Below are 122,809 nucleotides of genomic sequence, written 5' to 3' on the forward strand. Positions count from 1 at the left end.
TCAATGGTTAGTAATTTAAGGTGGCCCGCGGCTAATTCCGGGAGCGAGGGTGCTTTTTTTTAAATCGAATTTTGGGGATGAAAACCGTAACCGATTTCTTTGATTTTTGGTAGTTGTAATAACAAATGTTTAAATTTTATAAATCTTTACCTTTTAAAGCCCAAAATATAAACAATCGCGAGAAATTAGCACTTTATGGAAAACCTTTTTTTCGAAAATATGCGAATATTTTCAAAACGCGAAGATAGATTTTTTTCTAATTAAGGTCAATTACTTCAAGTAAGCCTAGGTTTCATGTGAGCAAGTTTCAACTAAATCGGCTGGGTAGAAATTGCTGCACAGTTGACTGTTTATTTTTCGCATAAACATATTTTAATTGGATATTTTCGCAAGCTATTGCAACAATGCTTAATAAATGCTAAGATCACTTCTGTCATTTGAAAGCTCAATACCTCCTAAAAAGTTGCTGAAAAATCTGAAACGATCGGATATTCTCCGCAAAAGTTATAATCAAATGAAGCATAAGTGGTTTACGGTGCGAAAATTGCAAATTAAAAAAATTCAATCTTTTTCGAATTAAAAAAAATCGACCGATTTTTTTTCTTTTAATTTTTAGTATACAAAAATCCAACATATAAGCAAACGCCCTCATCTAGTTTCGAGCGTGAAGTCTCGATGAAACTCGTCAAATTTGGCTCTTCAAGATAGTTACCTCGCGTCCTTCAGTTTAAAGCGCTTTGGAAACCCCTCAACTAACAGTAAATTATTCAAACTTGCCGCATTCTCAAGATTATTTAGCACCTGGAAATGAACGCCCGTTTATTTCAAGGTGCTAAAAAATCTTGGGAATGCGGCAAGTTTGAATAATTTACTGGAACACAAGGGTTTCCAAAGCGCTTTAAAATGGAAGACGAGAGGTAGCCATCTTCACGTACTAAATTCGGCGAGTTGAATCCAATCTACACACACGAAACTAGATAAGGCCGTTTGTGTACATGCTGGATTTTCTCATACTTAAAAATAAAAGAAAAAAAATCGGTAGTTTTTTTTGTAGTTCGAAAACAATGAATATTTTAAAAAATACACTTTACGCACCGTAAACATCTTCAGTTTTATTTGCTTATAACTTTTGCTAGGAGTTTCCGATCTTTTCAGAATTTTCAGCATTGTTTTAGCTGGTATTAAGCTTTCAAATAATCAATGCAATCAAAACATTACACAAGCGTTGTTGTAACAACTGGCAAAAATACACAAGCATAATATTTTTAAGCTAAAATCTAACAGTCAACTGTGCAGCAATTTCTACCCAGCTGATTTTGTTGAAACTTGCTCACATGAATTCTTGGATAATTTGAACGTATTGACAGCAATAAGAAAAAAATCTATCTTCGCGTTTAGAAAATATTCGCGTTTTATTAAAAAATAGGTTAATTTAAAAGGTTTTGGACCTAGTTTTAAAGGATGGGTAGAAACATTTTATAAAAATATATCTAGCTGTGTGATAAATAATGGGATGTGCACATCTTACTTCGATGTACAGAGAGGAGTCAGGCAGGGCGACCCATTATCACCATATCTCTTTATTATTGCAGCTGAAATTTTAGCTACTGCGATTCGAAGTAAAACAGAAATTCAAGGACTTAAAATAGGGCGAGAGGAATTTAAATTCGTACAATATGCTGACGACCTCACTGTGTTTGTGCCAAATCTCGATTGTGTACAACGTACCTTTCATTTGCTAGATCAATTTGAAACTTGTTCGGGTTTAAAGGTCAATTATACCAAAACTGAAGCTATGTGGATTGGCTCCTGTCGAAATAATACAGCGGCACCTTTGGGACTTAAATGGGTAAATACAGTGAAGGCAATTGGAATAGTTTTTACATATAACGAAACTGAACAATTGCAGAAAAACTTTTATGAAAAACTAAAAGATGTTAAGTTGCACACGCGGTTATGGCGTTGCAGAGGTCTCTCACTGCTTGGAAAAGTTACAATAATTAAATCCTTTTTGCTTTCGAAGATGATATATGTATTCTCAGTTCTCCCAACTCCACAAGATTTCATCAAGCAGATTAACACTATTATATATAACTTCCTATGGAATGGGCCTGACAAAATAGCACGAGCAGCAACAATTAATGACATTAAATTTGGAGGGCTAAGGCTGATAGATGTAGAAACTTCAATTAAATCTTTAAGATTAGCCTGGCTTGGTAGAATATTTTCTGAGGGCTCTGCACCATGGAAAGCTTATATTAATCAAATGCTTGACAGTTACGGTGGCACTTTTCTATTGAGATGTAATTATGATGTTAACGATTACAACTTTCAATGCCCTTTCTATAACGAATTTCTCCAATGGTGGGCTGACTTTAGAAATGATTCCTCTACCAGGCCTCTTATATCTGAACGTATAATCTGGAACAATAAGCTAATTAAAATAGATGGTAAGAGTATATATTTTGACAATTACGTTAAAGCTGGAATCATTCTAACCAATCAGATGCAATTTAATAAGGATAACGTGGAATCATATAATAGGGCAAAAAATGAAGGGTTGAGACACACAAATTTTTTAACGTGGTCAGGGATTCGATGTGCAATTCCCACCCACTTAAAAGCCTTAGATGGAAATGAAAGTGAAATAGATTCACTAACATTTCATTTTAATGAAAAGCTACTTGACCCAGTAACTTGTAAAAGTAAGCAATTCTATGAACTGCTACTCTCAAAAAGGGCAACGGTATCGAGGGGTTTTAATAAACTTAAAGAAGATTTTGGATTAGATGATACAACTGTGTCAAAGGCTTTTCTTAATTTAAAGTCTATTTTATCAGAAACCTTTGTTAGAAGTTTTCAATTTAAACTGTTAAATGATATTACATTCACTAATACGCGGTTAGCAAAAATCGGTTATGTTCCAAATGATACTTGTACATTTTGTAAAAATGAGTCAGAAACAGTATATCATTTATTCTATCACTGCTCTTTGACACATCTCTTTTGGGAACACTTTAAAAATTTCTGGTTTGTATTAACAGGCCAACAGGAGGAACTTACGCATAAAGATGTGTTCATTGGTAAAATAGAAAAAAGTGATTTGTTGAATTATTTTTTAATTCTAGCAAAATTGCATATCTGGTTGAGTCGGAAACATTCAAAAATCCCAAATATTGATGTATTTAAAGAACTAGTTGATCTAAAATATAGAACTGAGAAGTATATAGCAGTAAAAAATAATATGCAGAGCAAATTTCAGACTAGATGGCATTTATATATAAGTAATAATAGCTAAATCATAAGTTCTTACGAGTAAGATAATGGTAAATAGATAAGATAGTACATAGGTATATTGTAACGGTGTCATTGGTATATATGCACCGCAAATTTGTATATAAGTCTGTAAAATTGTAAAATTTCTGTTTGCAAAACAATGGCAATAAATATGTGGAAAAAAAAAAAAAAAAAAAAAAGGTTAAACTCATCAACAATAGATGAGCTTGGGGAATGGTGCCTACAAGGAGGGTGGAGCACGAATGCTGCTGAGCCGAAAGCGTCTAGGGTATCCATGACAACCCTGTGAGCGGCAACCACCCACCCGGCACCGTCACACTGAAAAGACAGTGGAAACACAGATACTTACCGCATACTTACCATGACAAAGGGGAGGGATGGGCCGGGAATAAAGAGACTGTGCGAACTATCTTTAGCGAAAGCAAAAAGCGGAATGACTTGACATCTGAGGCCACGCTGTAAGCCATGTGAAGCCCCTGCACGAAACCCCCGGCCACCCCGCACCAAAACCCTGAGAGAAACTGCTGGCCAGCATTGTTTCGCGTTTAACCTAGCCTAAATTACATTTAGCCAACTAAACTACATTTAGCCACATTTAAACTCGTCAACAATAGATGAGCTTGGGGAATGGTGCCTACAAGGAGGGTGGAGCACGAATGCCGCTGAGCCGAAAGCGTCTAGGGTATCCATGACAACCCTGTGAGCGGCAACCACCCACCACACCCTTCCCTCCAAAGTGCTTGGAGAAAGAAGGGCCCGCGCACAGGGTGGAAGAGGGACCGAAACCCCCCAAGCCTTCCAAGCACCAATTCCCAATCCTGCAAAAATCAAACACAAAAGGAGATACGTACCAAGCCAATGGCCTAACTGACTCTGCAACAGCTTGCTGCTAAGGTTAGCTAACAGCCATGTGATCGGGCCAGACAGCCCAGCATACAAACCCAAGGACCATGAACATAAGGACAGCCACCGGCCTTGCCATCAACGAGAACCTCCATCACGGGACAGACCATGTGTACAGCATTAGAAGCGGCATAAACCAATGATTCCTTCTCAGATGTCGGCTAGACAACGGCCCAGCTGACAGAATTGATCCCGATGGATCCGGCACGTGCTGTCAGCTCGCAGCTGGCCGTGACAGCTGCTTAGACAATTGGGATAACGACTCCGCAGGAGTTTGAATATACGATAGGTAGGCCGAGCTTGTCCATCGCCCCAAGGCTTGAATTTGATGGTCTGGGATCCCATTCTTGGCGGCCACTGTTGCTGCTCCAATGCGAAAGCTGTGACTAGAAAAATTGCCTTGAATACCCGCAGAAGACAAAATGTCACGGCCGTCTGTTTTGAAACAGAAATAAAGGGCCTGGAGCGTCACCCCTCTGATTCAAATAAGCCAGCATCGAGTAAATTGCACAAAGTGGGTACTCGCCCCGGCCAATGTGCAGAAAACAGCCCTTGCGAAATGGATCTGTTTTCGAGGCCTTAATCCTGAGCCGTAAGCATGATGGCAACGAACTGGAGTCAAAAGCCACATCCGCGACTCCTAGATGAACGGAGGGCGAAAAGCTAGCCAGATTGGGGACCGTAAACTCCGCTGAGCGCAAAAAGCCAAAATAAGCTAAGTTACAAGCAGCCCAAAACATAACATGGTCTGGGAGGCTCAAATCCAAAGCACGAAAGATCACCATCATAATGTCATCGGTCACAGGAAGGCGTAAAGAGGATGAATCACCTTGTGTTCTCTTAATTCCTCGCAGAACTTGTCGTAGCCTAAGACACTCAGCCAGAGGATCAGCGAAGCCCTGCTCAATATGCAGCGAGCGAACTGCCGAAAGATAGACCTTGATTGTGGAGTGTTGGACCGTATTGGCCAGGAAGGTTGCGAAGAGACACAATGTCCACTCGTCGGTAGGGCATGGGGAACCGGACTGATGAACTTTTCCAAGCTGAGAGCAGAAATCGTAAAACTTCTTCTGGCCAGACAAATAGGAGCTGCGAGTCGACGAAGCCAAGCCCTGCACCAAGAAGTTTTGACACTGCAACTCTAAGGAGGAGGGATCAAAAGCTCCCAGAGCTGATGAGCGATTGGAACTGGATGGGGCTGTGCCTGGGGAGCCAAACGCCTGAATTCCTGCCAACGGAAACGGGAAAGAGCATCAGCGATATTGTTATGAACACCAGGGATATGCTGTGAAGTGAAAGTAAAATTAAAACGAGCCGCAGCAGACAGTAAGTGACGGAGAAGACCCATGATACATGGGACCTTTGATGACCTGGCAAGCAGGATGTGTACGACAGCCTCATTATCACACCGAAAGAGGACATGACGCCGACACCACTGAGAACCCCACACATGGGACGCCACCACCACGGGAAACAATTCCTTGTAAGCGATGGACTGATCTGCCTGGGAAGGTACCCATGCACCACTAAACCATTCATCCTGGACGTATGCCCCGAAGCCCAACGAGCCAGATGCATCTGATGTCACCTCCACATCCGTGGGAGCCGACATCCCCGGAAACAACCAAAAACTCACTCCATGCCATGATGTCAGAAAGTCATGCCACCACTGCACATCGAGGTGGAATTCAGCATTAAGGCGAATAGGGTGGTCACGAGTGCGGAAACAGCAAAGGAGATCAATCATCCGCCGCAGAAAAGTACGACCAGGCCAGACAACTTTGGCAGCATGATGAAGATGGCCAATCAGCGACTCGAGTTGGCGTCTGTTGCACCACCGTCGGTTCCGCCAAGACTGGATCAACTCCTGTAAAGCAACCAGCTTCTCGGTTGGCAGACGAGCTGTCTGAGCCAGCGAATCTAACTCAATTCCCAACACCACTAGACACGTGGACGGGCCAATGCATCTGTTGGGGTGAAGGGGAAGGCCGAGTGAGCGACAGACAGTCAGTGAAGTTTGTAAATTTTGGGAGCATTGCTGAGAATTAGCGGGGCCAGCGGTGATGAAGTCATCCAAATAATGCAACAGATCGGGTACATTGTGCTTACATAGTATTATCCACTCTACCAGCTCGGCCACTGAATTAAAAATATAAGGTGCAGAGCGGAGGCCAAAAGGGAGGGCCAAGTCCACAAAGAATTGGCCACGCCACTTCATCCCGAGAAGATAACGGTCCTCCGGGTGAATCGCAATATTGCGATACGCCGCCTCAACATCAAATTTGGCCATAAGCGCCCCACACCCATGCTTCGCAATCATGCTAATAATCTGATCCAGCTTAATGTAGTGCATGGAGAATTCGTCGGAACTAATACCATCATTTACGCTACACCCCAAAGGGGATGACAAGTCCACAATAAGACGCCACTTGCCAGGTTGACCCTTCTTAGGAATTACCCCGAAGCTGCTTATTTGTAAGTTGGGCAAAGGAATTGATGGGAAGGGGCCCGCAACCCTACATCGAGCCACCTCGTTGGCCAGGTAGTCATCAATGACCTTGGGATTCTGAAAGGCGGACGATTTGTTTTTCTTGGCGGCCTTGAGTCTACGAGCAGGTCGGAACCCCAAACGAAAACCGTGTTGCAGACCCTCAAGGACATAAGCAACTGTCTGTCGATCAGGGTGCCCAGCCAGTTCCAGAGTAAATTGCGAAATGTTCAACGGAGACACCACCGATACTGGATGGAAGATGGGACACCCTATGGGAGGCAGGATTGCAATAAAAACAATGTTTGACATTGTACAACAACAACAAAAGGTATGTAGATATATATATATTGCTGTAATACGACGAATCAAACCTACGGATCTACAATAAACGTTCTGCCAAACTGTGCCTACTCCTGACCGGGGAAACGAGATACTTGATAACAAATGCAGATCAAAATACTTGCACGAAAAAAGGGGAACGCAAGAAAATGAACTTAAAACGAAAAAACGAAAACGAGTTCACATGCACTTCAAATGCAACTAAGAAAATATTGGTGACAGCCATTAGGGCCATCAACAGTCACCACAGACTAAAGCAAGGGCTAAAAAACGACGCAAAATGTGACCATAACTCAGAGGCCGTGAAAAAACGAGTTCACAAGCACCTCAACTGCAACTAACAACATATTGGTAACAGCCATTAGGGCCGTCCACAGTCACCATGGGCTAATACGAGTCAAATGTGACGATAACTCAATTGGCCGTCAGGCGACCGACCAAGATCCGTTCAAGTACGGCGAGCCTTAGCCCGAGTGGACTCCGAGGCACTTGGCGAGCGACTACGACGTCGAGACTCATCAGAACGTTCCTTGGCGAACTGCTTCGAGCAAGAAGTTGCTCGGTGTGCGCCTGAACACACACCGCACCGGTGAGCATAATGGCAGGAGGCGAACGGGGCCGTGCAACGCCCCTTATTCCACGACTTACAAATGATGACAGACGCAGACAATCCTGGAGGCTCGGGTGCTTCAATCGACGTGGTCGACGAGGAATTGCGGGCAGACGAACCAGCTGCATGGAAGTTGAACAACTGCACATTCATGGCCGACCAATCAGTTTGCCGAGTCGCGGCGGCGTGCTCGCGAAAAGCTTGGTCGTAAGCAAACCAAACTCTGCCGGAGAAATGGCGGTATGTTCGAAGAATCAGCAACTTATACTGAGTCAAATCTTTCCAGCGATTAGGAAAATAAGACACCAGAATAAGGTAAAAAATGGAAAAGGCTTCCATCCACGAAGCGATGTCTTCGATGCGGCGTCGCTGTTTTTTCGGCTGGGAAGTCAGTACAAGTCGACCATCTAACAGCAGCTGAGGCTCCGGCTCTTTCTGTACAAGGTTGACCGCCAGTAAATCGCTCAAATCGATGTACCTTCCTGCCACAATCTTGTTGACGAGCTGAGCTGGGACCGGCGAAAAACCGGGGCCCACCACGAACGACTGATCCATTGCAAACACGGTTGAACGATCGGCGACATCGCGAATCGCACCGTTCAGCAAACCAGCAACGCTTGTACTGCAAACGGAGGATGACATAGCAGGCATCGCAAAAGTAGAGACAAACGAAGGCACTACCATGGAAGCAGATAAAGGAGGCCTACCTTGCTGCGAGGTACCCGCTCCTGCAGCCAAGAAATTGGTCACCGAAGTGGACAACAATGGCGGAACGCCCACAGAACACGAGTTCGTCGTAGCAACTGCAGCAGAAACCAAGGGTACGGCCGAAGTGGAACTTGGCGGATTAGACGTGATTGGAGGAGCAAGTTGAATCGATCGTTCAGCTGCTAACGCCGCTTGCACTGTTCGTGCGATTAAAGATGCAATGGCCGGCGTAACTCCTTCACTTCCAGCAGGAATTCCATTTTCAGCGCGAGACACAGGAGGCAAGCCATCGAGCGAGCCACTAGTTGGAGGATTCCCAGCACCGGAACCACTTTCTTCATTTTCAACTTGAAGGAGAGGAGCCGTTTGCCGACTATTATTAGTCTCACGCGTTCCCATAGCAAAAATTCGAGCGAATAAAGAGACTGTGCGAACTATCTTAAGCGAAAGCAAAAAGCGGAATGACTTGACATCTGAGGCCACGCTGTAAGCCATGTGAAGCCCCTGCACGAAACCCCCGGCCACCCCGCACCAAAACCCTGAGAGAAACTGCTGGCCAGCATTGTTTCGCGTTTAACCTAGCCTAAATTACATTTAGCCAACTAAACTACATTTAGCCACATTTAATTTAAATGTGCTTATATTTCGTGTTCACTGTTTTTGTTTGTTCCAAATTTTAAAGCTTTATTAAATTTAAACATTTGTTTTTTCGACTACCAAAAATCAGAGAAATCGGTTAAGGTTTCCATTCCCAAAATTCGATTTAAAAAATAGCACCTTCGCTCCCGGAATTAGCCGCAGGCCACCTTAATGTGAGTTACAAACAAGAAGTTTAAAAGTGGGTGTAAAGTAATAATGATGATGATATTGATGAAGGTTGCAAAGTTATTTCAGGTTGGACTATACCTGCCAACTTTTTCTGGGTCAAAGATGTGAGATTTTTATCCTGATAGTGCAGAATTTCCAAAGACGATACGACCATGTCCAAAGTTTTCTGAAGACGTCCAAAGTATTCTGAAGATGTTCTAAACATATCCCGATCCCAGTGCCCAGTCCCAGTGCATGGACCTGTTTTGCTAAACACGACACGACCTCGTTCCAAACTCCTTTTTTTGAGATTTCGGGGAAAGTATTGTCATTTACTCATTTTACACAGAGTTTTCCTTTCTCACATTGGTTTGAGTTAACATATTTTTGGAAAGTGTGTGGGTTATGGTTGTAATAACTCACATTTTTCAACTAGGCGTGAGAAATTGGTTCCTAAGCATGAGTTGGCATGAGATTGAAGTTTTTAACTTGCAGGCGTGAGACCCATGCCTAAGGCATGAGAGTTGGCAGGTATAGGTTGGACAACCATCTGAAATAATAGTTCTAAAAATCATGTAACTAGTTATAATGTTGTTGTGAATTTGTTTCCTTAGACTGTCCTAACAGCTGCAAGATTGTTACATAAAAGAAAGGTAAAAAATTTTCAAAAAGATAGTGCTGAGGCTTTTTGTCAGAAGCATTTTAATTCTCCTTATTTGCCTACTGACAGTGTGGTGATATTAAGAGTCTGAAATTTAATGCTGATCACACATATATTCTCAGTAATAAAGAGTGTATTCTTGCCACTGAAGGTGGCCACACTGACTAATGAGTTGGACTCCAGATGGTGAGAGCTGGATTTGGGCCTGACTTGGTACTTAGTGTGTATGTCTGTCTCACCACCCAGCAGTATAAATGGATACTGGATTATTGTAAGGGAAACCCAAAAACTACCAGAATTACAGGGCAGTAACAGTTGATGAGCTTTTGTTGTGTCCCATTAAGGGGGATGGAAGGGGTGTTGGGTAGCAATAATTCTTGCTGCTTCATCGTGAAAACCACAGTATAGTGTTGGTCTGTTAACCCCTATGCTTCAAAAAGGCTTTATTTGTCATTGCCTGTAGAAAAGAAAAACCCTGGATTCTCCTGTCTTAACTTTTAAAATATTTGAAATCTTTTCCTTCATTCAGCTGGCTGATCTGTGTGATGCCTACAGACTGACTGGTGTTTCAGTTGTATCCCAAGAAGCAAAAAGAACTTGCTTTAGATTGGAAACCTTTTTTAATTGTAAGTAACAACACCCCTAAGTTTTTTCAACGTTTTTCTGTTCTTCAGTTACCTGGCTTCCATATCAACCATTTTGAAACTAATCCTTGGGAGATGGGATGGTGGTGGAGATGGTTAGTGCACTGGACTTTGGATCAAGTGGTCTAGCCAGGGTCATTGTGTTGTGTTCTTGGGCAAGGCACTTTATGCCTCTCTCCACCCAGGAGTATAATGCTGGGGGGAACCCTGCGATGGACTAGCATCCCGTCCAAGGGGAGTAGATATACTACTGGTCACTTAATGCTACAGAAACTGGGATAAGCTCTGGCAGTATGGGCCACTTGGCTGAACACAGAGTTGAATCAAACCTATTTTACATTTTAGTCTCAGGCTTGAAACATTCGTTCAACTAATGTTCATTATCTGTCTGCATGAAATGTTTTTTTTTTTTTCAATCAACAGCTAGCTATCATGAACCATACTATGTTGAAGTGGAATTAAAAGACAATAATTTAAAGGTTGGTCAAGGAGAATTTTTAATCACAAGTGCTTTCAATAAGACCCAGCACCCACCAGAGCTAAACTTTAAGTTGCTGGTCAGGTGGCTTTGATTCAGGCAGCTAAGAGATGTATAGACGAGTCTTGTAAAGCCATCTTTGTCTCTTTTCCTTAGATTCACAAGCACACTGTACCTTACTTTATTCCTATCGACACTATTAGCCAGCAGTACCTGAACAGTGACATCAAGGTATCTTATAAATTATAATTGAATGTTTATTGTTGTAACTCCAGGCATTCTCTTGTCTTTAGTTCATTATGTTTCAATGATTTTACCCCCTCGTTTGAGCCATTTGGCTCTCTGCTATTAAACTGAGCTCTGAGAAGGTTCAAGCTTTGATACATTCTTTCTAACTTCTGCCTAGACCCAGATGTAATTCATAATGTTAAAAAGATTTATTTTTTTTATCATTTTAGAAGTTTTTCATGGTCATCTCTGAGCATCTCAATGCATTTGTGGCAAGAAGAGAGCAGGTAAAAAATTGTAAAGAAATGTAATGTTGAATTGTACTTGCTTCTTTTTTGCGTGTGTGTGCGTGTGCACAGGCAGCCCAAGCTTACAATAAGAGCCAAAGAACTGTGACTCTTATCGTTAGCTTGGGCTGCCTGTGATGTTGCGATCTAGCCATGTGATCATTCTTCTTTAGCATCAAGATTTCTTTTTCCTGACTCGCCTTCACGCTGAAAACCATGTATTTCATCCTGCAAGCAGGCTGCTTGGTCAGTTAGACACTGTTGTTCAAATGACTATTAAGTGATTAGCATTGTGATTTCAGGTTCAACTTTGTCAAGAGCAACATGGAGCCAAATTGGATGGGGAAATATCTTGCAGCCCTGCACATGATTTTGTTCAGTTGAAATTCAAGGTAGGATCTTTGCGAAAATTTTAATATGGTAACAAGAGCCTGCCAACCGGGTTAGAGTTAGCCCCAACACTACAATTTTAGGCAATTTTAGAGTGACTTAAAAGAGGGTGACAGCCAAATCACCATCATGTGTGTCCAAAGGGCTGTGTAGTTCTAGCCATTTACACTTTGTAAGGTTATTGTAGTCATTTGCACGCATTGCATGCCTAAGATGACCTTGGAAAACTTACCTTGACATAAAATCAGTTTCTCCTTAGGGGATCAATAAGAATGCGTGGAGAATAGTAAGGAGAATTGCTATGAAAGCTGGTCTTGGGCCGGGAATATTAATGTGCTAACCAAATACTATAAAATTGAGTTGCAGGAAGTGAAGGGACAGAATAAAGGCATTGTTGTAAAACTGACATATGATGCACTTACGCTAACAAGACCATCACATGTTGATTTTTTAACAGAGGGTAAGTAAGTATTATTAACATTTACGTTGTACAATGACTCGCTGGCCAGTGTAGCTATTTTTGCATGCAGTGACAAAATAGTAGCGGCAAAGCCCCGAGAAAAATTGCGGAGTAGTGGAGATGGAAACTGTACCCCCTAGGGAGGGGGTACTTAAACAACTTAAATTTAAACTTGACCCTTTTAAATACCATCTTTGACACATAAGGTAACCTTTTTGTATACCTTCGATAGAAAGTGGTACCACATTCACATACCTATACCTTGGTTTTTCACTTAAAATACTAACAAAGATGAATTGGCTGTTCGGTGGGTCTCTTTGAAATATTTTGAACGGCCCTTTTAAATACCTTAATGACAGTTTTCCCTGCCCATTTCTACACTCCAACGCATAAAATCCCTCTTCTTTTATATACCTACAGGCTGAAAAGGGTACCCCTTTCGGGCAGAGCGTCCCCGTATAGTCCCCTATAGCTCTCCTTCCCCCCCTTGTACCCTCCCACCGCGCCGTCCTGTTGCTCGCGTATTCTGCCACTGGGCACAACCGAAACCGCATTCCGCGTAGACTTGTGACTAGCCTGAGTGAGTGTATTCCTGCTGGGTTCAAGCTCGTTCACTTCCTGTGAACATTCTGATGGCCTTTTCCGGCAACATTACATTTCCCTTCAGGTAAAAACACGTCAACATTCAGAAGAGGACTTCAAGCTAAAAAGAAACTGTTCAAAGATCACTACCTCCATCAAGCCTATGCTGAAGCCTTTACAGAAGACTTGGATGTTTAAAATTAAACGTTGGAGAGTTGGTTTTTGTGGACGCAAAAGCAGCCGGGTTTTTTTCACTTGTGTTTCACCGAAGACTGACTGATTGAAACGCTGACTAGTGAAAGTATCAGCGTGTTTATGTGTGGCACAAACAAGGCACATCTTATTAACCACGCGTGAGGGCCGTACTGGGCGAATATTGGCCCGAGGTCTTGACAGTACAGATCAAGCGCAGTAGGTTCTTACACAAAAGACCGAGGGCCAATATCCGCCCAGTATGGTCCCGAGCAAGCTTGGTTAATAAGAGATTTATTACACGACTGGAAACTTTGTGTAGTGAGAAATGCTACCTGGTAAGATGTCGTGGAAAACAATGTGCGGCAAAACTTTTATGCGCGCTGAAGGAGTTATAATTATTTCTGTGTTTAAGGTCATTTCATTTTCAAAGCAATAAAAACTCCGAAAAAGTCTTGCAAAAATCTTGCGCTAAATCGCGCGAGAATTAGCGGGATCATCCGGGACAAAACTCGGTCCGATACTTGGAAAATATCGGCCCTCGCGGGACCGGAAATAGAGTAATCTGATTGGCTGATTTAGTTATTAGCCCTCGGACCGCCTTAGTCGTGTAATATTTATTGACTGAAAGCGGCGGGATTGCAGAACAAAGAAATTCTGCATAGTTCAACGCGAGAAAGAACTTTCCACACACGGTATAGGGGAATGTTATTGGGGCGATCAGTGTTTGACATAATAAAAAATTTGGTTTGTATCTGATCTTAAAATCGGTCTAAAAAAGTTGGTAAAAACGTATAAAACTGAATTTTCGGTAACTCTCTGTTACCTTCATCAGAGTCAAAATTGGTTCAGTTTTTGCATAAGTTATTATACGCCGCCGGTCTCTAGGGATGTTCCCAATGTTAAATAAACTTGTGGGAAATGCACATGCTCATTCACAGTTAATGTCCTGGATAGAATGTAGCGCTTCTAGGAAAAGGCGTTGTTGCCTATTGTTGACATTTCTTTCTATATTAAAATTTCTACATAATCCGGATGAATGTCATGGTCTGTTGTTTCCGCGTGACATCTTATTGCGCTTTCGTTATTAGATCTTGTGCCAGGCTTGTGCTCTGCGCCGCGCGAATTCCATGATCTTTTGCTCTCTCCCACATAGGCAAAATCACATGTTTTGCATTTGACTTTGTACACAATTCCCTTGATCTGATTTGTGGCGGGGCGATCTTTTGGTTTCTTAAAGATACTGCCCAGTGTTTTAATATGTGGAAATATGGAATAAATACGGATCAGAAATACCCTCTTAATTCCTTTGGCAAGCTATAAGACTGCAAATGTATATTTTAGTTACCTGATCGACAAGGCAGAAATTCCCGGATGTTGATTTTGCGAGCAGAAGAAATTAAAGACCAGGCTCACACGAGGAGAACACAAAGACTTGGAGGACAAAATTCTTAAGAGAAAATTTCCACTCAGACCGAGCGGGATGTGGCACAAAAATTCAAAATCAGAATTCTAGATATGCCGCCCACAGAAAGCCTATGGAAGGCCTAGAAACGTGGTGGGATTTTTTTCTTCAAATATTTCTTCGACCGCTCAAAAACTTACAAAACCGTTATGAACCCCAGTGTCATCTAAAACACACAAAATAAACATGACTCATACCGTGTCGTAAACTTCGCACTGGCTCATTCGCATTAAATGAAACCCCGTTTTTGAGCCTAGAAATGTACTATTGAAGTGTTTATAAGTCATTTGAGTCCAATCTTTCCTCTCTAAGTTAATTTTTAAGGTCACGGCGAGCCGCTAAAAATCACTAAAATTCGGTTGCTCGAAATTCTTAATTTGGCGCTCTTTTTCGAGAGAGAATTTCTCTACCCGGTAAAACTCTAAATTACTTGAATTTCAGATATTTTGAAAGGCGAAATGCCGTTCTAAAACCTAGTGTAAAAATTTATTTCGGGCTCTCTAAACGCGCTGAGTGCGAACGCTCATAAAATACTTATAATTACAAAATTACCTGTCACTGAAACGTAAACAATACCCACATTCTTCCGACCAGACAGTCCAAAACGTCTTCTTCTGAGTCTTTCTTCCGTTTTCTACTGGTATTTAGATGTAATCTTCAGCAGAAGCTCCCTGTTGAGATTATCCTGAACGCCATATCTGCCAGATATCGAGTGTAAAGCGAATTTCGAATTATATCGCCATCTTTATTGATTAGTCTTCAAGGCAGTCTTCAAGCGTGCCGTCGAATCGACAACTTCAGTACATCTCCGTGTTGACATTTAACATTCGACCACTCTCGGGCCTAGGTCTGCCATGCTATTCCCATCTGTTGTTAAACAGCCGTCGAATAAATATACCCTTCTTGTATCAACCCTTTGATTTCTCGACCAAAATGCCGGTCCGTTCAATTCTTCATGGTCAGGAACAAAGCACTGGAACCAGGCAAACTGTTGTTCTCCGATTACATGTTGGCTAAACTTGCGTGTCACGCAATCCCCTTTGTAATAGTCACTGGGTAGGACTTTTGGTTACATGATTTCCCTAAAAATAATAATAATAATAATAATAATAATAATAATAATAATAATAATAATAATAATAATAACTATAATAAAACAGCCGATAATTCGAAAGATCAGGACGTGTAAACTACATATTCTGGTTAACGCTGTGCAAACATCCCTTTGTGACCCTTAGGATCGTAAACTGACTTATGTAAAGGTTTAATGCAGCGCTCATTGTTTCACTATACTCAAACAACCAAAGGTTTAAACAACATATGGCAAACTATTATTTGCAAGAAGCATAATCTTGGTCAAAATGATATCTTCAACAGATGGCTGGACCTACGCCATCACCACTAACCCTTGCCTACACGACGCCGAGCGGTACTCGCCTGAGGTCCAGATCATATGTATTTTTGTCAGAACAGGTAAAACAGCAAACAAACACCTTTCCCTGTTAACATTTGTATTGAGATATCCAGAACGACACCTCTTAACTAGGCCTTATTCTGTTACAAAAATACAGAAAAAATAGAAGTCTTCGCTTAGGGGCGGAGCCTCCCGTGTTTAGGTAAGTGGTGATTGGTCAAAGACATTGCGAAAAAAAAAAAAAAATATAGATCATCTCGGTCAATGCGATTTGAAAGGCACTGCCTATTTTCTTCCGGCTCTGATAAAAAAATACACACACACACACATAAGGAATTTTTAGCAAATTTTTATTTCAAGTCAAACTGCAATCTCTTACACATTACGACCACCCTTAGTACCTCCCCGGGGGTATCACATGCACGAATGTGGCACAACCATAGGCTCCTGGCACAACTGTCTCACGGCATATAGTCCTACATATCTTCCAGTTAAAATAACTGCCGTATTTAGTCGAATAAGCGCCGTCCCCAATAACGCCGTATTTGGGACAAAATGTTAATAAGCGCCTCCTCCGAATAGTACAGTCCCGATGCGGTGCTTATTCGAAGAATTCCATTTGACTACAATGGAACTCTAAAACAGCATTAATTGCAAGTTTCCTTCTATCAAATTAACAGACAATATTTCTCACTTAAAGTGAATATATTACACCATTATTAGATCATCAAGTTCCCTCTCCAGTATTATTGCAGTACGTAGTTTTGTTGTAAAGGCCGTCCATGAACTTTACCGTCACACCAAGCCCAATTTCTCCTCTCTTTCTTTTTCCAGGTACCTGTGCAAGCAGTCTGTTTTTGGCTTTTGCTTTGTTTAATAAGTGATGTCCTTAAATAAGCTGCACCTTCCCCCCCCCCCCCCCTCCGCGAATAAGCGCCGCATTTGAAACCTGAATAGGGTATACATTCGCTGAAACTAGACTTTACGCTCATCACATGGAAACGTTACCCACAGTCCAGTTGACAACCAGCCAACATCTCCAAAGTGCGCTAGACTCTTGGTCGACCGGTCCGTATTCGACCCCTGGCCGGAATCATTGCATTATGTTTTCAAGGGCAAGACATTTTTTCCCCACATTGCTGTCTCCACCAAGGTGTGTGTTTGTATGTTGAGAGAAGGAAGAAGAGGATAATCCTGCGATGGACTAGCATCTTATTTTGTAGGAGTAATATACTCCTACTATATATTGAAACTAGAAGAAGCTCCGGCCTGACGGGCCACTAGGCTCCAACGTTTTTTGTAAGACCATGTAAAAAAAAGGAAGTGCCTTTCAAATCTCTTACGACCAGTGCGTACGGGTACACGAAAAGGTAATTATACCGAAAGCCTCGAGCCGGAGGCGCCGTCCATATCCCTACTCAGTTATATAACATTTTTGACAGAAAAAGTTACAAAGGGCAAAAACGAAATGGTCTGTTTTTTTTTCTGTTTTACTCTTCCAATTGGTCTTTTATTGAGTTGCCTAGAACGCAGGCGCGGGCGGGCGAGGAGGAAATTCCTAAGCAGACTGAAGGAATCACATTTCTACTGTTTCTAGGCCGCGGGTAAAATAATAAGTTGGTATTTCACCAGCTGAAATGTCGAAAGGGGTAAGGAATTATCCATCATATTACTTTTCTTTTAATCCACCGAACACTGGGCAGTCGATCTATCTAAATATTCTAAATTGTTTCAGTTTTATTTGAAGCCGAATAGACCCCTGTCGAAATTAAAAATATAAAGGGTAGAGATGCCTGTCCTAGCCTGTGTTGCAGGCTAACTAAACCCTGGTATACCAGGGTTTAATTAGTTAGTCTGCAACGCAAGCTATGCCTGTCCCTTCTGAAGCTATGTAAAAGGGTCAACAGCCTCGATTTTTTGAAGGTTTATGCACGTTTTTACTTCGTCAGGTAGCGAAAAGGAAGTTTTCTTTTGTCTTCAAAAGGGTATATAAAAGAGCCTGAGCAAGGATAGTAAGGATCTGGACCTTGGGTGGAGTGCCCTCGGTGAGGTGTAGCGGAGAGGGGGAAGGGGTGATGGTGTGGGTTCAGCACTTGCGATAAAAATGTTATTTTGGACAAGACGTTGCCGCTCAGAAATGATTTGCCATTAATTTGGTTGTTTGCATATTGTAAAACAACTGCTGTAGACGGTTCTACGGATAGTAAATAAACCAAGCGCTGTATAGCCTAGAAAAACAGCCGCCTCTCATCGCTCCCGCTGCTACGTGCAAAACGAGTAGTCCGTAATCACGAGAGCGATTAGGATGCGAAGCGGCTGTATTCGCAGGCTAAGCGCTGTAGCCTTGAAATAAGTTTACGATCGTAAGTCTCCTTTGAGACTTAAACGATTTTTGCGTGAATTCATTCTGGCACAGAGTTAAAAGGGAAGTATTTTGATTGTTTTTCGTCGAAACCGTGCATGGCCTATACGGGGAGGCCCTGCCCGAAAGGGGTACCTTTTTCAGGCTACAGGTATATAAAAGGGTAGGGATTTCACAAGTTTAGGTATACGAAAGGGTATGGAAATCAATCGTTTAGGTTTTTTCAAAGGGTCTTTAATTAACATTTTTCGAACAGATGTAATTTATGGCTGTATAATTTCAATTAATAAACGCTAAATAAAAATGACAAGAAACGTCATGTTCTAAGTCTATACGATGTCTTTCAGGTATATGAAAGGGGTACCTTTTTTCAGTAAAAGGTATACGAAAGGGGTACAATTTATGTCAAAATGGTATATAAAAGGGTAAGGGGTAAGAACTCGGGGCGAAGCCTCCCCGTAAAAAAACATTTTTGGTACCCCCCTCCCCCCCCCCCCAGGGCTATAATCCCCCTACTTGTTGAAGTAGATGGAAAGGGTCGAAAATAATTTCAACTTGAAATAGTCCGCCGGAATTTTTCAAGTTCTCACATTTTTGTTTCCGACAAGGATCATGATTGTTCTTTTTTCAACAGCTCGGTTGGGTTATTTGGGTTATTTGAGAACTTGAAAAATTCATTCACTTCGAACCTTTCCATCCACTTCCCCTTAAACACAGTAAAATTAATTTAGACGTCCTGATCTTTCAAATTATCGAGGTTTTTTTTTTTCATTTATGGAAATCGTGAACAAAAACCTACCGAGTGACTAGTACGGAAGCGATTGCGTGACACGCAAGTTTTCAAATATGGTAGTCAACATGTCATCGGAGAACAACATTTTGGCTCGTTTGTTTCCGACCATGGAGAATTGAACGGACCGGCATTTCGGTCGAGAAATCAAAGGGTTGATACAAGAAGGGTATATTTAATCGACGGCTGTTTAACAACAGATGGGAATATCACTGACAGACCTGAGAGTGGTCGAATGTTGAATGTCAATACGGAGATGTACTGAAATTGTCGATTCGACGGCACGCTTGAATGCCTTGAAGACTAATCAAAGATGGCGATATGATTCGAAATTCGATTTACACTCGATATCTGGCAGATATAGCGTTCAAGATGATCTTAACAGGGAACTTCTGCTGTAGATTACATCTAAATACCAGTAGAAAACGGAGGAAAGACTCAGAAGAAGACGTTTTGGACTGTCTGGTCGGAAGAATGTGGGTATTGTTTACGTTTTAGTGACAGTTAATTTTGAAATTATAAGTATTTTGAGAGCGTTCGCACTCAGCGCGTATAGAGAGCCCGAAATAAATTTTTACACTAGGTTTTAGAACGACATTTCCCCTTTCAAAATATCTCAAATTCAAGTAATTTAGAGTTTTACCGGGTAGAGAAATTCTCTCTCGAAAAAGAGCGCCAAATTAAGAATTTCGAGCAACCGAATTTTAGTGATTTTCAGCGGCTCGCCGTGACCTTCAAAATTAACTTAGAGAGGTAAGATTGGACTCAAATGACTTATAAACACTTCAATAGTACATTTCTAGGCTCAAAAACGGGGTTTCATTTAATGCGAATGAGCCAGCGCGAAGTTTACGACACGGTATGAGTCATGTTTATTTTGTGTGTTTTAGATGACACTGGGGTTCATAACGGTTTTGTAAGTTTTTGAGCGGTCGAAGAAATATTTGAAGAAAAAAATCCCACCACGTTTCTAGGCCTACCATAGGCTTTCTGTGGGCGGCATATCTAGAATTCTGATTTTGAATTTTTGTGCCACTTATTTTTGTTTTGGCTCGGTCTCAGTGGATCTTTGCTCTTAACCCTGAAATTAGTCCAAAAAACGCGGTTTTTTTACCATTAATCGATTTTTCTGGCTCTACGGTCCTAAATTTCTCTAAACTTTGCTAGAAATGCACTTTTTGACACTACATTAAGTTTTTGATGAAATTTCCATGTAAAAATGTACAACATTTTACTTTGGCGCATGAGCAGTTTTTTTTTTTTTTTTTTTTTTTTTTTTGCTGAACCGTTCCGATTTTTTCCTTGCTCCTTTCCTTTTCGTTTTTCTCTGCTTTCTTATTCTCTCTATCTTTTACTCTGTGCACGCCTTCTACTGGCCTGGGAAGTTTTGATCTTAATCAATGGAAGCCATGATCAAGTACGGGTATATTGGCCTGTTTTACACAAATTTTACACCAAAAACTGATCACCTTTCTTTCGATTAGCTCTGTCGGAATGCAGTCAATGTTCAAGATGGACACTCCTGTGGAAAGATCTATCCAAACTGTATAAGTTGCACATCACAAAGATCTGCTGACGTGTAAATTGGTGACGTCATAAGTGGTTGAATGGCCCTTTCTCCAAATCCCGGAATAATCCGGACTTAGCATACTAAGGGTTAAGACATGTTTTGACAAGAAACCAATGCGATAATAACCGGTTGGGATATGCCTTTTCTGCGTAAGAGAGCACGTTACCCTTCAGTTGGTGCGTCAACTGTGAAAAATGAGGGACGATGTGCGTGGGGGTGCGCGTGGAAGATTGTTATTAAAGGAATTCTTTTGTCTATCTGGGTTGAGATTTTTGTTGAGTTTTACTCTAAGTTTACAGCCAGTATATACCATTTTTTCTCAACTAATTCTGCATATTATCACCAGTTACTCCGGGGCCAGAAATTGTGGCGTGGGAATAAAGATGTGAAAGTATACCGCATTCATGGTACATAATTCCCCTGCCCTCATTTTATATTTTTTTCTTTTCTGCATGGTACTTAATTACTTAGTAGTTGTCTAATTTTACTTTTGTCTTCTTTTATGTACAACCTTGTCAAAGCAATTAAAAATTTTTTAACTACTCAGCTCGTTCAGTTTATTTCTATTCTGAGTAGCTTTTTTGTCTATTCTAGTTAATTTATATTATGCTGTAATTTATCTTCTATTTAATTTGGCAAAATAAAATGGTTGTTGTTGTGTTTGTTATAATTCAAAAAGGCAATGAATGCAAATGACTACGAAATGAGAGAAGAATCTTTTTCATTTCATTGGATGACTCTGAAATGACCCGGCGGCACAAAACTGGGAATATGCCTTGACAAAATGCTTACTACTTTATTTTTCTAGAAACCAAGGCTACAATTAAGGGTGAAAAGTATGTTTTCCCTGTGTAAGAGAGCAGATTTCAGATCATTTGTTAGATTCCCTGCCAACGCCTAAAGACCAGATTTGGTAAGTGAACCTGCTCTCTTACGCAAAAAAGGCATATCAACTCAAGTTTGGACGTGGGAAAGCATTAAATGCGTTGAAATATAGAATGAATCATGATCAGAAATACTCTCTAAATTCCTCGATGGATCTTTGAAATTTCTTTACCTGATCGACAAGGCAGAAATTCTCCACATTAGCTGAAATTTCTCCTAGGTACCAACTGTCACTATTTTCTCCGACGTGGATTTTGGTTTAGGGTTAGGTTAGGTCTTGAATTAGGGTTAGGATAAGGTTACTTTAGGGTTAGGGTTAAGTTTTAGGGTTGTGGTTAGAGATTTGGGGTAGGTTTAGGGTTCGAATTTGTTTCCCTGATCGATTGACAAGGCAGAAATTCTCTCAGTTAGTTGAAGTTCTCCTAGGAACCATATGTCAGACATGTCACTCATTCTCACATGTTGATTTTGCGAGCGGAAAAATGCCCACAAAAGACCAGGTTGGTTATGCTGGGCACACTAGGAGAACACGTCGCCGAAGCTCAGTTTATATCTCGTGATTTTTTCTTTTCAAAGAATTGGAGGATGAATCTGTCCACGAAAATAGTTATTCTCTTGCTTAATTTTACTTGCATATTCCATGTTGTCGTGGAAAGTAAGAGATGCCGTGCTTGTAAAGAACTCCAAAAGATAAATACGGAAGTTAGCGGGACTCCAGCAGATAGATGCGAAGTTAGACCAGATAAATGCCACGTTAGACAAGCTGTTGGCGAGTGGAGGGACTAGTGGAAGTGCTTCTTCGTCAGGTAAGCTTACGCCTTCTGTTCTTCAAAGTTAGATGAAGTGTGAAAACGTCAATTTGAGCATAGAAAAGCAATGGAAATGTATGTGCGTTTTTGCAGCTTTATAAAACGTCTTTACGACTGTTTTCGTCTCATTAAAGAAAGGCGGTGTTTCTTTCACCCACTTAATAATATAAGCTATGATATGAATGCAAATTCCGAAAAAAAAATGCAGACAAATTTTTATAATACAGTTTGTTCGCGTCTTTTTGTTTCTTGATTTAAAGAGGGTACACCACGGTGCAATTTAAGATCATTCTATTGCATTGCATATAAACTGGACTTATATCAACACAAAACCAAACAAAACCCTGTGGTTTTGACTTGAAACTGTAGAGAAACGCAAAAGAAATCCGAAATGCTTTTAACCAAAATTTAAAAGCGGGAGAGCATTAATAAATGGTTTTTAATCTTGTGTTATGTGACACAAAGCCGACTCACTTACTTCTTTGAGCCTCTTCTTATTCACAGTAAGTAGAATCCCGATTTCTCGTCACTTCCCCAAAATCATAATTAATCACAAGTAATTTAACGGAGATTAGCAAACTTACGTTTTGTTTTTCTGTTTTAATAGGTTCCGGTTCACCAGAACCAGCAGCTACGTGCAAAGAGATTTATGACAAGTCCAAGTAAGTATTGATGACTGGTACTTCTTTTAAGCCAACTTCCCGTTTTTCAGTTCAAAATGGCTCTATTGCCTTACAGAAGAAGGGCGTTGATCTAATCTCTTCCCCGCCTCCACCCTCTCCCCTCCTCCTAAAAGGAGGGTTTTTACCAAAATTTAGACTCGGATGGGATCTTAGGATGTTGTTAAATATCCTGACCTTACTCAGCTGGTTGCTTCTTTTATTTGAAATGAAAAATTCCTTTTCACTGTTTTCTTCGCATGCACACATTGTTTTTGCGTTCAGTTTTTTTCAACTGTCGTTTTCAATCCTACTTGGGTCTCACAATCACCCGTCTCACCTCCAACCTAGTTCCTAGGCGTTCACGGCTCAGGGAACTGAGAGGAGTCTGGACTCTTTCGTGAGCAGTGACCTCACCGAAAATGGTCATAAAACAAGAAAGAGAGAATTCCTAGCGACTAAGTCAAATCGGTTACTTACGATATTTCAGGGCACAAGAAGACCAACCTTACGATTTGACGATGCAGGATGTTGGAAAAATATCTGTTTACTGTCACATGAGTGACGCCGGCCTTGGTGAATGCGGCGGTGGAGGATGGACACTGGTGATGAAAATAGACGGCTCCAAGGTACCATGCAAAATAGACTGCGAACAGTCTCTCTTTTCCCTCGCCTCCTCCCCAGTTTTCACGTGGTTATGTTGTTTCTCTAAATGTTTGTTTCTTTTTTGGCTTCTCCTTAATGAACTACGGGAAGGGAGAACAAGATTAGTAGTTTCTAAAGATGGAATCTATACTGGCCAGGGCTAGCCTGCGTATCTGGCGGTTTTGTTGGGGTTAACGCGAGCGGCGAGAAAGCTGCGAAGCCGCGAAGGTGCCTAGGGAGAGGAAATCCATGTTGGATTTGGTGTGAGAGGGGAAAACTGGGGAGAGATCAGGAGCGAGGCTGCCACGACATCAAAGCGTGAACATTTTCTTAATTGACAATGGTGAGGGTTTGCGCCATGTTCAAAAGAACACCGCGTGAGTGAAAGGCCGGTGGGCAAAAGATGTAAACAAATAAGGAAAATCAGGTATCTTGGCAAAAATCCATGCAACATATCCTTTTCAGTCTGGTTAATTTCTTGTTGTTTCTCTTTTATGCAGAACACGTTTCACTACGATTCGTCCTACTGGAGTGACAAAAATGACTACGGACTCCCAGTAGGGGCAGCAGCACTCGACACAAATGAAGTCAAGGTACCGACGTACTGGAACACGCCCTTCACCAAGATCTGCCTTGGTATGGAGATCAACGGACAAAGGAATTTTATCGTTTTCGAAGAGAGCGCGAACTCCCTGTACTCGCTGATTGCTGACGGAGAGCATCGCGATACGTTCCTGGGTCGAGACAAATGGAAGACTCTGATTGGCGCAGAGGCTTCGCTGCAAACCAACTGCAACCAAGAAGGGTTCAATTCTATCGGTGGGTGTAAACAGTGCGCTAAAGCAAGAATTGGCATAATTGGCAATAATGAAAATGACTGCAATAGCTGCGACTCCAGGATCGGGTTTGGGACCGGAGGGTCGCATGACGACACAAACACGTGTGGCAACGAGGCTGCCTTTAGTCCGGATAATGGAGACAAACACATCAAAGCCATGGGGTACATATTGGTCCAGTGATTAGCAGCTATACTGCACGGAGCCAAAGGGAAATTAGAACTTTAAAATAACTTTATTTAGTACAAGCAGGCATAGTGCTTATAATTTCTGTATTGGTAACACCGATACCTTGAATTTGTGATTAATAATAAAGGTTTGGGAAGCAATTTTCGTGTTTTGGTATTGCTGGTTTTCACTGCCACGCCACCAAAAAGTCAAATCGAGGCCATTGATTAAAATGCAGGGGGGGATAGCGATCATCCAGACACTGAAATAAGGGGGGAACCCTAGAAAATAATTTTTCCCAGCCATTCGGACCTCAGTTTGCCCTAAAAATTACATGGGGACCCGGACCCCCCGGGCTCCTCCCCCTAGATCCACCCACTGATAATGGTTAATTTTGTCCCAGTCTCAAAACTGAAAGAATCCAAAAACTAATAAAAAATATTTTGAACTCAATTCTGTATATAATTGGCAGCCAGTGTAACTTAAAAGTAAGTGGCGATGAAACCGATAAAGCATAGAAATTAAATTTTCGGTCTTTTGTTTAAACAAGCACCACATTTCGATAATTTTAAAGGCACTACTGAAGTATTAATATTGTTCACCAATGAAATTGATATGACGCTTCTCTTTGTCGCCGCTTATTCTCGTGTTGCCTTTTTGGAAACACGTTCCTTTAGTCGGTTGAAGTTCCTTTGTTTTGAAAAGTTGGCAGCCTCAGTGTACATCTAGTAAGCATGCGTAGTTGGTAGGGATCAAGCGAAACTGTATGAAAAGTTCGAGTGACTATAAGTCAACGACGCCTGCCGAGCTGACTATCAGTGTCCATTTATTTTTTTCTGAGAGTGGTGGCAGAGGATTGTAGACAGTACAACAATCCAATCAACATTCGAGTTTTAAATTGAGTCGGCGTTTGAACATTGAAATATTAAATTAAAAAATGGAATATTGAAGCAAAGAATGAAATCAAATTTGCAATAATGAAATCATTAATCCACCCTTGACAGGAACGCTTGAGGTGTTTTGACTGTAAATTTTCTTAAAGGTCGTCTTTTATTTCTTGAAAATACTACTGACCCTAAAACAATTTTATTAAAGTAAGGCCATCCCAATAAAATGTTTCGTTTCCCATCGCCCGACCCTCCTCGCATGAATTAAGGATAGGGCTTTCCACAAGTTTCTCGAGATTTCCCAAAAAGTTGCCCGTAATTTCTCAAAAAGTTGCTCAAAAGTTGCTCCAAAAATCAAAAAAAGTTGCTTCTGATAATAAAGTTGCTCGAAAGTTGCTCCAAAAAATCCAAAACGCTGCTTCTAATCAAGATAATTTCTTTAAATATATGCTAATTTCCCTTTGAGGGTTAGATTTCTAAACAAAAAAAAAGATTTCTAAGCAGTTTTATGCAATTTTACAGCAAAAGAAGTATCTAAATAACATATCAAGGGGAAATTTGTAAAATGATGACGTCATATTTGCCGAGGAGTTTTTGTAATGATTTTATGCAGAATGAGCCGAAAGTTCAAACGTCTTCAGACGTTTCTCGAAAATCTTCGTCAAACTTTGTAAATATTCGGAAACGTTCGTATGGCCTTTGAACAACACTCGGATAATCTTCGGAGATCTTCGGTCTGGAAATTGCTCAAAATGCAACAAGTTGCTCGAGAGGAAAAAAGTTGCTCGAAGGGAAAAAAGTTGCTCGAAACATGAAAAGTTGCCAAAAAGTTGCCGAGCAACTTGTGGAAAGCCATAATTAAGGAATGACTCAAGTATTTATGTGATGTTTTGGTCATTTCTACTATATGCGGTCTTTTTCTCAAAAACTTGGCTTCTAATAGCGTGTTTAGATGGGAAATCAAACTTTCTGATGATTGGCTCAGTTTTAAGTGGTCACGTGACTGACCACGCCCTAAAATGTAAGTATTGTGACCAGTTAAGTTAAAAGATGTAAACGTACTAGAAATCTATCGGTTTTTCTCTCAAAACCTTTACTTCACCTTGCCATACGTCGTTCTAAACGGGGATTCTGAAAAACGTTTAATGTTTCTTCGTTATTTCCTATTTTACCTAGTCCCAGTCCCTCTCCAAAGGAAAGACGTTGTAATTAAGACAAAAGAAATAAATTTGTAAATCCCCGTTAAGATCACTAAACTTTGTGGTTACAGCCATTCGTAAAAAACAAAATTAGTCAAACATTTATATCTGCAAGTTCTCGTAAATTTGGATTGAAATATATATCAACAAGTCACGTGACCATGCAGCAGAGTTCATTAATCCGAAAAATGAAATATTTTACAAAAATACTTCATCCTATGCAAGTTTTTATTTTAAATTAGACCTCCCCCTCCAAAAATTAGTGGGACTCTTTCCTTAATTCAGTTGAGCTCCCATATTTTGCCGCAAATGTAAAAAAAAAATCCAGATCCACTAGTCAAAGAGGCAAATAATTTGCAAGCACACGATCTTGTTTTATTAAAAAAAAATTGGTATGATGTGATGTCCTAGTCTTTATTTAACATCGATACTAAGTTTTTCAAAGGCTGTTTCGTGCCAAGGGTATTAACGATTCTCAGCGAGATCGACTGAAACAAAATCTTTCAGTCCTGCATCTCCTGGCTTCTTAAATGAACTCATGTTGAAGGCACAAGTGTATTAACTGGTCACAAATGTAATAAAGTCACAAATGTAATAAAGTCACAAGTGTAATAAGGTTTGGTCACAAATGTAATAAATATTTCACACACAGGCACAAATGTGAACAGCAAATATCATTAAAACTTATGTTGTCAGTCACTGTCGCTTTACATTCACACAACATTTATATTTGAGATCGAGCTTGTCTAAATGGACAAATTAGTCATTTATAAGGTCGTTTTTACAATACGATGCTTCAAACGGTCCAGGAAGGCCAAAAAACACCACATATGAATCAATTAACATTTCATTTTACTTTATTGAGATATTCACACATAGATACGTTACGTTTAGATATGTAATTTTTATAGCTTTATCCATAAGCCTCATATATTTTGATATATTTCTTTTGATCGTCTTATGTCAACAATTGTTATAACCTACGAACACTTAGGGTGGTTTGCTTGTGGTTTATAAGAAGCACAGTTGTCAATAAAAATACTTCATCACCATTCAACGATCTTGAGGAATTTTAAGAAGTCTATTTACCCAGTGACAGTCATTTTAACATGAATTGAACCCAACTTCAACGGTACAAGTACAATGCGACTAACTAACTTTGTTAACGCGCGTGATAGCAAATCTTGGCCAGGGTAGTGTTATTCATTTCGTCTGTTGATGTATTTACGATATACTCGAACTAAACTCTAGCCATGTTTAAATGAAAGCCAGTCTACACTGTCTGGCCATTTCTTGAATACCTTATCCCAGCTATGGCAAATCGACCATACTCCAATACCGTCAAATTCCGGTTATAAGCCCTGGGCTTATACAAGTTCATAAGGGGTTTTGGGTGGGTTTGTAAGCGGAGGGGCTTATATCCGGGAGGGCTTATAAGGGAATAAAAAAACGTTTCGAAACGATCTACGGGAGTGTTGATCAAAAAAGTTTTTAAGTTAAAAACACATACTAACACAACATTTAGCCCTGTTTAGTACTGTCATCCAGCAGAGGGGGGCTTATATCCGGAGGGGCTTATAATCGGATGTATTTTTTTGTTTCCAGGTTGATGGGCCTATAACGGCCGGGGGTGGGGGCTTCTAAGCGGGGGGGGGGCTTATAACCGGAATTTTACGGTATCTGGAGTCATTTTGTATATAGCATGATGCCTTCTCTACGCAATGTCGTCAGCAAAGATTGCCCTATTTTCGAGGCGTAAAAAGACGGACGAACACGGGCTGCACATAATACGCGACCTTGAGTGAAAATCATTTTAATTATTACTAATTTATCTGCATATAATAAAATTAAAACGTACGTTATTCAACCACATAGTTTCAACAAACAGTCTTATTTCCAGTTTCTTTGGATTACGATTACATTATTGCTCCCAGGTTACAAATATGTTGCGTCGAAATTAGTAAAACTTAATTTCACCCATATTACTAAGACTTAACGTGAACAACATTAAAAATAACTTGAATATAATAAGACATTTTAGAGGAAAATCTGTTAAAGCGCTCTGATTTAGATGTCCAGTCCTTTTTAATGAAAACATAATACGCTGGAATCCCTGCGACAATAACTGTTAGACCGAAAACGGACTCAACCGGATTAGAGAGAAAGGGCGTGGCTGTGAAGTATAGCGAAACTCCTGCCATGAAAATAGGAACAATAATATTGACCTTGAAGGATCTTAAAAAAGTATTTTGATAATGTCGTTATGATAATCTCCCACTGACACAAACAACTGTATTCGTCAGCTAGAGTTCATCAGTTCATATGTACCCTACAAACCTTGTCCGGCCCGATCACCTTAATGCGTTTATAGCGATGGTCACGCGAACCGAAGAGAAATCATCCCCATTTGGTTTTGTTTTTCGTGGTAACTTATAATTTTTTTATTACAACTCTGGGTAATTTGCATAACGAGACAACTGGTTGGCCGTTAATCGAAAATATGCTAATATAGGGCTATTATTTAGCAGTGTGACGTGTCATATAGCTCAAAGTGCAATACTGTAAAGTTTTGAAACTAGTTAACCTCGAAAATAGCAATACATTTTTGCTCCCCAGTTTACAATCATATTGCGTTGGAAAAAGTAAAAACGCTTAATTTCATTCATAACTAAGACTTAACATGAACAACATTAAAAATAACTTGAACATAATAGGACATTTTAGAGGAAATTCTGCTGAAACGCTCTGATTTAGATGTCCAGTCCTTTTTTATGAAAACATAATACGCTGGAATCCCTGCGACAATAACTGTTAGACCGAAAACGGACTCAATCGGATTAGAAAGAAAGGGCGTGGCTGTAAAGTATAGCGAAACTCCTGCCATGAAAATAGGAACAATAATATTGACCTTAAAGGATCTTGGGGTGCTACGCTTTTTCCATCGTAACCAAATTATACCCATGAAGACTGATGCGAATATAAACCATTCGACGAAAAGCAGCCAGTTCAGTAGATTCTCAATGTTTGTAGGTATAAGCATCAAAAGAGAAAGCGACGCCCGCAGGAGTATGGCAGGAATTGGGGCTTGGGTTTCTCTGTGCACCATGGCTAACGAAGAAGGAAGCTGTTTCTCTCTGGCGATTGAGAAAATTATCCTTGCGCTGCTAAAGATCCCCATGTTAAGTGAGCCAAAACATGACAAAGATACAATCAAAGGCATAGCCATTCCGAAAATAGGGCTTAGGTGAGAAGCAAAAGTCAAGGCGACGGCATCGGAAGCGAGCACTTGTTCTTTACTTAATACGGTGAAGTACGCCAGGTTGATTAAAATGTAACATGTCGTGACCAAAGGAATGGATATCATTAAAGTTCTTGGGAAATTCTTTTTCGGGTTTATAAGTTCTTCTGTCATGGAATTCAGGCCATTCCATCCACCGTATGCCCACATTGCACTGTAGAACGCATGTCCTATATCACCCGGTCTAGTGGCACTGCCTTCAAAGGCATGCTGATCAAACTGCAAGGTATTGCCGGATAGCAAACGTATCACAGCTATAATAACAATACTAGCAATTGCAATAAGCTTACAGAAGGTGAACACGACCTGCGCTCGGGCAGCTAACCGAATGCTTATGCAGTTCACAGCACTTAAGATACAAATCGCACAAGCCGCTAGAAGCTTGACCAATCCAAACGGCGGATGACAATCTGAAGCGTCATCAGTCCCTCTACTGGGAAAGAAAGGTTCTGTGGCATAGACCGCGAAAGTAAGGCTGAGAATGGCGTGAGAGCCTGGATCTATAAACCACACATTCACCCAACTGTACAAAAACCCAACAAAGCGACCGTAAGCGATTTTCAAATAAATGTAATCTCCGCCGGATTTTTCAATGAATGTTCCCAGTTCGCAGTAACATAGTGCTCCTAGAAGACTCAACACCCCGCCAAACGTCCACACCAGCAATGTTTCTCCAACGGAACCGGCGTTTCTGAGAACATAACGTGGAGATATAAATATCCCTGATCCAATTATTCCTCCAACGACCATGGCAATTGCGTGAATAAGGCCGATCCTACGTTTAATCGATGTCCCTTCTAGTTCATTATTTTCACGTCGCTCAATAAACAGGCTCTCTTCCGTGTTGTTGTCTTTCCAATCACCTATTTCTTCGTCGTGGTCTTCAGTTTCGTTAATGAAATGCTCTCCTTCATTATTCACTAAAGCGCTTTCTTCATCGGCCATTATTAACGGTTCCATGTCAATGGTTCTGCCGGTCTTTTTCTAACGTTGTTTGAAAATATCTTGGTTCCCGATCTTAGCAAGCCAGTTCAAGACTCGCTGAAAGTACAAAAAATTCGTCACTTTATCTGGCGATCCAGTTGACACACTTTTACATTGCTGACACGAAAAGCAAGCGAGGAAGTCTTTTGATAATTTCGTTATGATAATCTCCCACTGACACAAGCAACTGTTTTCGTGAGCTGGAGTTCATCAAATCATATGTACCCTACAAGTACGGCCCCGATCACCTTTCCGTTTCAGTATAGCGATGGTCACGCGAACCGAAGAGTAATCATCCCCATTTAGTTTTGTTTGTTCGTGTTAACTTATAATTTTTTATGACAACTCTGGGTATTTGCATAACAAGACAACTGGTTGGCCGTTAACCGAAAATATGCTAATGTAGGGTATTATTTAGCAGTGTGACGTGTCATATAGCTCAAAGTGCAATACTGTTAAGTTTTGAAACTAGTAACTCTAAAAAATTAGCAATAACATTTAACGGTTTTCAGTTATTTATCTCGAAAGTGTTGACCCTCGGAAAGTGGCGACCCTCAAAATTAAGCGATCGACCTCAACGACCTCATCAAGTGTTGTTTAACTTTGAAAAAAATAAGTAACAGGCCCGGCCAAACGCACGCAACACATCCCAACATTGTTGGTCATGTTGTGAGATGTTGTGAAGCAGCTGGCCAAACGCACGCAACATATCGCAACATTGTTGTGCACAACATGTTGCAAGCGTTTGGCCACCCTGTTGCAATATATATGTTGCGGTATGTTGGATGGCGCAAACCAAACTAGTGCACATGTTCCAGCGCAACAATGTTGCATGAACGTGGCCAAACGAGTACAACATCATGCAACATCCAAAAATGTTTCGAGATGTTCGGAGAAAAATTTGGCCATTTTCAAACTTGGTCCAACATCATCCAACATTGCTTAAGCAACGAGGACATATGTGATTTATTCACCGAGGGCGCGCCGGCTTATTTTTCACATGGGTGAGGTATCAATTGTGGCGTAAAACAATAAGAAACATGCTTTTCTCTGTTGTTTTGATGTAGGCATGGTAGGTGCGCAGAAGGAAAAGAAATACTAAACAATAGGGAAAAGGTTCCGAAAAGGGCTGTTGGTAAAACCCGTGACGGTCAAATTTGGTAAAACAAATTATTTGAGTAAGTTTCGATTAGGTTTGAAAAATGACAAAAATACAGTAGGAAATAACAGGTTGTGACGTTAATTGTTTTCAATCACTTTTATTCTTGTAGTCTTCGTAAGTTTTTTCTAAACAAACAATTTCTGTTTCTGCTACTGTTTCTTTGTGCCAGCGATGTGCATGATATATTTTACGTTTGATACGATAACAACAAGAAATCGACCCATATACGCTGCATGTTTCAGCTTCCCGAAACTGAAGCAGCGTAAGTAGTAAGTAGTATTGTAACTAGCGTATGTTTTTGTTTTGTAAGTAGTGTTTTCTTTTGTGTTGCAATAAAAAAAAAGATAAAAAAATGGTTAAGTTCGTAGTGTCCATAAATTTCAAGGCCATCACTCCGCAAGGTAGCCAGCTATTTTTCTCCGTTCGCAGGCTATCCGTAAGGCAGCTTTTCTTTTAACGTCCATTTTCGAATAAGTGTTCGTTTAAAAGTCCGATTGCTCAATAATATTGATATCGATTCACTGGGACTCTTTGGGTTCGGAATTTAGTTAAATTGGAAAGTGTAATACACGTGCGGGGATGGTGACATTAACATTAGGCGAAAGGATAATGACCCTTTCAAGCAGATAGAGGTGACCCAACCTCGTCCCCGCTCTGAAGAGAAAAGCGCCCTGGGAACGAGGTTGAGGGGTGGCCCGTTCCCGGATACGCAAATTGAGGCCTCTGCGGAGGAGAGAGCTCTCTTGACAAAAATTTATAAAGCCGGGTGACCTTCCCGGCTTCCCGTGTACGTCACTTTAGCTTTTCGAAACAATTTTTTTATTTCACTTATAATCCCTCCCGGATATAGGCCCCTCCGTTTATAAGCCCACCCAAAACCCCTTACGAAGTTGTATAAGCCCAGGGCTTATAACCGGAATTTTACGGTATGGAAAAACCGGTACCCGTCGCTAACAAACACTTGGGTTAATTAGATTTTCACGCCACGCGACAGTGGGTTGTCACGCCCCATCAGAACTGACCATCAGCCAATGAGAGACGAGCTTGCAAACGGTGCAGACCGCAAAACTGAACATTCGAACGGCGCATTTGACCGTAAAGTTTTGTGCATCGGAGGTTACAAGTAACTTGAGTACTTGAGAGGGTCTGTTGAAGTGCTACAGACGTTGCTCGTACGTGTTACCTTTGTCAGGATAAACAGGTAATGCAAATTGCATATTGAACATATTTTTAAGCCCGGGCCAAACGACGTCTGAGCCCGGGCCATACGAGGATGAGAGTTGACTCTCATGAGTGTTTACGTCAACTCTCATCGACTATCATCAACTCGGGCTAAACGAGACTCTCAAGAAAAATCGAACACGTTCAAAGTCGATGAGAGTGCATAATAGTTCAATGCCAAACGAGAGTGAGAGTTTGAACTCTCATCCTCGTTTGGCCCGGGCTTTACACCGTCGAGCTCCCGTGGAAGTAGACCAACCATTTTGTCGTTGTGCATGTGGACCGAAGGTCGCGCAACACGAAATGAGAAATAGTCACCAAAACAGTTCGAGTCTGTGAAATTACATGTAAAAAGAAGCAAATATGCTCGCTGATGGCTGTAACATTGCACCTTTCCAAATATAAAATTGTCACGCGAACGTACAGTACAATTTCATTAAACTAAACTGACCACACGTGTCAAAGTTCTTTAACTTCTCCTATCCACTAAATGCTTGCTAGAAATGAAGTTTTGTCATGTACCGGTACACAAGGACAGAACTGTTTTTGCCTTGTCTCAGTGCCCCTGGCACAATTTTATGTGATCGAGTTTGCGGCATTACGTAAGATTTCTGTGTCGCCCAAACTCATTTGTCCTCATTTATGCATTTTCTTTTAATTTTTCGAGCATACAGAGAACTTATAGATAGAGCGACACTCGCAAATTAATCTGCATAATCAAGATTGGATTTGTGCGAAAATATCTTTCATGTTTAATACAGTTAATACACTGTGTGCCAAATTTGTAACTGAGGTCTGTAGTTGTACAAAGTTGGTCATAAAAACCATTTCCGGTTGAATGCGCAGTGATGGTTAAATTTGCTTAGTCATCGTGACCAAACAAAAAGAAAACTGACCTGAAATTGAATAACATTACTGCCTCATTCTACAAAAGATCCGACACAAAACAAATGAAACAGACAAAATTTAATAATCTTTTCAGTTTTAATTAGCATGATGAATTTGACACATTGTTAGTTCTGGTGTCATATGGAATTTTTGCCTATTGTTGGTGCTCAGGGCCCATGTACATAGAAGTATCCTAAATCAGAACCTCATATTTATACATTCATTTGGTAAATTACCCAAGAATGTGTGGCAAGCAAAGGAAAAGCCCTGCTTAGGAGGCTATTAAGGATCTTAAAACCAAATGCATGCAAATTTTTTGGGTTCTCATTGCTTGTCACGCAATATTTTCTTTCCCCGACAAGTTTGGGACTGACACTAGCCGTGCATGCATTGTCAATTTCTTAATAAACTTCCTACCTCTGTAGCAGTTATACCTCACACAAAAACTGCTATCCTCAAAATTGTACCATTAGTAGCGATTCTAGATATGTAGTTAAGGTTGGTTGGTAGGTAGGTAAAGTCTATGTTTAGGCCTAGTGACCCATTGGCCCAGAGCTTTTTCCAGTTTCTGTCAGGGGTATTTCTACTCCTCCCTGGATCAGATGGAATGCTAGTCAAATGAAGTGTTTATCCCAGCATTAAATTCACTGTTGATGTCTCGTTTAGGGTTGCATGTGAAGAAATAAAAAACGCTATTATACTGTGTTCGCAGTCAGGATCAATCAGGCATTAAAAACGGCATCCCGTAGAGATAAAAAAAAAGCTTAATAAGCCACACCCAGATTGGTCCCCTTTATTGGTTAAGTTCAAACTGCTGAGCATCACTGTCCCTTTCATACATCATGGGAGTCCCACCTCCCCTCTTCCGGGGTCAGGTGTTAAGCCCTGGCCAAATGGTAGGCAAGTAATTGCAAGTTATACTTGTGTACAGACTTGTGTTTGGTGGCCAAACAGACACGCAAGTTTACTTGCAGGTGCACCAAAGTTTACAGAAAACCATTAAAAATGCCATGAGGTACAATTCAGTATTTGAACAAACTGCAAAAAATGTGTTGACTTGCGTTGGTTGGCCAAACGGTGAAAAACTTGCATTTACCTAAGTGTGCTTGACCCAAGTGAATGCAAGTGCGCGCAAGTTCTGGCCAAATGGAGATGCAAGTTTTCAACTTACGTCTACTTGCATTGCCATTTGGTCAGGGCTTTAGACTATAGCTACAATCCTAGACAAAAGTCCTGGGACACTTAACCACTTCGACGAAAAATTGACCTCCCCCTCCCCACCCCCAATTCAATGTTGGTTTCTATCCATCATACCGTGGGAAAATATCTCAACATTGTTTTGGGGGGAAAGGGGGCTCGGAAAATTAAACAATGCGTTCTTAATGCAAAGGGAATGGTCACTGAGCACTATTTCTTTAAGTGTCCCATGGATTTTTGTCTAGGATTGTATTTGTGTGCGAAAAAATCGGGATTGTCTTTGCGTCCGAAAGAAGGTTGCATAGGTTTAAAATGTGTTTGTTCTAGCAGTTATTTGCACAAATGTTTGTGAACAGTTACAGCATGTAACAAGGAAGCTCTGTTTGGAGTTCTTTTCGAGCCACAAAGTGTAGCTGTTGGAATCCGTTCCTTGGGAGAAATTGACTGTTTTTTCTGTTGCTTTCTTTTGTGAGTCTTTGAGCGCCCAAATACAAGCTTTGCGAACTCTTTTCAGTATAACATGGTACACTAATGTCAGGGATCGTTATTGCTTTCCATCTTTATTATTCTTTGCCAAGAAACAGCGCCTAAGTGTTCAAAACCATCATATTTCCTCTCAGAACTGTAAGTACCCTGAACAGTGCTCGACCGGAAACGCAACAGTACTCGCATGATTCTTTGAGCTAAAATATTTAGAACGTGCTCATTTTCATTGGGTTTTCATCTCAGCATATCAAGAATAGTGTATTCAATGCCATGACGTTCGATAGTTGTAACTGGTTCTTCGTTTAATCACTTTTTTAACAGTACTCACTCGTAAACCAAGAGTAGAATAATTAGCATATATTATTTATCTCAACGCTTGTTCACCGAGTACTGTGAGAAATTGAGCAAAACGTTTAGCATCGTTTATGAATACTTCATAAAGGGTTTCTATTTGAATATTCAATCGGTTTAGCTGCGTTTCACGCATATATTTCTGAGCTAGGGCATAAAAAAGCGGAAAACAGTGGCGAGTACTGTTGTGAGAAATGTTAGCGTATCTCATTATCTCATGATTACAACAGAACAGTGGCACTTATCTTCGTGTCAAATTTCAGCTGAACAGACATGTTCAATTATTAACAGCCAAAAGAATGGTTTCTTTTCAATGACCAAAAAGAGATTTGCCTGTTTGAGAAGATAAATCGCTGTAGAAACCCTGTCAAGTTTGTTTTGTTGCGATAAAGATATCGTTTTGGGGGCTTTCCGACATAGTCCTCATGTCTGATCAGGCGATATATTGATCCCTATTGACTCGAATCTGTTCAAAAAGTGATGAGTTAATCGATTTTGTCACAAAACACTGTCCTCTTTATACAAAGATACAGTTAAAGCGACCACAAATCCAAATAAGTCCTGCTTCTCTGGCCTTTTTTTAATAATTCACCCACCCCTCCCCCCTTATTTTCTGATGTCACGTGTCACGTCTTTTATGCCGTGGACCTACATTTGCATTAAAACCGTTGATATTTCATTGAAATAATACATGTGCAATCGCATTATAGCCAAAAATAGCGAGTTCAATACCGAGCTCACAAATACAATCCTAGACAAAAGTCCTGGGACACTTAACCACTTCGACGAAAAATTGACCTCCCCCTCCCCACCCCCAATTCAATGTTGGTTTCTATCCATCATACCGTGGGAAAATATCTCAACATTGTTTTGGGGGGAAAGGGGGGCTCGGAAAATTAAACAATGCGTTCTTAATGCAAAGGGAATGGTCACTGAGCACTATTTCTTTAAGTGTCCCATGGATTTTTGTCTAGGATTGTAGACCTCTTAATAAGTGCCACTATATTACAATTGTTCAGAACAATTAACTTATTTTCTTTTCTGGTATCCTCGTTCAATTTCAGTTGCAAGAGTCCAACCGACATCACTTAAAAAAATGGTTAAAGTATTGATGGTTCTCACCAGCCATGAAGACATGGGGAACACTGGTAAAAAGACAGGGTGGTATTTACCAGAAATGGCTCATCCATACCATGTGTTCAAGAAGGCAGGGTACGACATGACATGTGTCAGCCCAAAAGGAGGAAAAGCTCCATTGGTAAGAAGTTTGTTGTCATCATAAATATTACAATTTGTCATATCACTCAGAAAGTATGCATACTTTGATTGGTCAATTTTACTGGTTGTATTCTACAATTCAGCCTGCTCCGCATTGGGACTGCGGCGCTTATTTGTTCACACAAATTATGTGCAGTACAAAATAGCTTAAGTTAGTGCACTGCAAAACCTTGAACAGATGGGTAACCTTTAAAGCCTGGCCAAACGGACTCGCAAGTTCACAGTGCTACTGCACATGCTGCAATACAGTACTCGAAGTAAACAGCAAGACTTGTGTTGACTAGCATGGGTTGACTTGCCTGCAAATTTGATCCCGACCAAAGTAAATGCAAGTCAATGCAAGTGCACACAAGTTTAAACAAAACATTGAAAAGTTGAAAATTTGTGTCTTTTTGCATCTCTGTTTGACCAGGTTTTAAGGAAACAGAATTTTGCTTCCTTTTCACTTTCAATATCAGGACCCTGGCAGTCTTGAACAATTTAAGGACGACCCAGTCTGCAAAGAATTCCTAGCAGACAGTGAAGCAATGAAGGCAGTTGATAACACCACTCCTATCCACTCTGTCGATCCCACCAAGTTTGACATGGTGTTTTGTGTTGGAGGACATGGGCCCATGTTTGACCTACCAGACTGCGAGGCCTTGAACAAAGCTGTGAGAACGATTTACGAAAAGGGAGGGATTGCTGCTGCAGTTTGCCATGGGCCTGCTGGTAAGTGACAAAATTTGTAGTGTTAACACTCAGAGTTCTGAATTTCTTTTTTCAGCAAGGGGATAAAAGGCTGTAATGAGAGAACATTCAGTGACTTCAGGTACAGATTGGCAGATTCAGGGGTGTGGCTAGCTAGCCACCCTTTCTTACCCCTAAATTTGCCTCTGGACTTTACAGTTGATTTCAGTTAACTTTGGCCGCCCACTTTGCGAAGTTCCTTGGGGAATTGGAAACTTTGTTACGAAGTTGGCAATTACATTGCGAGTTTGTGAATCAAATTGCGAACTTCGATACAAAGTTCCCAACTTCGGCCTGAATGACTTCGCAAGTTTGCTAGTTGAGGAGAAACAAGACATGCTGCTCGGATGTACGTGTCATGGTGATCTGAACTCTATAATTTTAAAGAAAACAAGGTTGCAGTGGGAATAATCTCAGCGACTCTTGCAACTCAAACTGCAAAATACTTGTTTGAACAAATATACTGACGTCAACAAAAACCTTACAATATGTCTAGTTTCTCCTCAACTACCAAACTTGGGAAGTTCAGTCGGGCCAAAGTTGGGAACTTTGTATCAAAGTTCGCAATTTGATTCGCAAACTCGCAATATAATTGGCAACTTTGTAACAAAGTTTCCAATTTCCCAACGAACTTCGCAAAATGGGCGGCCAAAATAAACTGAAATCAACTGTAACAAAATCTGTACCCCTCAAAACAGAAGCCATTAGATTGTTATTTAATTAGTTTAGAATGAACCAAATTATTATTCAGTAAATTGCCACCATACCCGGACACACTGTATAAAGATAAGTGGTCCTTGTTATCTGTCATCCATACGTAACAGACGTTCTGGCATGATCCATTGATGACTTCCAATGCACTGCAAAACACAGTTTATCCAGCTATAAAGATTGTCTTTTGTTGACAATTTGTTGAATAATAAAACAATCAACCCTCCAAGTTTATTTTTTTCCTTAGTGGCCATTTGGCCACCAACTGCTCAAGATTGGTTGCCAGTGAAAAATTTTAGTCACTAAATTAAGCTCACGCTTTCAATCCTTCTTCTCAGTTTTAGTCGCCAGGCTGGCGACTTCCGTTCCAATGTAGTCGCCAGCTCCAAAATTTTAGTCGCCATGGCGACTAAAATGGTCTTAACCTGGAGGGTTGACAATATTGGCATTTTAAACCACTAACACTAACAAAGGTCTTCCTATTCCTCTCCAGGTATTGTAAACACCAAGTTATCAAATGGTGAATACCTAGTGAAAGGCCAGAAAGTGACATGCTTTACTGACGAAGAAGAGGCTGCTGTCAAGTTGGTAGAGGCGATGCCGTTCCTTCTGGAAACCAGGCTAAAAGAACATGGGGCAGTGTTTGAAAATGCACCCCTGTTCCAGCCTTGTGTCTGTGCGTCCAACAGAGTGGTGACTGGGCAAAATCCTGCTTCGGCCACACCCTTGGCAGAAAAAATAGTGGAACTATTGCAGAAAAAGTAGACAGTAAACTTTTTCAAGAAGATGTATATGATATCTTGAGTTTGTTGAAGTGTGAAAGATCTTTCTGCTAATAAAAGGGTACTGACGGCCACTAGTGTCACTGCATTATTTCTTGCTGTTCTACTAAAAGTGCCAGTCACCTATTGATTTTGACAGCCCCTTTACAGAAGAGTGGTAATTGACTTAAGTAGTCTTGGTCTAGGCATAGACTGTGCACAGCCCTTTTATTTTCACTTATTTTTCTTCAATCATTGAATGCGGGAAAAGAATTGTGAGAGATCTAGATGCCAGGCAGTGAGCGCAAAATGGAAGGTGCGAGATGGCGGGGGGCAGGGAGATCCAACAAAACCCTCCTTGTGCTTCGCACTCACGCTCGCTTTGCTCACTGTTTGTCTCACCCTCTTTTGCATTGAAAAATAAAGAGGCTGTGAACAGTCTAGTTCAGGCACATGCAAACACTACATTCATTGGCCGTTTTTATACTAGAGACGCGTTACCTGTCTAGACGAGCTTCGGCAAAAATTTTGTTGCTCGTCTGGTTATGCATCTCTAGTATAAAGACGGGCACAAGAAGATGCGTTACGCGACTAGACGAGCTTCCTTTTGTTATCCGTCTTTCAAGACGCATTTCAAAAAGTAGCTCGTCTAGACGGATAACTCGTCTTATGCCCGTCTTTATACTGGAGACGCATAACCAGATGAGCAACAAAATTTTTGCCGAAGCTCGTCTGGACGGGTAACGCGTCTCTAGTATAAAAACGGCCATTGACTTCCCTCAAGTTGACACTTCTCCTATTCAAACATTCAGTCATGGCCTGCATTACATTTTCACTTTTTTTTACATGGACACTTATTATGGTCCCAAGGGTGTCCATAAGGCCGTCCCCTTTTTTCTCTGTTTACCGCTGAATGGATTTCTTAATTTTGGGTCAGTTGTAGCTCTCCTTGCGACTACTCTTGTAAGTGACCACGCTGATGAAACCTTGTTAAAATTCGCACTAAAACTCTGTTATTAAAAGCTCCCTAAAGTGACTATGGCCACCTTTGGGATTTTAGTAACTGCGCATTTAACAATGGAAGTAGCTTCAACAATTTTTATAAAGAATGTTGAGATTCTTCACCCTCTTTGTCCATAGTCAGGAGGGCAGTTGATAAAGACTGTAGATCTTTCAATACAGATGTCACCTCCATCAGGTTCATGTCTTCATTAGCTTCACCTTCTCTGGGGTGGAAATCTAGCTGTCTTCCATTTTGCACAGAGGTTGAGGAAATTCTGGGATCAGCCGGGAGACTTAGTTTTTCTGTTTTGTTTTGTTTACCTTTGCTTCTACTAGTTTTTATAGGCATTTTCTCTTCAAGAGGGACTTGGTCTCTGTTTTCTTTTTCTTCTTCTTTGCCAGTATCTATAAAAAGTGTAAAGGCAATGTAAGGAATTTGTGTACTGCTTAACTGTGTGGGTGGAGTTTTTGGTGGTATTACTGTACAGCTGTTCGTATTCCAGTCTGAAAAGTGGCTGTCCATAGGACTCCTGGACTTCCACCTGGCTAAAAGCCTGATTGCCACCTAGGATTCTTTGCATTCTTTTCCCTTTTTCAGGGCGTTGTCAATAAGTTTGTATTGTATTGTATCCAGACATTTTCCAAAAGAACACGCCCTTGATGTCAACACATTGCAACAATTAAGGCTTCTATTTGGAAACCACAAACAGAATTGCTGGTAAGAGGTCTTAGTGAGTCTAGTACAGGTATAACCAATTTTGTCAGATAAAGAAACAGACAAACAAACTAACTTAAAACAAGAAAAATCACAAAAGTGTGCACCCAGTGGCTTCTTGTGTTTGGTTATATCCCTCCCCGAGAAGAGAATTTCATTTGCTCTCCTCTCTGAACATGACTGATAATTAAGCTTGGAGGTTTATGTCCTTACCTGAAAGCTCCTTTGGCCTTAGTCTTGGAACCTTGAAGCCTTCCTGTCGTACTGTAGCCATAAGCATGTTTCTTTCTTTCTCCATATGTCGCAGTTGTGACCGAGTTTTCTCTAGTTTCATTTCATATTCTTTCTGTTGAAGAGACAGTTGCTCTGCAGACTTTTCCTTTTCCCGTTCAACTTGCCGTTCTGCTTGTCTGAGGGCCACAACTGCTTTGGTGTGTTCACGGCGAATGTCATTAAATTGCTTCTCAAGTTTTGCAAATTCTTCAGTGTATCTTGCTTGCTCTGATTGCAAAACTTTGTCTAAAGCTAAAGAAAGGAAATTTACCGCTAGTTTGTTTTGACCCCAAAATAAAAAGACAGTGTGTGTTTAATCTTGGACAACTTTTTTTGGAGGAGGACATTCAAGATATTTTGGGTGTGCATAATTGAACAACCAATAAGAACTGTCAAGCTGTGCATTACCGGTAGTTAAATATTATTCATTTCTGCCAGCCACTGGGTTACTTCAGGCCCTGGCCACCATACATGTATATCTAGATGTGCAGTTATTTTGCAAAAACAACTATTTATTGTTGTGCATGACTTCAAATTTTGTCACATTCCATGTGTAGCCACCACTTTGGTCCTGCGAGATACCCATGTCAAATACATGCCCTTACTTTTTTCAGCCACATCCTTATGTTTAGCCATTTCTGTTTTAAGTGCTTCTATTGTTTCCAATCTCTCTGATAATTCAACTTCAGCAGTCTCTAGCTTTTCACCAAGGACAGCACCACGTTCTCGTTCATCCTTCAAGAGTGACTCCAACTGTAAAACGTAAAGTGAGTGATTATAACATTTATATATTAACTGTACACACACTTATATCGCTTTGATTTCCAGATACATTTTCCTGAATGTACTGTTTTACTACACTGCCAGACAGGAAGGTTATGAGAATTCTAAAGGATAAAGTATTGTTTGATCTCAAGAAAAAAAGTTTTGACTTGAATAAAGCAGATATGTCCAGGATTGAACGCTAATGAGATGCACGTTCCTCATGACAGGCATCACAAAGTGTCCTTATTAATAAAAATTCACCAAAACACACCAAATTTTGTCAAATATGAAGTAATATGGAAATGTCAAATAACACAGTCAAACATGAAGTACTCATTAAACAATACCTGCGTTCAATCCTGGACATAAGTGGAATAAAGAAAGTGAAAAACAAGAAGCCACAGGTAGACCAGTTTTAGTTACAGAATAACCACTTTTTTTAACAGGTTCAACAGATTTAAGTTCAGGATTACTACCAGTAGTTTTTGCCACAGGTTCACCAGTTTTAGCCACAGGACCACCCTGGAAGATTTAGAAGCGCTGTAATGGAGCATAGAGCGTAAGCCATTTCGTTTAATATTTTGATTGTGTTGTTCCCAAAACATATCCCCCACAGAATTTCTTTTGGTTTGTCCCCTTCCACCCTCCCTCCAGGAATTCCAATTTAGCTTCATACATTCCTTTTAAAAAATTATGGCTCTCCACACTCCCCAGGGACTTCCTACGACCTTCCATGTGGTGGGTGTGAATATTTTCTGGAACTCTTGCACGCAATTTGAGTATATAGATTTGGGGATTTTTAAGCATTTAACTTCACCTGTGATATTTTGCTGGCAGATTCTTTAAGTTGCTCTTCATACTGAACTTTAACTACCATCTCTTTCCTTTCTAAAGCCTCAGAATCTTTCCTGGCCTGCGCCAATAGATGGTCTCTTTCTCTTGTTAGCTGTTTGACTTCTGATGCTAGCTGTTCAAGTGACAAACCTGCCTCTGGCTCAACTGCGACATTCTCTGAAATGTAAAAGGTGCATCTAGAGCATTAAAAAAGGAAATCTTGAATAAATTGGGAAATTCAACTGCCCTTCAGACAGCCATTTATTAATAAGTTCAAGATTTAAATATTAAATACTTATTTTAAATGTCCAAATCAAATCATTCTTTACTTGGCCTGCTCAACTTTGCATACATGTATGTTAAATTGGTGTTAGTGTTCCACGACTCTGAACTTCTATTCATTACTGACACTGAAGCAGGCCACTGAAGCTAGGTACTGCCAGTAAATGCTTCCACCCTGTTGTTGGCTTCTGTACCTACTTAGCATTTTATTATAATAATAATGATCTTTTAACAGGGGGCTCCACTTACTAGTGTGGTTTTCAGGGAGGTCCTGAGATAAACAAATAACGGCATTAAAAAAAATGAATTAAAAATCAAAATTATTACAAAGTTGATTAAAAACCCCTAAAAGCTAAGAACGATACGGCTAAAAAGATATAAAATTGAAAATTATTCGCAGTAAAATTAATAAAAATACAATTGATCATTAAGGTTAAAAAACTATCTAGCTTATACTTATTAAGTAATAAATTGTCCTTACAACAATTTTCAGGATTTCATTGCAGCCCTCTCACCATACCTGAAAAGTCTGCAGGGTTTTAAATAAGATTTGAATTAAAGGTCAAATGAACAAAAATTTCAAAATGCCATTTTAATCAACTAAACGCTAAAACTATCCATTATTGAGTAAAATTAAGATAAATTTTTGCTTTCCGAGCCCTAAAGCGTGAATAACAGCAAAAAATTCGAAGATTTCCAAAGGCTTCACGAAAACGTTTTTGAATGACTGCGCACTGAAATGGAAGGAATGGAATGAGTTTTTGACGTCAAAATTGGTGTTTTTGAAGACAGCCGCAGACCAATTCCACAGACCGCACCGACGCCAACGTCAACGAAAACGTCTGGTGGAAAATGAATTCATATTTTACTTGAGAATCTCGCAACTTTCCGGACGTATTCGGCTTATTTATTGGTATAAGAACTAGCTCCCGCTGAATATTCAAAGAGAGCGTTTAACCCCAATTAGAAAAACCAAATATTAGCCGTCGTGGCTGACGTTGTCCAACATAGGCAAAATTTCGTCATTTCACGTTGTTGTTCGGCAGAGAACGGCTTTGAAGTGCACCAAGATTCAAAACGCACGTGCATAGTTAACGCACGTGCAGATAATTCTGCTCATTAACGTAAAATGCTAATGAGAAGAACAATAGAGATTCCTGATTTGTTTTCATACAAGCCTGCATTTAACCTGTCTCACATGATTATACAAAAGGACAGCAAACAAAACTTTAAGCTATTCTTGAGCTTTACCTATTTTACTAAAAAAATTGCGCATCTCTGAACAACAACCAACAATCAATCAACTGAAAAAGGGCCGAACAGAACGAAATAACTGCTTGAAATGTCACTAAAAACATTTATTTAAATTCTAACGTGCGGTCTGCGGAATCGGTCTGCGGTCGTCTTCAAAAACACCAATTATGACGTCACAAGTTTTTATTTCCGACAATTTTTCCGAGCACTCTACGATTATAAAGGCCTAAAAAAAGCATTTTTCAACTTGCAATATCTCTGTGATGCAATGTCTGATTACTTTGAAACTTCGGGATATGTTTATTTGGCTCTTAATAAACACATGGGCGACAAATAAAAAAAAATCGAAATTTCTGTGTGGCATCCATTGGAAGCTGAATAAATATTAGAAGCTTAAAACATCTCACCCAGATAGGGAACCGCATGACATTTAGCCAGCGATTCATACCAGAGCCCTAGTTTGATTACTGATATTACATGTAATAAGAAATAGTTTGTTTGATACTTACCATCAGTTGGAGACTGCATATTTTCAGCACCTTTGTTAACTGCTTCAGACAATTCACTTCTCAACTGCATTTCCCGATGGGTTATAAGTCCTACATGTTACAAACAATGAGGTTTTTAAAAAAAGTTTTTAATTTGTACTCTACAGTTTGTACATTGTATAAAAATAAATTGGATATAATTGTAGTTGTCAGTGCTAGATGTATGCACACCACAGAACCCCTAATTTTTTATGCCTCTTCACCAGTTCCTGACTTGGAAAAATTAATTAAAAATAAAATGAAAGATCAAGTGAACATTACAGTGGCAGTGCGAGGGAAGATTGCACCCACTTATGGACAGTTGAACTTCCTAATAATTTCTTCTTCCATCAGCCGAACCATCAGCCACCACTCATGTGTTGCACTCATTCTCAGCTCCTACAAGTATTTGTCTTAATTAAATACTACCGTATATATAGATATTATATGGTGAACCAACTGTCCTAGTCTTAGAGAAGGCTGTGTGAGAAACAGTCCCTTTAAGATGCTAAAAGCCTGATTACAGAAGCTATACTGACCTTGAAGAAATTTCACTCGTCCAGATGCAAAACTAACACGCTGAGAAAATATCGCAAGTTTCCTGAAGGCTTCATCCATCTGCGAACTAACATGCTCCATGAAAGATTCTGTAGTTTGAGCAACCTCCTGCAGACTGCATGCAGACATTTGAAAATCTGCAACAAAGGACTTGAGCCTTTTCTCATTTTGCTGACACTTCTCGAGTTTTCTTTCTAGTGCAAGGTTTCTATTAACTTCAATTTGCTGTTCTGCTTTCTTGTCAGCTAAAAGGTGTGTCAACATGGCTGCTTCTTTCTGGGATTCCTCCAGTTCTTTCATCAGATGTTTCACCTAATTTAAATATCAAAATTCTCCATGAAAATTCTCCATAGTGGACCTCATACATTGTTAGAGATAACCCTTGAGAGAATTTGATCTTCAATCAGAGTTTCCATGAGTTGATCAAGACAAATTCAGTCTTCTCACATTCACTCAATTTTATTTTCTTTGAAAAAGGCACAGAGAAGGTACTGGACAAGGATGACAGCCCCCACCCCCCTATATACCATAACTTCTCTGTTAGTGACCACTTCCTTTTTGCCAAAAGAAAAGCTCAGTAAGTTCAAAAACTCCATTAATGCAACCCACCCCATTATAATTATTTTCACTATCTTTTTGGACCACTGGAGTTCACAGACAATATAACTAAAAGGATAAGTTAGAGTTTGTTAAATCTACAGCATATTCATGTTATAACTAGTAAATTGTTTTTAAGAATTTTTCAGACCAGTCCAATCTATTTTTATTTTCGTTTCACATTTTTTCATCAGGTTTTTAAGCAGCTGTTACATTGAAGTTATCACCACAGCATTTCGCTTTGTATGCAAGTGCGACATGACACCAATCAACACTTTCACCCGTAACATCGAGTGAACTCAACCACAACAGGTGTTACAGGATATGGCCGTTCCTGACAGCCCTGATTATGACTACCGTATTACTCGAATAAGCCCCGCGGCGCTTATAAAATTTTTCACGCCTCATGTGCGGTGCTTATTCAAGGGGGGCGCTTATTTGAGGGCCGCGCTTATTAAAAATTTTGACTCCAAAAAAAATAATCTTTTACAGTAATTGAAAATAGCGTCTCTTCATTGTCTATATTCGTCTTTCTGAAGAGAGATGTGGCGCTAGCTGTCCTGGCAAATTTCGCGGCCTTCACGACATTTACAAAACAATGTAAGTTTTGTAAGAATGTTGGATAGAAAAACTAATGGGCGAGCGGTAAATCAATCAATTTGAACTGCAAAACATTGCTTTCGATGAAAAGAAATGTCCAAGTTTGTTTCAGATTTGCTTTATAGCTAGCTTAATGGAATTCCTCGAATAAGCGCCGCTTTGGGACTGCGACGCTTATTCGGGGAGTGGCGCTTATTAACTTTTTTGTCCCAAATGCGGCGCTTATTCGAGGGCGGCGCTTATTCCAGTAAATATGGTATGAGCCAAAGAAAATTCAAACTGATTTTAAAAAAAATTAACACCAAATAAGTTAACCCAAAACTAACACTAAACAGGTATGTAATAATGAAAACACTTACCTGAGCCCTCTCATTTCTTTCTTCCTTCTCACGGATAATCTCCTGTGATTTTAACTGCACCAACAAGGCAAACACTTTCTCTCTCCACTTTGTCAGCAATCCATCCCCTTGATCACTATTACCCTTGGTAAATTTAGTTTGAAACTTGATCAATTCTGTCTCTTGCATGGAAAGGATTTCATTAATGGATGATAGTCTCACATTGAGTAGTTCTACAGTGGATCTTAGATTGTCATTTTCCTGTAATAAGCTTGCCATGTTTTGCTTTGCTTCTTCATTCTCTTTTTGAAGTTTTTCCATCTGCGCGTTTGGGAGGTTCTCTCCAATGTAAGCTCTGAGTTGGTCAACAACTGAGCTCTGAGCCTTTAGTTCTTCATCTTTCCTTTGAAGCTTTCCTAGGAATGGCCAGCATGTTATTAAAAAATTAGCACATGCAAGCTGGTTATTAATATTTCATATCAACTAATGCTAAAGAAAAGACAATATTAGTGGACACCTCCCTCATACGGGCAGTCCGCTTGGTCCAAAGGTGATCAAAATTCATACATGTATAAACTTTACGTCTTTAATATGGACACCTCCACTATACAGAAACTCTTCCACGCCCCTACAGTCAGCAGCTGTATTAAAGAGGGTCAACTATAGTTTTAGTTTCCTTGAGTTAGCTGGTAGCAAAGGTAAATTACCTGCTGAAGTGACCATTGAAAAGCTCACTTTTCAAACTTTGGCCCTTCATCTTTTTAGTTTGATTAAGGGCTGATGCTTGAAACGTCAAATAGAAGAGGCCCTGCCAGGGGGGTTCCCGTGTCACTTGTCTAAATTTAAAAATGTGCCGTGTCGCTGTTTTATCGCTCTTTATGTCGCTGTTGGTAATTAAATTGAAGGAAAATTGCTTGTCCTTGTCGGAATTTAAGTTTTTCCAAAAGGGTTGTCGTTTGTCACGATTTTATTAGTATGCTGTCGCTACTTTTTGGGCCATGTCGCTTGTCGGAATTTACATGTACCCTGGCAGGGCCTCATAGAATGTTTTCAAAAAAATTATTTAACTACAGCAGGTATTTCACCTTTATCAACTTTCAGTTGATAAACAACTTTTGGTGCAAGTGTTTCAATTGGTGGCAGCCCAATTCTTCATTTCAGCGACATGATCCACTGGTGACAAGGGCAAGGACATTTGTTGGTTTAAATCAGAAGCTTCTGTTTAAATTTATTGGTTACCTCACCTGTCAAATTCTCAACTTCTCTTTGATTTGACATTGTCTGCTGTTCTATTTTACTGCTTAGTTCTGTGAGGGTTTTATCGAAATCTGATTGAGTGGCTTGAAGTTTTTCTTGATACCCATTTATCTTTGTTGAATACTCTTTTTCTTTTGCTTTCAGTTCATCTTTTAAGTTATTCAGTACGTCTTCTGTGAAAGACAGTTTGGTCTTTGTCTCCGTCTGTATTTGATCTCTTCTTGACATTTCATCACTCATTTCCTGCAACTCTTTTGAATACTTCACCTCACAAGCATTCAAACTTTTCTGCAATGCTTTAATTTGCTCATACTTGTCATATTCATTTTTACTGAGCACATCTTCAAACCCTTTCCTGTCGATCTTTACTTGTTCCTCTGCATTTTTAAGCTCAGCTTTTAAATTCTTGAGAACCGCCATTTGCTTTCTGGCGCGTTTCTCCAAACTCTCCACTTCTCTCTCGTATATTTCCTCCTTTTGTTTCAACTCAGCTTTGAGCTCCTTGATCAACGAATTCGCCTTCTCCAGCTCGGCTTCACTTCTTTCAAGGTCGGTCTCAAAGTTTGTTTTCATCTCTTTGAGATCTGCTTTGAGTTTAGCAGTCAACCCTCCAAGCTTTCTAACCTCCGATTGCAGCGAAAGATTTTCCTCCTGAAGTTCGGCCATTCGTTTCAAATCAAGCGCGTCATCGACTCGGCTCTTCTGTGCCATAATTCTGCTCTTTCGAATCTCTCCCTCAAGACGCAATTCCTCCTCTTTAGATCTCTCGAGTTGCACTCGAAGCTGTTTGTTTTCATTTTGCAACTTGTTGATTTCAGCTAGAGTTCTCGCACTCTCTTCTCCTTGATCTTTCGATACGTTATATTCAGATGGAGCTAAAAGCTTCGCAGCAGCCGAATCCGCTTTCTTTGAAGGGATTTTAGGGCGTGCAGTCTGAAAATATGCTGGAGAAAGGAACTTTTCGCTGACATTTTTGGTGTTGCCCGCCATTTTTTTGCACTGAAAACAAAATCGACCAGGCGCAGTCCCAGAAAGCTTTGCGAGTCGCGAGTTTCACAACATTTTCACGTGGAGTCGTTTTGCAAAGAAAAACACGATGGGAAAACAGAAGAAAAAGGTATTAGTTTTGACACTTTTTCTGGTCAGTTTCTAACATTTGGTGATGTATAACGAGGAAAACTACTTGTGGAATCCTTTTACAGGGAGAACGCGGGGCGGCAACGAACTATATTTCAAGAAATCAAGCCCTGAAGAAACTTCAGCTAAGTTTGCCAGATTTCAGGTGAATGTTTGATAATCAATGCTTCCGTTTTAGTATTTTAAAGTATTTAGAAGTTTTCTTTTATAGCCTAAATCCTTCAGGACTTGTTCTTTTCTTTAAAGGATTGTTTGTCAGGAGAAATAATTTAGTATTATTATCAATTTACCCCACATGCCGTTTCATCAAACCAGTTAAAAATCCAAGCTACCATTGTTTGTGAATCTAAAAGTTAAGGTGATAGGTCGTTCCTTTAAATTTCTTTAAAGCAATTTCTAGAAACAAGCAGTCCATTCAAAGAAACATCTATGCCAAAACTTTGTGTAATTTCACCCCCCCCCTCTGCTCACCCCCTCAACCTCCCCCCCCACACACTCCTAAGCCCTTACTCTACTTCTAAATAATTGCACCTTACAGTCAAATTAGAAAAAAAAAAGTTAATATGACTGGTGGTTAAAACAATAATTCCAGTATCTTTGTATCATAAGACAAGTAAAAGTTGCATTTAAAATGTGATATTTTTCTAGGCGACTGTGCATTTTAAAGGGTGTGTACCCAGTCGAGCCAAAGAACAAGAAGAAAGTCAACAAAGGAAGTACAGCAAACAAGACATATTACTACATCAAGGACATTCAGTACCTTGCACATGAACCGGTTCTAAACAAGTTTAGGGAGTTTAAGGTGTTTCTTAGGAAGCTTAAGAAAGCTATCGCCAAAGAAGAACCAGACACTGCTCAAAGACTAGAAGATAACAAACCAGTTTACAGACTTGATCACATCCTTAAGGAAAGGTATGTTCGTTTTGTTGTTTGCTTGCTATTGATAGGCTGAGAAATAATTTATCAAATATTATAAATCCAAGTGATCTCTGTGTGACCTGGGATTGGCTGAGTGTGATGGTAAATACAATTTTCAGGCTACAAAAATTAGGACCTGAGCCCGCAATCCAATGGAAAACCATTATCTGGTCAGCAGCCAACTTAAAAAACATGTGACCTTGATGAGCTCTACACCTGAGCTGATATGGTCATGTGTGATACTGATTAGCGGATACTTTCTTTTGACAGCTGTCAGTTTACCATAACAAAATTTAAGCTTACATCGACCTTAACACTAACCAAAGCACCCATTGCCCTGTGACTCTTCTCAACCTCCCCCAGAGTCTGTACAGGTGGGCGGTTGGTTGTACGCTCACGTGACAACCACATTTTTTCAACTTGATGGCTTTGCCAAAATTCCTTTACCTTGGTGCTCCGCTGGTGTGCTGCGCATTCTGGAGCTCCGCTAAAAAGTAAAAGAATGAGACAGATATTTCAGGTTATCAAGGCCACACTGGTGCTCTGTATCAATGTCTCAAATGTTAACTCAATCTTGTACTTACCAATTTTCAGGTACCCAACTTTCACTGATGCTGTTAGAGACTTGGATGATGCTCTGTCCATGCTGGTCTTATTTTCAACAATGCCACAGACTGATAAAATACAGGTTAGCTTCTTAGTTATTTTCATGGAAGTTCATTGTGAATTTTTTGTGGTCGAAAGACATGTTACAATGTAAATTGTGGTAAACATTTATTTGATAATTGGTTTTGAATTTTCCGCAGGCTGATGTCGTAAAACAGTGTAAAAGATTATCAGGTATGTGGCTGTTTAAAGTATAGTGTTTGGCAACCAACAAGTTAACTTCTGGATTGCTTGTGGCTGGTTTGCAGGCTTTTCCAGCCAAGTGTGTAGTTTCGTCAGGGGTTGGGGTTGTAGTACCAGTGTTTGCCATTCCTGGAGCAACCGAGCTCCATTCACGATGCATACTCTTGTAAACAACATTATAAATCCTTAATATGTAACCTCCTACATGTATGTCTATGTTTTGTTGCAGTTGAATTTCAGCACTATATCATTGCTTCAAAGTCACTGAGAAAGGTACAGTCAACTGGTTTAGGTTGGAAATATTCTTGCAGTTATGATAATCAAAATTAATTTTATCAATAAATGACATTACCGGTAATTATACACTTAGCTTTTTGCTTCAATTTTGCTCTAATGCTAACATAACTTTTCTTTGTGGTTAGGTGTTTCTTTCAATAAAAGGAGTTTATTTTCAAGCTGAAATCCAAGACCAACCGGTCACATGGATAGTACCATACCAGTTTTGTCAAGAGGTAACAATATAATCATGTTTTTGGTTCCTTGTGTGATCTTCTGATTTGTGGTTTACTTTTATCAGAAATCTGGCCATTGTATAAACTGTAGGTCAGATGATGCACTGCACAGCTACTTGAAAGGCAAACTGTTGCTGCACTGAACAGCTCCAAATTGAAATTCCTTGAAAGACAAACAAAAGTTAATTTGTCTCCTTTTCTTTCAGCCGCCATCTGATGTTGACTTTAGAGTGATGCTTACTTTTGTGGAGTTCTACACAACCATGATAGGATTTGTAAATTTTAAGTTGTTCAACACATTGAACTTACACTATCCCCCAAAGGTGAGTTGGTAAATGCTGGCTTTTATTTTGTCAAAAGTATAAAATTAATGTGAGGGCTTCTTTCCTTAGTGTAGAAATAAAATAAACTCCCCTAACATTGTTCGTTTTCATATGCCATCCTTACTGGAATAATCTGGTTGGTTGTGGGCTGACAGTCCACTGAATTTTTGTTTGAAGGTCATTTGAGCCCTGGGGGGAGGGGGGGCACTCCCATACATGAGCTATATAGGTATGTGCTGCTGTGAAGGGTATGGTTTTCAAGCAGTTTAGTCTGGGATAGGGTATAGAAATCAGAGAGTTTTGGTCTAGAAAAGGGTAGCATTTGCCAGGAAACCGATCGACGGTATGACAAATAAAGTCCAGAAACTCGGAAGAGAAAGAGGCTTTCCTAAACGTAAAAAAAATAATCGCGGCATCGTTGTTCACAGATGGTTTTCCATTAAAACACTGATAATCATACAGTTCTAACAAAATGCAAGTCTGGGATAGGGTAGGGATTTTCAGTGTCTAGTCTAGTATAGGGTTGCAAAAATCAGCTGAACATGGTCTGGTATAGGGTAAGGGCTTCAAATTCCCAGCGGCACACCCCCACCCAAAAATATACTGGGTGCCCCCCCCCCCCGGGATTTGAGCCAACCTATTGTTTCACACCATTGTTTTCCTGATTTGCAGCTTGCTGGTGAATATAGTAATGCAAACAATGCAGGCTATTGTGAAGAATCAGAACTGGAAGATGAGGTAAGGAGTATTGGCCAAAGGCCAATATTCGTACTAGCATGGTCCCAAGCAAGCTTAGAGAAAAAATTCAGTTACCGACTCGTGTATAAGCCGCACTCGTAGATAAGCCGCACCCCCAACTTTGAAGCTTTATTTTGAGAAAAAAATAAAAACTTAAAAACTTGAAATCCCAATACCTTTAAAAAAGGATGCTCTTTTGACAATGTGGAAAACGATGAAATTTGAATGGAAATAGTATGAGAACAACAGATTGAGAACGATACAAAACGATTGCTTAGTAACCACACAGTGAAGTCTGGGTCCAGTCACGTTCAATCGGTGATCGGTCGGGTAAACAAGGAAAAGCCATCACTGAAAGTTCGACTTCTTAATTAATCATCATATCAGCTGTGTTCGAATAAGACTTAATTTTGATAAACATTTGACAATAAAAATAAGCGACAGTAAGACACAACGTTTCGATGTCATCCTGACATCATTTTCAAGTGACAAATAAAATAACGGTTCAACAGTGTTATATATGCGGTTAGAGGTGTGATGTTTCATTAACATATTTGTTTTAAACAAATAGTTTCGCGCGGATAGAATCCGATTGCGTGTTCAGGCTAGGTTTATTCTTTCTAATAAACAACATTTCGTAAATCAAGCAGTCCAGTTTTCCGCTGCATTTCTTTAGGACGGAAAAATTACTGGTAAGGTCGCCGATGTTATTAAGGCCGTGATCGTTCTTTAAATGCTTCCCGATTGCGGAGAACCTATGTTCATCAATTCGTTGGTGTAAGTGCCGGCTGGTATAGCCGACATAATCTGCATCGCACAGATCACATTGGTAATTGTACACAACGCATTGTTGATTTATTAAAGGTGGTTTTGGTTCACGCATCTTGAGATCTTCACCGATTTTGCGACTCTTGAATACTGGTTGAAGAGTGTGATCGATTTTCTTGCTCAGGTCAGATAGTTGTTTTTTGACTCCGTCGGCCGACGTTTGATCAAACGTCGGCCGACGGAGTCAAAAAACAACTATCTGACCTGAGCAAGAAAATCGATCACACTCTTCAACCAGTATTCAAGAGTCGCAAAATCGGTGAAGATCTCAAGATGCGTGAACCAAAACCACCTTTAATAAATCAACAATGCGTTGTGTACAATTACCAATGTGATCTGTGCGATGCAGATTATGTCGGCTATACCAGCCGGCACTTACACCAACGAATTGATGAACATAGGTTCTCCGCAATCGGGAAGCATTTAAAGAACGATCACGGCCTTAATAACATCGGCGACCTTACCAGTAATTTTTCCGTCCTAAAGAAATGCAGCGGAAAACTGGACTGCTTGATTTACGAAATGTTGTTTATTAGAAAGAATAAACCTAGCCTGAACACGCAATCGGATTCTATCCGCGCGAAACTATTTGTTTAAAACAAATATGTTAATGAAACATCACACCTCTAACCGCATATATAACACTGTTGAACCGTTATTTTATTTGTCACTTGAAAATGATGTCAGGATGACATCGAAACGTTGTGTCTTACTGTCGCTTATTTTTATTGTCAAATGTTTATCAGCTGTGTGTTGATAAAAACTTGTTGCTCAATAGGAGTTTAGCATTGAGTTTATTTACTCAATGTTTTTAGTGCTTTTTCTGACCCCAGACTAGGCAATTTACACCCCTCAAAAGCAATGGTCTTGTAGATAAGCCGCACCCACGATTTTGAGCCCAAAATTTCAGCAAAAAAAGTGCGGCTTATACACAAGTTTTTACGGTATTATACAACTACTGTATAGGTGTGAAAGGAGTTGTAGGAACTTTGTCTGTTTGTATACATAACAAAAAATGGATTGGCATTAAAACATTTTGATTGGCTCTCAGCTGTCTTTTCCATGTAATTTATTGTTAATAGGGTGGGGTGTCTCAACTGAGAAGAAGGGGGGCTGGATTTGAAATAAGGTAAAAAAAAGGTTGAATATTTGAGAGGGGTTTGGAATGAAAACATTGTTTGGCAACAAACAATGTAAGTATACACTGTACTTAGTATTTAAAGCTGTGTCAATAAATGGGCCTCATTGAAAAATATTTGAAAAAATTTGTTAAAACATGTTTTCTTCTGTATTGAATTCTGCAGGTGCTTTCTGCTTTGAATCAAAATCTGGCAGTCACAGGTAAGCATTGATAGTGGCATTTATATGTGAATTGTTAAATTGTAAGAAAATGTTTAACAACTATTCATCATCATCATCATGTCTTGTCGCGCCAGTAGCCACATAAGGCCATCATGCATTCTGAATAACACTCCCTGTTTCATGCCACCGCTTTGGCTACCTTCCAGCTCGTCCACCCCGCCTTGTTTCTTTCCTTCTCCACCGTCCTTCTCCAAGTTGTCTTTGGCCTCCCTCTCCCTCTTCGACCTTCTGGTGTCCATCCCAATGCTTTGAAGCAGTTGTTCGCACCCTCTCTCCTGAGTATGTGTCCCAACCAGTTCCACCTTCTTCGTCGTACCTCGCAGCTTATGTCATTGCACCTCTGCCATTTCAACCTCTCTCTTGTTTGTAATTCTTTGCTGTCATCTTATTCTCAGTATCCGTCTCAGGCACTGGCATTGGAAACTGTTCAGTTTTCGCTCATCAGCTTTAGTGATCTTCCATGTTTCACAGCCATATAGCAGGACCGGTCAAACTAAATCCTTTAATAGGCGTATCTTTGTTCTCCTTCCTATGGCTTAACAACCATACTTGTCTAATGTCTTTACTGTATATCCTGTCAACAGTTCAGGAGGATGAAGTTGAAGTGGATGAATTTCCTGTTGATCCTGATGTAAGTTGGTCATTACAAAATGTTCGTAATTATAATTATACCCGGTAATACGTTTTTATTGATAATGAAATTGTAATCATGTAAAGATCGGTATGTAAGAGAGCGTTAACTTTGGTCTGCATTGACTTTTATTTGTATTTTTCAACATGAAAAGCAAGACAATTTTTTCCATGCTCCTAAATAATTGTTATTTCAAGTCTGTCATACCTCAACCTTGAGATAGTATTATTATTATTATTTTGGATGTCTCAATCATTGTCAAGCCCAGAGGGGACTCTTGTATGACAGGGATGGGGATGCTTGCTGTTTCTCTCGCTCAGGGGTGTAAATTGCGGATTAACTTTTTCGGTCTCACTTAGAATATTCAAGACAGAACACCAATATTTGTAGCCATTGAAGTCTTGTTTAGGGTTGCACATAAAGAAATAAAAAATGCATTTTAAAATGTCTCAGCAGTCTAGACCAATCAGTCATGAAACATGATATCTTTTAGGGATTGATCCCCTTAAAGGAGTTTAAATCAATTTTCTGATGAGCATCTCTGTCCCATTGAAACAGTAGTTCCCTCCTCCACCACGCTACATGCCCTGTAAATACATGCACCAGTACCCCAAGTTGCAAAACTAGCATGTCCAAAATGTGTATAATATATTTTATGCTGCAGTTGTTATTGTAAGCAACTGTTTTTGCATGATACAACAACTTGTGATGGTATTATGATCAAACTGCTGCGTTTAATGTGGATTGGTTTTCTCAACAGAGTGAGGATGCCAGGGCACAGGAGGCGAGCAAGAAGGAGTTTCAAGAAATAGAAAATCTAAAAAAATTATTTTCTGATTGCAAAGTGTTTCTTTCTCGAGAGGTCCCAAGAGAGATTCTTGTATTTGTTATCAGGTATGACTTCTGTAGATTTACTAGTTTTGTGTACCGGTAAATATTATTTTTGTATAACTGAGCAGAAGTTCTGTACAGAGCGATGCTGTATATATATGGCCAAGAAAGATAAAAGAATAGAGTAAAGGAGAAATTATTTATTTTCAAAGGAAAAAATATCAGAGTTCACCAATATTTGATGACCGTTATCTTAGTAGATATCAGGGAGGTGTAGATGGGATAGAGGACTGTGTTTATCAGGTATTGGTATACCACTTCTCATCACTCCCTCCCTGCCACCAAATTTCCCCTTTCTGCTGATCCTGTTTAATGTTTTATTGTTGTTCTTGTTGCTTCCAGGTGTTTTGGAGGGGAAGTTTCATGGCACAGCACAGATGCCATAGGAGCTACATTTGACGAAAGCAGTGAATTAATAACACATCAGATTGTAGACAGACCAGTTCAGGGACACAGATATCTATCCAGGTAAGTACCCGCTCAGTAGATTTTACCATGCAATTTTAGGTGACTCTGCGAAAAACAATCTTCAAAATAAAGGTTAAACTTGTCGCCAGTAGATGAGCTTGGGGAAGGCGCCTAAGAAAGTGGGTGGTGGTTCCAAGCGAAATACAAGGCTCAAGTAGTACACGCAGGTATCCATGGCTACTATGATTGTGGTAACCAACCACCAGGCACTGTCACACTGACCAAGTCAGTGGAAATACTTACCAACCCTATACTTACCAGATCCACCAATGAGGGAGGGAGGGTGAGGGAGAAAACAGCAGTACAAATGCAGGTTTTAGAGCTCAAAACAAATGCATGACCTCACACAGCTTGAACGCACAATAAGTAAGCTCTGAGAAGTCTCATAAGTCACTTTGTAGTGCATGGTCCCATGATCACCACTGACCAGCATTGGCTCGATTTTAACTTAGCCTAAATTACACTCAGCCACATTTTAAAACTGTAGAAAAGCGTAAAAGAAACAGCATGGATTTCATACAAAACAGTACAGTACCGTACAGAACAGCATGGACTTCAAGTTTCTGTGTCTTAAGTAAGAACTGCTATCCAATGTAAAATCAAAGAAACTGTCTCCCGTATTATTTATGATAGTTTTTCCAGTGCTTGTTTTACTCTTATTCTTCAGGTATTACGTTCAGCCTCAGTGGGTTTTTGACTGTGTCAATCACTGCAAACTTCTCCCAGTCGAGGATTACTTCCCAGGTGTTGAGCTGCCACCGCACCTGTCACCGTTTGTTAAAGAGGAGGAGGGAGATTATGTTCCTCCTGAGAGACAAGCCATGCTGGAAGAACAAAGACAGGCAGGGGAAGGAGACAGCGAGGCGGAGGAAGAGGAAGAAGGTGAGAAAGTCATCCGGGCTTGATTTGTTGTTTCAGCATTTGACAACATGGGGTAGCTTCTGGGGGGGGGGAGGGGGTTCTTGAAAAGCCCTTGGAAAGAAGAATTTTTGCTGAAAGTGCTTGGAAATAATAAATTGAATTGAATCCTCGAATTTTAGTTAGGATGGTAAATTTATATTATAGGATTGTTTCAAAGTAATTCAAGTATTGAGGGCAGATTTGTTCATGTTATATCCCTTATCCGGGGGGAGTTTTTTTTAAAGTTGCTATTGACTAATGAAAACATTTCAAAACATAGTGCAAGACAAAGTAAACTTGCTTGAATACTCCTTTAAAACTCAGTTTTTGGTGTGTTTGAATACTCCTTAAACTTTATGTCCACTATCCAGCATGAACTATGTATGGGCTATAGAGGTATGTGCCGCATAGGTATAGGGTATGGATTTTAGGTTCAGAATCCTAACCTAGGGTGTCATTTTCGCCATTTTTGACATTGTGTTCCCGGTGTGATCTTACGAAAGGGTACCGAACTTTCATCAGCTAAACTTGCAGTGCGTAAAGGTCCACCGCTTGAAAAGGGGTCATTTTTCAAGTTTAGGCCTTAAAAGGGGATCAATTTTCGTTTCCTTCATCCCTTCAATAGGGTAAGGGTTTAAAACCTTCGTGGCACACACCTATCAGAAATTTACGGGGGGGCAGGGCACTTAAATATCTCGAGGCTTTTATCAACTTCGTTGGTCGCAATGCGATGTAGTGAAACTTCAACACATATTTTTAAAGTGATGATAAAGGCTCGAAAATGGCGGACCAGGCTGTTCCATAAGAAGTTGCCGAAAATCTAACTGTGACTTTTTTGTTGTAAAGGGTTGATAAAAGTAAAGCAGTTCTATTTGTTTTGGTCATTTTAATCTTTTATTATCTCGATTCCAGGAACGCCAGGCGAAGAACTAAGCAAAGAAGAAAAGAACTTGGCAATAATGGCCATGAAAAAGAAAGACAAACGACTATACGACCGAATTATGCATTCCAAGAAGAAAAAGAGATCAGAGGTAAAGTATTCGACTTCTTTTGTAGCTTCCCTTTGAACTAAAAAATAAATGAGCGGGTTTATCAAGATCTATCTACGACCAAGGAAAGGTTATACTGAATACTAATTTTAAGTAAAGGGAAAACAGTGATTTTGTGCAACAGTCTTGCACGCAGGCCACAGAATAGAACTGTTGCATGAAAAGTTTGATGAGGTTCAAACTTCCGGCAGCATCAGGGTGGAAAAAGATGCATGTTGCACAAGGAACGGCTGATACGTTGCGGTTCATTTTACGTTATCTCCAAGTTTTTATTCGTTAAGTACTCGAATTACCGTAGCAGTAAACATTTTAATTGACTGAAAACCAAATCGTCCCAAGGAAGATTGCACGAGGGATGTAACACTGTTTACACAGGTGATTTTTGTCGCGCCGAAGTTGCGTCAAGCCGCCGCAATATCGCGGCGACATCATACAACTTCGCCGCTATATCGCGCCGAAGTTCCATGAAGTCACCGCGATATCGCAGGAGTTTCGAACCTGTTCGAAACTTAATGCAACTTCGGCGCGACAAAAATTGCATTGAGTTGCGCGACAAAAATCGCCTGTGTAAACGGGCCTTAACAGAGTTACTATTTCATTAGGCAATTTTTTTGTGCGATATGTTTCACAACAAAGTTGAACGAAGGGTTGGTTATTTTACCTTATTTGAGTGAACATTTTGGTCGGCTGATAACAAATCGCTGCAAAACAAATTACACAACAAGGGATGTTACGCTGTGTAATGATATGTAATAAAGGTGCTTCAGCCTTGGTATTACAGTAGTCAACATTTCGTACAACTTGTCTCGCAATACAAGAGACATTTAATTTTTCGTGCAGTAGAGCCTGAATTTCCAATTTTTGTTTCCCTTTAGGTACGAAAACTTGAGACCAAAAGGAAGGCGTACGACGAGGCACAGTCGCAAAAGAAACAGAAGACAACAAGATGACTGAATAAATCACAACACAAAATATGAATTCAACGTTTAATAAAATTATATTTTATGAACACGAGAACTTGTGTAGATATTTCGATTTGTTAAATTGTTCTCCATTGTTTTTTTTAACAAGGTTTGCATGGAGTGCATTTAAAATTTTTTTAACTTTTTATTTACAACTTTTATCTTGTTATAACTTATCGAACTGTTATAATTGTTTTGTCCAGCACGGTTTGAGCAAATATAAAGTCTAAATTTTAACCTCTTTGCATATTGATAACCTACGTGGGTTGGGGTGTTTTACTGGGGCATACCAACCCCTTTACCCCACCCGTCTCGGTACCTTACCACACCGTAAATCCGATATGTGAGCTTTAGCTGGCAAGGAGAATAATACGCGAAAAAGTGGCGAAACATTAACAAAAAATTATTCCCACACTTACAAACTGAAAAAGTAAAGAAAACTGTATGACAGAACGAAAATAAAAATACCGATATGTTATATTTACAGACAATTAATTTTCGATTTTTGTTCAATAAAACAATAACGCGAACTCCTGACTTTCGTGAAAGCTGCAGGTCAGAATTGCGTCGTGTCGCTTAGCAACCGCTTACGTAAATCGTTGGCATTTTCGTTGATTCTGAAGCCGGACTCCTTCCCCTAGTTAAGAGAGTTTATTTGAATAACGAGCTTATATTTAAACGGTCTATGTAGCGTCCATTTCTCGTATTTTTTATCTTCATCTGAGGTTGCGAACTTCGTTTTGTATCGTTTCGAATGACCGCAACTAGCAGAGAAAGTTGATTCACTATCACTCGATCTCGTATTCCATTTCACTGATGGCAGCTAACCCCTGAAAAGAAACATTGAAAGGATTATTAGAAGAATGTAACCGAGAGGAAATTGTACCATTTGATCATGCGATTCACAAGTGTTTGAGCGGCTGGGGAACTTTCATGCGCTTGCAAGGTATCCTGGACTCTCTTCTCGCGCTTGGGTTCAACGCCTATAAGGGGCGCGTGGAAGAGAGAGTTCAGGTATTGGACTAGTGGAACGACAAACATGTTGTGCGAGCTGATCGTACTGCCTGGTACTTCCCGGGAAGAAGTCAGACATTTGCATTTGATTAACAACTTACGCGACGGGCGTCGGTCGTAAAAGGTTTCTTTTTAGAGCATTGATCTTAAATCTTTTGAATCGCGTTTGCCTTGCTTGTGGTCGGGGTACCCCAGGTGTTGAGTGGAATTCTAAATTGCTGTGATGTATACCAGTGTAGGTTCTTACCATGTTGGTTGGGGTACCCGGATGTGGTCGTGTGCTGGCGTGTGGTAGAGGGGTACCTTTGCAGTGAAACGCTACTGGAACCTGGAAGAGAGACGTTGTAAAGTGTCAGAACTCGATAAAAAGTTAAGTTTCAATTTCCTGATATCAAAAACTAAATCGGTCTTCTTTTTTTTCATTTATTTTATTGGTTACACTCGACCCCGTTGCTTTGGTGGAATTTTGCGTTCCAATTGTCCTGGAAAATGTGCTGCAAATTTACTTCAGAGGACTTTCCCTTAGCTAATTACAACAAACGTAATGAACCAATCAGAATTCAAAGAAAAAACTTAAAGCCAGAGCCCCAGATCATAATCTAATCAATCAGTATTCAAGTTTTGAGCCGAGTTCCGATTTGAATATTAAAATACAAGAATGGAATACTAAAACGGAGAAGGAAAATCAAATTTCCATTAGTAAAAGTTCTGGCAGTTGACTGAAATTGAAACTCTACAACACTTTTTTTTCGCTATAGCCACGGTAATACTTAACTTTCCATCGGTAAGGCAGCCTTATGAAGGTTTATGCGTTCTTATTACATTAAGCCTAATGCACACTAATCAGACTGAACAAAGAAACCTTACCTTTTCAATGTCTCGGCGTGATATAATAGCCGACGATTTATTCACTGACTGCACCATGAAGCTCAGTTTTCCTGTATTGCCAGCTTGCGGTTTCCCGTGATTAAAATTACCCATCAACATGGCTAGAGGACTAACATGCCCTCTGGTCAAGTTGAATGTCATTTGTGTGCTGCATGGCGCAGAAAAATAATTTTGTTGCGCAAATTCGTCGGGTTTCGTTTTCAGCGGGTCAAACCAAGACCCTACTGCGTGTGAGGCTAAACTTGAGAGAAATCCGAAGTGGCGACTTGTAGTTTCGACATATGAAAAGGGTTTTGGCAGTGGCGAAGTTGGGATGTTTATACCAGCGTTTTCTGTTAGTGCTGGGTTCACTTCTGATAAGGTTTCGTTTGTAATTTCTTCTTCCAAAGTGTCGCTGTTTAATTTTTTAAGACATTCTTCCTTGAGTCTTTTCAATGTGAGATAGTGTCTTGTGTAGCGCTGAATCACTCTTGCTGCTTCTTGAAGTTTCAGGAAATTCCTCTTGGCCTTCGATGCTCGCCAAACTGTAAAGAGAAAACTTCTTGTGAGGCTGGTTTGTTTAGGAATGGCAAAACAAACTGCGTTCAAATAACTTTACAGATCATATCTGTGGTGGTTTTCTTTGTCGAGTGGTTCTCTAATTTAGATTAGTAGAAACTCAGCTGTGTTCTATTGGAAATCCGCGAATCTGATTGGTTCTCCCACTGTTTTCTATTCGCCGATAGAAAACAGTCGCGCGCGCGTAGCTCTGTAAGCGATAATTTTCTTGATTTTTGTCTTCAAAGTGCACAATTTGTAGGTTTTGGACTGCAACAGAGATCTACTAAAACAATTAGACTACTCGCCATCGTTTTCTATGAGCAAATAGTCAACTCGGCTGCGCCTCGTTGACTATTTGCCATGAAACTCGGGTCGTAGTCTATTGTTAATTAGTAGAAACTCAGCTGTGTTCTATTGGAAATCCGCGAATCTGATTGGTTCTCTCACTGTTTTCTATTCGCCGATAGAAAACAGCGCGCGCGCGCGCGTAGCTCTTAAGCGGTAGATTTTCTTGATTTTTTGTCTTCAAAGTGCACAATATTGTAGGTTTTGGACTGCAATCCTTTAGAGTTTCTACTAAAACAATTAGACTACTCGCCCTCGTTTTCTATGAGCGATAGTCAACTCGGCTGCGCCTCGTTGACTATTTGCTCATAGAAAACTCGGGCTCGTAGTCCAATTGTTAAATAAAGCGATTCTCATTGTAGGTTAATTATAGCTCCAGACTTTCTGTCATGTTATCCAAACAATTCAACATTACCCATTTATATTCCTGGTATGGGTAGGGAGAAGCCCTTTCAATGCGAGAGTAAAGTGTATTCACCAGAACGCATCGCAAGGGCCCAGAGAAGGCTCAAAATCCGAACCCCTAGATCCAAACCAACATAAGACAAAGAAATGTAATTCACCTGACTGAATTGTGACAGCCGCAGCATTTCTTCTTCTTTCAATTCGTCTCTTATGTCGTCTCCAGCAGTACTGAATAGTTAGCACTGATTTGGTGAGGCATTTGTTTCTAACTTGCTCTAGCCGTTCCATCTAAAACGACAAGGAAAAGAAAGCGTGATAGAAACGCACGTTTAGCCAGGGAAAGAAGGTTGAAGTAATCCCATCTGGTATTAAAACCTTTATCAATCATATGGAAAACACAAAGACAAAAACATACTACAATTAATTTTGTAGGCAATCTATGGTGTAATACTACAACAAACTAAGCTCTTTTGTCAGGTGACCAATTTCCGTTCAAAGATTGGACCCATCTGTTATTTCAGTCACTGATTGTTTGTATGGTTCACTCTCTAAAATTTCACGCGATTTCAGGTTATCATCCATTAAAATATAAAATAGTGGTCACCGCTACTGGAGTGCCCCCCCCCCCCCCAACCAATCTTGGAATAAGACGCTCGAGAAGACCCTGGCACGAGTACATTTGAACAATACCTAACATACCGCTTCATCTCGGAGAAAAATCTTCGTCCGTCCGATTTTCACATCTTCGCCGTCTTTCGCATGGATATTTTCCTTGCCGTCATCACTGTCAGCCTGGACAACTTCCAAGATTGACCGACAGATGTGTCTCGTGTGGTCGTAGCTACTTCGGTGTCGTCGTCGAGACCGACGCTTCAGTCTTTCGACTGCGGGAACCCGAGGAGAGGCTTCCGCTTTCTTCGGCGAGCGGGCTTGGGGTACAGTCACGTGACTTCGTGTCACTGGGTTGAGATGCTTCAAAGCGAGGCTGTATCGTTGGAGAAATTCGTGATGAGAGAGCCTGGAAATAGAAATGTTGGTCGTTGCCGTGAGCTTAAATTAGATTGTTGATAGAAAAATAAACCTTTTGATAGCCTACGAGCAACCTCGTACTTATTAGGGTCTTATCCGCGACGATTTTCAAAATGGCGGCTCGAAATAGGCCCTGGGGGCGAGGCTGGCCTACGAGTAAGCTCTCCTTAGAGACCTTGCTCGCACTTGCTACATTTTTGATAGCTCTGTGTAGTTTTCTCTCACCTGATTGGATAGCCAGCAGCACTGATTCGAATCGTCTCGACGACGCCACACGCATTCAACTGAGCCATAACCTATGAATATGAAACTGTGTTTAGGTGATGATAGACTTGAAACTGGACAAGCTAGAGTCAGGTAACAATAGCAGTATTAAGATGTCGGAGACTACTGTAGCCGACGCGATGGTCAGAGAAATGGGAGAGAGCTAGAGGAAACGAAAACCGAGAGGATTAGAAAGGAGGATCTTTTCAGCCCTCTGGAGATTTTTACCCTTTTTCCTTATTTCCTCTCTCTAAACCTGCCACTCAGGCAAACCATGGGAACGAGACTATGAAAAAGCGACTGGTAATTAGTGAACGCAAAATACTGACAAAATACAAGGAGAACGTGTACAAGGTACCTGTTTCTTGTCGAAAACTCCAGGTTGGCAACTGGAGTTCGGTTTGATACAACGAATGTAATGAACATTCGTAGAGCGCAGTGTGGACATGAGACTGTCAAGAGAGACCTAAACCAAAACACAAAACCAGTCAGACATTTTATCAGAAGAACCGAGAATTAAAGTGCCACTAGGACCAAATTCTTCGTATATAATCTTTTTGCATTTTCGTAATCTGTATGTAGTTCTTACTCACCTGTCCAAACCGTTTTGCTGTCTGAGCACGGGAAGACCGTTTTTTTCGACTGTATTTCTCGGGTTTTTTTGGCCGCCATTATTCAAGCATGTTCCAGGGGAAATGACGTGGATCGTCGCGCATTTACCGGATGTGACGTCAAAGACTCAACCTCGTACGCGATTTCGCTTGTATTTCTTCGAATCTCTACAGAGATGGCTAGAGTTCTCTACAGAATTTCAGCCTTTCGAGACTTCACAAATACAATTTAAGTCCACCAGGCTTAATTACATTATGCTGGGAATTTAATGTGTGGTACATTCAAATCTTCGAGCAGCTGTTGTCCACAAATAGTTAAAATTTGCTCGCACACACACGAGCGAACCTTCCGACTGACAGCCGGCTGCTGCATGAGACAGGTTTGTGGTAGTTCATTTTATACGGAGATTGATCTCCGAACAATTTAGACGGACCATGCATAGGCCTTCTTCTGTGTGGTTTAAAATAAGCACAATGCCGTTGTTTCACCTTCAACTTCAACTTTATTACTTCCATCACTTACACGAACTACACGAGTTGTTTACACGAGCAAGTGCCTTGCTGCTTATAATTTTATTGTCGATACATGTACTCATATTTAGCCAATCTAGCTTTCAAAATTGTTTTTTTTTTGTTTCTGTGCAGGTCATCAAATGTGTGCTTTACTTGTTTTCTTAATCTGTCAGGCTTTATTGGTACAATGAGGCCCAGGATACTGTGCATGGTTGTATATTTCGATATATTTAGGTTGTTCAACAATATTACAAGTACATACCATTTGAGAAATTACAAGAATACCATTCGAGAGCATCATTATTGAAAGCATACAATGTAGCATGGTAAAATTCAAAAATTCATTGTGCTATCTTTTATTGCCACTGAGAAAAACCATATCCTGAGATCTTGCTTTGAGAAGTTTAATAAGAGCAACCAATGTTCACTTTTGCTGCCTCATTTTTGTGGTTTTCTGTGACAAGCTGCTACATTTATGTCTACATGATAAATTGGTTGTTATCTTTTATCCCATGCAATGATAAATACAATCAGTCCAAAGGTTGAGGTTGATATCACAGTTATCTCGCACACATAGTACAATATAATGAATAAATAATAAATTACAGTAAGCCTGTAACTGTTACTGTAAGTAACAGTTCTTGCTGGTTTTCATGTGGGTCTTCTTTCCATGTCAAATTGAAATTTAACAATAAAGTGTAAGGTAATGTCAATAAAAATAAATATTTACCTGCAATGCTTCTTTGGATAGTATTTTCAGATAATCAAAAGCAAATACAGATTGCAATAATATTTACAAGGTTAGAAATGGCTAAAACTTCAGCCATTTTTAGCCTTGTAAAGATTTATTTTAATTACAAAGAACAAAGTTTTAATATTATGGACAAATTGGTGGCCTAATGGTTGGTATGCTGGACTCTGGATCGAAGGGCCCAGGTTCGATCCTGGCCGTGGTCATTGTGTTGTGTTCTTGGGCAAGACACTTTACTCTCATAGTATCTCTCTCCACCCATGGCCAGTACCAGCGAACTGATGCTGGGGTGGGGAGTAAGCCCGCGATGGACTAACATCTCATCCAAGGGGGGGGGGGGGGGTAGAAATGCTCCTAGTCACTTCATGGTACAGAAACCAGGATAAGTTCCAGCATGGTGGGCCACTAGGCTTGACATGGACTTTACCCTATTAAGGACAAATACTTCCTTTTAAAGAAGCCTCTGGGTTTTGTTGAAGCTGAACACTGATATCATATTCACAATACCATAACGGTATTTCATTAGTCAAAGCCAGTTGTCCGTGACTAAATAATGACATATTTTTATCCAGACCTGTTTTTTAACAAACTTTAATATTTACTTGGTCCCTTGAAATGAGCAAGGGCAATGATCTCCCAGTAATGGGCTTCAGTTGAGAGCTAACATTAATAAGAAGTTTATTTGATCATCAACCTTTTGTGCCCCAGGGGGAGCACAGAAATATGTTTTTCTCTAGCCAGGTATTGATATTGCCACAAAGAAAAGTTGGCCCTGTCTATTAGCCAATCACCATGTATGTTGTATCTTAACAAGCCCTAGCCATGTAAAATGTACTGATCAAATATAAATTTCAGAAATCCGCACCCCCTTCCCTGCAGCCCACGAGCATTTGAAGTTGTGGTTGTTCAAGTTATTATTCCCAGGCGAAGGATATTGTTCAAATGCCGCACATAACAGTCTCATTCTGTGATCAAATTCCCTTTTCCCGAAAACCTACTGGTAGTAAATGGGCAAAATTGACCAGTCAAGCAGAAGTTTCTTTCTTTTCTGTGTATGATTTATGGGCAAATTAGATAAACCTGAAACAAACTATTCACTTTTAAATGCAAAACACAGCTTTTGCAGGCCCTTCTTTTGCAGCCACAATGTCACAAAAGAACACGATTGATCAGCTTAAAAGTCAAAAGACCGCTTCCTTCCTAATCTCGGCCAATAGCCACTAACATAACTGTGAACGGTTAGGAATCATAAACAAAATCAAAGCAATTAGCTTAAATCTCCCCCACCCCTCCCATATGGTTTCAATTTCCCTGCTGTAATAACAACCACCGATGTCAAATTGCCGACCCTTCAGCCTTGGGGTAATTGGGTAAATAATGCCCAAGGGAGGGGAGTGGCTACATTTCGATTTTAGTCCTAAACTTCACCACAGCCTGCTTTCAGTGACAGTGTTAAAATACCTCAAATGGCAATCAGATCAAACAACCTTAGGCAGAGACAAGTTTAGCCTGTGAATACAGCCGCCTCTCATTCGAGTCCCTCACAGAAGAGCGAATGAGAGGCAGCTGCATTCGCAGGCTAAGACAAGTTGTGTACATTAAATTTTGCCAGTGACATTTTTGCCTGAAATTATATCCCTGTAACACTCCCACAAGCACCACCCACCTATGACAATGCCTTGTGTTCCTTGAAAAGAAAAAAAGATTGGAAAAAAAAAACTATGCATCATGATGGTGCAAAATGTATGTGTGATGAAAATGTTGTTAACAGACAAACTAGCCATAACTTGACTATGATAATATTATTATGTCCTTTGTCATATAATAACAACAGTCATTTTATTTATGTAAATTTTATTGTCTGATACGTGGCATTCCATTGTGTTCAGTCATCTATTTTTATTGTTCAACAATCCATAACAAATAATCGCTTAAAACTTCCGTACTGTTGTCTGGGAACCTGATCGTGATGATCAAGGAAGTACTCAAGAAAGTGGACTGTGAACAAGAAATGGGGAAATTATTTTGGAGTTATCACTAAGCAAAATACTCACTTAAAATCGATTCAAAACCTTGAGAAATACAAAGATAGTGAACAGAGAGTTTAAGGTTTAAATTTCATGAATGATAAAGCTTATGTTCCCCCTGACGTACAACATTCCGAATCAGCCACTTGAGATATTTCTGCATGGCCGAAATTTGTAACCCTGCATTTCATATAAGCAAGCTTTGCTATCAAAATGAACGCTTTGAAAAAAATAAAAGAAGAAAACGACAAAAAACCAATTAACACACTACGTACCAATTTCTAAAATTAGCGTGTCGACAAGGCGGACCGAAGTGACGGGTATTCTGAAGTTGCTCCTGAGAATACAGACTCAAAAGCACACGAGTTCACGTGGCTGTCTTTAGCTTCTTCTCAAGCGTACTCCACGGCTTCTAGATCCTTCGCAATACCTGATCTGCGTTGTCGTTGTACTATTGAATGTTTCTATTTGGTTTGATGGAGAATAGCTTGCTCCTAAAGGCTTGGAGGACGGATAATTTCATCGAATAATCGCCACACTTTTCGAGTAAAATCTGTACAAAAACAACACAGGGAAGGTCACGTGTTGAGTCTTTGACGTCATAGTGAGACCTGCCGCTGTGAAATATGCGGGCTCACCTGGAACCAGATTCGAGCAATGGCGGCCGAAAATTTGCAGTTTTCGGAGCTCGAAATTTTTATGAAGGAAGGCTTTTTAATTTTTTCTTTCTGGATCAAGGTTCTCTATAGACCCCGGTGAGTTACTCTGTGGCAAAAAATGTCCGAAAAAAAATTGTGAAATTTGGTCCTAGTGGCACTTTAAATATTCAAAGCAAATATTGATTAGTGTAACATAGCACGATAGTGTAAGAGGGAAAAGTGTTAGAGCAGGTAAAAGCGCTTTTTGCAAGTTTACGTTATGTTACATCTGACACCAGGCTGATTCCTTGCGCCTGTGGCTGGATAAAGCATTTTCTTGCGTCAGTTTATAACAATAAGGATACGCTGCCAAGAAACTTCTCTGTCGGAGACAATAGGTTCACCGCATAACCAGCAGTAAATAGGTGGGTAGAGAAGTGTAACATGCCGAGACGCAACAACTCTTCTCCCTCCGTCCATAGACGCTCTAGTGTGGTCGCATCCGCCGATCTGCCGCGGCTCGGGTGACAAAAATCGGGTTCAAGTACCCCCCCCGGGGGGGGGGGGTACTCGAAAAAGTTTTGTACGGGGAGGCTCCGCCCGAAGTTTCAACCCCTTACCCTTTTATATACCATTTTGATAGAAAAGGTACTCCTTTTCTATACCTTTTATTGCAAAAAGGCACCCCTTTCATATACCTACACGACATCACATTTACCTAAAACGGGATGTTTTCTTGTCATTTTTATGTAGTGCTTAATAAATTAAGACGATACATCCAAAAGTTGCGTCTGCTCGAAATATTTAATGTAAAGGCCTTTTAAAATATCATTATGGAAGATTTCCCTACCCTTTCATATACCTAAATTTGTGAAATTCCTACCCTTTTATATACCTGGAGCCTGAAAAAGGTACCCCTTTCGGGCGGAGCCTCCCCGTACAGGCCATTATAGGGAGTACCCCCCCCCCCCCCGGGCAAGTACCTTGAATTTGTGTACAACGGTAACTGTAGTCTGCCGCTGTTTAATGATGCCCTTCGTACTCAACTCTCCATCCTAGGACAAAAACAAAGAAAAAACGTTATTACGTAACGCAGTCGTGTTTTACCTTACGTCGTAACGTAAGCAAAATCAACTAACCAGTTGTTTGGTGTCTTTGTCCTGAATATGGCTCCTTTTCATTTGAAAAAGCTCTTGAATCAATGTATTTTTGCTACTTTGTAACAGTTCGACTACTTCAGGAGGAACAAAATCCTGTAGTCGGGAATGAGAAAAAAAAATGAGAGTGAGCAATATATCTTAGTTGAAAAAGCTGTCTCTTTTAGTTTGTTTGAGTATTTTAAGTAAAAGAATTAGTGACGAGGAAAATTGCTTCGCCAAGACAGCGCGGTCAGAAAGGACCAGGCACACTTCGGCGTAGGCCGTTTCAAGACTACGAGCAGTCCCTCTGTTTTTGTCTGACAAGCGTGAAGCTAAAAAAGAGCGCGCATGAAAAAATGACCGTGGCATTCTGGCGGCGAGACAAGCGATCCACGGGTGTTTTTCCACTCGCGCTTTTTTTAACTTCACGCTCGACGGACTAAGATATAAATGGGACTGCTTGTAGTCTAGGCTGTTCCACGTTCTCCGATTGAGAGTAAAGCGCGCCTTTCTTTTTCTTTTCGTCTGCCGTCTTTCGCGCATTTTCTCCACAATCTAAAAGGCGCGTTTACACGAGCGAGAAGAACGCCTATGGCCCCGTTTTGATTTGACTGTTTCTCTACAAAAGTGGTGAGGTCCGGACCAATTTTTTGACGGGTCCGTACCCAAATTTTTAAGGGTCTGATTACACGGCGAATTTTAGCCCGGTTTGCCGGGCTAAAATTTTTGTTGCGTCGGGTTAAACACTTTTAAAACTGAAAAATTATCGCGGCCGCCATTTTCTTTCGTTCAAAACCATCACTGCGCATCCGTAAGCTCACTTTTCAGCACGGGCTGAATTTTGAATGCGATTACATGAGGTTTTTAATTTAAAAAAACTGGGCTGGAAATCTCAGCCCGGGCTGAAATTCAGGCAGAGATGAAACTTCCTTCATGTAATCGCAAATGTCTTTTTAAGAAGATTTCTTCTCATCTTCTGGTAGCCAAGCTAAAATCTAAGCCCGGAAAACCGTGATGAAATTTCAGCCCGGGCTTAAAATCGCCATGTTATCAGGCCCTAAGCCTGGAATTCTGACTGGAGGAAAAAAAAAACAATCGGTGGAAACCATACCTTGTTTTTCTTGACGAGTCCCTCAACCTGATATGACACACTCTCGGCAAAGTGATGTATGCTGAACTCGTGATTTTCACTCTTGAATCGCGGACATGTGAAGTGGCTGTTTTGAAGCAGTGAAGTCTCCAGGCGTGTGCTGAAAGACTTCGTGTCCAGTTCTCTCTTTAAACGACACTCCTGGTACAAAACGAAAGACAACAATTTATCAAAACCATTGCCACTGCTATTTTTTACAACACAATTCCGCCAATAAGAACGTTTCGAAGAATAGCATTATTGCATGTAGAGAAGAATAATTCTCGATTATATACCTTTAAAATATCGCATTACCTCGTTCATTAGTGAAAACACACTTGTTCTTCCCTCGATGAGATCCAAACATGGGCGATTATCAACAAAACTTTGAAAAGACCAGTCAATGCCCTCCTTTTGGTACTCTTCCTGAAACGTAAATTACAGCAAACCATCAGTTTAATTTGCACGAATTGCGTGCCTGGGAAATAGCGCACAGGTTGTTTACAAAGTACGAAGTTTAATAGCAGACAATAAATAAGCTATTTTACCTGTTGCCTCTTCATAAAATAATATACGAAATGTTGCTGCAGCTTTTCGTTAGCGTAGTTTATACATAACTGTTCCAGGCTGTTGAAGTGGAAGTTTTCAAAGCCGTAAATGTCAAGAAGACCTGAAACAGAAGCAAAAGGTTAAGTGGTTTAAGAAATTTTTGCTGTCTTTTTTAATACATCAGTGGAGAAAAATGGGATTTATCAACTAGGTAAAATTGTCCGCTCTTTGGCAGTATTGTAGCAGCTCTCGTAAGGTTGTAATTCTAACGGTCCTCTAGTAGGGCAGGTTTCAATTGAGTGTCGTAAAACCAAAACCAAAGTTATTACTCCGGCCAATCACAAAGGACACAGGCAAACCAGTGAACCAATCAAAACTCCAAGCAAATACATGTAGCCGGCACGAAGCGCGGGAAAACGTGCGTGAGCGAGTCACGATTGGTTTTAAGTTCTGATTGGCTGAGAAAGTGGCGCGAGATTTTTAAGCCAATCACTAGGCGTAGCAATGCAAAACCAAATCAAACGCAATTTACTTTCGACACTCAAGTGAAAACCGCTCTATAGCAGTTGCTATTTGTTTTTTGGGCTAGAGGCATTGTTCCTGTTGTTTGTTCTATTGTTCTCTCGAAGGGAAGCGAGCCATTCATGTGAGACCATGTGAGAGCTGCTACCCTCTTTGGACAACCGAGACCGGCTATTCTTGGTTTTCATGTTACGTCATAAAATTCTGAAATCAAAATTCACTAGGGCTACTAAATTTTCGTTGTCATTAGACGTTAGATAAACTAAAAATATATCCTTTTGCAAATTTCCAGATCAATAGTGTCATTCGTTTTTTTAACCAGAGCATTTTGAATATTTGAGTTCTCCGCCGTATGTGACATCAAGCTGAGTGCCGTGACAAAGCTGTTTTGTTTGAAAAAAGGCCTTTCCTTTTCATTTTCAGCAGATCAAACACTTCAGATATAATAAGTGGTGTTTATGTGAGACTGTACTAGCTCATGCCAAAGATTGCCGCTGTTGTAAACAGAATTGAGTTCCAGATGGTTTCTCTGACATCACGGCGGCCATATTTGTGTCCCTCGGAAGGACACAGTTATGGCATCTCCATACTAAGCTTTATAAATTTGCGTGGAAAGGTTCGGCAAATAACTCGCGAACAGTACACCGCACAGACCTGAAACTTGGAGAAATTGTTTATCTATTTATCGTCTTTAATATTTGAAATTCATAGCTTCTGTAGTTGAATTGTTTCGAATTTATTTTTTGATTGCGTGACAGTGAAAACCAGCAATATATTGCCAGATAAGTGTAACCCTGGCATGACAGAACGGACAAAGCAGCATCCCTGCCTCCGTGTCACTTAAACAAGCGCACAAGGTAACCCTGCTACTAATAAATATCGACATAAAGGCAATAACACGGTAGGTTAGGCGTAAATAAGTCTTCAAAGGAACAGAGTAACCCAGCAATTCGGAAGGTTGTTTTTCAGAGGGTCACCTAGATCGAACAGAAAGCTTGAAGTGTATTTGTGGAAGAAACCGGAGTAAACCCCTCGACCTCATATCGAGTTTGAGAATCGCCATTAATTCAGCTTGGTTTTGACGCCGAAAAAGCGTGAAAGTGTGACATATGCACATTTATTAACGTCTTACCTATAAAAGAGTACTTTGAATCTGATGGTGCTCTGATTGACGCGTTAATAAAGTCAACAATCCAGTCGAACAGTCTACAAAAGCGAAAGAATAATTAAACAAAAAAACAAAACAAAACAGGATATTGCATCAAAGGGTGGGTGTTTTGAGCCACAGGCTTTTTTTTTTTAAATAATGCAACTTTATTTACACGCAACACTAATTACAAAGGTACTACAGATTAAAGCCACAGGCTTGCTACACGAAAAACACTTGAGAACTTGGAACGTGGAAGTCAACACGAGACAGATAGTGATCGGCCAATCTTTGCGCACGTTATACCGTAAAATTCCGGTTATAAGCCCTGGGCTTATACAACTTCGTAAGGGGTTTTGGATGGGCTTATAAGCGGAGGGGCTTATATCCGGGAGGGCTTATAAGCGGAGGGGCTTATATCCGGGAGGGCTTATAAGCAGATTAAATAAAACGCGTCAAAACGATCCACGGGAGTGTTGATCGCAACATTTAGCCTTGTTCAGTACTGTCATCCGGCAGAGGGGGGCTTATATCCGGGGGGGGGGGGGTTATAATCGGATGTATTTTTTTGTTTCCAGGTAGATGGGCCTATAACCGGGGGGGCTTATAAGCGGGGGGGGGGCTTATATCCAGAATTTATGGTATCACTGGCATTTCATAAATTGAAATCAGTTGTGAGAATTTTAGATGTTGTATCAGTATATTGTCCTTGTTTTCGTGCATACACTTCAAAACTGTAAGCTCAAAGCTCTTGTGATCTCTTTATACCTGGAGTAGACCAGTTTGGCGATACAATCTCTTCTCTCCACGCATTCTGATGTTGAACATGGCTTCATAAACTGTTCTCCTGTGGAACCTGTTGTGATTCGTCTTAATGATAAGCACTGCTTTAGCGACTCCGCCTCAGTTCCAAGTAATTCACAGACCTCTGAAACTAAAATGGTGAAGGAGGTGTATTGTAGTCGTAAACATAATTAGCAAGCCATTACAAAATGCGATAATTTGTTTGTTGAAAGGAACGGTTTTCAATTGACTTTCAAATGATAACAAAGAGTCGACAAGAATTGAGGAATAAGAATTGGATAATTTTCTTCAGTTCTCATTGACTATCTGTCATTATTAAAAACCAGCCATGGTATATGGCCGGGGAGCTCAAATATTGCAATTCTTTGGGTGTTTTCATAGTTTTCATAGTTTACTAACTATGGTGTTTTTAATAAAACAATTATTTCACTTGCGCTTGTTGGATATGAGATCGCCATCATCTCATATCCAACGCGCACTCATGGAATAATTGTTAAGTAACTGTATCATCAGCGCGCGGACAAACGAACGCGATGAACCGGTCAGAAAAGTTAACAATTACTTGTTGTTTTTACAACCAATAGAGCGATTTTCTATTGAGTGTCGTAAAGCCAAAGCCAAAGACATCACTCTGACCAGTCACAAAGGACACAGACAATCCAGTGAACCAATCAGATCTCGAAGCAGATACATGTACCCGGCGTGAAGCGCGGGAAAACGTGTGCGAGCGAGTCACGATTGGCGTTCAGTGGTTTTACTTCTGATTGGTTAAGAAAGTGGTGCGAGGTTTTTTAACCAATCACTAGGCGTAGTAAAGCAAAACTAAAGCAAACACGAATTACTTTTGGCAAAAAAGTGAAAATCGCTCCAAAGTGCAAAATCAAACACCAATTGTGACTTCGCTTGCGCGCGTTTATATCCTTGCGCGTGGCACGGGTTGCATGTTTTTGCTTTGAGTTCTGATTACCTTATTATAGGAAATTAACGCTTGTGTTAATTGAGGTATTTGAAACTAACGCGACTTAAATTAACGAGAATTGAAGAAAAAAATACTTCCCAATAAAGGAAATTAACGCGAAAGAGGGGGTAACATTTCAAAATAAAGGAAATTAACGCGACGTACACAACAGGGACAAGTTTAGTTCAACACTTGTAGGCGTATAATCTTAAACGAAAACAATGTTCGTGGTACTTTTCCCACTTTGAGCGTTCTTCGCAGTATCAATGATAGTGGCAAGATAAAATTATGCTTTTTCCTTGGAGTCAAGAACATCTGGACTTTAACGAAAAATTGGGGCCAAAATAATGGAAATTAACGTCATGGAAATTAAGGAGGCTCGATGTAGTTTTTTAGCCGAAGGGTGGTTGTTTTGAAAATTAAAATTATCTAGGAAGCCAATGTTCTATTTTTGCCAAAATACACCATAATGATCAAATATGACCAAATTTTAATTTTTTACTCGTCACTTTGTCACAAAGGTTACCATAGCAACGATTGACGTTTTCTTTTGTTCTCGAACAAGCTTGGTTTTCTCGAAATCTAGACTGACACTTGGTATTCATTTTTTGATATGTTCAAGTACAGTAGATTTACTACCTGTGCTCAAAATTTTAGGAAAATCTGTAAGAGCGTTTTAGAGTAAATCAAGAATGAAGTTTTTGGTATTTTCTTATAATTTCTTACAATCGGCAGTCGATATATTTTAACAAATTAAAGCAAAATGTCTTTCGCTTTTAGTTAATGGTCTTTGATGGTGTAAGTATTTATATTTCAGTGAGAGAAACTGTGCTCAAATAATACGAAACAATTTTAAGGCGCCTATTTTATATTAAAACGGTGTTTTTCTGAAAATTTCATTCTTGATTTACTTGAAAACTCTCTTACAGATTTTTCTAAAATTTCGTCAACAGTTAGTCAATCTACTAAACTTTAACATATCAAAAAATAAACACCAAGTGTCAGTCTAGATTTCGAGAAAATCAAGCTTGTTTGAGAACAAAAGAAAACGTCAATCGTTGCCATGGTAACCGTTGTGACTAAGTGACGGGTAAAAAATTAAAATTTGGTCACATTTGATCATTATGGTGTATTTTGGCAAAAATCGAACATTGGCTTCCTAGGTAATTTTAATTTTCAAAACAACCACCCTTAGTCTAAAAAAACTACATCGAGCCTCCTTAACGCTCCACTTAATTAACGGCGCGGAAATTAACGTTAACAAAAATTAACGCGACTTAAATTAACGCAAAAATGTGAAATTCGCGTTAATTTCATGACGGGTTAATTTCCTATAATAAGATAGTTTGCAGCACTAATTAGTAATTAGCCATAGTGATAACTTCGGTTTTAGCGGTTTCAAGATAGGCAGAAATACAACAAAACCCCGCTTTTTCGTCAAACTGAAACGTGGTATAGGAAACTTGCAACTAAACTATTGATGTATGGACGAGAAAGCAATAATTTTACTCAATATAAACAGGTTTCTCTCTCAATTTAATTCGTATTTTCCTCACCGGAGACTGAGTTTGCAGGTAGGTACTTGCCAGTGCCGGTGTCGTCCAAGTTCGCTAGCAGATATGGACATATTCGCTAGCGGATTTCGACCCCCTTCGTGAATTTGGACCCCCCAACAAAAGTAATTATACTTTATTTCCCTACACTTTGGGTCATCAACGAATATTTCATGTGCTCAAAAAAGAGGAAATACACAACGTACCACCACCACCACCTCCAAAAAAATAAGATTATCGTTTCTCTTTTAACTCTTTCGCTGCGGTTGTCGAGAAAACTCGACATTTCATTTCGTGACTCTGAGTGCGGATGTCGAGTTTTCTCGACATGATAAACAATCCCAGAACTGTCTCCAATAGGGACGCTATGATCAATAATTACTTCAGATACCCTCTAGGAGAACTGGAAAGCGTGACGAGCGCACGATCTTTTGTCATTTGCATATAATGGCGGAGTATTATCGACAAATTCATGTTACACTGTTGCTGTTTACGGCCAAAGGACATTTAAACATGGCGTCGAATGAGAATTTTTCAATTGAGGAGTGCTTCGGAGAAGATTCTAACCGACTTTCGCCGAGAATATAACAGTTGTGGTTTACGAATCAAGTGATTTCAACAACAACAACACACTTTATTTGCATTCCCAATTACAAATGGTATTGCAAAAGTATAGGAAAATAATGATAATAATAATAATAATACGAATTACATCTAAAGATATGTAAGGGCAAGTAATAGGATCAAATAATTGACAATTGGTGCGATTGTCGATTCATTTCTTAGTGCAAAAGCTTCATGAATGAAGTAACCTAATTTTTTGCAGAGAAAGGCATCTATATTATTAATTAGTAGAAACTCAGCTGTGTTCTATTGGAAATCCGCGAATCTGATTGGTTCTTCCACTGATTTCTATTCGCCGATAGAAAACAGTCGCGCGCAAGAGTAGCTCTTTAAGCGGTAAATTTTCTTGATTTTTGTCTTTAAAGTACACAATATTGTAGGTTTTGGACTGCAATCCTTTAGAGTTTCTACTAAAACAATTAGACTACTCGCCCTCGTTTTCTATGAGCGATAGTCAACTCGGCTGCGCCTCGTTGACTATTTGCTCATAGAAAACTCGGGCTCGTAGTCTAATTGTTAAAGAGAAATATAATTTTTTGATTAGCATCTAAAGAACTAAAATCAGAATAATTACTAACAATGTAGTCTATTGGAGATTTTCTAATTGTATCATATCTACTACAATTAAGTACAAAATGTTCTTCGTTTTCAATTTCATTTGAGCTGCAGTTTTGACAGATTCTCAGATGCTCAGGAAGTTTAGGATAAGAATGTCTACCAGTTTCAATTCGTAGGTTATGGTTGCCTACTCTAAGTTTTGCTACTGCCCGTCGATGTTTAAGATTTGTAATTAGTTCTAGTGAGTTAGAGGGAGTAACATCTGTTTTGAAAGTAGAGTAAAATTTCAGTTTTTTGTTACATCTAATCAATTCATGTTGATGCATTTCTAAACCAGTTTTAAAGTTTTCGATTATTTTGGATTGACACTGTTTAGTTTTTAATCTATCTCCTTTTGTAGTATCAATCATAGTTTGTAAATCAGTAGAGAAATCGGTACCATATTGTTTAAGTATATCATAGATGGAGAGCATAAAGCATTTTTTTCCAGAGTCTGCCAGTTGAGTTGAAATTTGAAGGCATTGTCTGGCAACGCTTGAAGTCGGAAGGTTTAGTAAGTGAAGCCAAAACTTGAGTATATTAGAGAAAATAGTTAGTTTGAGAGGGAGTCTTCCGGTTTCATTTCTTGCTGCGACATTCGATGCTCTTCTATTAAGGCAAAGATAAGATTTGTAAAATTGCGATTGAAAGCGTTCGATAGGATCTTTCTCCCATTTGTTAAGGTTGAAGCTATCATATGCCCCCCATATTTCTGAACCATATAAAAGAACGGGTAGAAAGACAGCATTAAATAAGAAATTACATTTGGATATAGAGAGTTTGTTGAATTCAATATACCTTTTAAATGCAAATACTGAACGTCTAGATTTTTCGACTAAACTCTTTTTTGAGGAGGTGAAACTACCATTCGAGCTAAATATTGTTCCCAGGTAGGTGTAATCTGGGGTATTAATAATTTGGTTTCCATTTAAAAAGAAAGAATATTTTTCCCGGGTGCTTTTACGGTTCTGCTTTTGAAAAATTAAAACTTTTGTTTTCCGAAGATTTATTTTCAACAGCCATTTTTGTACGTAATTTTGGAGTGTGTCGATTTGCTTTTGAAGACCTGAAGCACTTTGAGATATAAGGACTAGATCATCTGCATAAAATAGACAATTAAGTGGATCTCCATTTGGTAGGGTAATTGCGTCTGTATCACGAGAGTTATCTAGAGTAAAAGGAAAGTCGTTTAAATATAGATTGAATAGTAGAGGAGACAGAATACATCCTTGTCTTACACCCCTGTTGTAATTAAAGAATTGGGTCCTACGATTTCCGCACTTTATGGCGCATTTGGATCTAGAGTACATATCTGAAATCAGTTGATAAAAGTGTCCACCTAGTTTATAGGTAATCAGCTTTGAAAGTAAACCATCATGCCATATAGAGTCAAAAGCTTTTTGAAAATCAACAAAACAGCAAAATAATTTTCCCTTATTTGCATTAGTTACATATTTGTCAATAAGAGTTCGTAGAGAGAAAATGTGATCCGATGTCCGAAATCCCTCTATGAAACCAATTTGTGAGGGATGTAATAGATTTTTGTTTTTGGTGATATTTTGTAGTCTATTATTTAAAAGGGCTCAATGAACAGATTGAGTATCTGAGACGCGGCTATTGCAAAACAATGGTTTCAACCTTCACGCTTGGGAAGGAAGCTATCAGATGGCGAACGAAATTGCTGAAAGGACCAAAATGCAATGAATTTATGAAAAGGTTGCTTTTTACGATGTAGAATTATGTTAGGCACAATTCCTGAAAATCTTAATTAAATTGCTTGAATAGAACGAAAGATATTGTTGTATATGATGCGTGACTGTGTGATTCAACGCACTGTGAAAAAAATGCAGCACTGCGGGGGAGTAAGGTCAACAGAAAAGTCAGCAGTGAAAGAGTTAAAACGCTTCATTTATTCTGACATTGGACGCAATTTCTTACAGCATAGTTTTTTAACATTCTATTTGTCACAACCAGTAGTGATTATTTACAACAAAGGAACGATGATACTTGCATTTGTAGTGACCTGGATCTATTTACACGAAACAGTGTTTTGTATCCACTGTCCTCAGTTTTTTTTAGTTAGCGGGATGCACGACTTGGGTTTGAAATCGAAATACGAACTTTCTCATTTCTTTCTGTCGCCAGCAGTAAATCAGTGGATTGAGAAGCGAGTTTAATATGACAATTGTGCGCGCCCACGGTAAGAACACGAAGTACAAGAATTGGAACAGTCCCACAATCTGTATCACGAGGAAAAAAACAACTGGTGCAAAGCATAACACGACAGCACCAACTATAAACACAGTTGTCTTAAGCGCTTTGTTTTCTTTGGCTATTCTTTCCACTTCCTCTTGGGGTAGCTGTTGAGTTTTGATCATTTTCTGGTGGCGAAGTGTTTCACGATATAAAATCAAGTATGAACATAAAATGAAAAGAATGACCGAAAAAATGGTAAAAGCAACGAAGACGCTAAAAATTGTTAATATTGCGTCACTGTTTATTGCCCTGGAAACCCCAGATAAGAGAGAAACGATCCAAAGTGCGATCACTGCCACCTTAATGTTTCGTTTTGTGACAAGGTAAGGATAGTGAATAGTAAATTTGATCGCAATGAGCCTCTCGCAGGTTACTAACATCAGATGAAGAGAAGAACAAACACTCGCGGTTCGTAGAGAAGTGTTGTGAAAAACGCATAACGTTTCAGATTCGCTCATACCAAGCAACTCGAATGCTTTGCACAGGATATATGATGGCTGCACTACGAGACCGGTAAATACATCTGTTGCCGCTAAACAGGCCAGCAAGATGTTGGTGTTGCTCTGGAGTCTTGGTCTTCTCTTCACGGCCATTATCACCAGCACGTTAAGCAAAACTGTCAAGGGACAAGTGATGCTGTTAATGATGACGGTGATGATGCAATTAATCTCGTAAAGAGCTTCGCCTTCCTTGCCAATATTTGTCAGCTTGTTGGCAGTGCTTGTAAAATTTGAGCTGGAGGTGTTGGCCATGATTGACTACGATATCGAAAGCGAAAGTTTACCGTCTCTGAAATTGTATTTAATATCACCTTAAATAAGATTAGCTCATGTCGGCTCTTGAGTGTGCAAATGTTTTCATACCGCATTTTCCCATGCAGTGTATTTTATCCGACCAGTTTAAATTGTAGGTTATGGAGATAAGCTCTTAGCTAATTGAGTTGCACCAAATTCGAAATTACATTTTTCATGTTTAAAGTTAATTTCCCATCACAAATGTTTCTTTTATTTTTTTTTCCCATACAAGTGCTTTCCATCAGTCTATTTCCCTTTTGATGAATGCTGTTTTTAACGACATATTAAGCAAATTTGGTGATTCCAGGAAAATTCCGGCGTCCATTTACTCGCTAAGCAAAGTTTAACTCGAGACTGGTACCTTTGCAAATCGAAGAAATGCTAAACTTCGGGAAAATCAAATCGCTAAATTTACATAGCTGTGGAAAAAACATAGAAATGGTACGTATATATACCCCTCCATAAGAAATTTGACAATGTACAAATTCGCAAATTCGTTTCATTTTACCATGCTAATTAAATCCCGTTTCGCAAATGTTCCTGATTTCATATACAGATATAATTTCGCCAAGTGCCATTTCACTAAATTGGCGGATTTAATTTTCCATTTTCATTTCGCAAAAGTTCCCGATTTCAACACTTTCGTCAAGTGGCACTTGTGCAAGTACCGAGTATTTGCATTTTTAACTGTCATTTCATCTGGTGTAATTTGCAAAGTTCCCAGCATTAAACCAAGTGTCATTTGCCGTCGAATTTCAATTTAATTTCGCAAAGTACCGACCGAATTATCGATAGGATCCGGAGTTGATGTCAACCGATAGCAATCCTTAAAAATAAATAATAATTTAGGGCGTGATTCGGAAATGACTTTCATTCCGGAACGTCGAACGAGTTCATTTCTTCGATCCCCATATATTTCTTTGTGTCTGTTTACGTGATACGAGACGAAAGTCAAGTCATTCCGGAATGAGTTCATTCCGGTTTTCATTCCGGAATGATAGTTTAGTTCTGGAATGACAATTCATTCTGGTATCATGTAAACACAGAACGAATTTCGTATACGGAGGCCACAGTTTGAATTACTTTGGTTTTAGCGGTTTCACGATAGGCAGAAATACAACAAAAACCCGATTTTTCGTCGAACTGAAACGTGGTTTAACTGTTGATGTATGGACGAGAAAGCAATAATTTTACTCAATATAAACAGGTTTCTCTCTCAATTTAATTCGTATTTTCCTCACCGGAGACTGAGTTTGCAGGTAGGTACTTACCAGTGCCGGTGTCGTCCAAGTTCGTTAGCAGATATGGACATATTCGCTAGCGGATTTCGACCCCCTTCGTGAATTTGGACCCACCAACAAAAGTAATTATACTTTATTTTCCTACACTTTGGGTCATCAACGAATATTTTATGGGCTCAAATTCGTTTCACTTTACCATGGTAATAAGGTCCCAATTCGCAAATGTTCCTGATTTCATATACAGATATAATTTCGCCAAGTGCCATTTCACTAAATTGGCGTATTTAATTTTCCATTTTCATTTCGCAAAAGTTCCCGATTTCAACACTTTCGCCAAGTGGCACTTGTCCAAGTACCAACTATTTGCATTTTTAACTTTCATTTCATCTGGTGTAATTTGCAAAGTTCCCAGCATTTCACCAAGTGTCATTTGCCGTCGAATTTCAATTTAATTTCGCAAAGGACCGACCGAATTATCGATAGGAGTTGATGTCAACCGATAGCAATCCTTAAAAATTAATAATAATTTAGGGCGTGATTCGGAAATGACTTTCATTCCGGAACGAGTTCATTCCTTCGATCTCCATATATTTCTTTGTGTTTGTTTACATGAAACGAGACGAAAGTCAAGTCATTCCGGAATGAGTTCATTCCGGTTTTCATTCCGGAATGATATTTTAGTTCTGGAATGACAATTCATTCTGGTATCATGTAAACACAGAACGAATTTCTTATACGGAGGCCACAGTTTGAATTTAAAGCGACAAATGTACCAGCATTTACTGTTTAGTTCAAAGAAGCAGCCCTATGTTCAAATTGATCGTTAAAATTGCAGATTTGTCCATTTTTTATGGGCACAAAAATATGTTTGCGCGAAACATGCGCCATCTTGTTTTGATATCGCGCTGAAGCCGCGCACGTGAAAACACCTTAGGTGAAGCCGGTCGACTTTGTCATGTGAACGCAGAACTTGGCGAACTTCAAATCATTCCAAGTTTCGTTCCGGAATGAAAGTCATTCCGGAATCACGTAAGTTTACAAATAGAAAATTTTACTGAACGTGATGGAAACAAAGATTTAAATAACAGTTTAATAAGGGGGTTCCAGATCCGCGAAAAATAAGGCGGGGGCCCGGGTTTCCCCCCCCCCCCCACTCCCCTAGAGCCGCCACTGCTTACCTTGGACATCTTGAATGCTACAAGTTTCGTTCGCTGACGGATTCGGATCCGAGAACTGAACATCACAAAGTTCGAGAATGCCACTGAGAACCTAAAAGCAGTAAGGACAGCGTTAGAAAAGAAAGAGGATAACACAATAAAGTGAACATAAAAACAAGATGTCTACAACATCAGTAACATTGACTCGAAAAGGAAACATTGATCGAAAGGTAAAACTTTGCTTCACCTTAAATATTTCGCATTGAAGTTGATTATCGATTCCCACGTTCCTCAATGCTTGCTTTGTTGCTTCGAGAGCTGCAAAACAAAATTTTCCCAATGCATCAAGCAAATTCTATTTTAAGGTTGCTTTTTTTGCGCAAACAAAAAAGGTTACTTCAAGCTGGGCCCTATTCAGTGCTTGTCTTTACTTCATAAGGCCACGATGCCTTAGCGGATACGTTCATTTTGAGGGACAAGCGGGGTTTGTTTTAGAAATGGAAACTCCAAAACGACGTGCAGCGTTTGCGTCAAAGCAATTTCTTGTTGCGTTTCTCACCGGTAGTAGATTCAGATTCTTCGTTTCTCAAAGTAGCCTCTTGGTGGCATTCTGTTGAAGTTATCTAAAAGAAGACAAGATTTTCAAGAAAAAAAAAATATGTCAGCGGTGTGTCACCAAAGATATTATTTTGTGGTCGGTGAAGATATCTGGTGTGGAAGCTAGCATGAAGGGCGGGAATAGGAAAATTGCGAAAACATTTGGAAAGAAAAATAAAGCTTTTGAAACCAAACAATAATGGAAGAGTGGATAAACAACTTGCCACTGGTTTTTACAATTAAACGGACCTCGCAACTCTCACGCCTCGAATCTTGGATGTAACAATGAAGAGACGGATAAGTACTGATTTCTGGACTTTTCGTGTAAGGTTCGAAGGGATATGTTGCAGGGGGCAGGTCGCAGCGACATGTAGCAGAGACAAATGCACAAGAACGAATCTAGCGGAGACATATTACAGCGACACGTCCCCTGAAAAATATCAGGACACAAGAGGGGGCGTGTCTCCGCTACATGATCGGATTTTGTCCCTGCGATATGTCTCTTTGTTTGAGATTATTGCACCTGGTCAAAAATGTGAAATTTTCTTTCTCCTTCTGCCTGATGTACAACTCTCGTCTTCTCCAACAGGTAGGTGTTGATAGTAGCACCAACGATCTTTTGGTTCCTAAGGGGAAATTCACAGTGTGCAAAGAGCAATGTTTAGTTCAAACAGTTTAAATTTTATTTTTCTTTGAGGGTTGTTTGAAGCCAACATTGGCTTCAAGCCACATGCAGGACGCTGTATGTATCAATCTATCCAGAACCTTCCAAGGAGAGCAAAGGAAGAGTGGGTCCCGTGCCAACTTTCACAGTGTATCCTGACTGTCGCTGTTTCCTCGTTACTACTACATATTTTGGTAGTCTCTGACTCTCACTATGTTTTGATCCCGAATGTGGGTAGTACGATCGTGGAATTCCCAAACGGGGACAATTCGCGAGAATCGCGTGGCTGCCGTGCCCACGTGTGATTGCCGAGCCGTTCACAGAAACCTTGGACAGACTGCTCATAATTGAGCCGTGTCGCCAGTCAGATTTTACCCCTGCTAGACTATAACTAGAGTCTCCTCGTGCTTTTTCGCGAGCGCGACACGCGAAGTGATTTACTCGCGCGCTTGCGTGCTTGCCCATGCTCGTAGTCTATACTCCGGCAACAGCTACCGGAATTCCCAATACTATCTTGAGAAAGGGCAACAAAACGACTTCAAGTGCTCACCGATCAAACTGAAGTTGGATGTACTTTCCAAATCGACTGCTGTTTTTGTTACGCACAGTCTGAGCATTTCCAAACGCTTCCAGAATCGGATTGGAATCAAGTATCCTTTGCTCAATCCTATTCACATTAGCGGCCTCCTCTGTTCTGTAAAGAAATAAAATCAACACAATGTGTTGTATTGCCTGGACATTTTTTTTAAACAGGATCGAAGGCAAGAGTGTAAAGAAGAGTTGGTAGTGTGACAAAGAGGCTTGTCACGCAACACTCTTAGAGCGTTGCATGACAGTGAAAAGCGAAATATAGCAGTAAACTGATATTATTGAAGACTTCCTACCTTGTGTCAGTCAAGTCAGTAATAAAACGCATTAGACTACGTGTTGTCCACGTCTATGGAAAGAATGGAAAGTGTTAGAATTTCTCTTGAACATCCTTCACCCCTCCCTTTACTGACCTTTCCGGCTCCACTTTCGCCACTGACAATGATGGACTGGTTCCTAGTTTCCAGGTCTCTTTTAAGGTCACAAAAAGCTTTCTGACCAACAGCAAATATGTGAGGAGGGTGCTCCTACAATGGGATATAGGATAAAGCAGAGAAATTTACAAGAGCTTTCTCTGCAAGAGATTGCATGACTAGTAAGGACATGAAGTCACGCAAGTCACGCTATATACTAGATAAAGGTTGGAGTGACAATAAAATGAACTAGGGTTAGGCAGGTTTTCAAACCTTGATTTCCGTTGAACTGTCACTCTTGTATTTCTTGACCATATTGTCATCATAAAGTTCAGCGACATTTTGAAATGGATTGACAGCAATAAGAGGGACACCTACAGGTCAGGAAGAAATGTCAGTGGTATGCACTGGTGAATTGCAAAGACTACTAATCATTGTAAATTATATTAGATACTTTACTAGATTATACAAAATATTTCATTAATTATAGTGAGAGGGACTTTGCTATTATTGCTAACAGATTGGTATACCTGCCCATGAGTAGAATGTTCCTGCTTGAAAACGAGCTTCTATCACCTGGAGCACTGCAATCAGGTAGATAAAGGTGTTAAAAAATATTTTATGAGATAAGCACTTGAAAATCTTTGTTTTACTTAACACATTTAATCAGTAGTGTAGCAGCTCTTGTAAGCTTGTAATTCTACTGTTCCTCTAGTGTAGCAGTTGCTATTGTTTTTGCCACTACCTTATTATTATTATACCCGCTTTCAGTGTTAAAAGCATGATAGCTGTCTTTCTACATCCATCTTTCGACATTGTCTCTTGATATGCTGTTTGAAATGAGCCAATCAAAACCGATGCATACCAGTGTTGGTTTCATGCAAAAGAGCCCACAAATTCAGAAGGTCAGGCTAGTGGGCTGCGATTGGTGGATTTTGATTCGTCTTGTTTGTTTAGCATGTCAAAAGATGGAATTTGATAGAAAGCTGCTATGCAGGTAACACTGAAAGCGGGTGTAACAATTGCACTTCTGACTTGAGTGGAGAGAGGTACTGTGAGAATAAAATGTCTTGTCCAAGAACAACAACACAGTTCCCATGGCCAGGGCTCGAACCTGGTCCACTCGATCTGGTGTCTGCTGTTTTTTTTACCATCTTAGCCCAATGTTACATTAGGTCTGTGACTAGGCCTTTCTCGATTATGCTAGCATTTTTTTCGGCATTTTTTGGGAAAACGAGCATTTTTTTCGTTTTTTCTTCAAAAAAGAATTGCTAGCATTTTCTGTCATTTTTCATGACTGTGATCCAGATTTTCAGCACTCAGAACTCAAAAGGATAAATAATCCTATTTTAGTTTCACAATTTTGATTACACAATTTGATTGTTTTCTGTCTGTTTCGACTGTTTGTGCATTGTGTTACTTGTGTGTGTGTTTTTTTTTATTTTTTTTATTTAAAAAAAAATAAGAATTTTTTTATATATTTTTTTATATTTTTTTTATAAACAAACAATTATTTGGTATCACCTGTTGTTGATATGAGCATATAATGTCAGAGTTTTTACGTTTTGTTTGAAATAAAACAAGGCATTTTTGGAATTCAAGTGGAATTTTTAAAGAAAATCAGGCATTATTTTAGCATTTTTTTGGCTTTTTGCGAGAATTTCTAGTAGCATTAAATGCCAGTTTTACTAGCATAATCGAGAAAGGCCTATTTGTGACAGCATCCCTCAAAGGAACAGTCACAGCCCAGGTTTGAATACACCCCGGGGGGGGGGGGGGTACTCCCTATAATGGCCTATATGGGGAGGCTCCGCCCGAAAGGGGTACCATTTTCAGGCTTCAGGTATTATAAAAGGGTAGGGATTTCACAAGTTTAGGTATACGAAAGGGTATAGAAATCTGTCATTTAGGTTTTTGAAAGGGCTTTTAATTAAAATATTTCGAACAGATGCAATTTATGGCTGTATTATTTCAATTTATTAAGCGCTACTTGAAAATGACAAGAAAACGTCATGTTTTAAGTCTATACCATGACTTTCATGTATATGAATTGAAAGGGGTACAATTTCTGGCAAAATGGTATATAAAAGGGTAAGGGGTAAGAGCTCGGGGCCGAGCCTCCCCGTACAAAACTTTTTGAGTACCCCCCCCCCCCCGAGTGAATACACCATCAAAAATGTGGTCTTTGTCAATTTAAAGCTTTGTTACAGTACATATGTGTTACCAGCTGAACTGTCAGTCATTTCTTCATTCCCTAACCCAGGGTTAGCATTGAGGAGATGACTAACATTTCAGTTTGTTTTACCACCTTTGAATGACCATGCAGTGCCCTGCTAACTTTGATCTTTATGTGAAGACTTCCCATTCTCACTTTTGCCAAGTATAAGTTTAACATTGGCAATGGTGGCCCTTGGTAAATTACGCTTGATTGTGATTATAGTAAAGAATTACAGGGAGTTATGTTCACTGAGAAATCGTTGAAAAAAAAAACCCTTAAGCATTAATCTAGGCCCGGGGGGGGGGTACTTGACATAATTTCAGGTAGGGAGGTGCGGCCCGGCCTCCTAAACCCTGACCCTGTTTAAGACACGAACCTCTGATTTTCCTACCCTGTTTAAGACAGAAAGCCAATTTTTGATACCCCGTATAAGACATAAACAAATACCTCACTGGCTTGTTGTGATCGTGAATCAATGCCGAAATCAACGTGAGTCAGTAATACGGAAGAATTTGTGAAAATTCGGTTTGTTACACCTCTACAGGCGTATAAGCCTATCCTGTTTGACTTTGGTCCATGCAAAGATACCCTGTTTAAGACAAAAATGGGTGAAATATATACCCCGTTCAAGAAAAAAAAGCCTGAAAACCATACCCTATCGGGCCGCACGTCCCCGTTAAGCCCCAATAAGGGAGTGCCCCCCCGGGAATCTAGGTAAGGGGGTCATGATCGGTCAGCACTGCTTCTGAGCATGTCCACCATTATAGAAAATGTCGACTTTAATCTACCAGCAGAGGTTACAACATGGCAGTTGGTTTATCTATTTAGCTTGTAGGAACTGAAGGATTCAAACCTGTCTCTTCATTCAAAAGACTCAGTGATGTCAAATCATCAGTGTCTTGGAGGTGATTTGAAAGCCGTCCTTCTTTTTGTTGTTTATGATAAAAGTTGTCATATGAATTTTCTTTTCTCCTAGCTTCCTCAGGCTTATTTGCACTTGAATTCTCTAACACCTGAAGATAAAATGAAACAGATCAGGGAGAAATTAAATATAAGTCTTATAAGCTTTAAAACTAAATGCAATAAAATTCACATTCTGCAGCAGTAAAATCAAATCTTTTGCGATGAAATTTATTCTTGAATTTGCTCAAGGTTGTAACTATGTTTTGCAGCTGGAAGCATTAAAATCAAAAAGCTTGGATACTGTACAGGGATCGACCAAGAAAAACATTCAGGACAGATCCACCTGGGACAGATCGAGCAAAAAATGACTGGGACATTAGCGAGCTGCCAACCCGGCCGGCGAGCACGTCTGATTTACTGATGTTTACAATTTCTAAAACATGGCTTTTAATATATAATACTTGTATACTTACCCTCATATTTACACCCTTCGATCATTGAATAAAGCAGTAAACACAGCTGATCAAGGAAGAAGGTAACAAAATTCTCATGGAGCTTCGCATTCAAATTTCGAACCGTGAATGAATGGTGAGCTTTGATTGGCTGAATGTTTACACGACCGCAGTAGCTGAAGAAATATGCACAGCGGCTAACTGCAAAAGTGAATACGTATCACGTACCAGGATGCAATGCGAGTTGTAGCTATGATCGATGATGCAGAAAACATGGCTTCCTCAATCACTCCAAGTCAGTGGGAAGGTTCGTGTTTTTCTCGTCAATTCTCCTATAATTTCTTGTATCTCTGAAACGTATCTATTTTGTGATAATGTCATCGATGATTTTTTCATTTTGGAGTTATTTTCTGTGCTTTATTTCGTAGAATTGAGGAAGAAGGCGAGACAACTTGAAAACGAGATTGATCTGAAACTTGTGTCGTTTAGCAAGTTAGGAACGAATTACAGTCATCGCGATGGCTTCAAAGAAAGGTAATTGCCTTCGAGGCGAATATTGATGGATTTTTGGCTTCTCTCAATATCATTAGTTAACCGTGTCTTTTTATTTGTAGTTCGGATACGTCACCGCTTTTGAGCAGTTCGTCAAGTGAACGACTCTTCGAAACCATGGGTCTAGAAATTGAACAACTTCTATCCAAGGTTAGTTTTCCCAGAAATTAAGTCACATTAATTATGAATGATTTCTCGGTCTTTCAAAAATTGTATCTAAATTTTTCTATTATTATTTCATTATTAAATATTATTATTTTGTATGAATAATAATTATCCCACTGAGATGACGTTGCCAGAATTTCATCACTCTATCCAAGTTTATCCCAAGGGGAAGTATGATGAAACACAAAGTTTTCATCTGAACATTGCCCTCCCAGCTCAAAAAAAATCCTAAAATTATTAAGCACTTTTCCTTCTCCATTTCTTGTACAGCCAATGCCACATATCCCAACCAGTTGAGTCAATAATAATTATTGCTTTATCTTGTGCCCTGTTTTGACCTAGATTTTGTTCAAAAATATAATTGTTGGTGCAGGACTTTCAATAAGACCCAACACCCCTCGGAAGTTCTTCATGTATTATGTTGTGAATAGCAGGCTAACAACAACAACAACAACAACCTTAAATGTACTCTTGCACTTACACGAAAACGGTTTGCGAAGTTTTTTTTTGAAGTTGTCAATCAAATTGCGAACTTCGGAACGAAGTTGCGAATTTCACCTGCAACAAAGTTCGCAAGATGGGAAGTTCTAGTTACTTTCAAGTTTCAATTATTCCACGTCTTCTGTCTATTTTCGATTGAAATGCCACAATAGAAAGGAAATTAATTGTCAAAGACTGAAGTCAAAGCGAACGAAACTTCTCGGTGTAAAAACACGTAAACAACTTACCTGGCGTATTTCCACCTTCGGCTGCACTTCTCTGCTGGTTTAAGTTTCACAAATATTTCTTCGCTCTGCACTCTTACGTCGAATTGGGAGCAGTGATTCTTCCTTCGGCAAAGCAACTTGATACTTCAGCGAGTGTTTTGCATCAAAAGGTAAGCTTAGTTCCTTTGAAAACACCATATCAACTTGATCTAAAGTGAAAAGTTTACACTGAAGTCTACTTGTAAATAGTTCCGTTCGCTGAGAGTAATTCAAAAACTAGCTGCTATGTTTTTTTGGCCATTTTGCCCCTAAACACAGTAATGCAATTCGGCAAGTCCCCATTTCAATCGAAAATAGATGGAAGACGTGGAGCTGTCTCGTTGAAAACAATTCGAACTTCGCAACTTGCAAATTTCGTTGCACATGAAATTCGCAACTTTGTTTCGAAGTTCGCGATTTGATTGACAACTACATAATAAAATTCCCAAGTTCGCAGCGAACTTCGGGAATTTCAAACGAACTTCGCAAACCGTCTGTCAAAAGTTTTGTGAAACGCTCTGTAATACAGGGAGGAAATTAAATAAAGTAAGAGGCTAGCACTCATGCAGCTTCCTATAGAAGGGGAGATGTTTCCAGTCTCTTAATATAGCTTTTCAACAGGTACTGCACAAGGGCAGTCACCTATTTTAAATCTTGTTAAAAGCAATGTTGGTGTCCTTGCACTACTAATTGAATAAATCAACCACGTTTTTCCAGGGTCTACACTTGTATAGACCATTAAAATGTCAAAACTCAAGTAGCAGTGCCACGAACTACAAAGTTTTGGACGTTTTATGGCATCATTTCTATGGTCTATAATGGTGTAGTCCATGGAAAAATATGGTTGATTTGGTTTATACGACAGCTTATGTCTGTTGAATTGGATGGAAAATCAGCATAAAGTTGCACGCGTGTGGGAGCTCATAAGATCACAGTTTTTTCGTTTGAAGCCAACAAATGTGTGGAAATTTAGCTCCAAATGTTCCAGTTGTCGGATTTTGGTTTTTTAAAGTGGCAACAATTTCTCAAGTTTTCCTAAATTTGCCTTATTTTGGTCTATACTCTCATCAACCATAGCTCTCGACCATTGAGTGTGAATTCTGTCAGTTATTGTATAATAGTAGATGTGCATGAACTATCATGACAAGGTCAAGCCATCTTTTGGCATCAACATATTGACTGCTGTTTTGGCACATGGGACAACTTGAGTAGCATGATAACAAATTGCTCTTTACATATATGTCTTTATTTTTAATTTCTTTAATCTTATTGATCTTTATCTCAGCTGACAGAAGTGAATGATTCAATGGCTGAATACACAGCAGGTTTCAATTTGGGACAGCCCAATGCTACACAGCTTCACACACTTCAGAGACACAGAGATATACTGCAGGGTTACTCACATGAGTTTTCAAAAACAAAGGTAAAATGTCTGTATGAATTATGTAGAACTTGACTTAAACATAGACCCTGTTAAAGAAAATGGAGGACCTATTTCAAATCATAACCAATTACTTAGAAAAACTGGACTGTCTTTTTTAGAGATCAAAAACAGGAACTGACCACTCAATCCAACTTCATCTGCACAAAGTTACTATTTGTAAATTGTATGTACATATGTTGTGGTTTAATTCTTTTCCTTGGTTTAATTTTTTTTTTTTCAAACTAGTTTGAAAAATTTTAAACCAAAGATAAATTTAAACCACAACATACATATACATGTCTGTGCAAGCAGATGACAAATTAGAATATTAGCAGATAGATTAGTTAGTTTGTTTTCAGGTAAATGTACTGAAGAAAAATGTCTGATAAAAAAACGTTATTCTTAGGCTAATATTCAAGCCTTCAGGGACAGAGAGGATTTATTGGGATCTGTTCACAGAGATATCAAGTAAGTGCCACTTCATTAATTATCACCCTGGGCGCTCATTTTCTTGGGAGGCCCGGTGGCCTAATGGTTAGCGCGCTCGACTCCGAGTCGAACGGCCCGGGTTCAAGGCCTGGCCGGGGCGCTGCGTTGTGTTCTTGGGCAAGACACTTTACTCTCACAGTGCCTCTCTCCACCCAGGTGTATAAATGGGTACCGGCGAATTTACTGCTGGGGGGTAACCCTGCGATGGACTAGCATCCCATCCAGGGGGGAGTAGCAATACTCCTAGTCGCTTAATGCTGCGGAAACCGAGATAAGCTCCGGCTGTATAGGCCTCATGGCTCGGAGACAGACTTTACGTTTTTACCCTCATTTTCTCAGGTTGTTCTAACACTTGACTTTTTTGTATAATACACCAGGGTGAAGAGAGGCACTGTGTAAGTTAAATGTCTTGTCCAGGAACATGACAGGACATTACCCTTGCCTGATTCTCAGACTGTCTGAGGTTGTCTGCTCTCACTCCTTCTTTTCCATGTCTTATACACCTCACCAAAAATCTTGTTCTTCTATTGTTTTAATTTTTGTCAATCAGAGTGAGTGTTGTTTTTTCCCAAACTCAGTTACATGGGGAATGTGCTTGTTCAATACAAAAATCAAAGAGCTCTTCGAGCCACGACTGAATTTTTTTATCCAAGTTTCAAAGTTTAGTTTTTATTCCTTGAAAGAGGGGGGTGAATAGGGGTATGCAAACCCGCCGATCCGTCACAATTTAATGACCAAATCCGTTGATCCGTTGTAATTTAATGACCAAATTCTATTGAAGGATCCGAAAATCTGTTTAAAATATGCTCTGAATCCGAAATCCGGGCCAAAATATAGTCAAAATCCGTCAATCCGTTTTCCTATTCACCCCCCTCTTGAAAATATATGAGCAGCAGGTGATTCAAACATTTCTTTGATGCTCATGATAACAGATAAACTGCAGAATGTCTATTACACTGGTATAAGATATTTTAGTCTCAAGTGACTTAGTATGTCTGAGTAGCACACACTGAGTAACATCTGACTGGGGTGCAGGAGGTCGTGGGTTCGAATCTCAAAGGAGACAAGTTTTTTTTTTTTCTTTTTTTTCTTTTTTTTTTAACCCGTAGCACTAAAATGGTTTGTTTATTATATCGCTCTGTAGGTATGCATTGCGGAATAATTTACATGTAAGCCATAAATAAATATATCAGAACATATAGACTGATTCAAGTACAAATGTACTTGTGATGTTTCATCTGTAAAGCTTTTTCTTTTCTTGCAAACAAGCAGGCACGCACTCGATTTTAGCCAACGCTCTGGTTTCTAGATAGATCCATCGTTAATGAAGCTAGCTCGAAAGATAGACACGAAAGTCATTGTTCGATTAATGCTAATTAATGGCTCTCAATGTGCACTTTTTTGGCGGTTGATTACTTAATTTTACACGTAATTGTCAGCCATATTTTGTTTCTTTGCTTCTGGTTTTTCTTGTAAATCCCTTTAAATTTAAAAGACTGCCTTTATACGGCCGCTTTTATACGGCAGCCTTGCTACGCTATTTCTACAAGTATATCTGCTGGTCAGCGGAGTTGCAATGAGAAGTTTACAGATGATGGACCAACCGACCAACTACGGCTACCCACTATACTCCTGAATAAATTCAGTCGTAAAAAAAATGGGTACAAAAATAAATGTCATAAAAGAAAAATATAGAAATAAAAATAGTTTTATTCAAACAGTCAGGCTTGGCATCACAACTACAGCAAGAAATTTATATCCTACATAAAATATATGCCCGTTCTAGAAGAAAACATGCACAGACCCAGTTTTCATTTTCATGCAAATTAGGGGTATTTTCAAATTCTTGTATCACTGCAAAGGTGCCTGTTGTGACCTTAAAAATACTGTGATGCGATCACTAATGTCCAAATCAGCAGTGCAGATTTTATTTCTCTTAATATTTATTGATCAATATTTTTATTGAAATACTACCAGTTTTTGTGTAGAAGGTTAAAACATGATTAGGAACACGTGCTGAAGAGATTTGCCTTTTGAATCTCATGTAGAAGTGATTTGTTTAGCTTTCTGTGATTTCCGTTATTCTTTCAAGTAATGTCACTTGTCAGTAGTATGTAATTGGGTAGGATTCATGTCTGCCAAGGAGATGAGAGAGTGAGAGTGACCGACCTCAGACTGCCAGAGAATCTGGCTAGACACCATCTAGGCTTGAACCCTGACAAATGCAGCATTTAACCCTTTAGGTCATTGTACATACAGAACCACTGGTCAGCTGTGCTTAAAATTAACTTTATCCTGATTTGACTCAGAAAATTGTTCAACATCATTTTACAAGTATACCTGGGTAAGAAGCTGTACATTGCATAATTCTTTCTTTAGTGCTTACAAGACTGGAATGAATAGGAGAACAGACCTGTACCTTAAAGAAAATGAACATATAAGAAAGTAAGTTTTTCTGTTATTGTTTTGGGTGCCGTTGGGGGGTGTAGGAATAGGAGAAGTTGACTCTATCAATGCCAAGAATGACAGCAAATTTTTGCCTATCTAGTGATGGCTTTTCCATCGTTAGAACAGTTTGTAATTGAGTGTTGTAAAACCAAAACCAGTGAAAGTAATCACTCTGGCCTATCGCAAAGGACGCAGATAATCCAGTAAGCCAATCAAAACTCAAAGCATCTTCATGTAGCGGGCTTGCTTGCAATGAGCAAATCATGGTTGGTTTTACTTCTGATTGGCTAAGAAAGTGGATTGAGTACTTAAACCAATCACTAAGCATGGTAATGTACACCCAAAGCAAATGCAAATTACTTTGACATTCAAAGGAAAACCAGACTTTAACTAAATAAATTTGTTGTTCATGAGACAGGAAAGCTAACCAAGGGACCTACATGCATTACTAGGCAAAGGGCTTATAACCAAACTTTTTATGGTCCATCATCAAAAGTTTTTTTTTTTCCTTTCTTAGTTCTGATAGAATGGCAGATGAAGTGATTGGGTAAGTTGTACACTGTCTTACTGATTTTCTCAAATTGTAGCTCTGTTGGTGTCTTGGTTAGAATTTATGGTGAAATAAGTTTAAAAAAAGTGTTACAGCAGAGCATATAAACCTTCCTTGCCCCATCACTAATCACTTGGGTCAGTCATCAAAAATGAAGAAGGACATTTGAATTTTCAAATATCGGGATAAGTCTATTGGTCCCTATTCTTGCATTCTATCTATCATCAAAATTCTTAAATCTAAACTATGAATGCTACAAAGCTATTCTTTTCACATATCATAGTCATGGAAAGCTTAACTCTCTTTTAAAAAAAATGTATTCATTTGTATCAATTCATTTCAGGATTTTTGTATTTGAAATTTGCCATGTTTTGGATGGATGTGTCTGAAGTGCTTCAAAAACGGATATTTTTGTCAAAAAATTTGCTAACGTGATTTACTTCTTGTACAATTGCGTATTTAATATTGAAATTTTCTTAAAACTATTTTCGTAAACACGATACGCAAGGTATTATTTGAATAAAATGTAACATGTTTATTTTTGCCTGCTCTAAAATACAACAATACAATACAATAGCAAAACCTGCAGAAACGCACCAGTTTGTTTGCAGGTAAGCCACGGAAAAAAAAGAAAAGAAAAAAGGAAAATAATTAAAGAATGTCATTTTAGTAGAGAAAGGAAAAAAGTGTAAATTCTACAGATAAGATAAGATAAGATAAAAACTTTATTACCGTGTCTGTGTGTTTAGCCCTTATGGACTAATTGGGGACAATTCAAATACCTAAAATACTATTAATAATGCTAAGCTAAAAATATTTAAAATACTTAACTAAAAACTAAAAAAAAAAATAAAAAAATAAAAAAAACACTAGACGTTGAAATATATAATCTGTAAGTCATGCAAGCAAACAGGTTTTGTTACAACTGAGGAAACAGTCAATAGGCTTTTTCAGAACTCAGCTGGTGCTGGACTGTTTTACTATGGATTCCAACACACAGCCTCAGCATGTGTTCCAAGTGTTTATCTGGTAATAAAATGAAATCTTCTCATTGTCACTCATTTTATAAGTCATTTAAGTGTCATCTTTAGTGAAAGCTCTATAAAGGTGACAAGTTCTTAACAGTTTTCACACGTGCGATGCGAGAAAAGGTGTCTCTCTTAGTTGCGCTTTTCTTGGTCTTAAGATTTACCCCCACCGCTTCTTTGTGCGAGGAGGGCGGCCAGAGACTTAGCCTCGAAGAGATTGACAATCATTTTACGGATCTTCTTCAAGGATTGGACCTTGCGCTGGACGAATTCAACGACGAGAAAGGCGCTCTGTTTAAATTTGTCTTCTTGCCCGCCACCATAGACGCTACGCGTACCGTAACGGAGGGGAACAAATTTTGCGTCCGCGTCCAAATCGCGCCGTCTTCGTGCCGAAATACGGTGGAGAATTTATCCAAGAGGATCGACAAATGCCCTGTGAATTTCAACGATGAAAACGCCATTGGACAAACCTTGTGGTGTAATATTGAAATGTTGTCGCGACCGTGGTTGAATAACATTCAGATTCAGAAAAGAATTTGTCAACATTTGTAGCAAACGTCTGCTGACATTTTGAGACTAAACTTGGTTCAAGTATTCGTAGCTTTATTGCACGTGGCATTGTCGTTCGATCTTGCTTAAACGCTTTTCATTTTTTTCACTATTTTTCTTTTCCTTTGTATCGCAATTTGTATTCTTTTGCGTCGTGAACTGATCGCATTTTGTTTACAAACAACTTGTTTTGACAGTTTCGTAACAGTGTTTTGTATTTAAGAAGTACTATTGTATTTATTTCATTCAACGCGTAAATCCACTCGAGCGTGAATCGCCCTTCTGCGGGAGTAACTTTTAACGTTTGGTATTTACTGATCGCCTGACAGTCTGCAACAAAGAAAAACAATTAAAACTGACACAAGTTGTGTTGTTTTCTTGAATGGCGTTACTTGTGACTCATGAATTACTTACACGTCGTAGATGACCTTTACAAAATTGTTCCTTTTTAACTCATTAACTACAATAGGATTCTGATTTTTTGTCTTCAAGTGAATTTTAACGGTGTTCCATATTCCGTGGAAGAAAACAATTTTTTTCGGTAAAATCAATTACAGCAAGACTGCGATCATAAATGTGTTAAAAGTTTCGCATCTTTTGTTTAAATAAAGGACCGGACCCGTGTCTTGATCAATGTCTTACACTAGAAACGTGAGCTTTTATAAAACAAACAAGGATTAACTCAGCTTGCCAATTCTTTGTTCGAAACAAGGAGTAACGAGTTACGAGTTACGGTATGAGTGGTGGATCTTGCCAAGCGTGGCTAGACTTTCAAAAAGCTTGCTTCGCTCGCTTATTTACTGTGAAAACTCGTGAGGTCGACTTGTGGCAAGTCTAAAGTCTAAGTTGTCAAGATTGTCCTCCGTAATTAGTCTTAACCTTTTCAATTTTAACCGTCCTTGTAACAAGGTTGTTAATTTGTGGCTTATTAGGCACTGTTTACACGGACACGGTTTCATTTGTTTCGATTCGGTTACGGCTTTTTCTTTACACGGCGCCGATCGAGACCACTACTAAAACCGGGTCGTTTTGAAAACGCTGTCAAAAGTGGAGCGTTTTCAAAACGATACGGTTTCGTTGGACGTTTAAACGGTCAAAAACGACGAAACCGCATCGATTTGAAAACGGCAACGTATTTTGGCACGAATTGGCTGGCTCACGAAGGGTAAACAAGGTGAAACACGCATAGAGAGCAGCGCTTGCTTATACAATCACATTCGAAAACATTCGGAAAATGGTTAAATAGGTTCCGTGTAAACACTTCGAAACCGTGTCGTTTTCAATGCGGTTTCGAGGTCATGAAACCGTGTCGATTGATAACCGTGTCCGTGTAAACGTAGCCTTAGTGTATCCTTGCTGCTATTGTACCAGGGCCGTAACTAGCAAGAGGCAAGACGAGGAACTTGCCTCGTCTAGTTTTTATCCAAAAATGAAAAACCAAATACGTTCAGTTGGGAAAATAATCTCCAGTTGAAGAAGATTGATTTTTCTGAAGAAATTCCTTATAGAAATGTTGAAAAAAAAAAGCCATTTCAGAGCTTCTAGATTTCAAAATTTTCTGCGGGCATGATCCCAGATCCCTCTAGCAAGATCTTGCTTCGTCTACGCCTAAAGTCAGGCTACGGCCCTGTGTACCTTTGTTTACCATAATTTCGAGGTTTCTTTGTAATTGGGGGTAATTGTAAGCACAAAGTGACGACTTAAATACCATGACCTTGACCCCAGTACAAGTGAGTTTACCTTATTATAGGAAATTAACGCTTGTGTTAACTAAGGTATTTGAAATTAACGCGACTTAAATTAACGCGAATTGAAGGGAAAATTACTACCCAATAAAGTACATTAACGCGAAAGAGGGGGGAACATTTCAAAATGAAGGAAATTAACGCGACGTACACAACAGGAACGAGTTTATTTCAACACTTGTAGGCGTGTAATCTTAAACGAAAACAATGTTTGTGCTACTTTTCCCACTTTAAGCGTTCTTCACAGTATCATAATTGATAGTGGCAGATAAATTATGCTTTTTCCTTGGAGTCAAGAACATCTGGACTGTAACGAAAAATTGGGGCCAAAATAATGGAAATTAACGTCATGGAAATTAACGCTCCACTTAATTAAGTTTAACGGCGCGGAAATTAACGTTAACAAAAATTATCGCGACTTAAATTCACGCGAAAGTTTTAAATTCGCGTTAATTTCATGACGCGTTAATTTCCCATAATAAGGTAATTAAATTATCCAAATGTCCTTCTTTTTTCCTCCCCATTCACAGTTATTTCCACGTTCGGGTCACTTTTAAAAACTGGCGTCTCCAGTTCCTAATTTCTTGTGTGGGACTTTTTTTTCTCTAGAAACCTTTCCAGTCTCATTCTGATTTCGTTTTGTGAATTGCAGAGTCGCACTGGCCACCAAAGAAAATCTTCAAAGCCAGCGAGGCGTTCTTCACGGTGTGACCAGCAGGCTTAGCTTTATCACTAGTATCCTTTTGACAATTCAGTTGGAGCACGTTATTTTAAATACAACATGAAAACTACCTTATTGTTACTATTTTTGGTTTTGGATTTTAAAAAATGGATATTTTTACAAAATTTTTTTTATATTTTTTTTTTTTTTTTTTTTTTTTTTTTTTTTTTTTTAAATTTTGTAATAGACTGGACTTTAAAAGGAAAAACGCCATTTTCCAGTTTGGATACGCTATCTTCGCTATGTGGGCTTCGCGCCAGTTTTCGCTCTCCGCTATATCCAAGATGACGGCTCGCGGGCTCTGCAAGGGAACATGGCGGCTTGACTGATGTAGTTAGAATTGATGGCAATTTAGAGCAGTTTTCAATTGAGTGTAGTAAAACCAAAAACCAAAGTAATTACTCTGCCAATCACAAAAGACACAGACAATCCAGTGAACCATTAAAGCTCGTAGCAAATGTAGGGCACAAGCGGGGAAAACGTGCGCGAGCGAGCACGATTGGTTTTGGTTTTACTCCTGATTGGCCGAGAAGTGGCGCGAGATTTTTAAACCAATCACTAAGCGTAGTAAACGCAAAACCAAAGCAAACGCAAATTACTTTCGACACTCAATAGAAAACCGCTCTATTTCACGGATTTAAGATACAGTCGAAGCTCTCGTAAGCAGACACCCTCGGGACGCGAAAAAAGTGTCCGTAACTGGAGCTGGCCGCTTACGAGAATGGTTCTCGTAAGCGGCTACTAGAGGTGAAGGGGAGATGGCTCTACAGGAGCTCGCCAGCTAACAATAACCGAACAAACGTTGATGACGACAAAACAAACACTGAAATATGGTACTGTAATTACTGTAAAGTTCCGTAAAAATCATGGAATGGACGTGAAGTTGATTGAAAAACCAAGATACAGAAGTTGTTAATAGGATTTTCTTTGGGGGCCGCTTACGGGAGCTTAAAAACAAAGAAAAAGTCTAAGTCGTAATCTCTGAAAGTGTCCGCGGCCGGTTACGGGAAGTCCGCTTACGAGAATGTAAAAATACAGAGTTTGTATGGGAGTTAAAACGGGGTTTCAAACAAGGCGGCCGTAAGTAGAGCTGTCCGCTTACGAGAGTGTCCGTTAAGAGAGCTTCGACTGTAGTAGGGTCAGAATAGCATTTTATTCGAAGAGGGATAGCCTTCAGGAATTTTGACCAAAAGAATCTAAAAACCTTGAAGTTGGCGTCGGACGGTCGGTGGTCTAGTGGATTTATAATTCCAAGGTGAGCCTTCATCCTGGGTTTGTCTTGTCGATCGAAGTCACATTTTTGAAAAGTTCGTATAGTTTCTACCTCGTGCATGAAAAAATAAAAATTCTCACTACGCAAACCGAGGGCACAGTCAGTCCTTACTATAAGCTTACAAGAGCGGCCGTTTTCTCGCCTGTTGTTTTGGCAGCTTTTGTGTGTTTTTTTTTTGTGTGTGTGTGTGTTTTGTCCACTGTAATAGATATGTCTTGTTTTTTTTTTTTGTATTGTCAGTGACCAAAACTATAGCGTATGCTTCTTTGGTCACTGAGAACATTTTATGTTGGCTCTTTATCGTTATATGTTCCTTCTTTTAATTAGTGTGCTTTCTGTAAATAGTGTTAAAGTGTGTGATTTCTGTAAATAGTGTAAAATAATGAAAAATCTGAATCTGAGCAAAAGGACAAAATCCCCGCTGCTTTTAGTATTATGTTGTCTTTATGTTGTTTTTCTAGTTGTTTTCCTTGACCTCTTTTACAGATCGTTTCCCAGCTTTAAACAGTTTAATTCAGCGTATTAATGTCAGAAAAAGACGGGACTCGATCATATTAGCCAGCGTCATCTCCATATGCATTATACTGATGCTTATATACGCCCTAGGATGAATACAAAAGACCCAAAGCTATGGTTCCGACGAACAACGAGGATAATCTCTCCGAAAGTCCACCGAAAGGTTATCGATTGACGGAGACAAGGACAGGGAAGGCTCTGATTGGTCGGTTCCAGTCTCGTTTGTGCATCGAGCATTCGGATTCCCTACCTGGTAGTACATGTACGTCCCAAAACAATTGAATTACTTAGGAATTGTTGCGAGTTGGTTACGATAGACTTTCAACAAGAAAGATAAACTTTTACAAGACAGAAAATTGAACACAAACTTGCTGAATTTTAAAGGAAGAATAAGCTGTCTGGAATCGTTTGGTGCAACGGTATAAAACAGGTCGAAACAAACTGAGGTTTAAACGTTGGCTTGAATTTTTCAGAAATACAATGCAACCCTTATACAAAGAATACGCCGTTGAATTCTGTCATCATTTACAGTCCAACCCAGATATATCGAACTGGGAAGTGAAGTTAACGAACAAACTGATTGAGTTTTTCTACGTGTGTAAAATATATCAGATCAGAAGCATATATAGTCATCCAATATTTTTCCCTTGAATATGTTCGTTGTTCGAGTGTGTCACTTTGAGAGAATGTCTTCTTTCTCCATCGGAAACGAACATTGAAATTCTCAACCCTTGCTGTTTTGTGGTACTTTTTTACGCTTCTACGATAAAGAGTGCGTAAAAAACACAATCATGATGAACGACATTTTATTTTCGTAAAGCGGTTATGGCAAAAAAAATTCAAAATCGAAAATTCTTTATATCGGGGGTGCACTGTCTCGTGGCTCGTCACGCAGTTTACGTCACGCAAATTACGTGATGAGTCAAAAGGATCTCTGCGAGGCAAGGTTATGTTCACGTAGTGCTTGGTATATTGTATGATGAACCGAAACAAACATCGACAGCAACACCAGGTGAATGTATTGACAGCCAATGTTTTCAAAATTTGAAGGAAGTGATATGGAATTGGATGCCTAATATGTAAAAGAAGTAAATTAAATTGGGGTAAATTTGTCTCTTGAAACGGGCCTCGTGGTGTATTCAAGTCGGCATAAACATGTGCATAACATTTTCCCCGTGCAATAAACATGTATTTGGTCTATACCTGTTAACTTCTGCTGAATTTTTATTTCTTTCCTTAGCTTGCGCTTGTCTTTGAAATTGGGTAGGTCTAACAAATGACTTGATTTTCTTAAGAAATTCAGCATTCTTTAGAAGACTGCTGCAAAAATTCTTGGGGCCCTGTTGCTCGAAGCACGATTTAGTTAATCCAGGATAAAAAAATGATTTTAAATCGAGGTTTACAACCTCTCGATTAGTTAGGATTTTTCTAAGTACCGTATATTTTAGAACTTTATTTGTGACTTGACTAATAGAAACCAAGGTTCACTTTTATCTTGGATTAGAGTAAATCGGCTGTCGAACCTGCCCAGTTCAAAATGTTGACATTGGTAAAATGTCCGTTTCCATTTGTTGGTCAAATATGATTTATGTAATGGTATAAATATGTAAATAAATCGAAATTAAAGATTTCATTGTCCTGATTTTGCTGCACGTACGAACAAAGTACTGTGTCAAACTATGTCCTCTTGCGACACATCCAGCATGATGACAGGGTTAGGTCTTCTTCAAGCGGAGAACCCGTTCGCATTTGCATCACAGGGTCATCACAACGCAGAGCTTGAGGCTGTGGATACTTGTCGTAAAAATTTGCTAGCGTGAGCTTATCCAATCAGCTTCGAAATGCTTTTTCACGCTTATTTCGTTTCCACTTCCTGGGAACGTGAGACCCTGGGAGCGTGGGAATTGTTACAGCTTGCTGCGAGAAAGTTGCTTTTACACCATGGATTTTACATCACCTGCAATCCCTTTTCTCTTTAGTTCCCCTCGCACTCTCACATAGAATTGAGAAGCAAGGCTTGATCACCAGTTCACGTCTGTGTTATGGTTCAGTTTTACCCTAATGGTGGATTTCCACTGACGCGTAATTTATGTGCGTAAAAAAATTAGAGACAATGTATGAACGGCTTGCGTACACGTACGCAGGCCGTTCAACATGTCTCTAATCCGCCGATACGCGTCAGTGGAAATCCACCATTACGCTGGATTTCCACACTCCACAGACGCGTAATTTTTTACGTGCGTTTACGTGCGTGAAAAAATTTAGAGACAATGTATGAAAGACTTGAGTAAACGTGTACGCAAGTCATTCATACATTTTCTCTAAATTTTTCCACGCACGTAAACGCACATAAAAAAATTACGCGTCAGTGGAAATCCACCTTAATGGTAGAATCTGGTCTTTTCCTTTTTATATTTAACATTAGACTACGAGCCCGAGGAGCTAGTCCGAGGCGCAGCCGGTTGAATCGCTCATAGAAAAGAGGTGAGTAGTCTAATTGTTTAGTAGAAACCTAAAGGATGCAGTCCAAAACCACAATATGTGCACTTAAAGACAAAAATCAAGAAAATTTACCGCTTAAGGCTACCGGCGCGACGCGGAAGTGGGACCGATTCGCGGATTCCAAAGACACAGCTGAGTTCACTATTATTTTTAAAATGTCCGATTGGGCGCTGTGATTGTAGTTTGACTTCATTATTAAAGAAATAAAAAACGCGCCCGAGTGATATTGAGTTTAGAATATAGCCGCTGTATACGCGCGATGGAATCTAGCGGGTATTTTTAATAGAACAAGCTGAACTATGAAGCCCGACCCCGGAGTGCGATGTTTGTCATTTCGCGAACGACTTCGTCGACTTCGCATCTATTCTTTGTTTTGTTGTTTAAATGATGCTTAAAGCAGTTATCAGAACGTTTACCTGCTAAATGGAAGTAAGAAGTGCAGGAAGGACAGATGAAGAAAGAATCGTTGATTTGTTTTTTCTTGAGTTAACGCCACTTTTGCCGTGAACTGCCCGAAGACGGAAGGGAGTACCGCCCGAACACTCACTGAGGAGGGCGCGTTGGAGAGTAGCATTGAGATTTGAGTGGAGACAAAAGAAATATCTGTAAGCCGCGAAATTACTAACTTCACTTTTACCAATGTTGCGTGGTTGTAATGCCGGAGCCGCGAGAGCGTGCTCTTCACCCAGAAGATGTCGTCCAAAGAGCAAAAGAGGACCCGCCTGACGGCCGGCATCCACAGCGCAGACCTCAAGCGTGCAAGAAATGGAAAACCATAGAGGAAAATAAGCACGCGGGAATTAAGAACACGAGAGAAGTGAGAGAAGCACGAGGCGCAGCCGAGTGCTCTCGCACTCTCAGTGTCTAATTCCGAATACAATGCGAGGAGAAGTTTATTTTTTAGAAATGTTAAGAAAGCGCGCGCTACTCGTGACGAGCAGCGTGAATACTCAATAAAGACGCGCGTGACGTATGCAGCGTGCTTTATGGGAATAATGAATTCGAATTGACCAATCACAGCGCGCGCAATTCCCGACCATTTTATAAAGTTCCATAAAGCACGCTGCATGCGTCAGCGCGTGCTTTATTGAGTAAATGCACGCGCTAACGTCACGAGTTTTAGCGCCTCGTGCTCCCTATGCACTTCTCTCGTGTGCTTAAAAATTCCCGCGTGCTTTATATAACTCAACAATGCACTCGGTTGCGTTTTTTATTTCTTTAATCATAGTATTACCATACACCAGAACAAAGGAAAATACCAAATTGTGCCAAGAGTAAAATTAAACCACAACATCTGCATAAAAAAAGGTTGCTCTTCCTCTTATTGTTCTCACTCAATACGCAGACGTTTAGTGCAGAGCGTTGCGTAAGATTTCCCCTCCTTTGTGGCTTAAGAGGAGCGTTATTTGGGTCACTGCGCAGCGCTCCTCGCAGCGAACGAAGAGTTCACAGCCGCGCGCGCGCGCGCGTACACGTTCACTAAAAGACGCAACACATTAAAACAAAAGATAACTTTAATTTCTTTCCATACAGGCAATTCGAATTCGTCAATGTTAAATCTATTAAATAAGCTGGATCAGGGAAAAAGAACTCCGAAAATAGATTTATAGTCCAAGTGTACTCTGTGTATATTTACAAATAAGCGTTCTGCTAATAAATTTTCTTTCTTCTTTTTCAAAAAGCGCAGCTTCGTTGTCTTGATTGTGCTGCACGTACGAACAGAGTAGTGGGTCAAACTATGTCCTCTTGCGACACATCCAGCATGTCGGCTGTTGAGGAAAAAAAAATATAATTTTACTTACAAACATTATAGAAAAGTGTCATGCATACAGTAAAACCTTAATACCTGGGAGGGGGGGGGGGGGGGTTGGAGGCATATAACAAAGCCTTTTATAACGATATTCTCCAGCCCAGCAAAAGTAACTAACATTAAAGTGTATTCGAACAAAACCCCGAAACGAGTCCCCATGATGACACTCCCAGTCATTTCCCACTCGTATATTAACTGAAACAATGGCAGGATGGCAGGGGGGGGGGGGGGGTTGGAGGCATATAACAAAGCCTTTTTATAACGATATTCTCCAGCCCAGCAAAAGTAACTAACATTAAAGTGTATTCGAACAAAACCCCGGTATAACGAGTCCCCATTGTAATGAACACATTTTCCCAGTCACTTCCCACTTCGTTATATTAACTGAAACAATGGCAGCCTTGGGAAAAGGAGGGGGGGGGGGGGGGTTATAGGTAGTAACAAGGATAGTTCCTTCCCGCCTTTAAAATCTCGTATCCACCAACAAAAGGATTACTCTGGTAGCAAGCAATATGCAACAACGATCGTTTTGCTAAAATAGGGAAAGGGCTATAAGAGGTTACAACGCGTACTTCAGTTTATGATGCACTGAAAGACGGTCATCTTACAAAGAGATTTGATAAAGTCGAACTTTTCATAAGGGGACACCTTATGGCTCGTCTGCAGGTGTCGCGTTATGTGTATTCTGCTGCCTGTTAGTGCCGGGTATAGGACCCCGCCCCTTACTGGAGGTTACCAAATGATGTAGTTTTGCAGTGATAGCCGGGTACACGACTGCGTGTCCCCTTATGGAAAGTATTCCAAAATAAAAATTAACCGTATATTTGTCAGGGTGAGCGGCACAGCCGAAGGAAACCATCGAATCACACCGAAGAAAATCATTATTGAATGATAGTCTTCTTGGGGAGCAGAGATGGCGCAGTGGTGAGAGCGCTCGCCTCCCACCAATGTGACCCGGGTTCGATTCCCGGACTCGGCGTCATACGTGGGTTGAGTTTGGTGTTGGTTCTCGTCCTTGCTCAGAGGGTTTATCCGGGTTCTCCGGTTTTCACCCCTCCACAAAAACCAACACTACTAAATTACAATTCGATCTGGAATCAGTGGGATCGGAAGAGCCTCTATGTGGAAGATGCCACTGTTCTAAATCGTTACTTCTCCTCTGGGAGAATAGAGCCTTAGATGCCACTGTTAACTCCCATTTATTTATTCATTGATTTTATTTATTATTAATGACATAAAATAAAACAGGAAAGTGGCGTACCTGTAATTGGGGCGACTACCACAACTTGATGAGTGTAACTTTTTCTCTCCTCATATGGCGACATATAGCCTTGTGAACTAACACTCCTTAGAGACGTTGATGAAGAATGATTTTCACAGTTCGTTCTCAATTCTTGTAAACATATATTATCACCATCTAAATGTCCTTGCGAAGAAGATAAGTCCACGACAGTGGATGAATGAGTATTACTTTCATTGCTATTTGTGCCAATGGATAAATCTGGCGTTGAATTGTGTGTTTGAGTTTCGGGCATGTATTGCGCTATACTACTCATAGATGAACGAATGCTATCTGTGTTAGAGAGACATCTTCCACAGCGTCTTGTAAACCAGTGACGAGCTCTCCTTGGTTTATTTGTCGTTCCTTCCCTCTCTGAAAAAACAAAAACATAGGAATGTGTCAAGTACAACTTCAGTGTGGCGTAAACAGGAGCAAAACCAAGTGCGGACCAAACACGCAAGTTATACAAGTTGAAAGTTAAATATAATAAAATGCGACTTGGTTTTGCCAGGTTGTCTGCATATATTATGGTTTGCGTTAACTTGTTCTTCACTTTGGTCGAGATTTCAAAACTTCGAAATTCGATCTCCGAGAGGAAAGGCCTCTTGCAGACTACCTTATTGTAGGAAATTAGCGCTTGTGTTAATTAAGGTATTTGAAATTAACGCGACCTAACTGAATTAACGCGAATCGAAGGAAATGATGCTTTTTCCTAGGAGATTAGAACGTCTGGACTGTATCGGGAAATCGGGGGCAAAATAATGGAAATTTAGGTCGCGGAAATTGACGCACTACTTAATTAACAGCGCGGAAATTAACGTTAACAAAACTTAACGAGACTTAAAATCTTAAATTAACGAATGAAGCGTCCTTCTAGGATTTGCACACAAGCCGACACAGAGAGAAAGTCTGAACGCAAACTTTCGGTGGCCCTTCCGGTGTGGGGCGCGCATTGGCGGAAAATCAGCCAATGGGGAAGCTTCTTTCTTCGCGTGCAAATTCAAAGATGGCGGACCACATGCTGACATTTCTAATCAGCTAAAAGTAAGTATTGTACTTTAAAATAATGTTTACATGAACTTTACAGTGACATAAACGGAAATATAAATCATATATCCCTTACCTACTATATTGAGCATGCACAAGGGGCATGTATAATTTGATAAAAGCCACGGGTCAACACAGTCTTTGTGGAACTCGTGCCGACAAGGGACTATTCTAACGTCCTGGAAAAAGGATGTATGATAGGGTTAGAAAATAGCAGTTAAGAACTTGAAGATAATTTAAGCAATTGACTGCGAGAAGCAAGTGTTGCCTTGTTTACAGTAATTTTATCTGAATGACAGCTATCATAGCTGATAAGGTACTTTATTTGAGCTGAGTTTTCACAAATGCAAAGAGGGGAGTTTTAAAGTCAGATATGAAATATTCACGGTATCTTTTTTCGAAATTTCTTATTATATATATATATTTTTATTCATTCATTCATTCATTTATTATTATTATTTTTTTTTTTTTTTGGGGGGGGGGGGTAGGGAGAGAAGAGAGATCACAGCCAAAAAAGTTGAAGATAGATATAAGTCACACCAGGGTGCAAAAAAAAAAGATTTCCAGGTTGTAATTTGGCAAATTGGAGCCAATGTATGCTTGCCCAAGCATGGGAGGGAGGAGGTGGCGTTTCTCATTAAATTGTTCAACCCTCCAAGTTTCGAGCATTTTAGTCGCCATGGTAACTAAAATTTTGGAGCTGGGCGACTAAAATTGAGAAGAAGGATTGAAAGTGTGAGCTTAATTTAGCGACTAAAATTTTTCACTGGTGACTAAACTTGAGCAGTCGGTAGCCAAATGGCCACAAAGGAAAAAAATAAACTTGGAGGGTTGTTGTTGTACAATATCTCCCAACTAAAATGCTTAAAAATGTTAGAGACTTGTCAGAGGAAAGTGATGGTTAAAATCCGCTAGCCAGTTCAGCCTATCAGACAGGACTTTAATTTCTTTGAACATTGTACAGTACACATAAATTACACTACAGGAAAAAGGATCATATTATTACCTGGCCATCTTTAAATTTTTCTAAGCAAATAACACACTTGGAATTGTGTCCATCAGACTGTGTTGACAATGTGCTCTCAGTGTCGCTAATATTGCCATTTTCTTCTCTCGTACTTGATGAATCAGATGACCCACTATGATATTTCCTAGTCTCCATTCTTGACAATGCATGTAGAGCCATTCTTGTGAGTGAGGACTATGGAAAAGACGAAACATTAAGACTTTTTTAGCAAAAACATTTATTGAACAAGTCACATCATACAAAACTCAGCTTAAATTACATTCAGTTACAAGTTACCAGGGCTGCAAATAATTTCTTTCACTTGAAAGGACATGTGTCCTACTAAGACACCATCTTGATCGGACAAAACAAAAGTGTGGTCGGACAGATTTTTGTCCATTGTTTCCATAAAATGATTTACAATCAAAAAATTGTCCGGATAATCATGTCCCACCACACTTGGGATTTCGTCAGACATAAGCAAATTTTGGTCGGCAAATGTCCGATGACCGACTGTTATCTGCAGCTCTGAGTTACAGTCAAAAATATAGAAAAGGAAAAATAAAAAATACAAGTTCAAGTATGGGCTTCTATTCTAGTTTATAGAACATTTATGGGAAATGGCTAGCTTCCATTTTATTTAAAGAATAAAAGGCTTGAAATAATAAATTTTATTTGCTAGAAGAAGTAGAAGAGATAGAGGCACAAAAATTCCACTCCACTCAACATTGTGAAAACATAAAAATTAAAAAATTATGGAAAATGTATAGATCTTCAGAAGAAAAGAATGCTTCCATTTTGAGCAAGGTGCAGGAAATATAAGTTGATAAGATTTGTTGTTTTTAAAGAACAAACAGTTAACATTTTTTAATTTCCTACCTCCTTCTGCTTTTGTCTCCATTTAATCTGGAAAAAAAGAAAATATATGTAACCAGTTAATGAATGTTTTGATGGGCAAGAAACACCTTTTTCAACATTTCTATCCTTTTTGTGATGTGATCAATCCCTGTCTATTAAAAATCCCAGTTGGTGTTGATTAAAAATAGTTGGGATTATTTCTTGTAGAAAACTGTATCCTGTGAGAAATACAATGCATCTTTTCTTCCGAAAATGCAATTGCTTACTTTAAAGACTTTACAACTTAGATGAACTAAGATAAAGAAGGATTTTAATTAAACAGCTTTCATCGTACAGTTATAAGTTATTGGAACACAATCTACTGGTATTTAGTGAGCACTTGTCTTGAAGCTTGTCTTCCAAAATTTATTAAATATTAGTGTGAAAATAAATTTAAAAAAGCCTTACCTTCAACAGTAAGATGAAACAGACGATAGATACCAGAATGAAAAATGTCATAAAGATAACCATGTCAAAGTATTCATTGGAGGCCCTCTGAAAAAGAACAAGGAAAGGTTTAAACAAATGAAAAGTTTTGTTGCAAATGAGACCTCATAGCCAATGTTAATATGATTGTTATTTTAAAATTTGTCATACCTGGGGAGTGTAGCCTGCAACGCTATATTGGATTCTTGCTCGTGACACTCTTTGGCTGTTAAGAAAGCAGAAATAAATGTTACAGAGAAACTCTACAAAAAGCATTTAAAAATAACACTAAAAACGAGCAGAATTTAATATCTTTTAATTCTGATTTGTTCTGTGAAGGTCTACATTTTTAAACTGACTGCTATCATAATATACACATGCACACAAATTAATTAATTGACTTATAAAAATAATATGACCCATTTCTCTTGCACCTGCAGATATATTTAGTCAATAGCCCAGAAAAAAAAGTGCACACTATGATTATATTAGCAAAAGCCATCTTTCTGTAACTCTATAAAAGCAGGAAAGTTTTGCACAAACTGTTTTCTAAAAGAATTAGAAAACAACTTGTCTGTTTTTCTAAAGAGTTTAAAAAACACCCTGAAAGTTTGGGAAAACTTGATACAGCTGTGGAAATACAGGAAATTAATGTTTTCTGTTTCTTGTACTTGGCCTTGACCCAAAATCCTGTTATGTTTTACTCTAAAGAAGGGCAAATATTAAATGTTATCTTTCTCCCGTTTATTGGAATCTGAGCTTACAATTTGCATAATTTATGAAGCTTTCAATGTGTCAACAAATTTGTAACTTTTTGCGATTTTTCTCATGTGAGTACCAACAGAATTACTGCACTTACTTTTTCACAATATTCATCAACTTCTTGGCATCTTTTCCATCTATTAATACCACAGGTCGCTCAATCTTGTCAGAAGCAGAATTTAACTAGAAATTAAAAAGGAGACATAATGTCATGGTTAAATATAAGACTGCAAGATGTCTCTCTCTTGCTCTAAAGTCCATGGGGATGAACACAAAAGCGAGCAAGCATGGTTACTTCTCAATTTTTATTAAACTATAATTTAGTAATGCTCATAAGATCACACTGGTGTTGCCCTTTTGATTTATCTGAATCTATGACCAAATATAAGTTTAACTGACAGACAACCCCCACAAGCATACATCAACTCATGGCCCCATCCACATATACAAATGCTGTATTTTTTATAAGCAGACACCTCTCCTAAGCAGACACGGTACTGGTTCCAAGGGTGTTTTCTTAGGAGAAGTTAAATAGTACTTGCATGGAAAAACAGCTGACAGAATTTGCAAAAAATGAAAGTCATAAAATGACTTATAACAGTAGGGGTGGTGAACGGTCCTTCAAAAACTGCGTGTCTCGCAAAATTTTAGCCAAATTTCAGGGGTCTCGTCGTCTCGAATTTTTCTTTGATGCCTTTTCGCAGTCTCGATTTCTTTTGCAAGATGTAAAAACGGTCTCGGGCTCGCAGAAAAGATATCAGTCTCGCCGTCTCGCAAAGTCTCGCAAATACCATTCGACACCCCTAACAGTGCCGTGCTGAATTCTAAGTACAACACTGAAATTGTAAAATCACTCAAATTGATTGACTAAAGTGCATATGGAATACAGATGGCCTACAGTGGCAATAGACCTAAAGGCCTTTCTTTAAAAAACTACTGAAATTTCTTTCTTTCTGCTCAAGTAATGCTGTTTTACAATTATAACTTTTGGGACACACAAAAGGAGCTGTTAATGCAATTGAAAAGTTTAATTTGTTAGCATAAAACAGATATGTCTTGAAACTGGAAACCATTTTCAACATTACTAGTCTGTGCTTAAGGGCAAATCATGGGGTAACTTAACAACTTAACATCTGCTGATTTTTTTTTATGGTCTTTCATCTTGTCAACCCAAACAAGGTGCTTGCTTTACTCAAACTTCTTTTAATTGCTGGTTTTCACTGTCACGCAATCAAAAAATAAATTCAAAACCATTAAACTACAGAAGCTATGAATTTCAAATATTATAGACGATAAATAGATAAACAATTTCTCCAAGTTTCAGGTCTGTGCGATGTACCGTTCGCGAGTTATTTGCCGAACCTTTCCACGCAAATTTATAAAGCTTAGTATGGAGAAACCATAACTGTGTCCTTCCGAGGGACACAAATATGGCCGCCGTGATGTCAGAGAAACCATCTGGAACTCAATTCTGTTTACAACAGCGGCAATCTTTGGCTCATGAGCTAGTACAGTTTCACATAAACACCACGTGTTATATCTGAAATGTTCAATCTGCTGAAAATTGAAAGGAAAGGCCTTTTTTCAATCAAAACAGCTTTGTCACGGCACTCAGCTTGATGTCACATACAATGGAGAACTGAAATATTCAAAATGCCCTGTTTTAAAAACGAATGACACTATCGATCTGGAAATTTCCAAAATCTATATTTTTAGTTTATCTTACGTCTAATGTCAACGAAAATTTAGTAGGCCTAGTGAATTTTGATTTCAGAATTTTATGACGTAACATGAAAACCAAGAATAGATAACTGCTTAGTCAGTCGAAAGGATCTCCTTACCATGCTGGGCACATAATTTATGATAATTTATGTTATGATGAGTATGAATAATAAATTATTTAATTGCAAGCTTGGAAGATTAATTCTCCTTACTGATGTCCCACATTCCTTTTAATGAAAGTTATAAGAATTTAGTAGTAATCTGGGTAATGGTCAGCCAAAACTCCAGTGCAATTCTTTAGAGCATGATGACGAAGCAAGGGGTAGTATCGGTACGGTGCTAGCTTGTGGGTGGGATGCTACTCCATTGCAGGTCCCATTTCCCACTGTTTGTCAGGATGCCCCAGTAATTTACTGCTACCCATTTATACTCTTGACCCAAGTTGTTTGAAGGGTAGATATCCACTGGATATTGCTGTCCAATATATGTGTTAATTACTGATGAAACCATGCAACTATGCCATTTATTGGATAATGATTTATCCAGTGGATAGCATTATCCATCCTTTGAACAACCAGGGCTTAGCCAAGAGAGACAGGATTCTTCATTTTAATCAACTATTATGAAGCCAATATGAAGGAAGTGAGTGCTGGTTTTTGTTGACAGCCATCTACAACTGGTTCATGGTTGATAGCTATAATGTCTTGTGATCAAAATCTTAAATCTCCCAGCCCCAATACCAATTCAATGTAAAGTAGCCAGATGGTGTGAAAAGAATTACCAGTTATATTTCGCACATAGGACTAAAAGGGTAGTACAAAAAGGCCCTATTCTCCCTGAGGAGACATAAAGGATTCAAGAGACAAAAACGTTTATACTATCAAAGCTGTGCTCTTAGAACAATATTTATTGCAGCTAGGGTGCCCAAAGGCTCTTATGAAAGGAATCTTGGGTGCCCAGGTCTAAAAAAGCTTTCATAATAGCAGGTTATACAAGTCGTTCAAAGACAAAAGTAAGTGGCCTGTGGTACCCAGGCTCTGCTAGGGCACAGCTCTGACTATGATTTTTACAGTGCCGCAGTAAAAGTTTTTGATCAGGGAAGAAATATTTTTGTGTTGTTAATTACCTCTGTTGCTGCTTCTGGATGATCTGTGATATCAAAAATAATAGCTGTTGCTCCCCGCTGCATTGCTCTTTTGACCTAAAGAACAAAGTTTTTTCAGGCACTTAAAAAAAAACTCAGAATTTTATCCTTTAATGAAGTAATTCCTAATGCTGGATGGACAATAGGACTTTAAGTCATTCTTTTGATATTATTTTAAAGAAAGTTTTTTTTTCTGCAAGGCTAATGTTGACAGAAATTGTCTACCTAGCACTACCTTAATTTTTTTTGGGAAAAAAATAAATCATTTAACAACAGGAAAACAACTTAAGTGGGTCATTAGTGGGAGGGGCAAGGGATGTTTTCAACTAAGGCACATTTACACTTTTTATTGTTTTGCGTACACATATGGTTTACATAAATTTGTAATTTATTCATGATGTTTTTCCCATTAAACTGGGTGATGGCCCTTCTGCAGGAAAATTGATAGCATTGTAACATGATCATGTAACGCCTATATTTTAGGGACAAGGCAGTGTAGAAATTATCCCTGGATTTGTAATTGTAAGAACAGTTCAAGACACACCCTTAATTACGTCTTTATCTTCCAGGTGTAGGGCCTAATTTGGAATTGATTGCTCTCTTTGCTCAGCTTGGAAAAACAGGGCTGTTTATCAAAGGTGTGATTAAGGTAAATAAATTACTCAGCTATTTCCATTAAAAATAAGTTATATAAGTTGTTTTGTAGCTAGTTTTTTTAATTATACATTTCCATATGAGACATAAAGGCATTCAAGTTTGTCTTGGTTGTGGGAGAACTCGTCCCAAATTGGAATTTTCTAAAATGCTTCTTGAATACAATTTTCCTGAAACAGCCACCATGCATAGAAATGAAGCTTTGTTAAAATGATTAAACAGCTTGAACAAGGTTAGGAGGCAAGTGGGTTGTAGCTTAACAATCAAATTTACCTTTTCAAGGAGCGTAAAGCAAGGCTCATTGAGCTTGTCTGGGGGTGTAAGTTTGACCACACCAACCCAGCCATATTCGTATAGATCACCATCATCTGACGTATTGCACAGTCCCAGTGGGTGAATCTGTTAGAGAGAAAGATGATAAAAAAAAAATGGTTTTCTTTCTGTTTATTAACTATCATTATGTTTTATAAAGAAGGAGTCTGCTTGGTTTAAAAATGCTCAAATAATAGATGGAATCAAAATGCTGTTAGTTCTTCTAAAAATTTGATCTGGACTCGTAATCTCTTGTGAAGTCAGGTACCATTTGCATCTGAATGCATGACGAGCATAGAAACATGTGTCTTGTATTAAGTTTATAAAAGAAAAAATATTTAGAACAAAAATTCTTGCAAAATCTGGGCCAAATCGATAGACGTGTGTTTTTCTATCATAAGGTGAAATTCTCACAGAATGTTTTTTTGCAATCCTGCAAAATTTGTAAAGCTTTGGAAAATTCTGTGATTAAAAAATCTACCCTACATTTTGTTTTTATTTATAAAGATTTAAGCCTAAGGTAGTTAAACTTCTTAATTATAAATAAATATTGCAATATAGACATAAAATGTCTGCCTCTCAGCATTTGCAAAATAACAATTTTTCTAAAAAGTATAAAAAATCCTTGAAAATAACCACTCTTCTTATTTTTAGGAACGTTACTTTTTTAAAAATATGAGGCCTACACCTCCTATCAAGTAAAAGAAAATTGTAATCCTGTTATGTTTATTACCAGGAAGCATGCAAATACTGTTTTCTGTTTTATTGTTAGATTCAATTTTTTCTCTCTGTGAACTAGAGAAAATTTGTATTCGAGCATTGGAACAAAAGGCACTCATACCCTTGTTAAACTAAAACCACTCGGCTTATTGAGAGAAGGAAAATTTTAATTTGTGGATTGCTTTCTTTATCGCAAAACTAATTTTGCTGTCTAAATAGCTGAAGAAATGAAAAAAACGGTGTTATAATTTTAATCAAAGACTGAACGTTAACAAAAAGGGGGGTGGTCGGAATTTCTTTTTCATTTCGAGCGCAAACATCCTCGCTGCCTCACACAGGGGTGACGCAAAATTTATTACAAAGGTTAAAATCAAAGGAAGAACCGAATTTAAAAGAAGAGTTGTTAATGAAATTTTACCAAACGCGAACTTCTTCGAAAGCTTTCGCTGTCTTGTGAAGTTTTACAAACTTGGAAAACAGTTGTTTCATAATCAAATGGACATTCGAAAGCAAGGAGCGAAATAACTCTCACGGTAATAATTTCGGTGAGAAAAATGTGAACAAATGACATTCATAATAAATCAAGGCCCTCGGTTACACAAACATATCGGGGACAATGTTTACACAACAAGCCATAAGAACTTAATAAAGATTTTAACGGAGAGAACAGAAAAAACATGCCGCTCTCTGAAAACGGCTCAAATTACAAAACATCGATTATGGAAAAAAATCGTGTCGTCGACGTGGAATTTTGATTTTGTAACGAAACCGGCGCTAAACCGCAATAACCGAACGTTTAATTACAAAGTCATTCGGGCGAATCGGTCGCTTCGCACTTTCGTTCAATTTTGAGGTCAATTTTAATTTGGCCAGGAGGGGCAGTGAATGTTCAGAGGCCCATTTTAGACAATTACTCCTTCTCTGAGATCAATTGAACTGCGAAAATGGCTATTACAAAATTAAACTTTTATGGTTTTCGACAGAAAAAGGTCGCGTTCGGAATTTTTTTTTGTCCGTCCCGCCAGCACGCCTCAAGTAGTTATTACACGGATACTTAAACAAAATCCTTTCTTGAAAGATTGTTTTCAAAATAAAGCCCCCTCGAGCAATTATTGCGATATCCATGTAATTATTTGAAGAGCTTCTATAAATATGAAAACAGGCATTTCAATCTTTTTAAGAATTCTGGAAAAGCTCTTTCTCCAGCTGTGATGTTCCGTGATGGAAAATCTTAAATTCCCTGCCCTAGAAGCGCAGAAAAACAACTTTTTAATAACCTCGCCGCGGACAAAAGGCCGGCCGTGATCCACATTGTTTTTCCCGGCGCTGATAAGCAATGTTATTGTTTTTGCTGCTATCAATACATCACTCGAAGTGATTGACTTAATCTTCTTAGGGGAAAACGTCTCGAAACCCGAAATCACGATTGTAAAAGACTCTTTTGAAAGCGCTCTGGAAAAGCCATTAGTGTAATTAGCCCGGGCAATCAGCTCGGCTTCCCCACAAAGTTTAGTCTAGAGATAAAGCTCTTGAAAAAAGATGTTTCCTCGCTTGCCGAAATACTGCACATTTGTATACGGAAATGGTTGCGGCTACGAGATAAATCCCGGCCACAGAGAAAGCGGTTCCGATGCGCGGAGTGAAGGGCCCATTTAGCGTTGTTTTATATAACTAACATTTGAGTAAAGTGCGACAGGGCGCCCCAAGCCACTGTTTAGTGGGCAGACTACTAGCCTTGCACACGTGTTATTTCGTTTATTCACTCTGTGAATTGTCTGGCGCAAAACAAGAGAAGCACAAAAAGACACCAACAAAAATATTAAGTGCTAACATTTCACATCAGTGTAATAGAACAAAAAGCGAAGAAAAAAGGACAGAAAAACTTTTTCTTGAGTTGTATTATTAAAAAGAGACTACTAATAGAGTTGAACTTATTAAGTTTTGTTCGATAAACAAAAATAATGTATTCAACAATAATGAGGGAAGCCTATGAAATTTCAATCAGTCCCGTTGAAAAAAGAGGGCTTTTTTCGCCCGTGTATAACGATATATAAATTCACAAGGACGAAAATCAGACAATGTCATAGTACTTAAGTTCTTGCACCTAATTGTTGTCGGTTTTATTAAAGCGATAAGCCACAAACTGCTGAACGTCCGAAAAACAAACTGTACTCAATTTTGCGCGCTCGAGATCGATTTTCGCCTGGCACGCGTTAGATTCGATTCTCGGCCCGTTCGGTCTTGAACGCAATTTAAGGACCTTGCGAGTGGGAAATAAAAAGGTTATCAACCCTTGACTGGTCCCTTATGAAAACGCCGCCTCAACAATAGCGATCTAAACGTTAAATGATTGTATTGTCCTCGATTTAATTCAAAACCTTCTTGCTCCTTTAATTATGTCGAGCTTGCGGCAACAACATCTTTGTGTAGGGCCTGAATTGTAATTGCAAGCATTGTGCGAACAGTCCCTCGGTGAATAAACACAACGCATTATACTCTTCGTGTGACGAAGGGAAGTCGCAGGCACTCGACGCCGCTTTCGTTTGCTTTAATGACGTGCAGGCCACATTTTCTGTCACGTTCTTGGTTTTTGCGGTTTTAGTGTAAAGCCCCTCTTTTGTCCGCGAAGCGGAGAACAAAATCTAATCATCACCCTATAAGAATACGAGCGCGCTGTTTAGTAGAATTGAATAAAGCGCGTTGGATCGACATTTTTGAAAGACAAATTAATATGGTTTTCGAAGTATTATGCGCGCGGAAACTGAATTTTTTGTTCAGGAAATTAAACATATTTCTAAGGTTTCGGAGATTCCAAAGATTGGTGCTCTCTATAAACATTAGAAAAAGATCGGTAATCCCACGGTTAGTCTGTTGTGTAAGCAAGAAGGTTTTATCTCGGTCGAGCACGCAGCCTATTTGGCCATCGAAGATCGTATCTGTCAACCCGGAATAGCCATAAACTCATCTTGGAAACGATAATAGTGCTGTTCTAGACCCTAGGCCCGGTTTCAATACACGCGGGTCAAGTGCTTCGAGAATCTCTGATCGCAGTTTTACAAAGTACAGACGGAATTTCGATTTGAGATTAGAGCGGAACCCGCGAGGGATGAAAAGAATCTCGCTGCTGTTATTAGCTAACGCAGTCATTGTCGAAGGAATTAAATGATGAGGGGGTTGCAAGGCCGCTTGTTTTGTGCGAAGAAAAGAGGAAGCACATTTGAGGTGAAAATTAGCTTCATTCAATTCCTGTCTAGTGATGCCAGCGCGCTCTTGAGCTCAAAAGGCTTCGTATTTCCGGCATGCAAATAAATGGCGTTTCGACAAATCTTACTGAGAGTACACATAGGTGACCTATCGACCTTTTCCTTTAGAATCATTGGCGTGTTGAAGAGGAATACTTAAAGCTGTTCAACTCGAGCAAACGATACAGCAAAGCTTAGATAAATCCCAGAGCGCGCACATGCAAAACCAAAACATTCCGCCGGTCGCAAGTCGGAAACCAACACAATGCGATTTGAAAACTACAAGGTAATTGATTACAGGCTAGCGAAGTTCAGTCACGTCCACAATGGGCTTCCTACGCGTAGGAGCGCTCGTGTATTTTGCGAAATAAAAACAAAAGACTGCCGAGCCCGTAAATTGCGTAGAACGAAAGAGAGGAATTAGCCCAAGCCACAAAAGAATCGCTTTTACAATTTAGTGATCGCGCGATCGACGAAACCACGAGTAAATTTCTCGCGAAGTGAAATGAACACTTGTAGATTACGCTAGTATTCAACAAAAGCGAGCAGCATTAACTCAGATCGCGGACAAAAAACGGCTTTCTCTCGTGACAACACTTGAGTGTAATTATAATTATGGTAAGACCAATGCCGGGCCTTTCAATGAAAGCGATCGTTGTACTCATTAAATCGAGCCAACAACAAGTGAAGCGTCTCACTTCAATATGTCATGCATGCGGGGGTTTTTGACCGGCGCTAGGTAAACAAATCGAAAATACTCGCTCAAGAAGATCGCACGCCAAATAAAGTAGTACTTTTAAAAAGCACAGTACTACGAAGCGAATCGAGATAAACAAAACCGCAGAGAGTGGCTGATCGCAGCAGAAATTTGTTCGACTTCGGTCGGTGATGAGCGAAACTCTGCGCCGAGTATGTATAGTATAGTAACAGAAAGCCTACCTCGAGTATGTCTCCTTCGGCGCTCGTAGCAGCTCCCGCGTTTGAAAACTTGCCTTCTAGTTCATAAGTGTGAGTCGTGTAATCTCCTCCAGACGAATGTTCGTAAATCACTACTTCCACAAGAGCTTTCTCGAGCGCGAGTGTGACACTCGGCCACGCGTGAAGGAGCAGCGACCAAACGAGGGCCAAGTAAAATTTCATCGCAAGTCCAGGCAAAATTTACGAGTAACTCCAGCGAAGTTTAGTTCAAATAAGAGCTAGTTTCGGCTCAGCATAGCCGTGAACACGCACGGCCGCGTAGTTGGTTATTAAACTGTTTCGCGACCGCAGGACCGCTGAAGGAGGTGATTCCTTTGGGGGTAGTTGTTGTTTATGAGCGCAGTTGAATATTACTCGTGTGCTTTTTGTTATTGTTCCATTGCGCGCCGCGCCGCTACTGCTGCAAGCTGACCGCCACAAGGACCGCCTCTGTCGATCAATCATTTAATCTGTCAAAAAATAATTAAAAAATCATTAATGGTTTCGCCTGGTGGATTAACTTAACTTTTACCGAAAAACAAAGTGCCTCGAACGCCCTCATACGGCTGGCTGGGCTAAATTGGCTGAGCAAATGTGTCCATTAGTCGCAGCTCAAAAGTGCCTTCATCTTATGACTCACTTAAACAGTTGAAAGCGAACCGCTGTTCAACAAAGGCACCGAGTGCGAAATATTAAAAGCTGCATAGGCGGAGCTTGGAAAGCTCTCATTTATCTGCCCTCTTTGTGCGTTTTTTATTGCAATGCTAATTAAATAATCCGAGAAAAACGAAGCGATCGTTCTTGAAAACGGACCGACCGGCTTAGAGTCTTTTGCGTTCTACCGTATCATTGTGAAGTGCAGTTACGCGGTGTTTGGCTGATTGTTCAGCGTCGTTTATTAGGCGAGGGAGGTTATTAAAATATCAATATTCCAACTAAGCGGATTTTATGCGTTTTACAAAATCTCGATAGCAACAAGCCTAGTTGAGCATTCACTCTTGTTGTTTTTCATTTATAAAATTAATAAAAGGCGCGGAAAAGAAAACTTCCGCAATTCCACTTAATGCCAGTTTTTGACAATTTTTCTTGTGAGTCTATGAAGCTATGCAGCGCATCTGTGTATGTTTTCTCCTCGACAATTTACCCATAGAGGCATTTTAATATTTTATGGCTCAATGTCCTTTGCTGTATACCGCTCCAATAAAGCTCTGGGAAATATAATTGAGCCAGCCGCATGCTGCTGAATAGCGTCGTTAATTGAAACTTTGTTTCACCGCAATAGCCCTAATAACGCTAGGAAAATAATATTATTGCCGACGAAATTAACTTGAACAAGTCTCGAGCGGAGCCGGAATTTCAAGTCCTAAGCTTCGCTGAGCGCTTCTTTTAAGATGCGTTTCGTTGTTGGTCGCGAGTGAAATAAAACCCCGAGGGCCATCGTCGAAAGAAATACTATGGAAAATCGTGTGATTAAACATTGTCGTCGGCGACTGACGACTCACTAAATATTCATTCGGCCAATTTATTGCCTAGCGACTCAAACCAACAGCTTTTAATCGCCCATTTGTAACGCGACATGTGGCAGTTTAGGTTTTTAAAGGGGCGCGAGGCGGTTCCAGGGTGTTGTGTGTTTTTTTTTTTTTCGTGTTCTTGCTCTGCTATTGGACAAATTTATCTTCTCTCTCTCGCTCCAAGGGCGATTTCGACGTCCATCTTCTGTGTAAATAGTCTAATTGAGCTCACTTGACTTAGAAAATTGTGCTCAAAGAGTGGCACTTTCTGTCAGAGTGGTTTACAAGCAATAAATGCGCACGAATTCATGGTCGACACCGGGAAAATAGTTTCAGCAAACAAATTACTTTTAAAAAGGCCTTTTAAAATGAGTCACCGAAGGCGCGCTCATATGGTGCGCTAGAGTAGGTCGAATGCAAATTTGTTCATTTTATACCAGAGAACAGATAACTTCGCAAATGCCAGTTCAGTTGAACAGTTTTTTAAGAGATGCGTGTTAATGAAAAAGGCCAATTAAGCTTGCTATTCTTAGCTGAAATTAAATTTTTGCAGTACACTGCCGCGGACTGAGTGGAAGTGAATATTGAAGAACATGGCAGTTTTTTAAAAAAGCGAATTCATGCATTTTTAACTTTATTAATTGCTGAGCGCCAAAGCGCCGCGGTGTCTCGACTTCACGAGCTTTGCGTTTTATCCAATAACGTTCTGTCCATTTGCGTTAGCTCTTCAAAATTGAGCGATTTTGTTTAACAAATTAGTTTGGCATCTTTGGTGAACAAATGGCGAAAGGTTGTTTTTTGTCTTTTTTAACGCTACGTGACTTTGTAAAAGGAAGTCTGTCGCGGGGATTTAGAAGTTTTAAAAACTGCTATAG

The 122,809-nt window shown here is 39.5% G+C and overlaps 9 protein-coding genes, 1 long non-coding RNA gene and 1 pseudogene across 11 annotated transcripts in view; 6 read left to right on the forward strand and 5 right to left on the reverse strand.

Annotated features, from left to right (window-relative positions):
• The window catches only part of LOC144646265 (centromere protein O-like), a 15,358-nt gene extending 1,245 nt beyond the window's left edge, over positions 1-14,113 (forward strand). Inside the window, exons 5-12 of the mRNA XM_078505797.1 lie at positions 9,770-9,808; positions 10,346-10,442; positions 10,884-10,939; positions 11,095-11,169; positions 11,397-11,453; positions 11,756-11,845; positions 12,210-12,303; positions 12,971-14,113. Of these exons, the coding sequence (XP_078361923.1) occupies positions 9,770-9,808; positions 10,346-10,442; positions 10,884-10,939; positions 11,095-11,169; positions 11,397-11,453; positions 11,756-11,845; positions 12,210-12,303; positions 12,971-13,083 (621 nt within the window). The 3' untranslated portion in view covers positions 13,084-14,113. The remainder of the gene's footprint in view (positions 1-9,769; positions 9,809-10,345; positions 10,443-10,883; positions 10,940-11,094; positions 11,170-11,396; positions 11,454-11,755; positions 11,846-12,209; positions 12,304-12,970) is intronic.
• A 5,628-nt stretch (positions 14,114-19,741) lies between these two features.
• LOC144646266 (putative skeletal organic matrix protein 5) lies at positions 19,742-24,841 on the forward strand. Its single transcript, XM_078505798.1, has 5 exons — positions 19,742-21,085; positions 22,220-22,369; positions 22,980-23,034; positions 23,522-23,660; positions 24,177-24,841. Exons 4-5 carry the CDS (start codon positions 23,553-23,555, stop codon positions 24,693-24,695), a joined length of 627 nt encoding a protein of 208 aa, XP_078361924.1. The 5' UTR covers positions 19,742-21,085; positions 22,220-22,369; positions 22,980-23,034; positions 23,522-23,552; the 3' UTR covers positions 24,696-24,841.
• A 3,581-nt stretch (positions 24,842-28,422) lies between these two features.
• Positions 28,423-31,380, reverse strand: LOC144646267 (Y+L amino acid transporter 2 pseudogene; annotated as a pseudogene).
• Positions 31,381-33,254: 1,874 nt separating this feature from the next.
• LOC144646268 (uncharacterized) lies at positions 33,255-39,922 on the forward strand. Of its 2 annotated transcripts, none has more exons than XM_078505799.1 (4): positions 33,255-33,411; positions 37,418-37,611; positions 38,090-38,342; positions 39,565-39,922. In XM_078505799.1, the coding sequence occupies exons 2-4, from the start codon at positions 37,450-37,452 to the stop codon at positions 39,834-39,836; spliced, it is 687 nt and encodes a 228-aa protein (XP_078361925.1). In that variant the 5' UTR covers positions 33,255-33,411; positions 37,418-37,449; the 3' UTR covers positions 39,837-39,922. The 2 variants fall into 2 exon arrangements, with proteins under 2 accessions (XP_078361925.1, XP_078361926.1); XM_078505800.1 differs by having other exon boundaries at positions 33,283-33,411; positions 37,408-37,611.
• A 665-nt stretch (positions 39,923-40,587) lies between these two features.
• On the reverse strand, positions 40,588-49,824 carry LOC144645108 (uncharacterized). Its single transcript, XM_078504587.1, has 8 exons — positions 48,822-49,824; positions 47,599-47,993; positions 46,024-46,354; positions 45,467-45,556; positions 43,405-43,598; positions 42,428-42,575; positions 41,763-42,074; positions 40,588-41,239 (listed from the first exon to the last, which is right to left on the reverse strand). Exons 1-8 carry the CDS (start codon positions 49,822-49,824, stop codon positions 40,932-40,934), a joined length of 2,781 nt encoding a protein of 926 aa, XP_078360713.1. The 3' UTR covers positions 40,588-40,931.
• Positions 49,798-60,457, forward strand: LOC144645127 (pescadillo homolog). Its single transcript, XM_078504606.1, has 16 exons — positions 49,798-49,951; positions 50,037-50,116; positions 50,620-50,883; positions 51,484-51,577; positions 51,696-51,729; positions 51,968-52,011; positions 52,161-52,250; positions 52,457-52,573; positions 53,246-53,311; positions 55,444-55,480; positions 56,086-56,132; positions 56,893-57,026; positions 57,366-57,491; positions 58,159-58,373; positions 59,304-59,422; positions 60,316-60,457. Exons 1-16 carry the CDS (start codon positions 49,931-49,933, stop codon positions 60,388-60,390), a joined length of 1,563 nt encoding a protein of 520 aa, XP_078360732.1. The 5' UTR covers positions 49,798-49,930; the 3' UTR covers positions 60,391-60,457.
• Positions 60,458-60,494: 37 nt separating this feature from the next.
• LOC144645098 (unconventional myosin-XIX-like) lies at positions 60,495-89,860 on the reverse strand. Its single transcript, XM_078504572.1, has 25 exons — positions 89,754-89,860; positions 89,231-89,390; positions 86,690-86,743; positions 86,433-86,533; positions 86,160-86,273; positions 86,043-86,095; positions 85,709-85,852; positions 85,018-85,120; positions 84,457-84,520; positions 84,145-84,215; positions 83,919-84,009; positions 74,682-74,847; positions 73,899-73,972; positions 72,244-72,365; positions 72,011-72,121; positions 71,678-71,857; positions 70,567-70,680; positions 70,411-70,482; positions 65,246-65,353; positions 64,849-64,919; positions 64,294-64,612; positions 63,753-63,882; positions 62,284-62,828; positions 61,664-61,744; positions 60,495-61,232 (listed from the first exon to the last, which is right to left on the reverse strand). The coding sequence occupies exons 1-25, from the start codon at positions 89,757-89,759 to the stop codon at positions 61,191-61,193; spliced, it is 3,096 nt and encodes a 1,031-aa protein (XP_078360698.1). The 5' UTR covers positions 89,760-89,860; the 3' UTR covers positions 60,495-61,190.
• Positions 65,663-66,747, forward strand: LOC144645248 (uncharacterized). The gene is made up of 2 exons (XR_013569252.1): positions 65,663-65,878; positions 66,144-66,747. It is a non-coding gene; the product is annotated as an uncharacterized LOC144645248 (long non-coding RNA).
• Positions 80,351-81,573, reverse strand: LOC144645176 (adenosine receptor A2a-like). Its single transcript, XM_078504662.1, has one exon. It carries the CDS (start codon positions 81,455-81,457, stop codon positions 80,525-80,527), a length of 933 nt encoding a protein of 310 aa, XP_078360788.1. The 5' UTR covers positions 81,458-81,573; the 3' UTR covers positions 80,351-80,524.
• Positions 89,861-89,969: 109 nt separating the features above from the next.
• LOC144645195 (Golgi SNAP receptor complex member 1-like) lies at positions 89,970-103,569 on the forward strand. The gene is made up of 9 exons (XM_078504687.1): positions 89,970-90,039; positions 90,161-90,266; positions 90,347-90,434; positions 92,481-92,618; positions 93,025-93,086; positions 95,487-95,552; positions 96,073-96,102; positions 100,083-100,165; positions 101,911-103,569. The coding sequence occupies exons 1-9, from the start codon at positions 89,970-89,972 to the stop codon at positions 102,033-102,035; spliced, it is 768 nt and encodes a 255-aa protein (XP_078360813.1). The 3' UTR covers positions 102,036-103,569.
• Positions 103,570-105,938: 2,369 nt separating this feature from the next.
• On the reverse strand, positions 105,939-121,236 carry LOC144645132 (E3 ubiquitin-protein ligase ZNRF3-like). The gene is made up of 11 exons (XM_078504612.1): positions 120,406-121,236; positions 115,466-115,591; positions 114,521-114,595; positions 111,770-111,855; positions 111,082-111,136; positions 110,893-110,979; positions 110,467-110,493; positions 109,588-109,782; positions 108,658-108,760; positions 107,514-107,906; positions 105,939-106,211 (listed from the first exon to the last, which is right to left on the reverse strand). The coding sequence occupies exons 1-11, from the start codon at positions 120,604-120,606 to the stop codon at positions 106,174-106,176; spliced, it is 1,386 nt and encodes a 461-aa protein (XP_078360738.1). The 5' UTR covers positions 120,607-121,236; the 3' UTR covers positions 105,939-106,173.
• Between the last annotated feature and the right edge of the window lie 1,573 nt (positions 121,237-122,809).

The sequence above is a fragment of the Oculina patagonica genome, chromosome 3 (genome assembly GCF_052425735.1).
Source record: "Oculina patagonica isolate OP01 chromosome 3, crgOcupat, whole genome shotgun sequence".
NCBI lineage: Eukaryota > Metazoa > Cnidaria > Anthozoa > Scleractinia > Oculinidae > Oculina > Oculina patagonica.

What these genes read in the sequence shown, in the direction of transcription:
- LOC144646266 (XM_078505798.1), top strand. Translation starts at nt 23,553, where the DNA reads ATGCAGGATGTTGGAAAAATATCTGTTTACTGTCACATGAGTGACGCC. An exon ending in TGAAAATAGACGGCTCCAAG is followed by an intron (nt 23,661 to 24,176) that starts GTACCATGCAAA and finishes TCTTTTATGCAG; the next exon opens with AACACGTTTCACTACGATTC.
- LOC144646268 (XM_078505799.1), top strand. Translation starts at nt 37,450, where the DNA reads ATGGTTAAAGTATTGATGGTTCTCACCAGCCATGAAGACATGGGGAAC. An exon ending in AAGGAGGAAAAGCTCCATTG is followed by an intron (nt 37,612 to 38,089) that starts GTAAGAAGTTTG and finishes TTTCAATATCAG; the next exon opens with GACCCTGGCAGTCTTGAACA. An exon ending in AGTTTGCCATGGGCCTGCTG is followed by an intron (nt 38,343 to 39,564) that starts GTAAGTGACAAA and finishes ATTCCTCTCCAG; the next exon opens with GTATTGTAAACACCAAGTTA.
- LOC144645108 (XM_078504587.1), bottom strand. Translation starts at nt 49,824, where the DNA reads ATGGCGGGCAACACCAAAAATGTCAGCGAAAAGTTCCTTTCTCCAGCA. An exon ending in AAAGAAATGAGAGGGCTCAG is followed by an intron (nt 46,355 to 47,598) that starts GTAAGTGTTTTC and finishes TATTTAAATTAG; the next exon opens with GTGAAACATCTGATGAAAGA. An exon ending in AAGGCCAAAGGAGCTTTCAG is followed by an intron (nt 41,240 to 41,762) that starts GTAAGGACATAA and finishes CACTTTTTATAG; the next exon opens with ATACTGGCAAAGAAGAAGAA.
- LOC144645127 (XM_078504606.1), top strand. Translation starts at nt 49,931, where the DNA reads ATGGGAAAACAGAAGAAAAAG. An exon ending in CATACCAGTTTTGTCAAGAG is followed by an intron (nt 52,251 to 52,456) that starts GTAACAATATAA and finishes CTTTTCTTTCAG; the next exon opens with CCGCCATCTGATGTTGACTT. An exon ending in TCAAAATCTGGCAGTCACAG is followed by an intron (nt 55,481 to 56,085) that starts GTAAGCATTGAT and finishes TCCTGTCAACAG; the next exon opens with TTCAGGAGGATGAAGTTGAA.
- LOC144645176 (XM_078504662.1), bottom strand. Translation starts at nt 81,457, where the DNA reads ATGGCCAACACCTCCAGCTCAAATTTTACAAGCACTGCCAACAAGCTG.
- LOC144645098 (XM_078504572.1), bottom strand. An exon ending in AATTTCACATTTTTGACCAG is followed by an intron (nt 84,521 to 85,017) that starts GTGCAATAATCT and finishes GTCTTCTTTTAG; the next exon opens with ATAACTTCAACAGAATGCCA. An exon ending in AGAATCTGAATCTACTACCG is followed by an intron (nt 84,216 to 84,456) that starts GTGAGAAACGCA and finishes TTTGTTTTGCAG; the next exon opens with CTCTCGAAGCAACAAAGCAA.
- LOC144645195 (XM_078504687.1), top strand. Translation starts at nt 89,970, where the DNA reads ATGCGAGTTGTAGCTATGATCGATGATGCAGAAAACATGGCTTCCTCA. An exon ending in CACTCCAAGTCAGTGGGAAG is followed by an intron (nt 90,040 to 90,160) that starts GTTCGTGTTTTT and finishes TTTATTTCGTAG; the next exon opens with AATTGAGGAAGAAGGCGAGA. An exon ending in TCTGTTCACAGAGATATCAA is followed by an intron (nt 93,087 to 95,486) that starts GTAAGTGCCACT and finishes TTCTTTCTTTAG; the next exon opens with TGCTTACAAGACTGGAATGA.
- LOC144645132 (XM_078504612.1), bottom strand. Translation starts at nt 120,606, where the DNA reads ATGAAATTTTACTTGGCCCTCGTTTGGTCGCTGCTCCTTCACGCGTGG. An exon ending in CCGAAGGAGACATACTCGAG is followed by an intron (nt 115,592 to 120,405) that starts GTAGGCTTTCTG and finishes TCTCTCTAACAG; the next exon opens with ATTCACCCACTGGGACTGTG. An exon ending in GGAGACAAAAGCAGAAGGAG is followed by an intron (nt 109,783 to 110,466) that starts GTAGGAAATTAA and finishes TCTTTTCCATAG; the next exon opens with TCCTCACTCACAAGAATGGC.